At 36.7% G+C, this 144,179-nt stretch overlaps 5 protein-coding genes, 1 long non-coding RNA gene, 4 other non-coding genes and 1 pseudogene across 16 annotated transcripts; 4 read left to right on the top strand and 7 right to left on the bottom strand.

Moving 5' to 3' along the window:
- Positions 1-15,419: 15,419 nt before the first annotated feature.
- On the top strand, positions 15,420-18,766 carry LOC104612714 (GRAS family transcription factor). The gene has a single exon (XM_010280256.2). The coding sequence runs from the start codon at positions 16,326-16,328 to the stop codon at positions 18,354-18,356; it is 2,031 nt and encodes a 676-aa protein (XP_010278558.1). The 5' UTR covers positions 15,420-16,325; the 3' UTR covers positions 18,357-18,766.
- A 2,681-nt stretch (positions 18,767-21,447) lies between these two features.
- LOC104612713 (uncharacterized) lies at positions 21,448-29,266 on the top strand. 4 transcript variants are annotated; one of them, XM_010280254.3, is made up of 8 exons: positions 21,448-21,695; positions 22,183-22,380; positions 22,505-22,733; positions 26,119-26,159; positions 26,265-26,309; positions 26,900-27,024; positions 27,462-27,570; positions 28,923-29,266. In XM_010280254.3, the coding sequence occupies exons 2-8, from the start codon at positions 22,255-22,257 to the stop codon at positions 28,956-28,958; spliced, it is 711 nt and encodes a 236-aa protein (XP_010278556.1). In that variant the 5' UTR covers positions 21,448-21,695; positions 22,183-22,254; the 3' UTR covers positions 28,959-29,266. The 4 variants fall into 4 exon arrangements, with proteins under 4 accessions (XP_010278556.1, XP_010278557.1, XP_088746652.1 ...); XM_010280255.3 differs by having other exon boundaries at positions 21,471-21,695; positions 22,178-22,380; XM_088890526.1 differs by lacking the exon at positions 21,448-21,695 and adding an exon at positions 21,712-21,933.
- Positions 29,267-57,510: 28,244 nt separating this feature from the next.
- Positions 57,511-60,934, top strand: LOC104612712 (F-box protein PP2-A13-like). Its single transcript, XM_010280253.3, has 3 exons — positions 57,511-58,081; positions 58,181-58,299; positions 60,126-60,934. The coding sequence occupies exons 1-3, from the start codon at positions 57,761-57,763 to the stop codon at positions 60,544-60,546; spliced, it is 861 nt and encodes a 286-aa protein (XP_010278555.1). The 5' UTR covers positions 57,511-57,760; the 3' UTR covers positions 60,547-60,934.
- A 12,162-nt stretch (positions 60,935-73,096) lies between these two features.
- On the bottom strand, positions 73,097-74,860 carry LOC148790670 (uncharacterized). The gene is made up of 2 exons (XR_016077262.1): positions 74,666-74,860; positions 73,097-73,126 (listed from the first exon to the last, which is right to left on the bottom strand). It is a non-coding gene; the product is annotated as an uncharacterized LOC148790670 (long non-coding RNA).
- On the bottom strand, positions 73,573-73,704 carry LOC148790673 (small nucleolar RNA snoR74). Its single transcript, XR_016078204.1, has one exon. It is a non-coding gene; the product is annotated as a small nucleolar RNA snoR74 (small nucleolar RNA).
- Positions 73,823-73,953, bottom strand: LOC148790672 (small nucleolar RNA snoR74). Its single transcript, XR_016078215.1, has one exon. It is a non-coding gene; the product is annotated as a small nucleolar RNA snoR74 (small nucleolar RNA).
- Positions 74,106-74,235, bottom strand: LOC148790671 (small nucleolar RNA snoR74). The gene has a single exon (XR_016078165.1). It is a non-coding gene; the product is annotated as a small nucleolar RNA snoR74 (small nucleolar RNA).
- A 2,094-nt stretch (positions 74,861-76,954) lies between the features above and the next one.
- LOC104612711 (uncharacterized) lies at positions 76,955-87,793 on the bottom strand (annotated as a pseudogene). Its single transcript, XR_016077056.1, has 4 exons — positions 87,584-87,793; positions 82,691-83,403; positions 82,407-82,596; positions 76,955-78,918 (listed from the first exon to the last, which is right to left on the bottom strand). The product of XR_016077056.1 is annotated as an uncharacterized LOC104612711 (transcript).
- A 9,327-nt stretch (positions 87,794-97,120) lies between these two features.
- On the top strand, positions 97,121-104,262 carry LOC104612710 (F-box protein At4g00755). 2 transcript variants are annotated; one of them, XM_088890753.1, is made up of 6 exons: positions 97,121-97,484; positions 98,037-98,187; positions 101,857-102,192; positions 102,284-102,459; positions 102,954-103,072; positions 103,737-104,262. In XM_088890753.1, the coding sequence occupies exons 2-6, from the start codon at positions 98,061-98,063 to the stop codon at positions 104,023-104,025; spliced, it is 1,047 nt and encodes a 348-aa protein (XP_088746879.1). In that variant the 5' UTR covers positions 97,121-97,484; positions 98,037-98,060; the 3' UTR covers positions 104,026-104,262. The 2 variants fall into 2 exon arrangements, with proteins under 2 accessions (XP_088746879.1, XP_010278553.1); XM_010280251.3 differs by having other exon boundaries at positions 97,134-97,484; positions 101,779-102,192.
- A 2,490-nt stretch (positions 104,263-106,752) lies between these two features.
- On the bottom strand, positions 106,753-106,912 carry LOC148790669 (U1 spliceosomal RNA). The gene has a single exon (XR_016077999.1). It is a non-coding gene; the product is annotated as a U1 spliceosomal RNA (small nuclear RNA).
- A 13,133-nt stretch (positions 106,913-120,045) lies between these two features.
- On the bottom strand, positions 120,046-138,934 carry LOC104612709 (putative transcriptional regulator SLK2). 2 transcript variants are annotated; one of them, XM_088889402.1, is made up of 10 exons: positions 138,719-138,934; positions 136,746-137,719; positions 136,427-136,558; positions 135,761-135,809; positions 128,284-128,498; positions 128,100-128,168; positions 127,148-127,248; positions 123,246-123,339; positions 123,054-123,123; positions 120,046-121,326 (listed from the first exon to the last, which is right to left on the bottom strand). In XM_088889402.1, the coding sequence occupies exons 2-10, from the start codon at positions 137,484-137,486 to the stop codon at positions 120,347-120,349; spliced, it is 2,451 nt and encodes an 816-aa protein (XP_088745528.1). In that variant the 5' UTR covers positions 137,487-137,719; positions 138,719-138,934; the 3' UTR covers positions 120,046-120,346. The 2 variants fall into 2 exon arrangements, with proteins under 2 accessions (XP_088745528.1, XP_010278552.3); XM_010280250.3 differs by lacking the exon at positions 138,719-138,934 and adding an exon at positions 137,799-137,954.
- Between the last annotated feature and the right edge of the window lie 5,245 nt (positions 138,935-144,179).

Below are 144,179 nucleotides of genomic sequence, written 5' to 3'. Positions count from 1 at the left end.
GGAGATTTTCTCGATGCAAGGCTATTCGAACACTACGAGCCTTGCACTGACAGTCTGAAGCCGATCTCGACGAAACATGGTAGAGCCATCTTTTCACTTTGACAGGTGTGGGATTTGGCAGACGAATCATCTTCGAATTTTTATCAATCTTTCATTTCTGTAGGCCATAGCTCACTGTTAATGGGCCCTACGCCCTATTAAGGAAACCTCTGTACCTGGATCCTGAAATAGTGTCGTGGTTGACGATATTTGAATTTGAGTCATCGTCAGTGTTCACAGCTGGGCTATTGGGACTGTGGGTTGGGATAAGATCTGATAAAATAGAAACCGGATTCAGTCAGAACAAATTCCGTTCCAACAGCCATTATAACGTTCCAATGGGAATATCTCTCCATCAACAGAAATACGGAGATGTTCTCCATGCAAGGCTATTCGAACACCACGGGCCTTGCACTGACAGTCTGAAGCCGATCTCGACGAAACATGGTAGAGCCATCTTTTCACTTTGACAGGTGTAGGATTTGGCAGACGAATCATCTTCGAATTCTTATCAATCTTTCATTTCTGTGGGCCATAGCTCTGTTAATGGGCCCTACGCCCTATTAAGGAAACCTCTGTACCTGGATCCTGAAATAGTGTCGTGGTCGACGATATTTGAATTTGAGTCATCGTTCGTGTTCACTGGAAACAAATAAATAAGGCATCGTTTGATTCACGGCAACAGAGGTCTGGAATCGGAATTGAAACGGGCTACTCTGATTTCAATTATTTGCTTGAGTAGAATTGGAATCCCATTTGAGGAAATGGTCCTTTCATTGGGATGAAATCTCATTTCTATTGATTTCAATTCTCATCCTCATTCATAATTAAATCAAACAGACTATGAGATTAGACCATTCTGATTTCAACTACAAACCAAATGAATCCTAAATATTTTATAAAAATACAAAGAAAAGAAATTTACATAAACAATTTAGCATTTGGCTGGATCAACTTTATTGCATGTGAAATAATTAAATTATAATTGAATATATATGGGTTTAAATACAAATAAAATAAATGTGATAAATAAAAATTAATTTTATTAATGATGAAATATTTAAAAATAAGCGATGAAATAAAGTAATTTTGACCTGATCATGAATCGATTGGTTTCTAAATTAATGTTATGCCAAATCAGATTACCTCTCTGTGCTCCATTACTCAAAAAAGTAATTCTAGAGGGGGTGCAAGATTCTCACTAAAAGCCTATTTGTAATCTTCTCTTTTTTGCCAGAAAATTGGGAAGATCACGATTCACGATCGTGATATGATAGGAAACAAAGCCAATTTCTTTCTTCTGTCATCTCTCTATTCCCTTCCATTGCTTCACTCTATTCTCTTTGTGTGGAGAAGAGGCACATGAAACACTCAGTGAGTTGCAGTAGATTGTGGAGATTCAGAGACTCGTAGAAGTTTGGTTCAGTAGATTGTGGAGATTCATCGTGAAAGGGTTCCTCTTGCATCACATCCCAGGTATGTTAATTGTGCTTTCCTACTTGAATAACGCAGGCCTCAAAAAACCGAAACAGGGGCGTTTTCCGATGTGAATAATGTCTGCTAACGTTATTCTGGTGTGAATACAACGTTCATGGATGAAAAAGAGAAAGGAGAAAGACGGTTCAGCACAGGGTCAGAATTTGTAAGTTTAAAGTACATTTGGGGTAGATATCAGCTCAGAATTATTGTCAATTCATGGGCGGATATAAACACATAAAGTATAAATTTTTGACATTTTGAATGTTTATAACTCTGCAGTGAAAATTAATCCGTACTTCTCAGAAAAGGAAAACCACGAAACTGTAAGTTACAATACAGGTGAAGAAGATAAATGTTTTGGGTCAGGTTTTTCAAATACAACATATCTCTGAATCCGACCCGACCCATTCATATCCTTGATTGCATGTTTTGATGCTAAATATAACAAAAATATTATATAAAAATCTGGGTAACGTTGACACTTGATAGGATTGATACGGCCAGTATCCACCATGTCTTTTACTGATCTTACAATGGGCTGGGCCCACCAAATCTAGGCTATGGAACAAAAATCTAGGCTTAGGCCTCACAAAACATGGACCAGACGTACTGATTTAGGTCGCCCGCTTCTATAATGATCCTTATTTTTAGAACATTAATTTACTTTCATAAATTAGATTTCAATTTTATGAAATAAATTTAATTTTAATTTTTTGGAATATATTGTTCAATTAGAATACATTAATCTTCAAAAAAAAAATAATTTTTAGCAAATTCAATTATAAAACTTCAATTTCTTCGAATAAATCATAAACTACTATTTTATCAATTATTTGGTTTCAAATAACTTTAATTATTTGGATTTAATAATTTAAGTTATTTTATAATTTTTGGAAAAACTATAAACATTTTTTATTAATTATTTCATTACATAAAATATTATTTTATCAACTATTTTCTCTCAAATAATTTCCATTATTTAAAAATACACACAGTCTACATTTTTTTTAATATTTTCAGATAAATTTAATAAGTTTCCAAACATATTTTAAAATATTGAAATTATAATTGTGATTAATAATTATTTATATTATTAAAATTGATATTTTTATTTATTTAAATTGGAATAATTGTGTGATAATTACTGTTATCTTTCTGAATTTTAATCATTAATCATTGAAAAATATCAGAAGTTAGTGTAATTTATTTTTATTTAATATTTAATTTTTATTGTAATTTATGGCACATTTTCTGATTTTTAATCATTAATTATTGGAAATTGTCAAAAAATAGTGTAATTTATTTTTATTGTAATTTACTGCATATTTTCTGATTTTTAATCATTAATTATTAGAAATTGTCAAAATTAGTGTAATTTAGTTTTACTTAATAATTAAGTTTTATTGTAATTTATTGTTACTTTCCGATTTTTAAGCATTAATTGTTGAGAATTATAAAAAATAGTATAATTTATTGTTGTTTTTTCATTTTTAATCAATAATTTTTCAAAATTATCAGAAATTAGTGTAAAATTATAAACAATTAGTTTAATTTATTGTTATTTAATATTTCATTTGTTATTATAATTTATTGTTGTTTTCTAATTTCTAATAATTAATTATTGAACATTATTAGAAGTTAGTGTAAAATTATCAAAATTAGTGTAATGTATTATAATTTTGGAAATTGAAATCGAAATGTAGTAACTCATTAAGATAAATTAGTATAGTTACAGAAAATGAAATTATTAACTAACATATATTGGAAAATAAACTATTTAATAAGAAAATGAACTACTTAACAGGACCCTAAGAATTAATTTCAATAATTTTCAAACACCCCATTGGTATGAACTGGCTTATAATAGGAACCCTCTTGATAACATCGCAACCAACACCATTGGTATGAAGTAGCTTATAATAGGAGATGTTAATGCAATTTTAAGTTCTGAAGACAAATCTGGAGGAGTTGCTAAAAGAATAAATATTGACAGATATCTTAATTGATTTATTTCTAGGAGTGACTTAATTCAGCTCCCTTCCAAGTTCCAAGGGTGGCCACTTCACTTGGCATAACAAGCAAGAAGGAAGGAGATTGGTTCATGAGAGACTAGACCGTGCTCTCGTGAATAGTGATTGGAGAAGGGAATTCCCCGATGTGGAACTAAAAACCCTTCCCTTCATTGAACCTGATCGCACCCCCACCGTTTTGAATACTCATCCCAAGATCTTGAGAGGCTTAAGGCCTTTTTGCTTTGAAGTTATGTGGCTTACCGATCCAAATCTGGAAAATGTGGTGAGAAAGGCTTGGAAGAACATCGAATACTCATTTCCCCTTTTCAGAGTGCATTTGTCCCTAAAAGACAAATAATGAATAATATTTTAATAGCGCATGAAATTTTCAATTCTATGAAAAGGAAAGAAGGAGCAAAAGCTTGGATGAGTTACAAATTAGATATGGAAAAAGCATATGACCGATTGGAGTGGAAATTTAGAGAATGCCTCAAGAAGTTGGGATTTAGTCACACATGGATTAACTGGTTTATGCAATGCATCACTACCCCATCTCAAAGCAAGGTATAAGGCAAAGTGACCCCCTCTCAAATTTGTAGTGACTGCATGATCTTTTGGTAGGGCGTCTATTAATGGATGCATTGAGATCAAATCAATCATTGATCAATATGAGATGGCAATAGGCCAGAAGTTTAAGTTTAATAAATCAAAATTTTTTTTTTCTTAAAAAATTTGCTCAATAGGCTCCAAAATATTGTTGCCCGAAATCTTGGAATCCCTAAGGCTACGAAATCTGAAAAATATTTAAGGGCCCCTGTTATTAGTACTCAGAGCGAAAAGAGTAGTCTTGGTTTAGTTATTCAAAAGCTTAAAGACAAATTAAGTGGTTGGAAGGCCAATACTCTCTCTAGAGTGGGAAAAACAATTCTAATTAAGTCTATGACTAGTGCCATCCCTTTCTTTCAGATGGCTTGTTTTCCCCTTCCGGCTCAAGCACTTAAGGAAATTGATAAAACCCAAAGAGATTTTTTTTTGGAGTGAAAGTTTGAATAGGATAAAACTTTCTTGGACAAAGTGGAAGAACTTATGCAAGCCAACTAGTCTTGGAGGGCTTGACTTTCAAGAGGCTAAAAGCATCAATATGGCTTGCATGGCTAAGTTAGGATGGAGGGTGCTGAGTGATCATGATAGTTCATGGGTAAAAGTAGTTCGACATAAATATCTTAAAAATCAAAGTTTATGGGAAGCTACCCCAAAAGCTAACATGTCCCTTAACCTCAAGGGTATGAGATGGACTATGGGAAATGGAGAAAATATTCTATTTTGGATGAACAATTGGACTATGAAGGTGTTTTATTTAAATTGTTGAACCTGGATGAGCTTAGCATTATCAATACAATGAATTCTTAACCCAAATACGCTGAGTTGGGAGTATTCTAGAATCCCAACAAATATCCTTCCCAAAATAAAAAAAAAAAAAAAAAAATGTCCTTGAAGGATCTTTTATTCCAAAGACCAATATGAATGATGAATTGAAATGGGGAATTTACTATTAATTCGATGACCTGGCTTCAAGCTGATATTGATAGCAATAATGAACAAGTTTTGACTGTGAAGTCTCGTTAGAAAATTGAAAATTCAGCCAAGAGTGAAGTTATTCTTGTGATTCTTAAGTATGGGAAAAATACATACAAGGTCAAGACTCGTGAGTTGGAATCGATTGACCATTTATTTGTGAATTGCACCTTCTCAAATCAAATTTGGACCCTTCTAAATCCCCCCCAAATGGGCCTAAATCCAATGAAAGGTTTATAGATTGGTGGGTGAGAATATCCAAAGACCGGAGGAGGGGAATAGAAACAGGAGAAAACTGACATATATTATTTGGAACATTTGAAAGTAAAGAAATAATGTGGTCTTTAATTCTCAAATCCCCTATGTATCAGAAAAACGCTACTTGTGACCTTAGAGACTACAAGGATGCATCTCTACCACTCCATCTCAAGAGAGAATAGGAGAGATGTTATTTATGTAAGATGGAAATCTCTCGAGATGAATCATGTTAAGATCAATTTTGATGCTTATGTTAGAAGAACCGGTTTGGTTAGTATAGCTTGGGTGGCCAGAGACTGTTTTGGAGCTATTCTTCCATTCAACTTCCACTCTATAGGCTTTAACAACATTGTAGTGGCGGAGGCTTGGGTGGCGTTGGAGAGGCTCTTCAAGGCATGTTGGAGTTACTGTTTGAAGATTTCACTGTCAAAGGAGACTCTGCCTTCACCATCGCATGCATCAATTCAAAGTGCAAGCATCCACAGTCCTTGTCTAGCATCATTAAAGACATTCAAGCGTTATGTAGAAGCAGTTGGAAGAGGTTCAGGTTCAGGTTCAGGTTCACTCATGTCCATAGAGAGGCAAACTTTATGGCGGATTTTTTTGGAAAACTTAGGTCACAGTTGCTCTCCGGATTCCACTTCTACTCAAGACGAGAGAAATCGAGAAAATTAGATGGGAAGATTGTAGATAATTTAGTGCCACTCTTTTCCGTACCAAAAAAAGTGATAATTTTCAAAATTACACAAATGTAATAATTTGTTCATAATTTTCATAAAATTACATTTTGGAAAATTATAGATAATTTAGTGTACTTTTGGAAAATTTCTTCAAAAGATAAATTAAGGATAAATTAGGATTGGAAAAAGGGAATTATTGATTAACTTATATTGGAAAAGGATTGCATTTCCTCAATATATAAATTAATAATAAATTTGTATAGTTTTGGAAAATTTTGGAAAAAGAATTAGTGATCAACTTGTATTGGAAAAAAGATAAATTAGTGTACTTTTGTAAATAAACTATTTAAAAGGAAATAAATTATTTAATAATAATTTAAAAATAAGTTTTAGTAATTTTTCAAAACTACATAAATGTAATAATTTTCCAAAATTTTCATAAAAATAAAGTTAATACATGTTTATTAATAAAACAACAAAAAGTAAGAAAATTTTAGTTACAAAGTTAAATCTTATAATTGATATCCACTTAAATTTAATTTAAAAAACTAAAAGAACGCTACAAATTTTTTGATTATTAGTTTTAAATATTAGGAAAGTCACAACACTCTTTCTTGGGGTGCAACTTGGGTGGGTTGGGTCAGGTTGAGGGTCAACCCAAGCCCAACCCTAAGTCTCAAACCTCAATCTCAAGCTTGGCCCAACTTAAGGTTAAGCCTGAGCTTAAACCCAGGCTTAGATTAGGTTAGGTTGAGCTTGGATTACTTGAGGCCTCAACCAATGCCTAACTTAGGTTTAGGCTAGGCCTGAGTTTGTTTGGCCCAAGCCTAGCTTGAAAATAAAAAAAAAATCAAGTCCAACTTTTGCAAAATCTATGTTGAGTCAAATTGGGCTCAATAAAGTTGCACCCCTAACTCCTTTTTGCCTCAAATGTTTTTAACGATGCCTGTGCATCACACAAGTCCCCACTAGTATAAGAGTAAGAGTTTGTTAAGGTTATAGATGATTTGAATGGATGAGTAAGAATAATTTTGCCAAAACTCAAAAGGAGGAGGAGTCGATCAGATTTTCAAAACCATGGTTTGATCACAAATAATGCATGTAACTGTTGATCACAACACATTGGCTAGTCCTGTGTATAGGACATTAGAACCGTACATCAAGAACATCTTCACATGAATGACAATATAAAGTACAATAAATATTCCCAATTGTATGGTTGTGGGGTCTTGTGATCAACGGGTCCAGATTCGCTTAAATCTCAACCAAGCATGGTTGTCTTAGTCGAAACATTTGGTGACGTAGATCAATGAATTAATGGGTCTTATGTATGAATAATGTATAACTTAGGGGGTGTTTTGTAGTGTGGTTGAAAGATTGGGTGGTGCGTTCTCAATGACACCACAGGTGAGACCACATCATGCCATAGCAGAATAGGTGTTCTATATTGTGGTAAAAAATTGGTAGCTTAAACCACACCACACCTACGTAGGCATTCTGCAAGGTGTGGTGTGGTTCAAGCCACCCTGTATATTGATTCCATGTATCTCATATACACAACGTGAGGTGATCTACGTTATCGATCAAGAGTAATATGTTTTGACATTTTAAGCAAAATGCAAATTAATAATATGAATTAATTTAACATGTGATAAAAATTAATAGTCATATAATTTAAAAATTAATATTGATAAAAAATTTAAAAAACATTAATAATAACAATTTTAATAAAATAATAATTAAAATTTTAAAAATACTAATAATAAATTAAAAAAAAACTAATATTGATAAAAAATAAAAGTAATATAAAAATATAAAACACATACATAAAAGAACTAATAAAATAATAACCAATGAAAATAAAATTGATTAACTATGATTTAAAATATTAAAAATAATTACATTCAACCATTGCTCAACTATTAATTAACATGTTGCTAGAAATCCATATAATAGGATACATGTAAGCTCACAAGTCAGATACAAATAGTTTCTCCCAAGTTTAAAATCCTAAATTTTGTTTCACATATTAGGATAGTGATGCAGAGTATGTTGATGGTCCACATGTTGACAACAAAGTGTATAATTTACACATGGCATCCGATTGGCACCATTCTTGTTAAATTCATCTACCCAAAAGAAGGAATTGACATGGCTATCCCATTATAGGCAGCGAAAAAACCATCATCTGTGATTAACTTTATGGATATTAGCTAGTTTTCGCCTCAAATTAAGTTTTCCTCTCTATTCTATTCTATCTTCCAAATTGAACTTGATATTTTCTAGTTTTGTAAAGGTGAGGTTGTTCATGTTAAATAAAGATTCAATTTAACAAACTTTACTTGAGACACATGAATATCTACATATTAAAATTGTCTAGAAAAAAACATAATATCTACTATAAAAAAGCATAGTCCCAGTTAATTATAATAATCTCTATTAACTAATCCTTTTTCCAGCATAGCTATTATAATAATCTATATTATTCAACCAAGAAAACCCATTGGACTTCATATCAACTAACAAATAACTAGGGTTGGCTTTAGGGAAATCTCCAAACTCAAATTCCAATAACAGTCTGACCCAAGATATATAAGAATAGAGGAAGGATAAAACACAATCAATCAAAACACAATCCAACATATAAGAACAAAGATTAGCTAACCAGTCCAACAAACATATACGAACCTAGATTATTTCGAGCTACAACAGAATGGGCCATCTGTTTGAATCTAATGGTCAGACCATCGACCCGAAAACCGATGGAAGCAAAAAAGTGTTGGTCTACACCACGCCTACATAACACTATTGTGGGACAATTTGTCCATAGTTCATAACAGATGTGGACTGTGGTGTAGTGTGGATTGGTCCTTGCCACAGGGTGTGGTCTGGACCAGTCCACACCCACCAATTTCTCATCCACACTACAGAACACCCCCGTAACCGGTGGACAGACTATGTGGACTGGACCAGTCCACACCCACAGTGTCGTTCTTTAGGTGTGGTATGGGTATTTCATATATATTTTTATGAATGATCTACACAATCAATCATAAATGTCTAATTTTTGCATGTTATATGATAAATATATTGAAAAAGACATCGATAAATTAATATTAACCAATAAAAAAATAAAAAATTATTTTATTGATAAAAACATTAAAATTTAAATAAATAAAAAAGAGTGTAGAAGGAGTACCACTGGGCTTGTGATAGAATTAAAATTAAAAAATATTATTTTATTGATAAAATATTAAAAAATTATTATTTTAAAATATAAAAATTAAAAGAAAGAAAAATATGTAGAAGAGATGTATTGTATCAAAATAGAGTGTGAAAATGCTATGGACTGTCCACATCCACGAAATATATGTGTATCCGAGATTTTGGGCTGTGGGCGGGGATGGTCCACGATATAGTGTGGACTGGTCCCGTTCACGACCAATTGAATAGGAAGTTCATCCTGTGGCGTAAACCAAAATGGTCCATCCACAAGATGAATATGTTATCGAATGCCACCTAAGTCTTATACTTAAATTATTAACTCCCATTTTCTCTTATTAAATTAGATATACGTTAATAATTTTAACAATATAAACCCATATATTTCAAAACTGCCTCAAAAAACAAAACCATTTTTAATCCAAATGGTGGCTAAACATTTCAACCCTCCAAATCAAATTGATCAACCTATGAAGTCATAGTTAGGTAATAAAAGTTTTAAAATAAAAATAAATATAGAAACTTTCAAAAAATATAGAAAATAATTAGACACGTTTATAATATTTTTATTAATCAAATTAAAAAAAATAAGTGTAATAAACAAGAATTATTTTTTTTTGGAAATGAAAATGAAATACATAATTTAGAATATACCAAAATGAAATTATTTTACTATTTGGCACAGATCAATAGTTCAAATTTTGGGTCAAACATATTAACTTTTAATGTCATAAATAATTAATAAAATTAAAAAAAGTGTGGATGTAATGTGGTAAAAGCGTAATTAGTGGCAGAGGATTACACGGTTCCATTGCACAATGTGGTAGAAGTGGCAATTGACAAATCAGAGTGAAAAGAGATAGCTGACCTAATTGGACACTGATACAAAGGATTTAATAGACACACAAATCTATACTATATATAAAAGTGTGGATGGAATGTGAAACTTTTTTTGGACTAAAATTACCCTCTACTTCTTTGTATGAGAAAGGGTATAAAAGTCATTTTATGTCACCTTTAATGGTTACTAAAATGGCTATATTTGTGTATTTAATCCATCTCTAATTGTAAGGGATGAAAATGTAACTTCAATTATTATTTTCCACCTCATTTAATCCCCTCTCATTAATTCTTATATTTAAAGTATTAAATCCCATTTTCTTTTATTAAATCCTATAGTTTTAATTTTTTACTAATAAATGCTACTAATTAGATCTATGTTAATATTTTTAACAATATAATACCATATATTTTAAAACTAACTAAAAACAAAACCATTTTTTTATCAAAGTGATGGCTAAGCAATTCAACTATCCCAATCAAATTGATCAACCTATGAAGTCATAGTTAGGTAATAAAATTTTTAAAATAGAAGTAAATATATAAAATTACAACAAATATAGAAAAATTAGAGACATTTATGATATTTTATAATAATAAATAGTTCAGCTTTTGGGTTAAATGTATTAAGCTTTAATGCCATAAACAAATAATAAAAGTTAATAAAATACAAATATACAAAAATAAAAAAATACATAAATTTTGCAAAAAAAAAAAAGCATTCATGCACATGTATATTATCGTATATTTATCATATTAAACAAAAAGTAGGTGTGATATATTAGAATTATTTTTACACACAAAAATACAAAAAAAAAATTGGGCACATCTATAATTCTATATTTATACTACTATTAAAAATGTGAATAAAATTGTGGAACTTTCTTTCAACTAAAATACTCATTTTGAATTTAGTCCCCATTTAATTGTAAATTGAACTACTATTTTTCACTTCATTCAATTCCCTCTATTTATATCTTACAATTTTTTGATAAATGAACAAAAAAAAAAGATATACCAAAAAGAGAAAACACTATAAAAATAAGAGTCTATCCAAAGTAGGTAGGTTTGTAAATGATACTTGAAACTTTACAACTCGATCCGATTATCACATATTTGGGTGAGGTATTTATGTAATCAGATTTGGATTTTACAATTTGCATTTGACTAATAATAAAAACAAAAATTAAAAAAATATATAAATTTTATAGAAAAAAATGGATATATTATTACTATCATTATCATCATCTAGAATTGACACATGCAAAGCACGTGTATGCTTACTAATCAATTAAATGTCTCATTTCTATCATCTTGTGTCTAAACATATTACACATCACACAACATGACCATTGACAAGATTGAATAAGAAAGAAGAAAAAATGCAGAAAAAGATTTTAATCTACTTATATATATATATATATATATATATATATATATGCCACGTCATTACGATTCGAGTTCCGGTTCGACCTCTACCCCATGTCATTACCTTTCCCTTCCTTTTCCTACGTGTTTTCCTTCAACCCAAACACAGCCTAAAAGACTAAAAGCTTCCCTTCTCTTATTCTCCATCTTACTATCTTATTGGAATTTTTTTTTCCATAAGAAATAATAACTAAGTGGCCAGGATTCTCTCTTTGAAAAATAAAAATGGAGGCTCACCTACAAGTGAGGGTACAAGTCTGCACTATCAAACCAACTTCGGTTTCAAGGCAAGATTCTCTTTGAAATCTCGCTAGAATATTAATAAAACTGATTCTGACTACAAAACTCAAGCCTCAAATTTTCTTTTAGCTTCTTAAGCTCCAATCTTCAAGTTCAAGGATCAAGGTTTAAAGCTTCCCTTCTGCTTCGATTTCGACTTGAAGTTCCAGAGTTCAGAATAGAAATTAGAAAGCTTCAAGGTCCCCCTTCTTTCTCCTTCAACTCCATGATTCGCTCAGCCTCTCGAAATTCAGAAAGTTAATCTATTCTCTTAAATCTCCGATACTGAGGTTCGCTCAGTCTCAGAGTTCTGGTCTCCCCATTCTCCAACGACGACGGACTGTTAGGCTTTTTTTCCCCTTTCTGCTCAGAAGCTCAGATTGCAAATTTGCAATGGTGGCTGGTGACTGGTGATTGGTGATTGGTGAGTGAGACTGAGTTATGGGCCCAACATGAACCCCCATTTACCTTGGCCTTTGCTGGGTTTAAGTCAATCTGATAGATGCTAGCATAAATCATCAATAACAATGTAGTCCAAATGTTAAGCCCAACTCATCGGTACTCCATCTCGGGCCTAGGATCCGACACCAACAAGAATTTGAATAATCTCCAATCTCCAGCCCAACTGGAGATACATCGTGTGATATGACTGTCTACATTTTCTACTCCAATGGATCAACATCAGGGTGGGACTAAAAGAAAATGAACCTCAACATACCAAGTGAAGGTGCTCATGGGCTTGAGTCGATTGACTAACCTGCACCACATACATGGACCGTACAGAGGTTCCGAATTATATAAGCCCATTTAGCTTCGTGAGAAGGCAGGGATCCAACTTGCAGCTTTCGATTGATGTACTGTTGTATTCCTACCTTGAACAAACGGCATTTAAAATGATATTAACAGATCCGTTAGACCACATTATGTGGCATTGCTAAAGTACGAAAAAAAAAGGCTATTTTCAACCCTTTGAAAATGGGCTACTTTAATAAAGTTAATTAAGTATATTATTTAGGGGTCTAATTAAATGATCCTAAGGTATAATTAAGTTTTAATTTACTTACTTAATTAATAAAATTAATTAATTAAATGATCATAAAGTATATAGTTTATTTAATTGAGTTAATTAAATAATTAAATAAATTGCATTAATTAAGATAATTAAGTAAATTAAGCAATTTAATCAGTAAAAATTAATTAAGGAAACAAGTGAATTAATTAAATTAAATAAGCAAAGCTAACCAAACTAAATAAGTAAATTAAGCCAAATAAGCAAGGTAATTTAAAAGTTGCCCCAAAATGGAACCACTTTTACCACTAGTTTCTAAGTCAACAATTCAATTGTCTACTCTAGTCTGAATGGATAAATCCATAACATTTAAAAAATATAATTAAAATAAAAATGACTTAAAAACCATTTATTGGATCAAACAATTTAACAGGTCAACCGTTTAGGATAATGGTCTGTCAATGTTTTTTTGAAAAATTTACCAGTTCTTGAGTTGAATGGTTGGATACAATTGACCAATTCCTGGGTCGAATAGTTTGACCATTCGAAATTTTTAACTTGATCAACAAGCTGTTGACCCAAATAGTTGAACCACTAAACTGTTCGATCTGGTAAATGGTTTTTGGGTCACTTTTATTTTAATTATATTTTATTTTTTATTTTTCAAAATGTCATGGATTGATCCATTTGGACCAAACAAATCGATTTGTTGACCTAAAACCGGTGATCAAATTGGATTGGTTTTTAAAACCTTACTTAATTGGCTTAATTTACTATTTAAGCTTAGTTTGGAAGGAGTGCAAATACAAATATATAGAGTACAAATACATTCAAAATATAAGGTTTTGCACTTTACATATATGTATTTGAATACCATACACATTTTGCACCTGATTCAGTTTCGCATCCTTTTATAATTATGATTTGTACTTTTATTTGATAGAGAATTTGTACTTTTTGTCTCACTTGTATTTATCTACACTGAATGTTTTACACCTGAAAAACTGGTGCAAAATTTACCTCAATTCTCTCTTGTATAAAATGAGGACCACATCATCTAAGCTTCTTACTTTTTTTGGTAAAACCTAAGCTTCTTACTTCACTTCCAAACAAATAACCCTCGTCTGTTTATATATATATATATATATATATATAAAAACTCCTCCCACCTCCGTTTTATTGGATATCATTTTATTTCCAATTTTATTCTCACAAAGTAAGGCAAAACCAAAAATGAAGCAAAAACCTTGCACTCCAAAGCATTTATGCTAATGCAAATGAATTTTGCACTGCAACCAAATTGAGCCTCTATTTTTTGTATCGAAGGCAGTCAATGGACTCTCTGAATATCCCATCCGAATCCGGAATCCGATTTGAATTATCCATCTACATAATCGGATCAGAAGCGAATCTGTTCCATTTGATCCAATTATGTTTCAAGCCTGATTAAGTTTATAATTAACAAGTTTGTTGTTTATATCAGTGTTTCATACTTAAAATTTATTACTCCAGCGATTATACAACACTGGCAAGGTTGAACCATAATAAAAAGATTATTCAGCCTGATATTTTTTATTTATGGTATATATATATATATACATTTGTTTTATATTTAATTTTATAAATTTATATTAATTTTATATAGATTCGCTGATATTTTATTTGAATTGGGTCCCAATCAAAATATCTAGATACTTAAATGAATCGATCCGTTTACAGCCCTAAAAGTAAAAGGTGATTTTTGCTTATGGAATATTGCAAATTTGTAATCAGTCCTAAACCAGTAAACCATCATGGACGCACCGCCCGTTCTTGACCCGACTTGGACTGAGAAATGGATGAGCTTATGCTAGGCCTTTTGTTCGGGGAACAATGTTTTAAGACTTGGCCTGGACCGGATGGTTGGACCATGAAAATTGGGAACTGGTATTTTTTTAGGTCCCGGTTAAATGACAGTTCTGGCGGGTCGGACGAGCAAATGACCTGATTAACTAGTAAAACCAAGACCCGGAGAGCATTCCGGTTTTTACTCCGGTCCGATTCTTCAAACACTGGTTCGGAATAAACTTAGATCAGTTTTTCGTTGGAGGTCCTAATGGGTTGGGCTTGCCCTGGGCCCCTGACCCATTTACAGAACTTGAACGCTGAAAACGGAAAACCAACATCATCCTTTTCAGCGTTGACCCATATTACAATCAAGTCAACAGATACCAGATCTTCTCTTCTATTGACGAATGATTATCCACGTAATTTGTACGAATCGAACGGTGGAGATCACTCGATGTAGTTAATCCTTTAATTATCATTTTGCATGTGCGCCACGTGTCATCATCATGAATAGAGAAAAAGGAAAAATGATGGTGCGACTGTCGTGGGAACCCAACGGTCACATAAACGGGTAGCAGAGGAGACAAGCACGTGCTGCCTACGTGCGTTCATGCAACCGCAACTGACTTCCCACGATCACGATGAAATCCAAGCACCCGTCCGTACACAGCCCCAACGGTCATGTTGACCGGACATTCTCCAACGGTCATATTTACGGCTATTCTCGCCCGTGTGATCTCCATCGAACGACGGAAGTACAAAATTTCGGAGATCTTCTGGAAAAAGCTTTCCTGGTTCGCCATTTCTTTTCTTTTTCTCTCAGGCTGAGACTGAGAGGGAGGGAATCAATCTCAAAAACAGAAAAACATGACTGACCTCTATGGAAGTGGATGAGAGAAGGAAGAACATGAGCCTATCATAAAAAGGTCGTTCAGCTACGGTTCATGTTCTTTCGGGTGGTTTTCTCAGTTGGGTGATGATCAGTTTCTCTGCATGTTTGAAGGGCTTTTAAATCTGAGTCTTCTGGGCTTGAATTAAGATACAGGATCAGCAGGAATGGAGCCATTACTGTTTCCAGTTGCTGATCTGGGTCTTAAAGTTATGGGAGATCTCAGCTGCAAATTTATGCATGTAACTCTTAGCATTTTCTTGCATGGTGTTAGTGCCATTGGGCAGAAGGATCACGGGTTTTTGCAATGAGATTTCCGGCAAAATTTGGAATCCGATGACGGTTTTCCGGTAGGTATAATAGATTTTGTCTTATATCATATATTCTTTAATTCTTTTGGGGTGTTACAGCTTCCCTTGAATCGTATTCTTTGTTTTCTGAAAACAGACATTCATTCAAATTTGTGAAATATTAGAAGATTCTTATTCTGATTTCTTGCAACAAAAATTTCCATCGGATTCCTCTTTTGCATTTCTTTTCGTTTCTCTTTCTTGAAAAAATTCACATCCACACACACATTCTCTCTCTCTCTCTCTCTAGTTCCCTGAAAACTGCTTTCCAGTTTTTAATCGGAGTTCATGATTTTATAAAACAAAAAAGGCATAATTTGCGCATGGTCTGGAAAAATAGAATCAGGGAAGGAGAAGAGAAAACAGGGAAAAAAGGGGTGATTGAATTGAATTTTAACATAAAACTCAGAAAAATAGAAAATTGGAAGGATATAGAGAATGTTGGCTGGGTGTTCTACATTGCTGTCGCCAAGGCATAGATTGAGGAGTGAAGCATCTGCGCAGTTTCAAGCTTGCCATTTCCCGTTGCCTTCCATGAGTACACAGAGATTGGAGTTGCCGTGTAGTTTCTCACGGAAGGATGCACAGCGGTCGCAGCCCATAAGACCCGTCAGCCTTTCGGTGGAAAAACAGGTCGAAGCAAAGGGTAGTTGTTCTCTTAAACAGAAACTTCGTCTCCCTCCTTCCATTACCACTGCTCAAACGTCATACTGGGAAGGAAGGAGAGAGGTTGAAGATCGATTTTGGGAGAAGGGGAAGAGCTTGAAGCGGTTTGCCGAGCAGAGTTCATCAGATGAAGTGTGCGTAAGCAGAGCCAAGAGAAAGAAGAGTAGCAGTAGTACCACCTCGCCAGATGATTCTTCAGAAGGCGAGAGGTTGAGCGTAAGTCAGTTGGGCAGAGACCATTTTTGGTTTCAGCAGACTGTTGGGGTCCCCCAGTCAATCCTGGGAATTACAGGCCTCGACCCTCCTTCGATTCCTTTCCCTGTTTCTTCTTCTGAAGAGGAAGAAAAAGTCTGCTTTGTGCCTAGTGAAGTGATAGTTTGTCCAACTCTTCCCTTGTCCAACAACAATCCTTGGGTCGAGCCCGTTGTGACTGAGATTACAGATAAAGGTGACAGGGATGTGGAGGCTAGCCAAGAGCCTAAAGAGGCAAGCTCAGGATCAAGTTCATCAGAAAGTGATAGTTTGTCTCTAAGGCTAAACGAGAACTTTGGAAGGGAATCTGGCAATGGATCTCAACTCCCTTACCCGTCTGAGAGAGCCGGAATGTCAGCCGGCGGCGAGGATGTCCAAGCGGAGCATCAAGGATTCGAGCTTGTGAGCTCACTGGTGGCCTGTGTGGAATCAATCGGCTCAAAGAGCATTGCTGCCATCAACCATTTTCTGGCAAGACTCGGAGAGCTCGCTTCACCAGAGGGCACGTCCATTCACCGTGTCGCTGCCTACTTCACAGAAGCTTTAGCTCTGCGCGTAGGAAGGCTCTGGCCCCATATTTTCCACATCGCCGTCCCTCGGGAGCTTGGTCGGTCCGAAGACGACATGGGTACTGCACTGAGACTTCTAAACCATGTCAGCCCAATTCCGAAGTTCCTCCATTTTACATCAAATGAGATGCTGTTGAGGGCATTTGAAGGAAAAGACAGGGTCCATATCATAGATTTCGACATAAAGCAAGGTCTACAATGGCCTAGTCTGTTTCAGAGTCTAGCATCTAGGCCTAATCCTCCGAGCCATGTGAGAATCACAGGCATAGGTGAGTCGAAGCAAGAGCTGCTGGAAACAGGCGATAGACTGGCGGGATTCGCCGATGCCTTGAGCCTTCCTTTTGAGTTCCATGCAGTTGTCGACAGGTTGGAGGACGTGAGACTGTGGATGCTTCATGTGAAGGAGAAGGAAAGTGTAGCCGTGAATTGCATTCTCCAACTACACAAGATGCTTTACGACGAGAACGGTGGGGCCTTGAGGGATCTACTGGGTCTGATACGGAGTACTAACCCCACAGTCGTTGTGATGGGAGAGCAGGAAGCCATGCACAATGAAGCCAGTCTGGAAGCGAGGGTCTGTAATTCTCTGCGCTACTACTCCGCCATCTTTGATTCGATTGATTCTTCTCTGCCATTAGATAGCCTGGTTAGGATCAAAGTAGAGGAGATGTATGCCAGGGAGATCAGAAACATAGTTGCTTGTGAAGGAAATGACAGGTTGGAGAGGCACGAGAGCTTCGCGAGGTGGAGGGGATTCATGGAACATGGGGGGTTTCGATATGTGGGGATTGGAGAAAGAGAGCTGCTTCAGAGCCGAATGCTGTTGAAGATGTACGCCGGTGAGAAGTACAGCGTTGAGAAGCAAGGGGAAGAAGGAGCTGGGCTTACTCTCAGGTGGTTAGAGCAGCCTCTGTACACTGTTTCTGCGTGGGCACCTGTTGATGTTGCAGGAAGCTCCTCTTTACCTCAGGTGCCAAGTTGATTATGGGGAGTCATCTTCATCTTCTTCCATGGATGCCATGCAGAAGGGTAGCATTCCAATTCTTTCTATTTCTAGATAGAGAAAGCTAAATTTTAACTCATTCTTTCATTCTTTCATGCAGTTAGAGTTAGCTCAAACAGCAAACATAGCTTGATACAGAGTTCTTTTGTTCTAAGTTCAAATTCATTACAGTTCCATTTGTTATTTGGAGTCTAGATTGATTTTATTCTTTCATTCTTTTTAGGAGGGAAGGGTTCAGATATTCTTTTATGTATGTTGAAATTCTTTAATAGCAGTGTCAGTTTTTTTCTGCTTTGTTTGGGTGGGGATTATTACTTTTTCCATACCATGTAACTGGGAATTTGATTTTATTATGTATGAAATGATTTCATTGAGTTGTGGTCCTACCATGTATTTGCTTTCTATTGTACATGATTTGGTATTTGTCCTTTTTCAAGCAATCTATTAGTATTTTAATCAATCTCAAGTCCAATATGATGAATAAATAATTATTGTCTATCAAACCAAACACAACCCAAATAAGGAATTGAAGCAGCTATGTCTATTTTGATAGAAAATAAGAAGGAAATAGAATCTCTCTTGTTTTCTATCAAACCAAACACAGCCTTCTTTCTGAAGTTAGGGATGGATCAACGATTCAACTCAAATCTCAACAATCAAGAGCACGTTCTGTGCCCCTTCTGATGATGGGTTTATTGGTTTAGGTTGGAACCTGCCTACCAAAGTTTTTTTCTTACAAACATGTAAACAGATTGGCCACTGCAAACTAGCCTTGAGAAAATATTTTGTAGTTACATCTATTGAACCCAACCCTCTCTCATACTTTTAAAATGACCTCTTCTGCAACAAGTATTCATTGATGACCATTTGAATTTGAACACATCTTTGATCTATCTCCAATGATCCAGTGGTCCACAGGTCCGGGATCTGCTACCAACTCTGTCCCAACAGGCTGAGTCCGGATTTCCTACCCACGAGGACTTTACTCACACTTACACACATGAGATTGCAGCCACACATGGGGAACATCTCATTCTTACATGTTATCATGGGTGGGGAGATGTTCCCAATGCACGGAGGTAGTGTTTTATGCTTAGATTTGTTGTGAGTAGGAGATCTGGAGTCCAACAGGCCACTCCAGTTTCACATTGAGAATACCTCCCTTGTCATTCAGACGGGGTGGGTTGACTTCTCAGGCCATCAATCCCATTCCCATCTAGGGTGTTTGCTCGACCAGGAGTCGGATCAAGTCTCACTGGGTGGATTTCGCCTAAGGAGGAGGAGTCACGTAGTACGAAAAGACGAAGACAGGACTTGGTCCATTAGTCAGACTACAACCCTCCCCAACACTTCTCCTGTTTGGCTGATCCGAACTCGCTGCCATGTGCCCTAACCCCTAATACAGAAAGATTTCTCTATGACAGGTATACACTGGTCACTGGACAAATCAAGTGATAAAGATGAACTTATCCTAACCAATCTGATATCTGAGACAAACCAATCTGATAGATAGTGTTGGGCGTTGGGCTGCACTGATGTATTGTCTCTCTTATACCTCATTATGATAACCCTTGAGTCCTTACAAATGGGGACCTATGATCTTCATGGGTTTGACAATGTGAACACCTTTCAAGCCCACTTTTGATGATGGCATGTCCCCCCTCATCCACAATTGAAGACGAAGACCAAACAAAGATGAATTTACTAATTGCGCTACTAAGAGCACACATCTCATTGGTATTGGCTTGCTATTTTTAACAGATAGTGGGCCACCATGGGCCAATGATAAAGGACTTCATAGGGCCTCTTTGTATGGGCCGTATTAGCCTCACTCAATGGGCTTGAAAAAGGATAGGATAACAGTGAAAATGTAGAAGCAGAGTTTCAGTTCTTTTCACGTGAAAGAGGTTGCTGACACTTGACAATGACAAGCAGCTGCATGGGATTCCATGGAAGAAAGAGAGTAGCAACCCAGTAAGCAACATAGCCAAATTAAGCAACCTCTTGGTGGGTTACTAAAAGAAATCTCAGTCTCTCCTCTCTGGAGTTTGGAGCCGCTAACGAGTAATGGCACCACGAATGCTAGTGGATTCTCTTGTCAGCAGCCAAGAGAAACAGAGAATTCAAAAACCCATCAACGATCCCAGGGTAACAGAAAGCTTGCAATTTCGAACTAGAATTACGGTGACCTGATCATTAATTTCTTGGGTAGCCGGCCCAAAGGCTCAACTCGTCGATTTCCTTCTTCTTTGTTGTAGTTTTTTGTCTGCAGTCCTCTCATGAAGTAGTGAGTGAGTTGTTCTGATTGGTACATTTTATAAAAGAAAAGAGAGAAAAATGAGCGAATAGTGGGCCAAGAGAAATGAATCTGGATGGCAAATGTGACCCCAGCACGGTACCACCTACCACCATTCATGGCCTCATGTGCTTGTTTCAATGGGGATCCATGCCCATATGACAGCTGTTCTACTTCTAGAGAGAGAGAGAGAGAGAGATTAATAAAAAAAGGAATGCAGAGCAAAAGCTGAGGGACACATTGAGGAGAGACAAGGAGCCGCATTGGATGGATCCCACAATGAAGGATACACCCTCCTGGTGACTGATAAGGCGCTCACCAGTTGATTGCTTCAGTTTCCAATTGATGTCCAGCTGAGTAGCGCCTGAAATTAACAACGCCCATGGCTCATGGTTGTACCAGTACACATCAGTGACCAGTGAGTGATTCAGTGTCAGCAATTGCATGTGGCTCTAAAATTAATTAAAGGGAAAAAAAAAAGATAGAGAATTGAGTGTTTGATGCAGTCTACAGTGCCAATGTCTTTCTACGTTCTAACTACAAGCTAACTTTCAACTACGTGATCTGTACGGACTATTGCCTGTTTTACTCTTCAGTAGCTGTTTCAGGGATTTTTGAGCTTTGATCTTGCTGTGACATTTGCTAATACGACGTTTCTTGTTTCTTACCTCCATAAAGTATTCTCTCTCCTATCTCTGCATGTGATTGCGTGGCTGACGGGTTGGCATTTTTGTAAAGAAAAACACTTCTTTCACTTTACCCAGATTAAAAAGGATGGTTAAAAAGAAGATTAAATTTGAGTGGGTGGTTGTCGTCAATTTCTCTCTGAGTCATTCCATTCGACAATCGACACATTTCCAAAAGCCCAGTTGGCCCCAACGTTTGCTTCTCGTCGTCAGCACCGCCATCTAACATCATTTTATCAATCATTCAATAGTTTCCTTTGAAATTTGATGGCTCAGAATTGACAGGCGAAGGAGTGAAGTTGGTAAGGATGTCATGCCATCATCTTCACCCTAGAGGTACTCCCTGCTTGCTTTCATCATCTCTGGATTTATTTATTAGTCGGGAATGCCTAAAATGAAGAACCCACTTGAATCTTCTTTTAAAATTCGATTTCTTTTGGTATTTTCATTCTTGTAATCTTTGTCTTTGACATGAATTAGCGTTCTTATTATTCTGTTCCGTGTAATCCGTGTAATCCGTGGCATCTCCATGTGGGTGTGGTGGTTAATTTTAGTCCCAGATTAAGTGTTTGAGGTAAGGATGGTGACAAAGCCATCTCCACCAGTCTGTGGACTTGGTCAGTCTATATGTCTAAGAAGGCAAGGAAACGCGTAGAAACTAATAACCAGTTCAGGAGAAGAAAAATAAAAAAGATTGGGTGCTGATTTGCTATATGGGTTACTTTCCTATGATAATCTTGAATTTTTTTTTTTTTAATTTTGAATCTTTTTTTGCTTATACTTTGAGCTATGGTTGACTGATATTTGACGCTTCTAAGGGAAGACATTAGAAGGTTCTCTCAATCCGGAAATGGAAAAGGTCTCTGACCCTCTGTAATTCTTTTCGGAAGATACAATGGGGAGTCGGCAGGTGGATGTTCATTATGTAAATGCGGCCATCTCTGGCATAATTGAAGAGAATTTCGAAGGATATTATTACCTTGAAAACAGCGGTCTCTCTCTAGAAGAGGTTTTAGATCAGGTGGGCTAGAATTTTGGCAAGCATCATTTATCCATTCGTAGTAGGGCGGGATACATGGTAGTATTATTGATCTTTCTCCAAGTGAAAAGGGTTAATGAAAAATGGATGACTGATTATGGTGCAGGAGACTGTCTACCAGTCACTCCTAACAAATACTAGGAACGACAACGCAAATGCTTCTGCAAGTACTGATTCTGAGCTGAGTCATGATCAAAGGGTTGGGGAAACCTCTCATGCTGACAATGTCGAGTCACAATTACAGATGGATGAAGCTTTAGCTAGAAACTTGCAAGCGTTGGAGGAGCAACGGGTTCCTGGTGCTTTTGTTGCTGAAACTACTGCAACTGAAACCGGTATACAGGAAGAATTCTAAACGGCTGTTTTATGTATTTTGTTGTTCTAGTTTGTGAAACTCAAGAAAACTGTTTTTTTAATTTAACATATTTGTTTTATTTGGTTTCCAAAAGTGTGCTTCTTTTGCTGATGTTTAGACCTGGATTTTGCACTTCCTATTGTTACTGGTTCTAGAGTTTAATGATTAGACTAGATTATAATTGCAACAAATGATACCTTTTTTGTTTGTTGTTTAGGTAGGTAATAAAGAGTATAAATGTATTAATCGCACAAGCATGGTAGGAGAGGAGAATCCCCCATGTAAAAGGGCTTATTGGTTGGTTATCCATACGAATTAATGTACACACCATCTGTGGTAACAAAAATAATGCCATTCGAGTCACTACTTTGCTTCACTCAAAACAGCTGACTCCTAACATCTTGGCTTGAGTTCATAAACTAATGACTTATATTTGAGCCTTCAGTTTGGTTAACAACCTTCTGGTTTTGCTCATGACTGAGGTATGGTCCAATCAATTTTTACCATTACTGAAATTATAGTTTTAGAATTTCTTCTTGTCTTAAGTAAACTAAAGCAGGTGGTTGAGTTGAAACTTGAAACTGTTCAAATTCTACAAACTGCCTGAAAATTTCATATGTTCAGCAATTAGGGAGATAATAATTTTGTTCCTTTTGGACATAAGTCATTAGAAGATGAAATCCCCAAAGTCATCTACTCAGATTGTATAATTTCTTTTATGGAGTTTTATTTCTTAAGATCATATATTAAACTTGAACATTTTTCTTTCTTGCAATAAATTCTCTTTGTTATTGATGAAAACTACTTTTCCTTTTTTTTTGAGAAAAATAACTAAATAAGGTAATAAAAACCAAATAGAGCTACACGAGTTAATATCTCACTCAGTACCTTCCTGTTCTCCAGACAAATAGATGGTAACATTTAGACTACATAATTCCTGTTCTCCATTACTTTTGGGGTAATGGGGTTTGATCCAATAAGGGGATTTTGCAATACTTTGATGAGTAGCTAGTGCTGTTTCTAGGGCATACTTTTGGCGTCTGGCACAACAACATGTGCATATCATTCTTATAAAAAAATTAACAAAAGTACAATTATTCATGAAAAAAAGGGCAAAACCATACTTCTGTCTAGGTCTGTATAGGCTTCGAAGTGGCTTTCATTTTGGGCCATCAACCAGGTTTCCATGGATCCATGGATCCCCATGTGAACCTGGACATTGCCATGGTTCTATAAGTGCATGGCCACAGGCCCAAGCTCAAGATCTCTGAATTGAGCCTGGCACCTAGAGATGGACTCAGCACCTTCACACACTGTTAAAAAGTACAATTATTCATGAAAAAAAGGGCAAAACCATACTTCTGTCTAGGTCTGTATAGGCTTCGAAGTGGCTTTCATTTTGGGCCATCAACCAGGTTTCCATGGATCCATGGATCCCCATGTGAACCTGGACATTGCCATGGTTCTATAATAAGTGCATGGCCACAGGCCCAAGCTCAAGATCTCTGAATTGAGCCTGGCACCTAGAGATGGACTCAGCACCTTCACACACTGTTAAAAAACAGAAATTCTTTGTTGACTCAGTTATTTTTTTTGATCAATATATACAAAGGATGCAAAAAATCTCTTTGATTTCTCAAATACTGAAATTAAACAAGGAAATACTTGCTATTGGAGAATTCTCTCAGGGGTCTATCTAAATATTGAGCATCATCCCAATATTAACCAATCTTAAGAATCCAATCAGAAAAAGATTTGTTTAGTAAAAATCTTTTGCATATAATGTGGGTCCCCTTGCGTTGGGCAGATAAGTGATTGGGCTAGCTGGAACATGCCCAATTTTATGCACTTGAGGCTCAACTCAAAGGCCTCTTCGGCTTGGGTTCACATGGATTTGTGTAAACCTGGTTTCTGGTCCATAATGGAAGCTACTTGAATGTCTTTATAGACTTAGGGAAAAGTATGGTTGTGCTTGATCTTTTCTTAGCTTTCTACCTTGCATCAAAATCTTGCTGTGGTAATGCCATCACAAGAAATATGTCCCCAAATAGATGAAATAAAACAGTTAGGAAATATGTCCTCATAACAGTCATTTGAACACAGTCCTCATCTCAGTTTTCTGCAAACTTCAAACTTTTCCTTTGTCTTCAGGTTCTGTTATGCCTGTAACTATATTTATTTTTATAAACAAACCTATAAATTATAATACAGTTTTAGCTGTGTCCTGTGAAATGTTGTTGAATGACATTTTTAGGTGTCACAATTCCTTCACTTGGCTTGTTCTTCTTGCCATTTACCTTGGTCTTTTGTATTTTTCCCTAAATGAGGTTAAACTCTACTTTGACGATTGCTCATAGGGAATATGAGCCATCAGGCTTTAGGGGTTTTTGCACCCTGTTCATGATAATTGCATATTTATTGGGCTGCCATTTTTCTTAAATACTGTAGCCATTCTCTTCCAGCATCTTCGAAATGTTAAGGAGCAGAGTTTGTAATAGGTTGATTCTCAAGGGCTTGTGGAGGTTTCTTTTGTACTTGACTCAACTATGCCTTAACAGAACTCTTGCCATTAGCTCAACCTATCCTATTCTTTCTGCTTTATAAGATTATAAGTTGTCAAGTCTTCCTCACTACCTCAATACATGATATAGTTGCCAAAGTATTCAAATGGCAAAAGAGGAATATTACATTGCATAAATAATTTAAAATATATTAAGACAAGAAAGTTAAACCCAAGAGCTGGAAGTCATAGTGTTGACTCTGTAGTGGTTACATCCTTTTTCATAATATCATGTTCATCAGTGGTGCTAAGTGACGGAATTTTTTTCTAACTTTATCTGTAGCATCACCATGACTACAAGAAGTGCTGTGCCAAGTACCAAGTCTATACACAACTAAACATGTTAGTTTTTAGCTGTTTTGGTAACACTGCATTTAGGCATCCCCTTGCCCTCTTAGAAACTTCAAACTTCAAGCTTCCCCATGTTAGTGTTTACCTACTTTGGTCTTTTTCTCCCCCTCTTTTGTGCTCTTGAGTTCCAACTGATCCTTTTGGTCAATCACCTTTTTGTTCTTCTTGTCAACATTATTTGTTGATTGTCAAAAAAAAAAAAAAATTGATGCTGAAATATACACCTCAACAATTCAAACACTCATGAGATTGGTTGTTACTTAGCTTTAAATACTTATGAGGTACTTTCTCTGCAAGAATTTTCTTATCTATACCAGAAACATGGATGCATCAACTATAAAAGATGTCATATTTATTTTAGCTATTGAGAAGATGTGTTTGGTATGTCTCTGCATGTGTGCGTGTGTGTGTGTGTATCTGACTATAAAAATAACAGCTACAATATCTTCTGCAGTCAATGGAGAAGGAACTCCTGAGGCAGCCTCTACTGCACTGGTAATCTATGACATAATTATTACTTCCTTTGCTGTTTGATTATGTTTTCCATGTTCAATATGGCTCACATATCTTAACCAAAAGTTTCCTTGTGCCGAATCACAGGTTGTGAGGCAACATGATATTGATCCAGATAATCTGACATTTGAGGTGAGTTTGTTGATGAATGAGGCATTCCACATAAAACTTGTAGGGTCATAGATAAATCATCAATACCTTATTCTTCCTCCTCACTGTTCTTTTCTATCTTTTATGTGATTGAAATATGCCAGATCTTTCCAAATTGCAGAATTTAGCATATTAAAAGATGAGGTGAAGGCAAGGCACCTTAAAGCTTTAATTGAGCAAGTTTATATCAGTTTTAACGAGGAAATACTGTTGGGCTTCTCCTTATCATGTAAACCAACTTGTATCCATTGCATATTAAAAGATGACGTGAAGGCAAGGCACCTTAAAGTCTTAAATGAGCAAATTTATGTCAGTTCTAATGAGGAAATGCAGTTGGCTTGTCCTTGGAAGGTTATAGTAGCATAAGTTTCAAATTCCAAGGGGTTTAAAATCTGTCATAATCCATTAAACCACCAAACCAGTTCAGTGAAGAATTTCTTGAACTGATCTTGTTATCCTTATTGCCTAAACAAAATTCTTTTAAATTTCTTCCTGTATGATAGAAGTTATCCTTTTGCTGTTTATTCCTGTTTGATATGTATCAATCTATTATTACATTTTTCATGTCTCAGGAATTGGAATTTCTAGAAGAAGCAATTGGCAATGAGAGTAAAGGATTATCAGAAGAGCTTATTAGCTACTTGCCATCATTCAAGTACAAAACAGGCTTTTTCTCAAGAAAAGACAAGCATGAAGAGTAAGGTTCTCCTATATCTTTTCCTTTTCAATGTTATGGAATGTTTATGCTCATTCTGAGGCACATGTAGGTTTGAGTAGATCAACTAGGATTTTCCTTTTCATCATCCAAATGGATCTTATTTATTTTGTAGAGCCTGAGTAAAAGATCAAGGAGCTCACTAGTATGTTAAATGTTACAGATACAAAACCACGAGTTTTCTTCCCAAGAATAAACTCAAATATTAGATTCTTTTCTTTTAATGCATATAACTCTAGTTGGACTGCAAATATATAGAAGATAACAATCATTTTCCATGATTTTTGAGGGTTGTGTATGTTTGTATTTGTCTGTTTTAGTTTCTAGAATTTGGAAACTTGCAGATTTTGACATTATGTTGTGTTTGTTGGTATTTTAAGACAGAAAAGGTCTTTTTCATGATTGTTTGCTTCTTGCAGGTGCGTGATCTGTTGTATGGAATACAAAAACCGAGATAAGTTGACCACTTTGCCATGCCAGCACAACTATCATTCAAAGTGCATCACACAGTGGTTGAAGATGAACAAAGTAATTCACGTTGCTAATGTGTGATAAAACTGTGCCTCTGCCCTCCCCTAATGGAGCAGATGCTGCAGATTTCTTCCAAGTTCCAAGAGGGCATTGGCGCAGAACCATTGTTGTATACTTGTGTTTGCCACTATTATGTTTTCTAATATTTTTTTTTTGTTCTTTGGATGTTCATTATTCATGAAAGGACGTTTTAAGTGAATTCCCTAAGAAACAAAATTTTTCTAAATAGTTTTTAGTAGGCATGCAGATGCATATAGATGTTGAAGTTGAATTGAAACAGAAAATAATTAGGTGTAATTGAACTTGAATTTTAAGACCGTAGAAACTCACAAATGTTTATTCATTAGAACTTAACAAAGGGAAGAAAAAAAAACAAAATATCCAGATATTTTGTATATGCTAAAAGACCTTTCTAGTCCACATAACAAATTAGTTTTGTCCATAAATCCCAAGTTATTAATACAATTGGGCATTACCCTACAAAATGTGCTTAGCATACCATTAATGTGTCCTAAGTTCAAACCATATTCAGGTTAAAAGTTCCTCCAGAAGTTTTATATGAACAAATAAAAAATTTAGACTTCCCTGTGATGGATTTTTGTTTGTAAATTGCTTTCAAAGATGACCTTGTTTGATTTGATTCTTCAGTTGCAATTAAGTTTAATCTTCTGCATCTGGAGTTTTAGGAAGAGGATATATTCCAAAACCCCGTCAAACCCTGTTTCTGTAGCAAAAATAAATGGGCCCCTTGAAAACACAACAGAAGAAACATTATTGTAAATCAAGTATAAATGATAAATTTGATAAAATGACTCCTAAATACAATATAAGCCAAGTGTTTCTATGCACAAGTGAAGTTTTATTTTTAGATTAGACTTTGCAATGCAAATGACTTAATGCAACTAAGGCTTAATCCAAATTGTGCTTTTCAATCTCTTCTGTCCCTTGGTATAAATACAAATATCTACAGTGTAAAACCTTGTTTATTGTATTATTTTGTGTTCCTAAACCTTGTATTTGCACTGTACATATTTGTATTTGTACTCTTTCTTACTCCTTCCAAACTGAGCCTTAGGAAAAGATGGAAATATAATGAGCCTAATATGGACATAGGCATTGGACATGTGACATATGCTGAGGCTTACATATTAAATACGAACTCTGGATTGGCCACCTCTGTGATAATGATATATAGTATTTTGCACTTTGCGTCATCCCAAATGTAATCTTGTTTTGCTTTAGTAAGTTGTATGATGAAATCTCTATTTTTAGAACTTCTATCCATCATGTGAAGGAGTATTCACTAAAAATGGGCCTTAAGTTGTGGATGGTTTTTGTTTTCCCTGCAGGCATGTCCAGTGTGCAAGGACGAAGTATTTGGGTGAAAGCTTACAAAGGGAATGAAGTAACTGTTTAGTTAGTGGTTCCTGGGGATTGAATTTTGTATGGAAAAGAGGTAGGTTATCCTTGTTGTCCAAATTATCTTCCAAGAGATGGACCAGATTATCCAATTGTAGTTCAACATAATGTAAATGGATACAGGTCTTACTTCTTGGGGTGAGTGGGACCTGCTCCAGGAATGATCTGTGCACAGCTCTTGGTTGAAGTGGATATTATCTATGTAGCTTATTGTCTGAAAACATGTTAATTGTGCATCTCTACCTGCTAATGAAGAATCAATATTTTCTTTTTAGTAGTAATTTTTCCCCAATTGTCCTATATAGAGAGAGACCTGTTAAAAGTACTCAGCCAAGCACTCATTAGGTAGTTCAAGAAGTAGGCCACATAATATGTCCACCAAGATTTGTATCTGAGAGATCCAATGTCTGACAACTTGTCTATTCTTAGCTGATCAAGTTTTAGGTAATATGTCAAGTGACGTGCTTGTTTGATCAATGCAAGCTTCAGGTTAGGGCTCATCTGATGATTGAAACCATCCTAACTACCTGTTGTTAGTTCAGATTCATGGCCGATGGATGTTTCCTGTGCCTATACAACATGAATGAAAATTTGGCCAGGTCTGTCCAAACTTCTGGAAGTGATCAATTTGGCAGTACATGCTTAAATGCAGGTAATTTAGGTGTTGTGTGAATCCATTTTGAGGGTTGATAAAGTGTTTTCTGACAAGTTGCAATAGTCTCAGCTTCTTTTTTTAGGCATCCCCTGAATTTCCTCGTGTTATTAATGGAGGGCAACTGTTGGGTGCTGGAAAGTTGGTAAGAAACTCTAAACTGATGAAATTCTCGTTTCCCTTGTGCCCACGGTTCACTTTTGTCCTACCAAAAAAAAAAAAAACAGAATACTGGTGGGTGCATAGACCTCTTTATGCAGTAAGATAAGAATGGAGGGGGAGCCCCGGGTCTGATGCTTGTCATGCTCAGCTCATGTGACACTGTAAGCGTGTGGTGAGAATCCCGTGTCATTCATGGGGAAATGAACTCAATACATTTTGTGTCTTGTGGGCAGGGATGTGGGTGGAGGAAAAAAAAAATTCTAAACTATGGAACTCTTTTAAGGGCTATTCACCAATGTGCATATCTCTGGTTAAATTTTGTCTTTGGAATTTAAGGGCTCCATTTATATGCCTCCCATGTATTTGCATAAATTCTCAAATTTAGGGTTTGCTACATGAATCTTGTTTTGTTCGATTCAAGTCTTAACCTCTTCTACTTTAAGTGACTGTCAGTGTCATGATACATGTTCTTTCTTTATTTTAAATAGAATGACAAAAGTATAAGCCGATAAAAAACTTTTTAATAATGATGATCTTGAGCAATGTTTTCAAACTGTCATTTACCAGGATAGTTTGAGCCGTTGATCCAAGTGGTCAACCCGGAAACCAATGGCCAGAATGGTTCTGGTTTCAGATAGTTTTTTAAAACATTGATCTTGAGGATGATGATAGTATATATATAACCCACCTACTCCAAGATTTTGTGCCAATGGCCAATATCAATGGATCCCATGTCTGGAGAAAACATTTCAAGGACATCAGAGCAAACCCAAACAAACGTGCCTAGCTGAGGAGAAAAACTCTCCAATCGATTAGATCATGCTTAAAATTATATATGGTTCAAGGTGTCAATACATATTGTGGCATATTGCACGATATGTATCAGTTTTAGGGTTACCAAAACGCTATATAATGAGAATTAGGATGGTGTTTCATATTAAAATAATAATACTAGGTGTGCATTAATGATGATAAGATGGGCATTGAGACTCAATTTGATTTGCTTATATTCTGGTTTGAATTGCAATCGGATATTAAATAGCATTAATAAAAATATTATATACTACTAATAAAATGAACTATAAAAAGGACTCTTATCTTATATATATCATGGACAAAATACATTCAAAATGAATTGTATCAAATTTGAACAAATGACTCTTAGTAAAAATATAACATTCAAACCAAATTTACTAATAAATACAATTTAATAATTTTAAGTATATACAAGCATGCATATTGGGGAGAATTCATATTAGATCCAATCATCAAGGGATCTAAATCGAATTCAGATAAGCAAATACCATTTGCAGCCCTAGTCATGGTTTTTGGCAAATGAACTACTAGGCCCTTGTAATTGAAATTCTCTTGGGCTATGTTTATAAAAGTTTTCCTACTTTTTCCTTCCTTTTCCTGTTTTTTCCTTCAAACCAAACACAGCCTTATGATTTTGGAACTGTTTTCGTGTGTTTATTAGGGAAAATTTTATGGATTCCACAACGTTTTCATAGTTATACTCAATCTGGAGAACTACACTAAGGCTGTATTTGGCTTGACAGAAAATAAGAGAGAAAAAGTAAGTTGATGGAAAGTTACTAAGGAATTTCACAAAATGTGTTAAAGAACATACTTTCAACTTTCTATTTCTCTCTTATTTTTCTGTCAAACCAAACATAGCATATGGGTCTAACTTGTCATAACCATGGAGTTATTTTGATTGGTCAGAGAAAACTCTGGGTGTGCAAACTTCCATGGCTATAGCTGTATTAATCAGGAGCATAATATATTTCCTTATCTCTTGGCAGTAGGTGTTAGCGGTGATCATAGATCGGGCCAGACCATGTTTAGCACCTATGATAAGGGTTATAGTTTGGGCCTGGGTTGGACCCTGAGCCTGAATTATAAAATCTGTATAAGAAGCAAGGCTTTGGACCTATGTCATTAAATGCATTATAGATAATATTATATGTATATGTAATATATAAATATATTATGGGGCGGACCAGGCAAATTTTCAAGCCTGAAGTTTTGGGCCTGAGCCAGGATGGGCTAGAAATGATCACCTGTGATAGGCGTGCAAATGGATCAGATTGAATAGGATTTGATACGATCTGTTTATTAGTATTTGGGAAATAAGTCCAAAATAAGTGCTTATTTTAAAAATAGGGGTTTATTTTTTAATCCCAAATTTTCAGTTTTTTTTAAGTGCTTATACAATAAGTACTTATTCAATTTTTTCTTTCAAAATTATCCCTATTTGAATTTTTTAAAAGTACTTTTATGAAAGTACTTTTACAAAAGCACTTTTATAAAGGTACTTTCATAAAGTGCTTTCGTAAGGGTATTTTCTTAAAAGTGCTTTCGTAAAAGTACTTTCATAAAAAGTATGTTTATAAAAGTAATTTAATAAAAGTGTTTTCAAAGGATATATTTTAAAATTTTAAAAGAAAATGAAGAACAAAATAGTCACAAATGCTTATTAGAGAAAAAGATTACCAAACAACCAATAAAAAATAAAAAATAAAAAATAAACACTTGAAAAGGTTGGGTGCCAAATACAAACAAGTGCTTATTTAAATAAACAAGCGTGTTTAAGCACTTAATTTTAACTTAAGCACTCCCAAACATGGCCTGAATCTGACTATATATCATAGCATAGGAGGATGGGATGGTCAGGGCCCACTAGTCCCATGCCAACCATTTGCACTATTGCAAGACATGCAAAAAACACAGATATACAAGAATTTAATGAGAAATTATTGGCTCCGATCTGGTGGGAGGAATTGTGTCCGACCAAATGCATTTTTGTTAGGATTTACAAATTTTGAAACTGGGGTTTAGGGTTAGGGTTTATAAACTTAAGATTTAGTTTTTAGATTTAAAATTCAGGATCTTTATATAAAAATCAAAAGGTTGGTAGGAACATATATGTGGGGGGCAGAAAGGTCCTCTTCTCCTTTTCCTTAAGATTGGACTTTTGCTATTTTGTACGTATCTGTATTGACAAGGAATATTTGAGACATACAGACTAGAGAGCCATGGTCAATTGGCCTCTTCATGTTCTGTCAATAGGCCTCTTCAGTTGGGATATGCTGTGGGCGTTTGTAGGGTGCAGATGTGAATTCATTTCTAAGTTGGCAAGATTAAATCATTCCATTCCAGATTTTTCTCATTTTCATGCAAGTTGCATAGAGCCTCCATTACTGAGAAGCTTCCAAGAAATTTCATTTGGGGTAAGACTTGGACATGCAACCCCACTATTATCAAAGAAAAGAGCTGTTGATATTAGATGGTGATTAACACCAAAAAAAAACAAAAAAAACCAAAACAATGGGGGAGGACTATTTGTCATTAACTAACAGTGACTGTGCTCATGCATTTATTTATTTATTTATTTCAACTGAACAAACAAAACCACAAAACAGTGACTATTTCTTGGGGGACAGAGGAAGTATCTTAAAAATCCATTAGGCTGTGTTTGATTGCAGTGCAAATTTATTTGCACTAGTACAACTGTATGGGAGTGCAAATATAAAAAATGCAAATTCTTGTCTAATTTTGTTTTGGATTTTACTTTATTCTGCTTCATGTGTTAATTTACTTCATTTGTATTGTGGTCAAACAAAATAAGTTAAAATTTACACTCAAATCATTTGCAGTGCTATGATTTTGCATCAGTACAAATTTATTTGCATTGCAACCAAATACAGCCTTATTGAAAAAATTAAGATGTTTCTATGGCTCTTAATCTTAAATAAAATCCCAACAAAGAAAAAGCCAAAATGTAGTAGACAAAGGGGCTGAACTTGAAGGGGGGGACCATATCCTTCTCAAATGTCAAATAGCCTCTCAAGTTTGGAAATTAATGGAGCAGGACTTGTGCTGTGAAATGATGGATCCAAACTGGGGAATTTGGGTTAGTGGTCGAAAGCGCCCAATAAATAAGGACCATAAGGAATCCTATTGGTTTTTTTTGAAAGAATACAGTAGAAACAGAAATGAAAAAAATCTTCAGAAACTATGTAGCTGATCTTTAGGAAATAGCTTCAAAAGCTTGGAGATACATGATAGAATTCATTGGCAAACTTCTAAACCGAATTTAATGGACCCCACTAGAACCCAACAGTCCAACACCGTTAAAATAAATTTTAATGCGAAAGCTAAAATGAACGATCGATGTGCTTACTCGAGGGAATTGGTTAAAACAAAAATGGATAAACTAATATCTGATCTATTGATATCTATTGGTTAATGAACCGGGTCTGGATTGAAATCAATCTAAATCAAAACGAATTTGAACAGAACAGATTGGACAGTCCAAACATTGAATTGGACCGTCCCAAAATGGTCCAAAATATTTATTGAAAATTGGACCTGATCCATTTATAATGCATTCACATTGGACTGGATTGGATTGGATTGGACCAAACCAAACCGAATAAACTAGTTCAATTCGATTATTTGCTCCTTCACAACTCATAAATCATGTTTTGATTTTCTTATATGTCAATTTCTTAAATTTTAGCTAGTCTTTAGTCTCTTTTATTAGTGGGATTATTACATAATTAATAGCACAAAAGTTGTAGGACTGTTAAAACGCATCAAGCTAAGCTATTTAACTTTTATGACTGTGATACATATAGAGTTGGCAAATATGTCAGGTCTTAATCAAGATAGGGGCATCGGTCCTGTTCCGATTAGTAATTAGGACAACATCTTAAAGGATGAAACATTCTTTCATCTTTTAAATGGGACTTAGACCTCAGGTTTATAAATTATTATCTTTAATAGAAAAAGTAAAATGACTAATAAGCTTTAGTTTAATTTTGTGATTAAATTAATTTGTAATTAAGTTAGAGAAAAAATTCCTCAATGAAAACTTGACCACGGATGGAACTGCATCTATATCCACTAATCCTTCTATTTGTCTGCTTGTAAATTAATTAAAAGTTATTTGAAATTAGAAGCTATCTGATTTCGTAAGCATGTCATAAAAACTCCCTCATTAGGTGAACTGAATGTTTGAGGTTAAGGATATAAATTTCTGTTTTCATGGTTGTTCAATGTAAACAATTAGTATACACGCATAGATTTGTTTTTGGATTTTTTGGATCAATAGTAAGAACTTTAAATCGGTGAAAAGTTACACACTTGAATTTTAAATCTGCTTAATCATTCTATTTGCAAAAGCACTTTTTTATGTTATTGCCTTACCAAAAGAACAAAATCCAGATAAGCAGAGATAACTATAGTAATCACATTATTGCAAAAGCACTTTACAAAAACACTTTTTTGTATTCGGTGCCATGCACCATTAATAAGGTCCCCTTGACCCCTTCTTTCCCAAAGTGCTGGTTATGGGATTCAATTCCGCGTCAACACTGAAGCAAACCAGCTAACAACGAGGCTGGCCCTTTGATACCTTAAAGAAGGATAATACAAAAACCAAAGGGAAGCTTCTCTAATGTCACAAGTTTCTAATTTTTTTTTTTTTTTTTTTTTATTGTGAGAATTTAAACTTTGAAATTTCATTTAAGCCCACTAAAAATCTGCAATTAAAACCAAAACCAACCCTGTTCACAGTTTTCACAGACAATCCAAACAAGTAGCTCCATTTCCTCACATGAGTGGTGACATTTTTAGCAATGTTGAGACCTTCAATTTCTGATTGAGGCTTCATAGAAACCATTTTACAGACAACAGCTAAAGGAAAAAAAAAAAAACAGATTTAGTTTTTCCCTTTTGTTCAAGGTTGTCTTTGATCGATGAGGAGAGGTTTGTGTCCATGTAAAACACAATCAATAAAAGCAACGAGGTAATAAAGGGCATCATTGGAATTTTAAAAAAACTTAACCGCATGTGATATCATATGCAAATAAAGATGGAGAGAGATGGAGGTTTTTGTCCGTTAATGTCGTCTAAGAGGGAGGTCTAAGTCCAATTTGAAAAGTGAGTGGATATTTTAGTATTTAAGTGAAATTAGGAAAGGTTTAAGTCTTTTATCCTATCTTATACTTAAAACCAACAAATTATTAATTGGGATAATCGGCTCTGATCCGATTAGACCTGATTATATTTGGCATTTATGATTACTAAATATAATAATAATTTAGAACCTCATTGTTGATAATATAATCTTAATAAATTTGAAAGTAAAATGCTAAAGTGTTGATAAAATATGTTTTTTATCATAATTATTAAAATCGGTAATTGCATTACAATTAGCCCCAGTTGAGGAGGTCGACCTAAATTCTTTCCTCACCACATAGGTCTATTTGCAACGGTCTGTGTGTGTTTTCTTTTAATCTGCTATCTCAATCAAGGTTCAAAATATTGATACATATTCTAGTGTATTGTATGATATGTATTGGTTTAGATATATCCTTGTAGAGTGTCAATGATTCAGTTATTGAAATGATATTTTGGGCTGCATTTGATAACATGGTTTTGGCATGTTTCAGCCGAATTGAGATCTGTTACTCACAGAGTGTGTCACACCGATCCTACAACTACATCTCACTCTGTACTGGATTACTGGGAACATCTCCTGATGAAGGAAGATTTGGTCCGACCTCAAAATCACTCAACACGTGGCAAAGGCAAACAGCTCGGCACAACAGCGCACCCAGGGCGCAAGCACCAAAGGGAGGAAACCAACAGTCCAAACTCCCTACTAGGAGCCTGAACTCCCTACGAGGAGCCCGACCTCCCTACTAAGAGCCCGATCTCCCTACTAAGAGCCCGAACTCCCTACGATGAGCCCGAACTCCCTACTAGGAGCCCGACCTCCCTACTAAGAGCCCAATCTCCCTACTAAGAGTCCGAACTCCCTACGAAGAGCCCGACCTCCCTACTAGGAGCCCGAACTCACCCTTAGGCCCTGAGCCACACAAGGCAGTGACCCGAACTGGCCCGCCTCATGGCAATTCGGGACACTCCCCTATCCGAACTCAAGATTTCACCTCGCTCGCCACTCCAGCACTTCGCCTCCAGGACACCGAACTGAACAAACGTACCATACCTAACACCGAGGAGGTCCGTATCCAAGGGCGGCGCACCTGACTGACTCGGGATCTGACGCTTGACAGCCGCACTTCAACGGTCACCTACCACCGCCACCTGTCACCGTCATTGCCAGTCGCAGAGACGGCTCCGACAAAAGGGAGCAATGGCGGTTCTGTCCATCAGAGGGGATGACACCCGAACTGGCAGGAGCCCAGAGGTAATCATACCTGACCTGACATAAGCTTAGGAGTGAGTGCATGAGGTGGCCATAAAAGGCTCCCTACCTCCCAAGAACAAGGTATGTGAACTTTGCGCCATCTGGTATTATCTTGCCTAAGAATTCTAACTTGAGCTTCGGAGCATTCATACCGGGTTCCCCCCGGAGCTTCCCCATCTTCTCTGTTTCAGGCTCCCTGTAGCTCCGTTCAGAGGCAAGGTCGTTGACAGCTAGGACCAGCCGGATTGTGCACCATCAATTGGCGCCGTTTGTGGGAAACGCTTCTAAAAGCCTTCCTCTAAACTCTCATAACCTATTTTCTTCAGAAACCCCAACACTCATGGCTTCTTCTAGCAACGTCAGACGTGGCACGGAGACAAACACCACTGGGGGACAACTTCAAGTCCCCGTGGTGTGCGTCGGACAGTTCACCATTCCCCTTTCGGTGGATGGGATCCCCAGCTTGAATGCGCCACAAGCAGTGGCGCCCGTAAACCTTCCTGCCATGAGCATCCCCTTTCCTCTCCCTATCGAGACAACCTTTACTGAACCAACTGCCGTCCCCCTGGCAACCAGCCACAACCGGTTGGACGACCTGATGCAATGCATGCGGGCAATGCAAGCCCAAATGCAACAATTCCAGCAACACCAGCTCCAACAACACCAAGTACTGCACAACATCTCCCAGTATCACTATCAACAGCAGTTCCCCCAACTGCCGCTGAACCAACCACTACTTCCACCTCGGCACTCTGCTTCGAAGCCGGTTAAGGCCTCCCCACAGGATGGACGCCCCCACCAGGGAAAAGCCTCCCGGCCCCAGAACCCCCCTAACAGCCAGGCCTCGTCCCCAGGTCGAAGAGAGAGAAAAATCACCCCCGCCTCGCAGATCGCAAGCGGGTCAGGAACCTCGCCCGCAAGGTCAGCACCTCGGCGCTCTAGGCCCGAGTTCCCGCTCACGGAAAACCGATTCAGCTCCCTGCCAGCAGACTACCAGCATTCCGGGCCCATCGAGCTCAATAACACAGAGGCCAGCAGCGCCAGTACCAAGCCCACTCAACAACGAAGGCGCCGGCAAAGTCGCCGAACTGCCACCCGTGTCCTGCCCGAGCTCAGAGGTAAGGAAGAGACGAGCTTGGACGAGGTAAGAACTGTCCCGATTCTCTCATTTCCTTCCGCCCTCGCATCAGAACTCCTAGCGGTCCCCTTGCCTAGAGATTTCAAGCTCCCACCTTTGGACAAGTATGATGGGTCCTTCGACCCCAACGACAACGTTGATGCTTTTCAGTCCCAAATGCACCTCACCAGGGCCAGTGAATCGTGCATGTGTGTGGCCTTCACCACCACCTTCAGGGGGTAGCCCGCACTTGGTACAGGAACCTGGCCACCGGGTCGATAAGATGCTGGGCCCAGTTCGTGCAAGTCTTCACCGCACACTTCGTCACCAGCAAGCGGTGCCCCAGAACAGAGGAAAGCATCTTCGGAGTAGTCCAGAGAGAAGGAGAATCCATCCAGGGCTACATCAAGTGGTTCAATGAAGCGTGCTTATAGATACCGCGGTTAGACCCCGTGGTGCAGCTCGCGGCGGCCAAGAGAGGAGTAACGCACAAAGAGTTCAAATGGCACTTGGTAGCTAACCAGCCCGCAACCGTGGCCGGATTTCTCAAGCTCGCAGATAAGTTCATGAGAACAGAGGAAGAAATCAAGCAACGGACTGAAAGCAGGAACGAGAAAAGAAAGAGGGAAGGCGAGCCCTCCAACCTAGTCGACAGAAAAAACCCGACCCGGGAGCCGAAGTCGAACCAGTCGTTCCGAGCTCCCTTAGCAGTTCGGACGGATTACACGCCGTTAAACACGAGGCGAACGAGATCTTAATGACGATCAAGGACGCCCCATACGTAAAGTGGCCACCTCGCCTAAAGGGAAATCCGAACGAGAGAAATAAAAATTTGTACTGTAGTTTCCATAGAGACCATGGTCATAGTACCGAACAGTGTAATAATCTCCGGGACGAAATAGAGGGACTCATCTATCGTAGATACTTAAGGAATTTTGTACAGCATGATAATAATAATAACAATAAGGCAGGTCGGCAAGGGGAGCACAGAAAGGATGCCCCCGAATCTAGCAGCAGACCAGCCGAACCGTTGCAGCGACAGCCTCCGGAAGAGAGGCCAGTTCGGGGAACCATCCATGTAATTGTGGGAGGTTCGGTGGTAGCAGGGTGTACTTCGGCAGCGGCCCGGACGTTAGTTCGCGAAGTGGCCCAAGAGGAACAGAACCCCCCAAAGAGACCAAAGACTGAAGAGCCGATCTTCTTCACGGAAGACGATGCGCGAGGGGTCCACTACCCCCCCGATGACGCGCTTGTCATTAAACTAAGGATCAGCGACTTTGAGGTCAGGCGCGTACTCATGGATTCGGGCAGCTCGGCGGACATCCTCTTCAAGTCAGCATTTGACCAGCTACAGTTACAGAAGAGCGAGCTGAAGCCCGCGAACACTCCTTTGGTGGGTTTTAGCGGAGAGAAAGTCAGGCCCCTCAGAAAAATAACAGTACCTATGGAAGTCGGCACATGGCCTTGTGCGGTCAGACTCAACCATGATTTCCTGGTGGTCGCGACCCCCTCCCCATACAATGCCATAATAGGGCGACCAATTACGCACATCCTGTGGGCAGTGGTCTCCACATACTATTTGGCAATGAAGTTCCCTACAGACTTCGGTGTGAGGGTAGCACGGGGCGACCAGCTCGAGTCCCGCAACTGTTATGTTGCTGCCCTGAAGGGAAAAACCAAGGTGGCCGACGACCTTGAACTGGAGCGGCCTACGAAGCAAGGCGAGGAACGAGCTTTGCTCACAGAGGAAACGGTCGTAGTCCCGACTTTGGCTACAGACCCAGCTCGCACACTACAGATCGGTGCTTCCATCGAGGAACCACTACGAACAGAACTGGTGAGTTTTTTACTTCAAAATTTAGATATTTTTGCCTAGTCCCCGGCCGACATGCCCGATATTAACCCCAGCCTGATAACTCACAAACTTAATACTGACCCTGTAGTCAGACCCATTAGACAGAAGAAACACAACTTAGCCCCAGAGCGCTAGAGGGCGGTCGACGAGGAGGTAGAAAAGCTCCTCGCAACAGATTTCATAAGGGAAGTCAATTACCCGAGCTGGGTAGCCAACCTAGTGCTGGTGAAAAAGGCAAACGGCAAGTGGCGCATGTGCGTCGACTACACCGACCTTAACCGAGCTTGCCCGAAAGATTGCTTCCCCCTCCCCAGAATTGACCGCCTAGTGGACACGACCTCGGGACATGAGTTGCTAAGCTTCCTGGACGCCTACTCGGGCTACAACCAAATCAGGATGGACCAGTCCGAGTTTGGCCTGTACTGCTAAAAGGTCATGCCCTTCGGATTAAAAAATGTCGGGGCAACCTTCCAAAGACTTGTAAATAGGCTGTTTTGGCCCTTGATTGGCACGAAGATAGAATGTTATGTAGACGACATGGCCGTCAAGACGCAGTTTTCATAGGAATTAATACAAGACTTAGATTATGTCTTCCAAATCCTGCGTCAATTTAGCATGAAACTGAATCCTAACAAATGTGTCTTCGGTGTCACCTCGGGCAAGTTCCTAGGGTACATTATCAATCGGCGCGGTATTGAGGCCAACCCGGACAAGATAAAGGCCATCCTAGATATGAGACCACCCCGGAAAGTAAAAGAAGTTCAGAGGCTAAACGGTCGCATAGCCGCTCTAAGCCGCTTCATGTCCAAATCAGCAGACCGTTGCCTGCCCTTCTTCAAAGCAATCAAAGGCAAAGGGTTCGAGTGGACCCGAGACTGCCAGCTCGCGTTTGACGAGCTAAAAAGCTACATCGCTAGTGTGCCAAACTTAGCCCGGCCCGAGGAGGGCGAGGTCTTAGAACTATACCTCTCGGCAAGTGACGAGGTGGTCAGTTCGGTACTAATAAAAGAAGTAGACCGGGTCCAATGACCCATCTATTATGTTAGTAAAATTTTGCAGGGAGCAGAGACAAGGTACCCGCAGATAGAAAAGCTAGCATGCACACTGGTGATAGCAGCTCGGAAACTCCGCCCGTACTTCCAGGCTCACACCGTCATCGTCCTGACTAACAAACCATTGAGGCAAGTTTTACTCAACCCCGAGGTTTCTGGTCGACTGACAAAATGGGCCATCGAACTCAGCGAGTACGACCTCCAGTACAAGCCAAGAATTGCTATTAAGGCCCAAGCCTTGGCGGATTTTATCGCCGAGTGCACGTTTAGCCTTGAAGCCCCTGAGTCGGTCGAGCCCGAGATCCCTAGTTCGGGCGAGCCCGGAGCTCCCAAACCAATAGAGTCTGAACCCCGTGAAGTAGCAACCAGTGTAGCATCTCTCCTGGTTAGGCCAAATGCGAACTGGGATGAGGAGCCCTGGATCCTTCACGTAGATGGCTCCTCGAACCAGCAGGGCAGCGGGGCTGGAATAGTGTTACGCGGCTCGAGCGGAACGAAATTGGAATACGCACTACGCTTTGAGTTCGCGGCATCCAACAACGAGGCACTAATAGCTGGGCTGAACCTAGTGCGCAAGGTCGGAGCAAAGCACGTAGTTATCTGTAGTGATTCCCAGCTCGTGGTCAACTAGGTTACGGGCGAGTACGAAGCACGCGAGCTCACTATGATTGCATACTTGGCAAAAGTAAAGGAGGCTCTGCTCAACTTCTAGTCACACTTCATCAGGCAAATCTCGAGGTCAAAGAACACTGAGGTCGGCGCCCTATCCCGGTTAGCCAGCACGAGTCACAACGCCATGAGAACCGTGTACATAGAGGACTTACCTCGGCCTAGCATTCTCGATGGGGCAGAAGAGGTCGCTCCCGTCCTTGAAGCAGAGCCGAGCTGGATCGACCCACTCGTGAGCTTCCTGTTGGATGGAACCCTCCCTGCGGACCGCAATGCAGCCAAGAGGGTGCAGCACCAGATAGCTAAATACGTCATAATAGACGAACGGTTGTACCAACGATACTACACGCTCCCCTACCTGCGTTGCTTGCGAACTGTCGAAGCCGAGCTCGTACTCCGCGACACTCATGAAGGTCTGTGCGGCAGACACCTGGGGGGCAGAGCCCTCGCCCAAAAGGCACTTCGACAAGAATACTAATGGCCAACAATGAAGGCAAAAGCCATTGAGCTCGTCAGAAAATGCGACAAGTGTCAGAAGCATGCCAATATCCACCATCAGCCTGCTACCAACCTCAAGTACCTCACCAGTCCATGGCCCTTTGCACAATGGGGCATCGACCTTTTAGGTCCATTCCCGCCAGCAACAGGTGGGAGAAAGTTCCTAGTGGTGGCAGTAGATTACTTCACAAAGTGGATAAAAGTTGAACCTCTGGCAACAGTCACAGCCCGAAACATACAGAACTTCTTTTGGAAGAACATAGTATGTCGCTTCGAGCTACCTCGGGTACTGATCTCCGACAACGGCAAACAGTTCGAGGATATCAAGTTCCAAGAATGGTGCCAAAATATGGGAATTCGTCAGAACTTCACATCGGTCGCACATCCGCAGGCAAATGGTCAGACAGAAGTAATGAACAGAGCCATCCTCCGCGAACTGAAAGCATGACTAGACCGAGCTAAAGGGTTGTGGGCGGACGAGCTACCAAGTGTTCTGTGGGCTCACCGAACTACGGAAAAAACCGCCACGGGAGAGACCCCCTTTAACCTCACCTACGACACCGAAGCGGTAATCCCGGCGGAAATCGAAATACCTACACTGCGACTAGAAGCATATGACGATCAAACAAACGGAGACGAGTTACGCACCAACCTCGACCTATTGGATGAGGTAAGAGACCTCGCGCACATCCGAACAGCGGTCTACCAGCAAAAATTAGCTCGGTACTACAACGCCAAAGTAAAGAAGATGAGCTTCCGCGTCGGCAACCTGGTTCTCCGTAAGATCATGGTACCCGAACCCGGCGTGGGCATGAAGGGATGAGAGATCCATCCCATAGACGCCCAAAAATTGCGGAATAAGGGGCGAATTTCAAAATTTGTTTTTCTCCCTTCAATTGGGAATCGCATTCCCTGTTTAGAAAATCATATTTTCAATGATCATTCTTGAACCTTAAACTGAATCAGATCTGAACCAAAAGGAGTAGGAGAGAATTATACCTGATACGGAGAAGTATATCTCCCAATGGAGGTGTTCACGCCCAAGGAAGGATCCAAAAACTGCTCCCACTAAAGATTGCGCAGTGCAGGATGGAGCAGAATCAGTAGTGTTCTTCACTAAGAACTCTGTCTTTCGCAAGAATCAGCAGGATGGTACGTGAGCACAGCTTCCTTTCAATCCTTTCTCAAAGAACTGATGTCAAGATCCAATCTTGACTTCTCCCACCACTGGAGATCAAGCTGGCAAGTAGGGTGGCAAGAGCAGGGAGGCGGCAAGAAAGTATTCGCAGGGTGCAGAATTCTCTTTTCTTGATTTTAGCACTAAAGAAAAACTGATGATTTTGTGTGTCTCCTAAAGGCTGCCGCCCCCTCCTTCTTTTGTTAACCTAAAAGATCAGCTCCTAATCCAATTAAGAGCAGCTTATCCAAATATGATTTGGATAAGACTTCTCTTTAGGTGATAGGGATAAACCCTTATCTTATCTGCAGATTAGATTAGCTTTCTCCTAATCTCATTAGGAGGTTTCTAGATCTGAATCACATTCAGATCTGGACTCTCTGAGTGAATAGGGTCAAGACCCTATCCTATCTGCTAATCCATCTCAGAATTCTCCCCTTTAATGAATAGCCCAGTTCGAAATGGGCTTTAGGCCGATTAAGCTTATGTGCTCACTTAACCTTCCTAACTGCTGCCCAGTTGGGCTTCCTTGTATGGCGTGGGACCCAAGCATTGATCTACACATCAGCCACATGGGTTCGGCCCAGCCTTTGTTACAAGGCCTGGCCAAATACACTATTAAAGACAGTGCACCCCCTGAAACCCATCGAATGGGCTCTATGGGCCCAACACTTACCCTAAGTGGTCCCTGGGCCAAGCCACCTTGTAACACCCAATGACTATGAGCAGATGCAAGATTAGCCCATCAGGTATTATCCTCAATGGTCTTACACTTAACCTCTCAGCCCATAATGATCACACACTGCCCGACAAGAGAGGACCTCTCCCTCGGCTGCAAGGAACAGTGTTGCACTCTCCACTTATATGGATCCCGCGAATTAAAACCCTTTTGCAAACATTTGAGAAACCATAATATATATATATACTTTTATATCTCATATAAAATATATTTTGCAAAACAAATCTCAACGGTTGAAATCAGCTGCCGGCAGTCTTGGTTTCCATCAGTGAGAGTGCATCCCCGATCATTACGACAAAGGGGCTGATCCTGCCACTATGATCACCCACTCAGATGAATTCTTGGACTGTCCCAACATACCCAGGTTTTGACCCCCGCTAAGGATCTCACTAATTGGTACATCAAAGATAGCCCGATCCGACACCTAGTGCAGTATCATAATCGAGTTTAGGGGTCGGGTGTAACTTTCCAGTTTTGTCCATCAATCTCCAAGGTCCAGGGCAATACTAGAAATCTGGTCCAGTTCATAGATTCAATTAATCCTACACTGTATGTGCCTAGGGTCTCACCCTAACAGTTGAGACAGGCCACCCCAACCAACTTGGTGGCACCACAGTGTCAGCATTGTCAGGATAGGTCTCCCCAGACTGATCCACTGGCTGTGAACATTCTAAACTAACACGAGTCTCATTAATTGTTCAGTTTAAGGGTATTACACAGAAACATACCAAGGGAACATGAATCAAATATGCATTTTTATTCATTTACAATAAACTCATAAAGTACATCATTCTAATTGAAGCTAAGGGCATAAAAAACTGTCTAACAGGGCAAACTTGGACCAAATTGGGAAGGACCCTACAGAGTAAAGAAAGCACTCGGGGGGGCATACGAGCTCGAAACCTTAGAGGTAAGCAAGTACCCCGAGCATGGAACATCGTCAACTTAAGGCGATACTACCTATAGACCACCAAGCGAAGTGGATAAAATCGCCACCAAAGCCTAAGGGCTAGGGCCGAGCTAACGAAGGAACCTCGACACAGGCAAGCAAAGAAAGCCAAAGGCAAAACGGAGACAACGAACTAATAGAGACATCGGCATCTCAGAGACCACCAAAACAGGCCGCGCGAGTGCGGTAACCCGGGCCGGAAATAGATCGGACGTATGGTCAGTTCGGCAAATACGTTCAATTCGGGAGAAAGAACAACCAACACTTAACCAAAAGAAAAGTCATTCCATTTCAAAGTAAGGTAGTACATTTCAAAAATAAAATAAAATAAAATAAAAATTTTTACAGGCCCGGAGCTACTTCTTCATTATCAGAAGGCACTTCAACGATACCTGAAGGTCCTGCCTCACCCTCGGAATTTGGCTCACCATCAGCAGCATTGGCCATCTCCTAAGTTATGCGCGAAGTGGATATGGCACTAATATCGAGCTCGGGGTACGTATTCCGGATCATCCACCGGCTTAGCTTCAAACCCCTTCGTTATGAATCCACCATTAGGTCGTCAAAGCTCGGCGAGGCGATGTACTCATCGACAGCCTTTTTCTTGGCATCTTCAATACCTTGAGAAAAGATCTACGTCCTCTCCCTAATGTCCTCCTGAAGGTATTCGACCTGATGCTACAAATCCAGCCTCCGGTCCACCATGTGCTTCACTATGACTCCCATGGCCTCGGCATCTCTCTGAGACCTCGCCTGCCTGGCCTCTGCAACACGAGCAGCCGCCTCAGCAGCTCGGGAAGCCGCCTCAGCAGCTCGAGAAGTCGTCTCGGCAGCACGAAGAGCCTCTTCAGCAGCTCGCGCCTGCCTCGAGCTCCTTTCCACCTAGGCCGCCAAGGCGTGGAAAGAAGAGTTCACCTACCAAAAAGAACGAGTGATCAAAAGAATGACAGCAAGAAGGATAAAAGCAAAAGAGCTCGATAAAAAGTCTCGACTTACCACCATGGCATGAGTAACAGCACGGCAGGCCACCTGGTGCAGAGGGAGATCAATCCACGCCGCGACCTCCTCGGGGAAAATGGCCTCCTTACTCTTCTGAAGAGCGTAGGTCGGCAACAGCACACTCCTGAATTCCCCTGGGGCCCCCGAGCTTGAGGGCCCAGCTCGCGTATGAGCAGACCTAGAGTAAGCAGGAGCACCAGAGTAGGTGGGAGCCCCCGTGTAAGTAGTCTCAGCATACGGGCCCCCTGTCGCTTGTTGCATTGGAGGAGCCATCTCGGGCTCCCTGGGCGGATCCCCTGACGGGTAGTCCGGTACCTCGGGCTCCGCATCCCGGGGCAGCTCGGCGCGAGTTCGCTTGGCGACTCGCTTCCTCCTCTTCATGCCTTGAAACAAGCGCCCACCACGAGTCCCTCCTGAGTCCATCACACCTACAAAAAAGAGTTCGGCATCAGAAAAAAAGCCAGACAGAGCAAAATAGAACCTCCAAGTAAGGAACCTACCCGAACTCAGGCCGGCCGCAATGAGCTTGGCCTCCGTCAGATACTGTTGGCACTTTATCCCAAGCCGCGCCCATTGCCAGAGGCCCTTCACCGTCTCTTTGTCAAGCGAAACACCGGAGTCAAGGGCGGCCACCCCCCACCCGGTCTGAAACGGCCACCCCAGCACACTTCGCACCCCAAAGTAGTCCCGCTTCCACGCCGGGACCTTGTTAGGAAGATCATGTAAAAGCTTAAAACCCGGGTGAGGAGACAGGTAATACGCCCACCTACGCCCGGGGAGGAGACCCGCTTGCTTCTTAGGCATTAAGATGGAAGAGAAGATCTCCAAGTCTAAAGGAAAGCCTTGTTCGCTAAATAGGGAGATTGTCCCCACCAAATTACGAATGGAGTTCGGGTGAAGCTGGCCAACCGTAACGCCGAAGTGATTCAAAACCTCGACAAAGAGGGGATGGAAAGGCAATCGCAGCCCCGCAGCGAGCTGCTCACGGAATATCACGATCTCATCAGAACCGTGTTCCCAAGGAAAGCTACCCGAAGGTATGAAATAAGCATACTCCCCAGGCAAGTTGTAATATGTAATAAGGGATTGGAGCCCCTCAGGCGTCATGGTCGAGGGGCCAAACTTGTCTAACATCCGACCCCGACGAGAGGTGGACGCCAAACTACCCAAGGTGACTCGACCTACGGGTTCAAACTCTTCCTCGAGCTCTACCTCCGGCTCGCTAGGACAATCAGGGGAAGCGACTCGGTTCGTAGAACCTGCATCTGACCCACTTGAAGAACCGTCTGAGCATTCCGAGCTAGACATCGAGGAGAGAAGGTGAATTCCAAGAAGGTACTCACCTGAAAAAAAGCTTGAACAAGACTACGGAAACTTGAACGAGCGAAAACCTTGAAACGCGAACTGAAAGCCTGGGCACGAGCCGAAACTTGGACGCGATCTCAAGAGGCAGCACAGAAGTGACAAAGCGACTGGGGTCCCCCACTATTTATACCCACAGTGACCAAGAAACAACAGCACAGATCAAAGCCAATCCGACGGCCCGCAGTCGCGCTGACCGCACGTCCCCTGAGACCGAGACATGATTGGTGCACGTCTTTTTGAAACTGACAGCGCTGGCACACGTCTTTCTGAAACTGACAGAGCGTCGGCGCACGTCTTTCTGAAACTGACAGAACGACAGCGCATGTCTCCTCACATTAAAAGCGACAGCGGCACATTTTCAAAATTTGAAAGGACGCCTACTGTCACGTCTCCCAGCGGCGCGCTTTTTTGATTTTGAAATAAAGCGCGCGCTGTCACGTCCGGCAACATTTGTAGGCAGGTCGGCGCATTTTCCATCTTTTGGGCGCTCGAAGAAACTAACCCTGACAATGCACCTCGTGCTATCAATCAACCGAGATTCGAAGTACGGGACAAATCCACCAGCCACCTTGCGAACTCCCCGCGCCAAGGCAAGACCCTTGGCACAAGGAGTTGGGGGCAATTGATGAAGGAAGATTTGGCCCAACCTCGTAATCACTCAACACGTGGCAAAGGCAAACAGCTCGGCACAACAGCGCACCTAGGGCGCAAGCACCAAAGGGAGGAAACCAACAGTTCGCACTCCCTACTAGGAGCCCGAACTCCCTACGAGGAGCCCGAACTCCCTACTAGGAGTCCGACCTCCCTACTAAGAGCTCGATCTCCCTACTAAGAGCCCGAACTCCCTACTAAGAGCCCGAACTCCCTACTAGGAGCCCGACCTCCCTTCTAAGAGCCCGATCTCCCTACTAAGAGCCCGAACTCCCTACGAGGAGCCCGAACTCCCTACTAGGGGCCCGAACTCTCCCTTAGGCCCCGAGCCACACAAGGTAGTGACCCGAATTGGCCCGCCTCATGGCAGTTCGAAACACTCCCCTATCCGAACTCAAGACTTCACCTCGCTCGCCACTCCAGCACTTCGCCTCTAGGACGCCAACCTGAACAAACGTACCATACCCAACACCGAGGAGGTCCGTATCCAAGGGCAGCGCACCTGACTGACTTGGGATCTGACGCTTGACAGCCGCACTTCAACGGTCACCTACCACCGCCACCTGCCACCGTCATCGCCAGTCATAGAGACGGCTCCGACAAAAGGGAGCAATGGCGATTCTGTCCAGCGGATGGGATGACACCTGAACTGGTAGGAGCCCAGAGGTAATCATACTCGACCTGACAAAAGCTTAGGAGTGAGTGCATGAGGTGGCCATAAAAGGCTCCCTACCCCCCAAGAACAAGGTATGTGAACTTTGCGCCATCTGGTTTTATCTTGCCTAAGAATTCTAACTTGAGCTTCGGAGCATTCATACCGGGTTCCCCCTGGAGCTTCCCCATCTTTTCTGTTTCAGGCTCCCTGTAGCTCCGTTCAGAAGCAAGGTCGTTGACAGCTAGGACCAGCCGGATTACGCACCATCATCTCCTCATAAATAATAAATACAAGTACGAAAGATATTCCTGATATGCAGACAAGACATACTGTGAGGTAAGTATGAGATGCGTTCTGTGAGGAACAGTTCCGGACTCATTTCAGCCCATTCTGAAATGAGCCACGGCAAAATTCATTCTTTTAGGGGGGGCTGGCTTGTTAGAGAATGAGCTGTGGCTGGTTATGAAACACATAATCTTGTGCCAGTTCATCCATGCTAATTTCTCATGTTATCAAATGCCTCACCCACTCCTCTTCTTATTTTGGTTCTATCCCATAACACACCACACTACAGCCTATAGAATGCATGGTGTGTTCTTGAACCATGGAGTCACTCCAGAAAAAAGGACGTTTTGAGATAAGCCACACCTTTTTCAACCACATAACAGAACAATCTCTTCGAGTCACTCCAAGAAAAAGGAGGTGCGGAAAAAAAAAAAAAAAAACAAATTGCATGCTTTTGTTGAACCACATGCCAGCCAGAAATGCTAAGTGAGAGAATGAGTGATTGTGGGTCATATGTATTAATGAGTGGTGTGGGACGGTATTATTGGTTCCACAGCCTGTTGTACATCCATTGTTTTAGTCAATGTTTTAAAAAATGATTTGGAATTGGAATCATTCTGGTCACTGATTTTTGGGTTAATAATTTAATCGTTCGGTTTGAATGGGTGGCCTGTTCTGGCAAAGAAATTAAAAAAATAATAATTAAAATAAAAAACTATAAAAAACCGTTGAACGGGTTGATGGTTCGATTGCCCGAATCAATGGGTCATTGACCAATTCAATAGCTTTTTGCTAGAAACTGGGTTTAGGGTAAAACAGAACCGGTTGCTTGGATGGTTTCCAGGCCGAACGGTCCAACTGTTTGGGTCAACAACAATTCAAAAACATTGGCTTCAGATAATCCATTCTCTTCCATTGTATGGTTTGTGGGACTTAGATGCAACCCGTTTTGTCCCTAACCAAAAAATAGAAAATAAAAGACCCCATAGAGTTCATCAGTTCAAGTGGGGCATGTCAAGGTTTTTAAAATTGAATCAAACAATGAACCAGTTAGGGGTCCGATTCGACCCAACCGTTTGAACTGAATGGACAGCCCATTCTGACAAAAAAATAAAAAATAAAAACAGCCAAAACCGTTAGATGGTTCAAACGGTTTGACTGCCCAAATCAATTTTTACTGACCAAATCAATGTTTTTTGGCAAAAATAACGATTATAGGGTTAAACGGAACCGATCACTCGGTCCCATTTTAAAAACCATGGGAGCATGTTTCCTTATCAGGTTGGGACCAGGTGGTCTATCGGCAGCTTGTCATGCTTGGTCCTTTTTCTTCTTTTCTTGTGATTTGATATCTTAAGACTCTAACCATTAGCTCTACCATCTTAATAATAATAATAATAGAAAATTTACTTAAACTTTCCTTTCCAAATAAATATAGAAGATCACAATGAAATTATAACTATGCCATTTAGATTGCCTGAATATGGTCCAACTTGACCTTTGTTGTTCACTTGGCCAAGTGAACAATGAAATCCACTAAAAAAATAAAGTGAATATCATTTTTTGGTGTACCTCAGTAAACCTTCATTTCAATAACTTTACTTCATGGATAGAATAAAAAGATATTGAAACTTTAAATTATTAAAGTTAATATTAGATTTGCATATATATACTTGAAATGTAAAAGGAGATGAGTTTGGAAGTGAAAGTGGTAGGAACCAACTTAACTGGTAAAATCTCAAATTAATTGTAATAGAGACCTTAGATTGAGCCCGTTGGGTGGTTCAGGTGAGTTTGGATGTCCTGAAAGTAAAAAGACCATAAAAATACTTTGAGAGCACAATAATCATTTCGTCTTATATTAATTAGAAATATCTTGTATACATATCTGCCAAAATCACGGGAAAATTGTGTTCCTAAACTATATTGCTTGACTTTTGCTTTCGGGTGATCTCATGTAATGTAATTTCATTTGTCTATAAAGAAGAAGATGAGATGTTTTGATTTGAGAATCTCTATTCGATGGGTCTGTCCAAAGTATTTACCACATTAACACATGCATGGAATCCTTAATTTTGGTTGCAGACAAAACACAAAGGACCATCACCACCCATGAGTGGTTGTGCCGAACCAAGTAGCAAGAGCAATCTCATTAATGACCATTTGTCTTCCTCCATATACATACCGCTTGCAAGTTGCAGGGTCCACATTGTCAAGCACAGCAACCATCAACCATCAACCATCAGTACTGCAGGGGACGGAGAAAATCGGCCCAACTCATTACCTGGTTGATGGATTAATTGACATGTCCAAGCCCAAACACGTTTTCTATTTCTGTAATATATTTTTTTTTCAAAGCACAGCTTCTAATTAATTCTCTATTGGCCTGATTCACCTAAAACTAAAACCTGCTGATTGGTGACGGGTCACTTTAACAATGTTGACAGATTCGGATTGGTCGGAAAACCCGACTGATCATTTGGTCATGTTTCTGTATTTCTACCAATTAATCGCCCAATGAGCTTATTCTCTCACCAACTCACCAAAATTCAATAATCTGGATCGCTACCCGCACTTTGGTGGTTTTAGGGGTGCAGTCTGAGTAGGACTAATCTAAAGGGATCAGGTTAGGATCCAAAACTAAAATATGTTTTCATCATCTAAGCCTTGTGTACCAACCGTTTGTCTTTTCTCTTTTTCTTTTCTTCAAATGGGGATAGGTGGCTCAGCTGGTAAGTTTTTCTCGGGTTGTGGCTGAGGAATTGGCCCCAACATCTTTCATGAATAGTAACATACAAATATGGAAAATGTTTCCAATGTGTAGTTGGTAGATGCTGTGAGGTCGGTGCGAGGACTGCTCTGCGAAGAGCAGATCCGGATTCATGGCTGAGACTTGCAACCATATCCTATTGTCACCAGGATTGAGGGGTTATGAGTATGGCCGAATGGGGGATAGGTGACGGGTGATGCCCATATGAGTATGATAAAATCATGCTGTGACCAGAGTTTAGGGATTATTAGTATGGCCATATGGAGAGGACAAGTGATGAAACCGGATTTGGTTCTCATAAAACCATCCTCACAGCCCCTTACAGTATAAGTATACTGGGAATATCTCCCCATGAATTAAAAGAGAGTTCGGATATGCTCCTCACAAAGCATGCCACACACCAATTTCACAATATTTTCAGCCATGCATTGGGAACATCTTTCCATGAATAAATATTTTCAGGTACGGAGATGTTCCAAATGCATGACTAAACATTCTGTGAGGTTGGTGCGAGATATGCTTTGCGAGGAACAAATTCAAACTCATAAAAGATACAAATATGGAGATATTCCCAATGCACAACTGAAAAATGTTGTGAGCCTCCCCTTAAATTTTGTGAGGACTGAATCCACCCTCACAGGTAGGGGTGGCCACAAGCTATTCGAGCTCGAGCATAATAAAGCTTGACTCGTGAGGCGCACGAGCCGAGCTCAAATAGCTACATAATAATAATAATAATAATAATAATAATAATAATAAATTATAAAAAATAATATATAATATTTTTATTTATATATAATAATAACTAATTATTATAATTCTTAATTTTTAAATACCAAATAAAAATATTTTTATATATAATTTTTTTATTTTTATAAAATATTTTTCTCAAGTCAAGCTTGAGCCGAGCTTGAGCTTACAAGCTTTTGACTTGAGTCGAGCTCGAATTCAAGATTCTAGCTCGAACCGAACTCGAGCCTCATGCTGCCTTGGCAAGCCAAGCTCAAATAGTTTGGCTCGGCTCAAATCCACTCCTACTCACAAGTGACGCCCTATTGTATAGTCCCATAAAAAATAATATAAAACTTGGGGTAACCCTCTCCTTAACCTTCAATCCCTACGGAGCAGGATTCAATCTCAAATCTCCATTAAGACCAGTTGGACCTTACTAGTAAGCTAGCTGACACCTTCAACCATATGCAATCAGATACATGAATCCCGTCTCATGGTACTTTTTGGGCACCTAAATAGATTTATTTTTGGGATTTTCATTGGTTCTTCCGCCTATTCCTTATAAATTTTTATGTTAGAAATCTATCACAACCATTTTTTGCCCCAAAACCATTGATTTAATTAGCAGACCGCTGACCCAAACAATCAAACCATTGACCTAGACAACGGTTTTTGGCCGTTTTTTATTATTTATTATTTTAAAATTTTTTAAGTCATGACAGGCCATTCATTCAAATTGGATGGCCAGACATAGGGGTCATTATGGGCCAGGTCAGGCCGAGCTTTGCACTTATGATAAGGGTTATAGCTTAGGCCCAGGTCCGGCCCGACCCAGGGTTCTGGGCTTGAAACATAAGCCCTAGCCCAGGTCTACACGGTCCCGAGTCGGGCCAGGCCTGATTTTGGGCCAATATCTTTTATATATAAAAATATTATATATCTATAATATTTTATATTAAATGACATAACATGCATATAAACTTATTTTATACATTATATAATATAAATTATATATGTCATGTTATAATATTTATATATATATATATATAATATAATTTAATATAAAATAACATATATACATTATACACAAAATGTGTAAATTTAAATATATATGGGCCAAGCTGGGCTTAAAGTATTAAACCCAAGCCTGACCCTAAAATTTGCAGAACTAATGTGGGCCTGAACACAAAATCCAGACCCAAGCCCAGAATTTTCAGACCGGGCTGAAATGATCACCCCTAATCAGACCGCTTGAGTTAAAAAGCAGTACCAGAATGATTCTCTATCCGACCCTAATATTTAATCAACAATAGTTGTCTCTCTCTCTCTACTCATGAACTCATCTACCCATCTACATTTATCCATTATCTAAATAGGCGCTTTTGCTGACTGTATGGCAGGTGTTGTGGATGATCATGTATGGGAACATGTGGTGGTGGATAAAATGTTGCTGACTCGGATCCACGTTGAGAGGACTGTGCTTCTTTTTATCAATTATTGGTTATTCTTTTGTCTTCAACTCTTGATGGGTGGTGGATGCTTCAAATTGTAGTTTAGCTTGTATATTGGATTCCATGATCACAACAAAAATCAAACAATGAAGATCCATGTGAAATGACTTGTAATCCTTGTACTTTGTATATTCGAGATGATTAGAAAAACCGAAAGAAACTTCTCAACAATCTCTCTTTCTGTTTCCATGCTTTCGGTCTATTAGCAAGCACCAAACCTTTGTCCAACTGAAAGGAAAAAAAAAAAAAACAAATGAAAAGAGGAAAAGAAAAGGGTTTGTGAAAGGGTGGACCCGTTCTTTTCCTCTTCCTTTTTCAATTTAAATATAATTAAATATGTTCTCGTTAATAATTGATTCAGGGGTGTTCTTGTTTTCATTTGTTTTTGAAATTTACCACATCAGCAATAAAACAAAAAACGTGTTTTTGAACTCTGTTTTCTGTTTTGAAAGGTAAAAAAATAGGTTTTTTTTTTCAAAAAACAATGCATGTTTTTACATAGAACCATCAAAATAATGATTTTTAAAACAAAAACAAATTTTGTAGTTGTAGAAGTTATATAATTTATGGAATATGATATTAAATAACCAGAGAAAACATGCTTTTGAACCCAAAGATTCAATAACATGTTTTTGGTTTTAGTTTGTTTTCGGAACCAACAACAAGAAAAACAATTTGTGCTGTGAAACACCCCATTATATAATTTATGGAATATCGATGATTATGGCTACAACATAGTAATCATCACATCATCATCTAAAGCCTTCTACCAACTATATGGGGTTAGCTACATGAATCCTGTTTCGCCATTTACTTTCTATTAAGTGCAATGTCTAGGCCTTAAATCATTTTTTATTACTTCCACCTAAATCCTTTTTAATATATTCCTAGCTCTTCTAAAAATTTCAATAATAATAACTCAATTACTAGTTATCTTCTTTTTCGGTTTCCTAAACAATTTGTTATTCAGATTTACATATAAATAACTAAGATAAATCTGAACTATTAAATATTATTAAGAATGAAGAAAATTATTAGTAAGGTTGCAATTTGGGCCAGGTTTGATTAAAGGGTCTGTCCCAAATCTGAGTACAATTTGGGTCAAGTTTATTTGGTTGCAGAAGTTCTTTATGTTCTCCTTCATCCAGTTCTATATGTTGTTCTCTTGAGAAATTATTTCTAGGTTTTCTGATTGGCCTTTTTAGTATTTTTTGTATCAATTTCTTGATTAAATGAAATATAACACCTATGGGCGGTTCAAAAAAAATGAAGTTAAAGTTCTTTAAATTGGGCAACTGAATTTATATGTATCACCTACTTTAGCAATTATCATCATCATCATCATACAAATCTTGTCCAGGATCAGTTAGTTGAATCATGTTTTGTCATTTTATTCTGTCCTGTGCCATACCAATTGCTAAATCATTCAACTTCTTTGCCCTACCCCCAATTCCTCTGAAGAAAATTATAGTTATCAACAATGAAACATATAGAAAAAAGGTGTAGTTGAAAATTAAAGAGAGAAAGAGAGAGAGAAAATAGGAAAACTTTATAATCATATAAATAGTTATTCTGAAGACAAAATTATACTCTTAAATAAGGTGACATTTTATTCTAAAATCAAAATAATATTTAATGTACTGTTCCGAAAGGCAAAAAACTTTGGGGGTATCAATGATTGTGCTACCAAGTTGGATGATCACAAGACAATATTTATTGTCCACTTGACTTTTTTCACTTAGCTGCACTTGATGGCTGTGAAAAAATTTAGCTGCTGGGAACGTTTTTGGGCATCACATGTCCATCCATTCATGACATGTCTACCCATTCATTTTGAGCTGTCACCTATTCCAACTGTACTTTAGGCCTAAGAATTCTGAGGTTGGGTTGAACGGTCATTCTCCCGTTACTCTTTTATCCTATATCCATGATAACATGTCATGTCCAAGAACATTTGCTATTGAACCCTAACTGCCAAAGTTTTTTCGATGACTGTGTTAGGGGCCGTTTAATGTCCATTCCACATCAGTCATGCATTCGAATATGTGTGAGACTGGAGTGGTTGTGGGGCATATACACTTGATAGCTGATATGGAGCATTATTATTGGTTAAACAATCCCTAACACAGTCATCAAAGTGATGCTAATCCGGGTTGAAAATGGACATGGGTGAAAGTCGGATTACCCACTTTGAAGAATTTCAAGCAGCCACCTTATCTAAACCTCCCAATGGTATAGCCAGATGGACAACAGATAATTTGGTAAGAGAAAACGGGTTGGCCATAAAATGGGATTTTAAGTTGCTTTCTCATTTAATCTCTTAGAATGTGTTGTGATATGAAAGCCAGCTGACAATTGATTGTACATAAATGAATGTCTATCCTCTAAATTTGGCAGTTGTCATCACTGTTACCAATACACGTATGAACATTATTTATCCAGATAACAAATTGAATGGAGGACCCAACACCATTACCTTTTAGCAACCTACCCATTTTAATTATCCAAATTGGATAGACATCTTTGGATTCTTTTCCCTTTTTTTTCTTAAAAAAATGAAAAGAAAATAAGAAGGGAGATTTGTTGAGGATAAGGCCCAACTGGAACGTAATCCATTCTAACAATTAGTGAACTGGACTTCGTGGGCCCAACCCAACAAAACATGAACGTCTCAGCAAGTGAGTTTAATGTTTAAATAAAACAACATTAATTAATACATTTAAAATACACCCTAGTTCCCAGCCATTTGATCGGCGGGCCATGCCCAATCGCCAATCCAAATCGGGTCATGGACCCTCATTAGAATATAACTAATAAATTAATACTTGATAGTGTAACTTTGTGCAGTACCTGAAATTTTCTACACAAACAAAAGCAAAAGCAGCTCTTCACTATTGTTGACCCGACCAAGTCAGTGGTTTCGGGTAGTTAGTTGCCCGTTGGAACCGACTTTTCTTGACTCTTGATCCGATCCTCATTGTCATCCCAAGGACTGTTTCCTGCAGTGTAAACGTGTTGACGACCACCAAGTATGACCTTTCATCATCTGATCTTTAATTCACAGGTTTTGAATAGTTGTTGTCCTTTGAAAACGGGTCAGCTCTGACCCACCCCGGCCGTGGGGTTGGTCCGACCCAAGTTGCACTAGTCTCAGGCTCAGCTCAGGTGTAGCCAGTTATCTCACACGAGATTCCGTTCTGTTGGTTGTGGTGGGATCCGAGCCTGATCTCACACTGTTAATGGGTGGGTAAGATTTTTCTCTCTTTCTCTTTCCTTTTCTCTTTACTCTTTAAAAGATTTTTTTAAATTATTTTAGTTTTTACTAAAATAAATATATTTTGAGTCTGAGTTGAGCCCGTGTAGAGAACAAAAACAACTGCACGGCGCTGGTATAGGCGACACGTGGATCTGTAATGTAATCCAACGAGGCACTAGTAGTCAGTCGCTCTCTCTCTCTCATGGTTTTGAGAGGAAAAAACAAAGCAGAGGATGTGAGTGGGGGGGGGGTACGCGTTCGTGTTCAAGAAGGAAATGGAAGCACACCCAGTTCTCCTTTCTCCTTTCTCCTTCCTCTCCTCCTCTTTCTATTTCTGTTTCTCGAATCTTACTGGTTCCGTCTGGCCATCCCCCTCCTCTTTTTTCTCTGTGAAGTGGTCGTAATTGAGGGCTACGGGTTAGCAGACATTCATTTGCTTCGGCTCACCGCTCATGGGGGCCGGTATGTCTGGTTTCGTTATATCGGAGAGTGGTGAACGGGATTCTCCTGTCAAGGTTGGTCTCGGTGATATACCGGAAAGTTGTGCCGCTATGGTTCTTATGTATTTGGATCCGCCTGAGATTTGTAAATTGGCACGGCTCAATCGAGCTTTTCGTGATGCTTCCTCTGCTGATTTTGTATGGGACTCTAAGTTGCCTTCTAATTATCGTTACCTCATTGAGAAAGTGTTCGATCAAGTCCCTCACTATTTGAGTAAGAAGGAGATTTACGCCAGATTGTGTCACCCCAATCCCTTCGATGGAGGCACCAAAGTATTTGGCTTACTGGGATTTATTATTTTCCTTCCTTTTCTAGTTTTTCTGTTTTAAATTTTGCCAATAGTCTTTGTAAAATCTTTTATCTTTTCGCAGGAACTATGGCTGGATATGAGCACAGGTGGGACTTGCCTGTCTATCTCTTCTATGGCCTTGTCGATAACAGGGATAGATGATCGGAGGTATTGGAAGCGCATCCCAACTGAGGAGTCTAGGTATTTATAAGCAAAAAAAGTAGCTCTCTTCTTAAAAGTTCCAAGTATGCTTTTGCTATATGGCATGGACATAGAAAATATTCTCTCTTTGGGATTGTGTCTTCCTGGACTCTGCTAAATTTCTGTACAGTTAGGATATAAATGTCATACTCGAGTTTCTGCGAATTCAATGGGGAGGGGAGGGGGAGAATTGATGTTGGTTTCATTTAATAACTGGCCTCCTTTTCTTAATCTTTGTTTCTCGAAGAAAATCCAACGTGATCTAAAACCCATGTGATTCTTCCTTTTCTTTTTAAGAAAATTCTGAAACAAAAGTTTCTGATTTAGGAAAGGTGCATAAACAAAAGTTTCTGATGGATGAAACATCTATCAACAAGTTTTCTTTATATCTAAGTCCTAAATTTTAGATTTGTGTCATCCAAACATTGTTCACTGTCCATAAATTCACAGGGTGTCTTCTGAATAGGTTCATTTGACACAGACTTCTGTCAGCATGTTCATAGATCTTAATAACTGCCATTCCAGTTTTGAATAGGTTCATTTGTTTGCTTTATCCTAGATCTGAGTTCTCGATTGATGATTCTGGATTCAGTTTGGTTGTCCTGAATTGTTAATAGATCTTAATAACTGCCATTCCAGTTTTGAGTGTTTTAATAAATCACATTCTTCTACACAGAGTTATATCTAGAAGCTTAGCACCATAACTACTGCATGCAAATTCAGTCATCAAGGATGATTAATACTTCCATGTTGTCTTGATATACAATTAAGATAGAGGAATACTGACCTGATTAAAGGATTTTGCAGATGTAAAGGGGAATTCCTATCCTTTAGGTTTACCCACCAATTAGCAAAGCTTGCTGTTAGAAAATGTTAAAACTAACCTTAAGACTGCTGACCGTTGGGCATCTAAGGCAGCTTAGGGAAGGTCGATACTTACGAATATAATAGAACTTCCCTCCATTCGTTTATGTGATGCAAAAGCCTACCTCTACGAATTTGATATGTTTTGGCTATTATTTTTCCTAATCTATGGTCTAGTTTCCCCTGTTTCATGCAGTCCTGTTGACAGGACCCAAAATGAATAACATTCACTGACAAATCTTGCTGCTTTCATTTACAGTTTCTAGAAGATGAAATGCATGGTTTAACTAAAGCTATTTTTAAACTTGACTCCCCTTAACTCTGTAGTATGGAGTATAAACTCAATTTGATGGTTTATTTTCTTCTCCAATTCAGAGTGCCCGCTGTTGTCTTTGGTTGGTTAATGCTTAATGGGGAAAAGCAATTCATTTTGTGAGAGAGAGAGAGAGAGAGAGAGAGAGGAAGGGAGGGAAGGAGCAAAAAGAAATTGACCTGCTGAGCTTTGAAGTTATTGTGTACATTATCAAGGTGGAAATGGACTTGTTGATGGAGTCTATGAGGCTAGCCACAAGTTACATCTGAAATTCTTATATCAAACAGGTTTTAATGACTCACTATTAATTGAACCTTTGCCCTCAATTTTAGCACCTTGTTTGTCATTGATGACGCATCCCATATAATTTGGATTCCTCAGCGTAATATTGTTTTCCACTCTTGACGTAGAGTGGCAGGTTAGCGGCAGTTCACATGCTTTTTGAGTGACACTAAAGAAACTATGATCTATGTTGAATGTATTGTCAATCATTTTTCATTTTCTTTCTTTATCCTGCTACGTTAATTGATTTGTCATTCAAGATTAATGGGCATGGACATCTTTGTTTTTTCTTATCCATATGGACCATTTGTACATTGGAGTAAGATAAAAGCAGTCATTGATCTGCTGTTATTATGTTTCCTTGTAGATTCTGTTCAGTTGCATATCTTCAGCAAATCTGGTGGTTTGAGGTAGATGGACAGGTAGAATTCCAGTTTGCAGCAGGAACATATAGCCTGTTCTTCAGGCTTCATCTCGGAAGAGCCTCCAAGAGACTTGGTCGCCGTGTCTGTAACCCAGAGCATGTCCATGGTTGGGACATAAAGCCTGTTCGTTTCCAGCTATCAACTTCAGATGGTCAACACGCCCTGTCCCAGTGTTATTTGGAGGAACTGGGGAACTGGGGTCACTACTATGTAGGGGACTTTATCGTAGAGAATCCCAGCATACCCACAAAGATAAAGTTCTCAATGACCCAGATTGATTGCACACACACCAAGGGAGGTCTCTGTGTAGATTCTGTGTTAATATGCCCTAGTGAGTTTAGAGCCAGGTTAAAGCGTTTTTAAGTTGCTGTTAACCTTGTGTAGCTAGCAAGTTATCTTTTAGCATCTATATTCTATAGAGTTGGGAATTGAAATAGCTCAGAGAGAGAGAGAGAGAGAGAGAGTCAAGTAGAGTTTGGTTCCTTTGGGCAAGCCCACAAGCAGCAGTTTGTTGTAAATCATAGAAAATTAGCATTTAGCAATATGTATATTCTGTTGTTCTTTATTTGTGTAATTGTTTGTTGATTTATTTTTTCTTTGATTCTTTTCCCTCTGTAGAGAGGTGTATGTAGTTGCCATTTGTGAGTGATGTTTTGCATCATTGTCAAAGCTTTTGGTGGTGTAGGAACTTTGGGAAACAAATTTCTGGTTGATATTTCGCATGTGAGAGGTGGAATTTTGTTTTTGTTTATACTTGTTTCTTTCCTTCCTTCTGTTTGTTGTAAAATGGCATTAATGGATGGAAGTGCAAGGGTGAAAGGTTGGTGATGGGAGTTGTTAGAAGTCTTGGTCGGGAACTCGGGATATGATTGACACCAAGAGGTTAAATTAGGGGATGAATCCTTTAAATAGACAGACCAACCTTTTATTTTTTTTACTAGGATTAGAGAAGGGCTAACCTTGCCCAAGTGAGCACATCATGCGAATGTTCCTATCAAGTAGTGGGGATGTTTTATGCCAAACAAGAACAGTAACTAGATTGGTGGCTAGTAGACCTGTTCATAGGCCGGGTGGGCCGGCCCGGCCCCCGGATGGGTTTGAACATGTTTATAGGCCCGTGGGCTTAAACTCGGGCCAAAAAGCCCGGCCCGCAATAAATTCGAGCCGGGTTCGGGTTTTGTCAAAATAGTCCGGCCCGGCCCAACTTAAAATGGGTTATGTGATTATGTCCATTTGAATAAATTTTTTGATTTAAGAATGCAAAACTGTGTTTTAAAACATAAAAGAAAAGGAAAAAAAAACATTTTGTAGGTCCATTGTTCATTTAAATAGGAAAAAAAAACCATCTAAATTTTTAATTTTAATTTGAATAGGGAAAATTGTAATTTTTTTTATTAGGTCGGGCTCGGGCTTCAAACTTTTATCAGGGCCGGGCTTGGGCCCAAGTTATAGGCCCGTTGGTCGGCTCGGGCTCAAGTCTAATGTATTTTCATTAATGACGAGTAAAAGCCCGGCCCGGCCCATGAACAGGTATAGTGGGTAGTTGAATTATTCTTTGGCAAGAGATGACAGGTCCAAGTGCGACCCCACAAAGTTCAAACCTCCCTAATAAGGTGAGGATTGGAGCAGGTAGAGGATGGAAGTAAGAAAAATAATTCACATTGGACAACACCCTCCTTAATAATTCATATCCTCTGTTTGGTAAAATCTACCTTTCTCCTTTGAATTTCACAACGTAATAATCCACATCCTAACTTCTCATCTCCACCCCCCAAAAAAAAGAAAAATAAAATAAAATTGTCTTCTGTTGCCTACTTGCCTTCTTTCCGTCAATTCATTTCTACGGTTCATTCTACTAACCCAATTAAATTACACCACCTGGGATCTTTCTTTTAACATGTTTAGCAGTCTTATCTTATCCATGACTAATGGTGTTAAGCATATCTATCCTATTGAATTTCTTTTGTGCACGAAACCTTCTCTAATTCCTCTCTCTCTCTCTATATATATATATAATCTTTTTAGGCAAATCTTTCAAAAGTTTAAGACCAATTTTTTTTGGTTGTAATTTTTTTCAAAGGTTTTCTCAAAAGCTAGAAATATCGAAAAGGCTATTTGACAAGCATATTTGTGGGTCTTTCTTACATGCATGTGAAACATCATGTGTGAAATCTAGTAATACATTCAAACATGCAAATAGGACTCATGGGTTCTACTGTTCTGCTTACACATTTACCTATGCAAAATATTAAAGTGAGTCTCATTCATGCATTTCCTTGTAAAAGATATCAATGTAGTTCCCATCTACAGATTAATATATGTAGTTATCACCCATGGGCCTCACTCATGTATTCACCTATACAAAAATTCAATGTAAATATTTCCAACAAATAACAAAAAATTATTTCAATACATGTAATTAGTTTAACACATTTTTTCTAGCAAATAGTTCAACACAAACAATTGAATACATGCCATCAAATAAAAACACTATTTATATTGCCCACCTTCTCAAGTTGTAATGCTTTGCCATCTGAAATATGAATTCATCTCACACTAATTTCATTTGTTTATATGTTTGGGACCCAATATTAAGTGTTGTCTGAGGAATATTACACCTAGCACCAAAAAACCATTTAAATATTTATCTTACTTATATGAAAACTTAATGAAGTTGTACAACACACAATATGCCCAAAAAAATGCATTGAATATGGTGGCATCAACTTCAAAATTGGAATTCATATGTTTAAGACATCAAAGCAATGTTTTATAATATCTTTTAATGAAGAATGTACATCATTGAATAGTTCTTCAGCAATTTTAAAATAATTGCCTCTTTCCATGAAGCCTTTTAAGTAATACCTCTCAAAGCAATAAGGGGACAAGAACTCAAACATCTTTGTGTATCTTAAATCAATCACATAATATTTTCCTATGTTGAGCAAAAAGAAGTATTATTTCCACTAACACCTCAAATTATAATTATACCAATTAATAGTTACAACTTGTTGACTTGTATGGGTAAGGGAAACAAGTTTGTAAAGATCATGTCAAATGTCAAACGAACATTTGTCATTTTTTGCGTACATCACATTTTTTGTTGTTACTGAAATACATACATGGACATGTGTTCGTGTGACGTGTGCCGTCCATCGCACCAACACAATTTTACAAGAAACATATACAACAATTATTTAAAATGTAATTTACTAGAAAATAAAATTGTTAAATGAAAATGTATGGACTGTTACCTTAAACCATGGTTAATATTTAGAATTGTTTAGAACCTTAGGCAAAACAACATTAAGGTCTCTTGGTTGCACAGTCCCTTTTTCTATATTCGCGTAGAGCCTTCAGTATAGAATTAAAATGTAAAGATATTGTTTCCCTCAAATAATGAAAATGCTTGGTTGTATATCAAATTGATTTGTAATGGCCAATTATATTTAGTGGTATTTCTATTTGTTCATCCAACGGAGACATATCAACTATCTTTAACCAAACCCCTTCATCTTAAAGAATATACCAAATTGATGAACATATGTGGGGCATGTTTAAATACATTTTAGGATTGTTCAAAATAACATTACACAAATGGTTTAATCTAGTTAATATGTTGTCATGATAGAGTTTCTTGGAATAATATCATTCTTTTTCTAAACTAATATATAGTAATTTCATCTTAAGATGTTTTAACCCTTCATCTTCCTGTACAACTATTACAACTATATGCAACAATTGCTCCCAACTTATATCACTCATTCTAATTTGAACACATATCAATGTTTAACAATCAATAAAAAATAATATCATGCACAATACAACAAAAAAATTCATTCATCAAGTTATCTCTAAAGAAACAAAATCCATTCATCAAGCTATATCTGAAACAACAATTAATAAGAAATGAAGTCCAACATGTCCAAGTAAAGAAAATAAAAAGATTAAACTATATTTCTCTCATGCCTAAAGTTGCCTATCCACAATCTCCTAATATAATTCTTCATAAGTTCAAGTGGCAGCCTTGGATACTACTCTCTTGCAAATGGTTTTCCAAACACTTCATAGATTTTATAATAGTCTCAATACCCTAGTCCTTCTATTATGTTTACATTGGCTAACAGACTAGCCATGGAGTATTTTTTCACTGTTGCATTCAATACATACACCAATATGGTCATCCTAACTCTTGTTAGCAGCTTTAGTAGATTCTATCATAACCTCACTAAAATCAAATGCCTTCTTTCAACCTTCATTCCTAGTTTTTAAAGTAGACTTCAACGACATTAATGATAGCATCATCACTTTCATTTATTTAAAGATGTGGGACATTTTCTGTGGATTGCTCAATTTAGTGTCATTGGCCTGAGATCTAGAAGAGGCTATACCCCATGTGCCAACAAGATAGCAAACCGACTAATAAAGTTGTCTCCCCAAAAGACAGGCGTAAAAGTCACTTATTTTTGTGACCCAACTCATAACCAAACAAGTGGGCCTGGGCATCCAAGAGGTTACCGCCTTTGCTGTCCATGTGACGAACGACAACTAGATCTAGTGTGACAATGTGTGCAAACATTTCCCCTCAAGCTACGAGGACATGGCTTCACAGTTGATCTACATCAATTAGGCTTCAATGGAGCTAATGTGGTTCTAAGGGTCTAATGGGTGAAGCAATTAGGGCATGTGATTTGTGACTAGTTATAGTTGACCATGGACTTATATATAAGGGAGGTAGCATACCATTTGGCGGGATTATGAATAGGGACCCCACAATCACAAGGGTTGAAGATAAAGGTGTCAATGGACTGGTTTTGGATTGAACCCCATCCGGTCCAAAATCAATTTGGACGGATTGGATGGATCAACAAGACATATTGGATTGGATCAATCCGGTCCAAAATATTTATTAGATTGGATTGGACTTGGTCCGTCCGTAACAAATTTATATTGAATTGGGTTGGATTAAGCCAATATCTGGTCTACTGATATAAGATAAGAATATGTGTCAATGGACCAGGTTTGGATTGAAACCAATATAAACCAAAATGAATTTGAATAGATTGGATGATCCAAACATTGAATTGGACCGATCTAAATTGGTCCAAAATATTCATTGAATTGGATTGGACCTGACCCATTTATAATGGACTCACATTGGACTGGACCGGATTAGACCAAATTCAATCCAATTGAAACCCCTAGTTGAAGACATTACTCAAATCATTCTATGGAGGTAGCCAACCTATTTTCATGCACCAAGCCTTGGACCCAACCAGCCCAATTCTTACAACAAAACCTATTCAGTCAATTACTCCATAGGCCTAAAAAGCTCTACATGAGTTACTAGACAAGAAATTTATCCAACCCAGATCCAGTCCATATTCGGCACTAATACTCTTAGTTTAAAAAAATAAATAAATAAATAAAAAATGGATCATAGAGATATTGAGCTCTAAACCAAATTATGATTAAAGACCATTTCCCAATACCTCTCATTGACGAATTGTTGGATGACTTGCAAGGTGCCACAATTAGGGGTGCAATTGAATTTAGTCGAGACAAATTTTGGCATGTCTTGACTCACCTAAACTACAATACTACTAGGTTCAAGCTTGAATTCGAATTTGATATGAATATTTTTTGGTTCAAGCCCGATTCTATTAAAGATTCAATGTAACTTAAGTCTAGATTGAAAGCTTGAAAATGAATATACTTTTATATTTTATAAATTATATGATATAAAGTTAAACTTGCAAGCTTTCGAGCCAAACTTTTATTGGTTGAGCTTGAGTTCGAATAACTAATCAAGTTTACCCTAAGATTCGAAATCGAGTCTGAATTATTCGATTAGAGCTCGATTTGATTGCACCTCTAACCACAGTATTCTTTAAACTCTATTTGAGGTTGGATTATCATCAAATAAGAATGAATGTTATGTAACTAATGTGCCCAAAACAGCTTTCTAGACACATGATGAGCACTATGAATTCTTTGTCATGCCATTTGACTTAACAAATGCACCTCATTTTTTGTTGTACCAGCACCAATTATTTGCTAAAGCTGTGTTTGGTTGCAATGCAAATAAATTTGCACTGATGCAAAACCATGGCAGTGTAAATTCTGACATATTTTTATTTCAAATTTTAACTTAAGACATGAAGCAGAATAAAATAAAATCCAAAACAAAATTAAACAAGAATTTGCGTTTTTTTTACATTTGCACTCCCATGCATTTATGCTAGTGCAAATTTTTATTTGCACTACAACCAAACACAGTCTAAGGAATCAAAGTGTGTATTCGGGCAACCTCATGTCTAGACCTGTTTATGGGTCGGGCCTGGCCGGGCTCAGCCGGGCTTTTGCTCATCATTAATGGAAATATGCTAGGCCCGAGCCCGAGCCCGAGCCTGAAGCCCGACCTAATAAAAAAAATTACAATTTTCCCTATTCAAATTAGAATTAAAAATTCAGATAGTTTTTTTTCCTATTTAAATGAACAATGGGCCTACAATATGGTTTTGTTCCCTTTCTTTTATGTTTTAAAACACAGTTTTACATTCTTAAATCAAAAAATTTATTCAAATGGACATAATCACATAACCCATTTTAAGTCTAATTTTAGGTCGGGCTAGGCTATTTTGATAAAACCCAAGCCCGGCTCGAATTTATTGCGGGCCGGGTTTTTTGGCCCGAATTTAAAGTCGTGGGCCTATAAACATGTTCAAGCCCGTCCGGGGGCCGGGCTGGCCCGTCGGGCAACCAGGCCCATGAACAAGTCTACTCATGTCTATTATTTGGGTCAAGTCATGGCAGACCCTAACAAAATCAAGTGCATCATGCAATGGTCCACTCCTACATCTCTAAAGGCACTCAAGGGGTTTTTGGGCCTTGCAAGGTACAACAAGCAATTTACCCTTCAATATGGGTTTTTGGTAGCACCCTTTACAGTATACACAATTGTTGCGCAACGATAGTTTCCACTGGTTCCAGGCTTAACGGTCTGGAGCAATGTTTTTTTCTGAAAAAATGACATTAAATAAGAGGGTATTGTTTGAAGTACTGCTTTTTCTAATGTGATTCCTACGTGGTGCCATTTTCTCAAAAAATGACATCGATGCCAAACATTGCCTATATCTTCCTGAATCCCGATTCGCAGTTTGTCTTAGAATGTGGTGCATCAAGGGGCTATCTTGGGGCAGTGCTAATGCAAGATGGCAAACCCCCTAGCCTGTTTTAGTTAGTTCCTATGAGAAGGGACTCATGAATGTGGTTCTAGACTTCTAGTAGTGTAAAAGTGGCGAGTCCACCTTCTAGGCCGCCAATTCATTATATGTACAGATCACAAGAGTCTGAAACTTTTTGTTGGAACAGAAAATGAAAATCCATTCATCATAGCAACAATATTGGGCCCATAAACTGTTGGGCTATGCTTGCCGTGTCCAAACCAGGCTACCCATTGCTTGACAGCCTTAAAATTTATATGTTTATAAATATGAAGAAGTTACTCCTGACCCGTGTTATGTATGAGTTTTGTTAAGGTTGTGTGACCTGTGTCTATTTGCGGTATAAACGTGAATCGACGTAAAATTCTATCATCAGTTTGCATTTGTTTTTAGTGTAAATACGGACTGGTCACGACCTGTATTTTCACCCAGTTATTTTCAGTGTAAGGTTTATATTGAAAACCTTCCTATCAATTGAGTTTTACATTGATTATCACTTACTTTAAAAAAGTTCCAACGGTTCACTAGTTTTAAACCCATCCTGTTGAACTCCATCAATGAAGTTTACACCGAAAAGAAAAGCAGCCTAAACAAAAATGAAACGCTATAATATTTCCAATTACACCAAATCAATTCAAATCTAGTATTATTTTTAGGTTATTCTTACCCAGTCAGACCGCACTAAAATTTGATGCACACGAGTTGGGTTAGGGCTCAAGTTAAGTGAAGATAAGGCCAGACTCGGGTTGACTTCAAGCTACCTAAGGGATATAAAACCTGAACTTTTGAGCCCAGGCCCAACCTAAGGACTGAAAATCTAAGCCCGCCCATGTAATGTTGTGGGTTGGGTTACTCTGGGCTCAAGTTAGACCCACCCAGGTTGCACCCCTAAATCCATTCTATTTAATGTCATATCAATTGTTAAATTCCTGGTGCTTAAATCATTTATTACTACTCCTATCCATTGTATAAATGGATTTTAAAAATTAATTTTATCATTAATAAATTTTCATTAATTCTTATCATTTTTAGATAAATTTGTATTAATTTATGTTATTTTTAAATGAAATTAATAAGTCATTAATCATTTTTACTAATATCAAATGGAACTTAATTGATAAAAATTATTTTTCTAACTAATAATAAATTTTAAATTTCTTTTCAGACTCTAAGAATTAATTTTAAAACTAATCAGAACACATTATATTAATTAGCATACTCTATTAATAATACTTGATCTACCAAATAGATCACACATTAGTTGCATGTGTTGCAGAGGTGGACGTAATGGGTCACGCCCGTGGGCCTGCATCTACCTCTACAGAACCATGTGTCAGAATAGCGAGGGTCTGAGTAAAAGAGAAGTGGAGTATAAGAAGATTAACAGGTAGGGTTGGAAACAAATTGAGCTTTTCACGAGTTATTCGAGTTCAGTTCGTGGAAAACTCGATTCAGCTCCATTTAAGTTGAGAAAATATATAGGCTCATTTGTTAACCGAGCCAAAAGCTCGCAAGCCTAATCAAGCCTAATACATACATACATAATAATATTTTATACATAATAAATAATATGTATAATATAAATAATTTTTATTTTTTATATGTATTATAATAAATAATCTTTATCATTATCAATTGTATATAAAATAAAAAATAATTTATATATGTATAAATTTTATTTTTTATAGGGAGTTTGGCTCCCAATCGAACTGGAACCAAGTTCAAATGTACAAGCTTTTGAGCCAAGCCAAATTCAATTTCAAGTCTCTAGTTCGAAACTTCGAATCAAGCTCAAGTATAGTATTCTTTTTGTGAGCCAAGCTCAAATAACCAAATATCCAGCTCAGTTCGACTCGAATCCACCCCTACTAATAGATAGCAGTGGCAATTGAGCAAGTTGGGTTGGGTTTGGTTGGGGTTGAGCTTCAAACCAACCCATCTAACCCGTCAACCCATTAATGACCTAGTTATATAAAATTAAATGGGTTAGGTTCAACCCAAACCCGCTTTAACCCAATCCAACCCACCTAAACCCATTAATCTTAGATTTAATGACATAAAACAAAAAAACTAACTCCCTTTAAACAAATAAGTTGGTCATAGCTTGGTAGTAATAGTAGTTGTTATTTACATAAGTGGTGAAGCTTTAAATTGCATTACATGCATGTTATTTCACACAAGTGGTAAAGCCATTTGACTATGTTCGAGATTCGGGTTTGATTGAACCACTTATGTTCAAACTGGCCATACCAACTTGAACTATCTAATTGGATTATCTTCGAGCTAATCACATCAAAGGTTATTGAACTGTTTAGATCTAGATCAATCCAATTGAACCAGACTAGACCGATTCAGTCAATAGCGGATTGACATAGACTAGCCCATATCAGGTTTGTGCACAGGTTTGAAACCGAACCAACTAGCCCAAAGCGGGTCAAGAGAAGTAAATCAAGCTAGTCCAAATTCGGAGTTAGGTTGTTCAAATATGGGTCAAACAGGACAATCCAAACCGAGCAAAGAAAGCGGGGGCAGATCTCGGGTCAAGACAGACCGAGCCCGAGCCAAACCATCCCGCGCCAAACCCATTTCGACTATTCGGGTCGAACAGTTCAGACGGTTTGCATATTAGGGCAACTATTTTATATGAATTATGAAATTTGAGAAAGGAGAGATGTTGTCGATTGAGAAAGAAAAGAAAGAAAGAAAGGAGAAAGGAAAAAAGAAAAGAAGATAAAAGAAAGGAAGGAGGGAAGAAGAAGGAAGAGGAGGGTGGTTCGATGCTCACTAGCAACGATAATGGCGACGGCAACGGCAACGGCGAGGCGGCAGCAACATATACAGATCTGAGTTCTCAGATCTTCTTCTTCTTCCTCCTCAGATCTGAGACATGAACTCAGATCTGAGTTTGTATGTTTTCTGATCAAGAAGAGAGTTCTTGGATCAGAACCGCTATCCGAATCAAACGAATCAACGGTTCAACCGTCCAGATCAGCGGTTTTCTGACTAAGTCAACGATTTTTAACCCAAGAACGGATTAAGGGTGAAACAGAACCGATTGCTTGGACGGTTTCTAAGCCGAACAATCCGACCAACTGAGTCAACGACGATTCAAAAACATTAAACAGATATGTCAAATGGATCATAAGAACATGGTTCCATTGTCTTCTTTGCCCCGCATAATACAAGAGAGGTTTATAAAACCCGCATAATCTCTTGCCCGTTAATATTGTCCTTTTTCAATAATCTCCTGAAAATCAAAATTGATTTTTATAATCTGTTCAAAAAACCCCGTAGGATGTCTCTTCCATCCGCAACTCCCAAATTCCCCAATGCGAAATGGAATTTGGAATCCCTTCCGCCAATCCCACTTTCCCCAATACGAAATCGGATTTAATCCTCACAGAAATGCCCTCATGGCCTATACATGGGAAACATCTCCACCATTTTAAGTTTTTTTCAAAAAGAGATATTTTCAATGGGCGACTGAGAGGGACTGTGAGAGGACCAAATCCAATTTTGCGTTGGGAAGTTAGGAGTGGCGGAAGGGAGAGAGATAAATAGAGTTGAACAGATTATATAAATTAATTTTGACTTTCAGGAGATAATTAAAAATATATATATATCGTGAAAGCCCCCTCAACGAAACAGAAACCAAGTTCTAACAAACAGGCCAATACTGGACAACTTTTTGCCCTGAAAAGATAATATTTTTATAAAATAATAAAAATAAAGTAATTTTTTGAAAAATATCAAGAAGGACAATGAATTCATCCTGAACCCCACAACTGAAGAAGGTCTGGCAACTCCGTTTTCCCAAAAGGTTAAGAGAGAAGCGACTATGCCGATTTCAGCTCTCCGTCTCCCTTTCCCCCGCTTCCTCTTACTCGTATGCGTCGCCGCTACCATCACCACCCTCGTCAGCGGAACCGACCACATCGTCGGAGCCAACCACGACTGGAACCCTAGAATCAACCATACACTCTGGGCCAACAACCACACCTTACGTCAGCGACCTCATCTGTAAGTGCCCCCCCCCCCTCGCAATCCTGATAAAACCCCACCTTCAGATCTCACATTCTGGTTCTCTTCTTTTATATCACAACAGCTTTTAGGTACCAGAAGAATCAGCACAATGTGTTCGAAGTGAACAAGACGGATTACTACAACTGCACCACTTACGGAACTGTCGGGAACTAGAGCAGCGGCAAGGACTTCATCCCGCTTGACAAGGCAAAACGTGTTCGTGTTCGTGTTCGTGTTCGGTGAAGGAATACCATGGTCGAACACAGCAAATTACAATCAGAGGCAGACAGGTCTAGCAAGGTTTTGACTTCGCTTATCTGTTGTCTCCGCCTCTAACTTTCGGTTTTCGTGTTCGTGTTCGTGGCACAGTGGAGACAACTGTGTTCGTGTTTCGGTTTTCCTTCACCGGTACAGAAACCATGGCCGCCTGCCTCTGCAGGTCTAGTGAGCCCGATTCAAGATCGGAGACAAGCTGACGAATCTGATCATCGAAATTCTCAGAAGCGCAAACCACCAGGAGGCGACGGCTATGCGCGGAGGTGGTCGGGAATTCACCTAATCGATCGCTATTGCAGTCACTGAAAGCTGAAGATGAATCACCAGAGCTGCAGAGGGAATTCCGACCTCCATCACCAGAGGAAGGGCAAAAGAAGACGATGAACAGTGTCATCGCCCTTCGTTGATATTTTTCAAAAAAAAAAATTACCTTATTTTGATCATTTGATAAAAACATTATCTTTTATTGATATTCAAAGCAAAAAGCTGCCATATCTGGAAGAAACCCTTGATCTTACGCCTGAATACCGTCAGAGGGGTTGTAATTTTTATTCTTTTTTGCGCATAGCACACCACATCTACGCTAGGACAACCTACCTAACGTACAAACTAAGCCACCACTCAATTGGCAAAAAAATAAAAGAAAAAAAAAAGTATTTTAGTTTAAGAAAAATGTTCCACACCCTCTTACATAATTTTAATAGTAATATAAATATAAATATAGATTAATACAAACTATATTAAATTTCTAAAAATTAAGATACACTTATATGCATATTTTAATTCTTCCATCATTTAACACCTTTGTCCTAATGGTTCACATTTCACATAAACCATTAGTTTTTTTGTGAAGATTTCATATAAACCATTATGCGTATAAATTATTTGCAATCATCTATACCATTTAATATCAAAATAAACTTAAATTTATTTATTTTTATTCTTTTTTATTATTTTTAGAATTTATTTAACCTTTCCTTGCATATTCATGTGTATCTTAATTATTCCATGGCATTAAACAAACGATGGGATGGAATTCATATAGCCAACCTCATATGAGATAGATGATGATGATGGCCCATGTGTAGAATAGAAATCATGATATGTCTGTCTTGTTGTATTTCCATTACCCTTTATGTTTCCCATTCTTTGATCCTTGTTCAATGGAGGGAAGAATTACTTTGGCTAGTGGTTCAATTAGCATTACTCACTACATCCTTGAGCAAATATAGAATGAATTTAGCCAACTTAGTAAGTTTTAACATCCATTTCTCCCTATGCATTTGAATGGTTATTCTTACTTTTTTTCCAAGAACGTCAAAACAGAGAGCTCACTGGCTTGCTTGGGGAAACAAAACATCTTCAAAATACCTATAAACTTGGCCAAAGAAGATGGATTACTTGCGGTTTGTAGTGCTCTGAAAGAACAGAAACACCAAAAGAAAATAGACTATATGAGCATCTTAAAGCACTGGAATCAAAACAAGGAAATAATATATGAAGCAAACAAGGAAATAAAAGCATTGAATACCCTAGAACTCCATAGGCAACCATCAAGGCTCCAGTAGATATAGGTTGAGAAATGTGGAAATTTTTAGTTTGTTCCAGAAACGATTTGAGACAACAAAAACTAAAGTAGATAGATAGAGATTGGGAAAGAAAATAATGTAATAGTGATTGGATTATGTTTTATTAACCAAGTGATGTCATGAGCATCTGAATGCAGGTTTGAATATGAGAGTCACCACCTGATGCTGAAAAAGCATCAAGGTTATGTCTATATCAATTCCACCCATACAGCAAGAAGCATTGCAAAATGACATTTTTTTACAAAATGTTATCATAGATAACCAATAATTCTTTGAAATGTAACATCATTGATTGAACCAATTGTCCAAGGTCAAGCCTACAAAGGTTCACCCAATAATGATGTTATGATAATATCCCCAAGGCTTACGAGGGACTTGCTCATTAACAAACAAGTTCCGACCTTTGTGCCTCAGGGCTCAAATGCATAGAAAGGATGAAACAGAGCAGTAGCAACAATCCAAAAAGAAATACTCCCTCTACGACAGTATAATAGAGAAGGCAGAACCAAAGAAAGAATGCCTTCATGGTGTAATACCATTTACTGAACCTTCTGAAACCAACAATATCACAGACGTTCACCCCATAACAATGGAAATGATTTTCCTTAAGTCTATGAGGCACCAATTTGCATAGGCAACAGGGGACCTTCCCTTTTCATCAGATTCAGAGATAAAAACAAAATAAATCGTTCTTGTAGGATAAATAAGATACATAAGTAGCACATAACACCATTGCAGGCATCAAAGCATTAGTTCTGCACCTAACACCTAGAGAAGGAAAACCAACAAAGTAATCAAAATGCGCTTACAATGTAACATCATTTACTGAACCTTTTGTCACCAGAAGTATATACACAGGTTCACCCAATAACAATGTAAATGATTTCCCTGAAGTTTACGAGAGGCCTGTTCACATGGGCAACGGCCCCTGCTTTTTTCATCAGGATCATAACCAAATTTAACATTTATAAAACACAAAATAAATTTAATGGCAACTCCTACAGAGAGAATACTAACCAAATAAATTCAAAAAAAAAGGAGGCAAACACCAATAATATTGATAAAAATAGAGCTACCCTCCAACTCAGTTATCAGAGGAAGTCATCCATCTACCCCACCCAAGCATTCTGGTTGGGGCAAACAAGAAAAAGACCCAATCAGATCTTACAGCTTTCAAAGGGAGTCATTACTCCACAGTAACATTTGTTCACACATCAAAATGTTCGTTGTTGATCAAAAGGAAATAATCATATCAGTCTTACTTTTAAGCTCTACCAACAGAAAATTTAACTGGTTGAACATGAAAACTTTGTAAAACAAGAGGTCTGGTCAAGCTACACAAGAGACTGATCTTGAATCACACCCTACCAGAATGGGTTGTGTTGCCCGGCTCACTCAAATACGATGGAGAAGATGGTGAAGAAATTGAAAACTTGAATTAAAAGAGAACAAGAGACTAACAAGCAATGAAGCGTAAAGGAGAGGAGAACATTATCGATGCCATTCAAGAATTATAACCCAGGATAGCCACACATTTAAAGCTTGCAAAACCCTAATTTTAGGGTTTTTAACTATATATATTGGGCCGGCCTGGCCAGGTTTAGCCCAACTACACCAAGCTTGTAAAACCCTAAATTTATCTCGTAGTCCGTTTGGTTCCTTAGAATCGGAATCAGAAAGTCCCATTTCAATCATAGCCGTTTGTTTGGGCGGAAAGGAATTCAGATTCCGATTTAGGCAGAATGGGAGTCCTATTCCAGAGTTTCTTAAAAAGTAAAACACTCCTAATAAAAAACTTCAAACCCTAATATTAATAAAAGATTATTCAAATGTGAATTTTTGGCTTTGATAATGAGCATTGAAACGTGAATTTTTTACTGAAATGTGAATTCTGAGACAATCAAAGCATTCAACAAGCTTGCAATTGCTTCCGCTTAAACCTATTAACAGGGCATGGTGGGGCTTTCTTAGAAATTACAATGCATTCACCTACAGATAACATGGAAGATCTCAATCAGAAAATCTGAAAATTGCAGCACGGGTCATTTTACAAAGGCAGAGGATCTCATCTTTCCCCTTTAAGACGCTCCTTAATATCCATTACAATCCTAACCCATGAAAAAACAAAGAAAATAAAAATATTTTAACTACTTAATATTACACAAATTCCTACTAGGTAGTATGTATTAGCAATGTTTTGGATCGAAGCTTATACATTAAAAAAAGTGAATAGGTGTAAGCTTGCCTCTTGCATATACATGGTTGATCTCCACTTGAAATGGAAACATTTTACTTATCAACTAAATCGATCCTAAACCGGAACCGCCCTGGCCACTAGTTCCGGGTCATCAGTTCAACCGTCTAGCTCGAATATATGGTCCGTTCCAAATTAAAAATTAAAAAAAAAAAATGGTCAAAGACTCTTGTCCGGGTCAAATAAATCAATGGTTTAACCATTCGGGTCAGCAGGTCGCTGATCAAGTCGACAGTTTTTGGCAAAAAACAGGCCAACGACAGTTTCTGAACCAAAACAGTTCGATTGTTCAGGTTAACACAATTCGAAAACACTGCAACTAACAAGGATGAAAAGATATTCCTTGCGGTGATAGCATTTGTTCTCTGGTCATAGATGGAAAGCTAAACAATAAGGATGAGAATTTTGTTTTCACGAACTAATTATCAGACATGAAAAAGCGAGATAAACAGAATTGATACATACAAGTCAAAATCATATACATGAAGAGGAAAAAGACTAATGAAGAAATTAAGCACAGAGCGAATATCTATATCGAGCATGCACGCGAATCCATGAGAGCTATTACATTTCTTGCCTACAGGGGCTGTCTGACCAATAGTCACTAAGGCTGTGTTTGGTTGCAGTGCAATTTTTTTGCACTAGTACAAATGTTTGGGAGTGCAAATGAAAGGTTCGACTATGATATAGAAAAATATATGATATGAGAAAACAACTGACCAATAAATTGGAATCATAAATGTGGTAGCGAACAAAGTGTTATTTATCAAAATTCACGGGTGTGTTTTGATTGGTTAAAACTTTTTCCATATCATATATTTTTCGCATCATAGATTTTCTCAATGCAACAATTCAATACCCAAATTTTTAAAACGTGCCAGTCCAATACCTATTGCTAACCAGTAGCTATTAAGTGGCATTTAAAAAGATACAAATGCCCTTCGAGTGTCATCTAATTCTCTATCAACCATCCAAACGTTGATAAAAATGAACAATCTCAAATCTTTGCCTCTTTGATTCAATAAAGTTTGGAGTCACAAAAATGACCGTTGAGACGTAACCCCAACTTTCTCAAATAGAAGAGGCAAGGATTTGAGACTGTTCATTTTTTTTTTGTCAATGATTGGATGGTTGCTAAAGAGAATTAGATGACACTCGAAAGGCATTTGTGTCTTTTAAAATGCCACTTAACTGTTGGTTAACATACTGTTTAGCAACAGGTACTAGATTGGCTCATTTTGAAAGTTTAAGTACTGAATTGTCGCATTTTAAAGTTTAGGGACCAAATTGGCATTAGGCCCAGAATACAGGATACTAATTGGGAATTTTCCCAAAAAAATGTAAATTCTCATTTAATTTTAATTTACTTCATTTATACTAAAGTCAAACAAGATAAGCTAAAATTTGAAACAAAAATAGGTCAGAATTTACACTCAAATCATTTGCATTGCCATAGTTTTACATCAGTGCAAATTTATTTGCATTATTTGCATTGCAACAAAACACAACCTAAGGTACATGTATATTAATGCCCTGGCACAATTGGAGCAAAAAGGTGCCCAGGGGAAGATCGACTCATTTCTACGAGTTGTATTATCAGATCACTTCCCTGTATTGCTGCAGCATTTCCAGCAAAGCTTAGAGTGCAAATTTATTTGCATTATTTGCATTGCAACAAAACACAACCTAAGGTGCATGTATATTAATGCCCTGGCACAATTGGAGCAAAAAGGTGCCCAGGGGAAGATCGACTCATTTCTACGAGTTGTATTATCAGATCACTTCCCTGTATTGCTGCAGCATTTCCAGCAAAGCTTAGCTCCTGAGCTGATGTTAGTGCTGTCAAGTGCCCATTATAGTCCTTACATTGGGATTCTGACTCATCCGAAGAAAGGGAGCTTGCTATTAGTTGAAAACACTTCCTTTACTGGGGCTGATTGCCCAGCCATCATGACAAAGTGCTGTTAACAAAAAAAACCAATTAAGAAAAGAGAAACCCAAAATTCTACAAAACATTAGGAAAAATTAGAATTTCCATAATCAAGAACCAGACAAATAAAATGCATTACTATGTCAAAAATCTTATAAGCAACTCCTAAAATTTATCAAATTAACAAGAACATTGAACTGCTTCAAGAATCCACTCTGTTGCATATAAAACAGACTTATGGTAGGTTTTGTCAACCACCATGTGATTGGTATCAGTAAACAAAAACTTCCCCACCAAGGCATACTGTACATTTAATAATTGGGCTTACTTCAATATTTTACTTCAAATTCAATGGAAAGTTGTAGCGAACATTTATTCGTTCATGCTTCGCTCATTATTCCTACTTTCCTTGCGGAGCCTAAAAGATCTTTAACCAAACTTCTCAAAGTTCTTCCAATACAGCTATTGACCATAGATAAATAAGAACAAAAAAAGTAATGTAAAAAGAAAGGTTAAAACTAAGTATGGGTCGCCCACTGCCGGTTGGGGGACTATACAAAAATAGGAAAAAAACAAAAAGGAAATCTATTAAAATGTAATGAAAGAAGAAGAAGAAGAAGAAGTTCACTGGCCGGTCGCCAGTGGTCTAGTCACTGGCCGGTTGAGGGGTCAAGGTTTGGTTGAGAGAGACAGAGGAGAAGAAGTTCAAACGAGAGAGGAGACAGGAGAATGGTTTTTGTGTTTTAGTGCCGGTCCAACTAAATGAACCTCTGTTAGAGGCAAGTTCCTGTTAGTTTCAGATTCAAACTTAATTGAAGACTGGTTGCTATTGATTGGAGGATACACACATATCATGGACCGAGAGGTCCACAGGATGCGAGTTCATCCCAACAGGCTCTCCATGGCAAGGTCAGTGAAACTCATGTGCTGCACCCTCTGTCCCCAATAACGTGTATTATACTACTATGTAATACAAAAAAAAAAAAAGCCATTCCATCATTTATTCCTATACTGATTAATGAGCTACATCCGCATTTAATATAAGCCCTAATTGCCAATTACTTACAAACTTACGATTAAGTCTTACCCCTCCAGCATTCCAACCACCATTTTTGCTAGCGATTACCACAGCAAGTGGAGACACCAGTTCAACCAGATGGCCTTTAGAAAATCATGTCTATTAAAATAAAATTCTTCAAGAGTACAAACAGCTCTGCATCTCATATTTTTATCATAATAGGGGCCTGCAAACCATGATAAGCAGACTAAACAAATCCATCTAAAATATCCACGAAGATGAAAATGAAATGATGGGGAATTACCAATATATTAGGACCAACCTCAGCACCTAAATATGAAGAACCCAAGAACCATGCACAGCATTCAAAAGCCCTTCTCATTGATGATCTGTCATGTTGCTTTCTGCTTTTCTGCAGCCTGTTAATCAACAAGATTTCAAGCCATCAGAAAAATTAGAAAGAAATTGCAGAGATTCCAATAACGGATTCACATGAACATTCTTTGAAAATACAACATTGAAAATCAACGCTTAAATATAGTGGAATAAATTGTGCAGGTAATAAAGGTTTCAAACTTTCATATCTTGTTGAAAGCAAACTGCATTGGATTCCCATTTGTACAAAGCGCTTATTTGAAAAAGAGCTGTCTACTGTGTCAATGCATTGTTGTTGTGCTCAATTAAGGATTTGCCTACAAACCAAATGTTGAGATTGACTTGGTAGCTATAAGACTTCTCACAAGGAAGAATATGGTGGATTACTCCCACTCCCAGTTAGCCGATGACCCAGTAGCTGAGATGGTCACTCGCATCCCTTAGCTCTTTTAGATCCTTCAACTTGCAAATTGCAATAGGTAATTATTTTTTCTTACAGGGGTCAGAGATGATCTTCAATTCACAGGATCTTACCATGTTACTCTACTTTCCTTCATTTTATCATATCAGGGCTACTCGTGGATGCCAATGAACATTTATTTTAGAATATAACTGATAAACAAATTTATTAGAAATGTCAAGAAAGGGTAAAGATACAGAAATATGTCTGAGAGTATATCAAAACCTTCTCATATGGTGAGCAAGGCTCTCATGCCATTCTCCCCCAACTTACATGCAACCCTTCCAAAGGTTTCAACCCACTAACTGGTATGCTTAAATCACTGACATTAATCCTGTCTATTGACTCCCCCCCCCACCCCGCCTATCATCATTGTCATCTAAACCTTGTCCCTACTATATGGGGCAGGCTACATTAATCCTGTTTTGCCATTTATTCTGTTCAGTGTCATAACCAATGTTAAATCACTATTTCAAACCATGCTCTTTTTGTCTGCCCCTAGCTCTGGTAGTCCCTTCAACATGTAACAAATCACTTCTTCTCACTGGTTCTGTAGATGGTATTTGAATTCACTGACCTTTGGACTTCAATGAAGTTTCCAAGCTATTTGCTAAAGATGTTTTGTTGAATTGATAACTATCATGGTGCCCACTAGGCAACTATAGCAGACATCTTTTCTGACACTTTCAACAGACTTCTATTGTAAGCAAATACTACAATAACTCAAAATGTAGCCCATGAAACAATTCATATTGGAAAGTAATACTCATCAATGTCCCGGTAAGATCAAAACTCGTAATGTGCTCATTATACAGAGGACAAAGATGGAGACAACAGAGACCAAGCCCGGACCAGTAGGAAGATGGAGGGAGGAGGTGTCAAAGCAAAAAACTTCAAACTCATGGAGATGACAAGGAATACAGTAAATCTAAAGATCAGAGAAGAGAGAGAAGGAAAGAGAGCTACTATATAAACTTCAAAAAGGGTCGGTAGCATGGCTAAAAGGGTTCTTTGATGTAGCATTGGTATCGAGGAAAGAGCAAAACTGGAAGAATACTTTTAAGAAGGATGGGAAGTTGTGCATTGCTGAGTTGAGATACTACAAAGGGCTGGTTCATCACAGTAATGGAGTGGTTTGGGGAGGGAAGAAAATGGATGATTTGTGTCTCCTGTGGAAAAAAAAGGAAAGAATGGATCAGGCTAGTGGAAGTGTTGCAGGAGTTCATCTGTGGAGGTGAGGGCCCTTCCAAGGAAAACCAAAATCCACAGACAAACAGCATCCAAATGAGCAGGGAAACACATTAGGAACTTGATTGTAACCTTAAATAGAGTTTTATGGAGTGGCAAAAGAAGCTGATTGTCTATGTTAATAGGAAGGTGAACAGCTGGAGCCCTATAGCTGAGGAAATCAAAGCAAGATTGAATCCTGAATGAAATTTCAGCTTACACCCTTTTCAGGAAGGTAAAGCCCTGTTAGAAGTTGGAAATATCAAAGAAGAGATACATGCTCTGCCAATCCAAATGTCTGAAGGCATAGTGACAGTCAGTGAGTGGAATCCAAGTGCAAACAGCATGGAACTAACCAAAATCCCCCGGGTGAAAGTGCTAGGAATCCCCTTTCATGTGTAGTCTCAGAAGACATTCATGGAAGTGGCAAAGCTCTGCAGTGGAACAATGGAGGATTTAGACCTCTCTAATCTCAATGCAGCCCCGTTCAAGTTATTTAAGTTCCTTTCTTTCTCCTTCCTGAGAAAGTTTGATATTTCTGAGAATATATTATGTCCTATGCCATCCAAGAATTGTCCTTAACTGGATCCATCTGTTAATATTCAAATGCTAATTTCCTATTTAGACTGTTCATACCATTTAAAATAGATTGTTCATTCAATTTGTTTGAATTGCTATTATTGAAGTTGCATTTAGCTCTAGGATTAGGTCCTATGTAGATAACCTTAGGTTTTATCATATTTTTCCTTATTCATCAAGGAACCACAAGAAACTAGGAGCCTCCGGTTTTCCCTTAGAAAGAAAAGGTAAGGAGGGTGAAGCAAGATATCTCTCTGAGGGTGGATGTATTAACTGACATGAGGTTGAAACTATTTCATTTCATAATGTAATGTGCAACATAAACTACAACAAAATTATCAAGAAGGATAAAAAAGAAAAAGGAGATATATGCAACTATAAAAACCAAAAAAAATAAAAAATAAAAAAACAATGAAGTTCATGCACAAGATTCATCTTGAACTAGATTCAAAGCAGGATAACTTAGCAGATCCAATTCTCCTTTGGTTTGCTTTTGGAGGAGAATGTATAAACTTGTGTGTTCAGCATGCACAATTGATATGAAGAATTTTCTTTTTTTTTTCTTTTTAAATTGTCATTTACACAACTTCCCAACAACAGCTCTTATTTAGTGGAATAGGGCCTGACCAAGTCGCTATGGCATGTAAACTGAGGAACCAAGAGTTTCTAAAACAAATAAACAAGAAAGAAAAAGGTATCTCCAGCCCATACCCTAGAGTAAAGCATCTTTGAAAAAAGTCAATAGAAAAGTAGCAATCACAATATCATAATGTCTAAGACCCCTCAGAAATCCAAATTTCCAAAACTAATGGACGTGCATTTCCCAAAAAAAAAAAAAAAGGAATGAAAGGTAACATCCCCCTACCTGTGTATTTGCCAACAAAAAGATTCATTTTAAGTCTTATCCCTCTACAATTTAAGGGCTTCATGGACAAGGCCCAGCATGCTAGCATTGCTCAAAAATTATACTAATTGTTAACTTGTCAAGCCACTAAGATGGTACTACAATAGTACAGTGATGCTTCCAACTTGAGACCAGCAATTTGTACTTATAATAATAAAATAAAATGAAGCCATTAACAAAAAAAAATGACAACCACAAAGAAGTGTAATATTAAGAACCATTTAGCATTTACTTCAATAAACAAGTAAATAACTTTCAATGGTAACAAAAACCCACACACTAGATGTGCTTTCTTGAACTGAAGACATCATAAAGAAACTAAAGAACCAGAAATAGTTTAGACTTGGTCCCAAAATCCAAACCTTTCGGAGCTTCACTAGTATGGAATCTTCAAATGCCTGATGCCCAACACCAACAGTGTTATTTAACTTGTCATCATCAGGTTCTTCATACATTTTCGCAGAAGAAGCACTGAAAGTAGCTGAAGCTTTATGAAGAGGAAGAACAAGTAATGGATTGGAAAGGTCTACACAAAGTTCTTGTGGCAGCATCCTAATAAATAGAAAACTAAAATTAGCACCAAAATCAAACTACAAGTACCATAATTCAACACTGAATACATTGGAGACTACCAATGGAAACTTACCACAGCATCTTTAGATCCCATGACAACAAGTGCAGACGTTTTCTTCTTTGATCCCTTTGATCCCTTTGATCGAATTACAACATCCTCGACATTCCCAAATTTCCCAAATATCTCTCTCAACCTTTCAGCACTATAATCCTCACCATAGCTCTCCCAGGAAACCTTCAGAACCCTCTCTTTATCTAAACCTTCAACATTAGCCATGCTCCCTGATCCCATCCGCACTGTCCCAGAATCCAGGTCCTCCATTCCCCCTTTTTCCTTTTTAGAGTGCATAGCACGAATTCTGGCAATCTCTTCTTTAAGTTGCTTAGCAATTCTCTCTTCTTCTTCTCGGGCTTTTGCACCAGGATCTGGAGCAAAGGCAGCACGCTCTCTTTCTTCAAGATCGGCCATCATCTTGCGGCGTTTGGCACTTAATTGTGATTGACGCAGGTTTTGGTCACGCTTAACACGGAGAAGATCATCAAATAGCTTGCAAGCCTTTTCATCTTTGAGAATTTCATAGGAGGATTTGAGTTTTTGGAAGTTGACATGAGCACTAGGGTCATTCCTATGTTTGTCTGGATGCAGTTCAAGGGCTTTTATCTTATAAGCCTTTGATATTTCTTTTTCTGTAAGCTTTGCACCCTCCTCACCTGATGGTAACCCTAGAACTTCATAATGGTCAATTTCCATTTCCATTATTTGTTATAACACTGTGGAGGAGATATCTGTAAGGAGGAAACAGAAATATCAGTGTGCTCAAACAGTAAAGAAATACTTTGTCTTCCAGGGTTACAAAATCAAACATGCTGTGCTACTAGTATTACACAGAATTTCAATACTACATAATCCATTCAAATAGTCCTTCCATATGCTTTTCAGGGTATTCAGATATCAAGGTGAAAAAAAAAAAACTAAGTTAATAAGCTAAAAGAACATCTTCTTTGTTTCAAATTCTCCAGTCTCACATGAAATGTTACAGAATAAGCAAACATTTGCTCCATTAGTGGATCTCTTCTTTTCGTATTTCTCCTTAGCCTAAAAAAAATCTTGTTTATTTACTACCAAAAAAAAAAATCGCATTAGCCTAACTTAAAGGACCTTCAAATCTTCACCACACACACACACACAGATTCTAAAGTCGTTATAAAATTTATCTCAAACTTTATGAAAGATGAATTATACAGAAACTTTCTGCTTTAATTTTATTTATGGGTTTTTTTAATACCACAAAATTGATGCATTATATCAAGTCCATGAGGAAGAAACCTAAACAAGTTGGGTTTTAAACAACGATGCTACCTAACAATTGTCCATAAAAGTTAGCAGAAAGACTAACACAGGCATAACAAACTGGCCATCTTCCAAATTTTTCGTGACTCACTTTTTGGAGCTAAATGGCAAAAAATGGAATGTATACTTGTATAGCCTATTTGAGAAGCCTACCTATCACCCCTCCTACCCGAATCCAGACACAGCTTAAAAAGTTAAGCTGACTTAGAAGGAGAATAGACAATTGCATTTTCTCAACTTTTTTTGTAGACAACTGTAGATGCCTAACTAATTATAGTTCATTAACCATAATGTGGCAAGAACTTGAAGGACTTGTAGATATGTCCTCTGTTCAGTGCATTAATCACAATGTGGAGACTGTTATGGACATCTCTGGTATGGCTTCTTCATCATTTAAAACTCATTTGGCCCACCTCTAAAAACTAATGGAAAAGAATCTGGTCTAGGATAGAAAGTCACCAAAATCTGCATTAGTAATTCTATTAAGTTTACATCATGTAAGTGCAACTTTGTCACTATCAATTGGCATTTGGCAACTTCCCATAATGTTTCAAAAATGAATGATCAATAGAGCAAATAGAAAGTCACCAAAATCTGATAGGAGTTAAATAAACAAGTAGTTTAGTGGAAAAATACAAAGGAAAGTTTTCTGCCTAACAACCTACATGAGGAACACAGCATCCTATTAAGTTGATATGAACGGTTAGTGTAATACAAACTTGGAAACCCCTAAGATCTTGTAACCAATCAGTGCACATCCATTTTCTGCATATCATTAAACCCTTTCACCATTTAGTACTCTTGGTTCATATTTGCTGTTCACAGGATGATTAATGCAGCCAATTGGTATGATCTTATGCCTATGTCTCATTTTGTTTCTCCTTAAGACTAGAACTGCTGCAAAGTTCTAGCTCCAATCTATCTGTATGAGAAATCCTATTTGCAATCCTATCTAGAAAATATAAGCAAGTGTCTTTTTGTTGGAACTTCTATTTCCCTGTCACTGGAGTGATGACTGCAAAACAAAACTGCGGACCCAGAATAGTTTACACTTCACCAACCAGCTGATCCCCAACCCAAACGTCCTCCCAAAAAAGGGCCTTATTACCCGAACAAGCATCATACCTAATGAAAGGAGAAAAGGCAGGCAAGGTACCAACAATGTCTTTCCACGGAGAGGAACGAGAAGCCCATAGGTTGAGACCAGCATTCCATCCATTTGCTGCCAATCCATGTATGCTTTCTATCACTCTATGCCACAAACTTTCTTGCTCCTTGGGAAACCTCCACAACCACTTACCTAAGAGTGTCGTGTTTCTTAAACAGATATTTCTAGTCCCTAAACCCCCTTTTTCTTTTGTCCTAGAAACCACTTCCTACTTCACTAGGTGATCCTTTTTTGACTCCCCAGGTTCCCAAAGGAAATCTCTCATTACTTTTTCCAACTGATTTGCAACTTTGGCAGGCACTTTGACGGTAGACAAGAAGTACACTAGCAAATTTGCTAGTGTTGACTTAATTAAAGTGATTCTACCTCCTAAAGAGATGTAATTCCTCTTCCACCTTGCTAGTCTCTTTGTGAATCTTTCCAAGATTGGGTATCAAAAACTTTCTGACTTTGGGTTTCCTCCTAGAGGTAAACCCAAGTACTTTACAGGCCAATCAATCCACTCACAACCTAACAACCTAACCAAGGAAGACACCTCCTCATCTGATCTATTAATCCCAGCCACACAACTTTTATTCCAATTCACTCTCAAATTAGACCTTTTCAAAACCTTCTACCAACAATTTCAGATTGACCATCTCCTCAAGCTCTCCCTTACAAAAGAGAATTATATAATCTGAAAATTGTAAATGAGTAACCACTACTTCTTACTTCCCTACTCTCCACCCATTAAAAAGATTTCTAGAATCAGCTCTGGAGATCATAATACTCAAAACATCCACAATTAAAGTAAAAAGGAAGGGAGAGAGAGAGAGAGAGGGCCCCCTTGTCTTAGACCTCTCTTTGCAGGAAAAAAAAAAATCCCTAGCTACCCCATTCACCAAAATAGAGTAGTGGCACGAAGCCACACAACCTTTTACCCATCTACACCACATTTCTCCAAAACCTTTGTTTCTTAAAACTTCCAATAAAAAATCCCAATCTACCAAGTCATAAGCCTTTTCTAAATCAAGTTTGCAAATCAGCCCCTTCTCTCTTTTTCTCTTTCCATAGTCAACACACTCATTGGCAATAAGGATTCGGTCCGTGATTTGTCTCCCAGACACAAAGGCTCCCTAGTTTGGAGAGATCATATAAGGAAGTATCTTTTTAATTCTTGAGGCTAACACCTTAGAGATGATCTTATGCATGTTGCCAATCAAACTAATGGGTCTAAAATCCTTTGGGTGTCTTGCATCCATCTTTTTGGGAACCAAAGCTATAAAAGTAGCATTGGCACCCGAGTTAATCCTACCTCTCTCAAAGAATTCTAGAAACACCTCCATTAAATCCCCACCTGTGATTTCCCAGCAATCTTGGTAAAAGGCCATCGTGAAACCATCTAGACCTGAGGCTTTAGATCTTTCCACTGAGAAAACATCTTTAACTTCTTGGGTCTCAAAATTTCTTTCCAATTCCTCCATTAGTTATCTACTCCCTGTTTGCCACTAAAAATCAGAAATGTCCTCTCTCATTCTGCTAGGACTGTCATAAATGGTTTTAAAGTGGTCCACAAACGCTCTTGCTATCTCTTCCTCCCTTGTAAGCACTTCTCCATTCCATTCTAACCTCTCCACAGTGTTCTTCCTCCTCCTACCATTTGCCAAGGAATGAAAAAACCTAGTATTTCCATCTCCCTCCTTGAGCCATTTGCATCTAGACTTTTGCCTCCAACTTATCTCCTCTTTTCTAATGATTTCCTCTAATTCTTGTTCCATGTTCACATTTTCTACTCTCAATCTTCTCTCTGCTTCGTCTATATCAATTTCTTGAATCCTTTTAGCAATCCATTCTTTCACATTCCTTTAGAGAAAGAAAGTCGGATTGGAAGGCCTATAACTAAACTTGTAATTTTGGTAACAGAGATATGGATGGACATTGACCTTAATTAAAAGAAAATAAAATCTAACACTGTAATCAATGTTGTCATACTTCTCCATTAAGGAGCCATGTATAGAGACAACTAGGGAGCCTAGTATCAATACTTCTAAGCTAGGCGTCAGTGCTTTGACATAAAGCCGTGCCAACCTTCTTCAGGAGTCAGTACAAATGAATACATTCAACACCCATTGGGCCATATACTCTACTCACAGGCTAGCATAGTTTCATCTGAGTTTCTTACATAGTATGGTCCCAGGAATGTATTAGCCAAATTTTATAACCATAACTGGCTTTCTGCAAAGAAAATTGTTTATGTATGAAGAATGAGAAACAGCTGTTACGCATGAAGAATGAGAGAAAGCTGCTATTTATGAAGAATGAGTGCAGTGAAGAGAACTGCTATTTATGGTTTACTTTGCAGGAATCAAACAAACAAACAAACCAATCACGGAACAAGCATAAATCTAACAAACAAATAGCGTCAAGGTTAAGAAATACAGGGTTTAAAAAAAAGGAAAGAAATGGACCTGAAATATACATTTAAACCCTAATCGTAAGGAATTTGGGCGTCGAGAAGTAGAGATTTAAAACCCTAGATCAATAGGATCTGCAAAATGCATGAGCAATGGCAGCTGATTGTGCGCGGAACGATGAAATTAAGGGAAGATTGAATAGAGAAAAAGAGAACGTACTTCTTTACTTCTCCTTTCATCACTTAACAAATCCCGTGCATCGCATGGTTCCCACTAGTTATATTATATAATTGGACTCAAATTTTAATTAAATCGATGAGATAAAGTTTGTATTTGAATTCCCCCCAATTTAGGGGTGCAACTTGGGCAGCTCAATCCAAGCCCATTCATCTCAGGCTACAGTTTTGGACAGACTGGGCTCAAAAATTTGGTCCTTGGGCTAGGCCTAGGCCCAAGACTTCAGACTTTTTTTTTTTCCACTTGGGCTTAGTCCTAGCCTTTAGGTAGTCTAAACCCAAACCAAGCCTGATCCAACCTAATCCCAACTTGAGCCTAGCCTAATTGTACACATTCATAAATGCATAATTGCATATGTAACTATATATTTACATATATATATACATATTTGCATAAACACATGCATACAAGCATATGTGTATATCAAATTTTAGAGTGGTCTCATTGACCGGCCCAAGCCTAACTGAATGGATGGTATTTCAATGTGAACTAACCCAGATTAGAAAAATCAGGCTTGACCTCGTGCTCAGTCTGAGGTCAGGCATTAAACCCAAATATTAGGACCGAGCATGAACATAAACCAACCCAACCCGCTCGACTTGCACTCGTTGCTCCAATTGACAACCCTCCTATGACACCCACTCCTCCCCACTCTTAAAGTTTTTATAGCAATAAAAGAGTTTGGCGTTTGCTATCATACCAAATTTCAACCTCAAGTCCAAGTAGAGTCGTTAATTCAATAGCGAAGTGCACATGGAGTCATATTACTATTTTGGTATAGAAATGATGCATGTGATAACAACTTAAAAGGGATTCTATCAATCATATTGCACCAAAAAGACCATTACTCAGGTGAAGTTTGATGGCACTTTTCAGACCCCTAAAGTTTGAAAATGGTGCTTTTCAGATGCCACTTACGTTTGGGTTGGGTCTGATTTTCAAATCTGAAACCCAATTTCAGATCTAAATAGAAAAGAGCATCCCTAGGCGTTAAGAGGCATTTCAGCCGTGGGCAAAAGACAAAAGAGCCCCCGTATAAATTTGAAATGACTCGTAATGCCCTCATATAAGCCAAAAATTTAGGTCATTCGACTCCTCCCCTGGTTTGAGAAAGGAGATTTGTCGCTGGGAAGTTCTACTCTATTCTTCTTCTTCTTCTCTCTCTCTTTTGTCTTCTCGCCACCGCCGCTATAACTCTCAACTGTGACGATTCTTTGATCTCTCTCTCCATTGTCTTCCCGCCACCACTGTTGAAACTCTCAGTAGTAGCGGTTCTTTGATGTCACTCTCTCTCCCCTGTCTTCCATCCATTGCCGCTACAACTCTCAATAGCGGCAACAATTCTTTCCAATTTTATTCTTATTTTAATAAATTATTTTTATTTTTTATAAATTACATTTGTATTAATTATTAAATATTTTAATAAGTTTTAAGATATTAATTTGACAATTATTAAATGTTTATTGCTTCATGGTCTTCATTACTATTTTCATTAATATTTTAACTATTAATAATTTATTTTTAATTTATAGATTGATATGCATTTTTCAAATTTATTATTATTTTAATAAATTATTTTTACTTTTATAATTTACTCATATTTTTCAATATTATTTTAAATTTAAGAAATTATTTTTTATGAAATAATGCAAATTGAACTCAAAATTACCAAATAGCCTATTTTAGGGGTAAAATAATAAAATCAATGAATTTCAGATGCTAAAGGTTTGATCCAACACAAACAACCTTCTTTATTCAGAGCCTTAAAAAGTCGAAAAGCAACTATGTCTCTTTTCAAATTTCAAACACTTATTATCTTTTTAATTTTTCAGATTTAAGATGTCACTAGTGGGGACCTGTGCGATGCACGGGATTTATTAAGAGAAAGCTAAATAATAAAAAAGGTCATACACTAAAATACCCCTTATAGTTTCACGGATTTACTAAAATCTACCTTATAGTTAGCATTTTACTAAAACACCACTTATAATTTGCAATGGATTTAATCAATCTTCCATTAGATGACAATGGAAAATGATAGTGTTGACCCTAATGTTCATTTAAATAAATTTAATAAAAAATAAAAATACGATTTTTGCCCTTAATAAGACATGGGCAACCACTCTATTGGCTACATTTGTTCAATTTTGTTTTTTATACAAAAAATGTGTTAGGGGTATTTATGGAATAAAATATCATGGGCCTAAGGGCAAAGCAAACAATCCTTAATGAAATCGTGGACCTAAGGCCCCGACCTTGATTCTGAAATTAACCCCCATCCACAATCCTTGACGGGGATGGGTTCCTTGTGGGGACCCGAATCCCCAAAATGTTTTTAGATAATAATATTTTTTAAAATAAATAAAAATTTTAGATTATAAATAATGTTTTAAATAGGTTTATATATATATAATATAAAAATATAATAGTATATTTAATATAAATAACATTTAACACACACACACACACACACACACATATATATAAATATATATATCGGGGTGGGGTGGGGACCTCAATCCCCATCCCCGACCCCGACCTCGGTTAGGGATTCCTATTAATCCTCGTCCCCGCCCCTTCCCCGCCAAAACAATCCCCATCCCTAGCCCCATTGGGTCGGGGAAGTCAGGTCCTCGTCGGGGATGGGGAAAATTGTCATCCCTAAAAGTGTGTTCTAATAAACGACCCTAATAGAAAGGCATAAGAGTATAAAATTGTTTTATATTTTTAACTTTGTAAATAATTAGTAATTATTCATATTTTATATACTACTTTTAATAAAATTTCTATAATACAAAAATAACAATAATTAATTTCAGTTAGGTTTATTTATCAAACTGATGAAACCAACCAACTCAATTAACTTGACCCAAGTTTGTCAGTTTTATAGTATTTTAGGTTAGCTTTGGTTAAAAAATTTCCCAATTCAACCAAGTTGGATCAATTCCACTTTGGCCATTTGTAAATCGACCAAAATCAAATGACCTAACCATGGATATATATTAATATTTTATATTTTAAATATAATTTTTAATATGAAAAAATGGAAAATTTCCCATATTTCATAGTCTAAAATGTTTTATATCATAAATCTATTTTTTAAATTTATTATTTAATATTTGCACTATAATTTTTAAAATTAAATTAAATTTTTAAGTTTAAATCTTTTGAACAGATTGACCAAACCAAAAAATTGACCCAAACCAATACAACTTGAGTGGGTCGGTTTTCACAAAAGGTTAGTCAGTTTCAGCTAACCAACTCCCTAACCTAGGTCAATTTAGTTGGCCAAATAACCTATAACTGCATCGAACCAACTCATGAACACTCATAATTTTAGCTAAATTAATAGTCTTATCTCTAATAAATAACAACAGTTTAATCTCCCATAATTATTGAAAATTTATAGCAAAAATACACAAATTTTGAAAATATATTGATAATGAAAACAACAATAATTACAAAAATACAATAAGTACTAAAAATATATTAACTTAGTTAATAAATAGTATAATCTCAAATAATAGTTTAATATCTACTAAATATTAATCAATAACTTATAACAAAAACACAATAAATACAATAGTACAATAAATTAAATTTAAAATTTTCAATAATAGTAATTTAATCTCCAATAATTATTGAAAGTTTTCTATTAAATAAATTAACAAAATAAATTTATACATACTTATTTAAAATACATTTATCACAAAAGACAATAAATATTAATTTTAGTATATATAATTATATAACAAATATAGATTAAGATTTTAAATTATTATTAATAAATATTAAATTTTTAAAGTTATTTTCTCGAATTACTACTTGATATAAGTGAAATTAGTTATTTACAATATTATGTAAAAATATTAAATTATTATTGATTTCAATATTATGTTATAATTATTTTTCTACTTTATATATATATTTTTAAATTTATTATATTTTTTTAACTATTTAAAATCTAGTTATGTTAAATATTTTGTTATTTAAAATATTTAGCTATTTAAATACTTAAATAATATGTAAAATGTTTAAATTTTAAAGTATTAATTATTTATTGAATTTAATTTTCCATAAAATCATAATTTATACTATGATTACATAATTTCATTATTAAATTTGTAATATATTAAATTATTATTAATTTAAGTATTATGTTATAATTATTTTTCCTTTGAAGATTTTTTTTTTAATTTATTACATAATTTTGTTATTTTAACTATTTAAAATCTAGTTATGATAAATATTTAGTTATTTAAATATTTAAATAATCTATAAATTATTTAAAATTTTGTTATTTGAATTTTATTTATTTAAAGATATTACATATTATTAAATATTTAAAAAAATTAAATTGATAATCCAGAAAAACATAATTTAAATTGTTAGTACATAATTTTGTGATATATTTTGTAAAAATATAAAATTATTTTTTGTGTTTTTAATAAATATTTTAAAGTTATTTTATAATTTTGTTAGAATATTTAAATAATTCTTAATTTTTTTTATCCAAACTTTCTTTTGATAGATATAGATAAAAAGTATGGGAGGGGATAAATAGGAATTAGAGATAATTTAGGAGAGAAACTCTCTACTAATTTAGAGATAATTTTGTAGATAAATAGGAATTAGAGATAATTTAGAAGATAAATAGGAATTGGAGATAATTTTAGAAAAAGTGGAAGAGGTAGTTTAGGAGTAATTTTAGGAGAATAGATTATTTAGGTTATTGGTAAAGTGCATAAAAATGATATGAAAAAAATAAAAAATTCAAAAAAAAAGAGAAAATAGATAAATATCTTCTCTTAAAGGAGAAATATGCTGACATGGCAGGACTAGTTTTAATATATATATATATATATATATATATATCAAAGGCCACCTCAATATTGGTCTCGGCTATATAAGAACAATGGAACCCTAAATATATAGTGCCATGGGACGGGTGGATTCGATATAGACCTACCATTGGCTTTTTTTTTTTAATTTATTTGGCACACAGTGGTCACTTTGAGATTCGAACCAGCTTCTCACACTTGTAAATCTAAAATTTTATCATCATACAAAAAAATGGCCCCTGTTTTAAATCAGGATACATAATAAGAGGAGATTAGGCAATTAAATTTATGGGTAGCTTAATTCCAAAATTATTATTATTATTATTCAACACCACACTCAGCTCCCCTCCCCACATTTGGTGGTAGCGAGATTCAAAATCCTATCTATACTGAAATGAACCGGCTAATGTACCAACTGACACACAACGCAATTGTAAAATTATTGGAAACCATGAAATAATAAATCTTAATTTCTTTGAGATACTGAAAATCCAAATAATCATTCTACAACAGAACAAATCAGACCAAATCTCAATTAAGGCAATGCCGATTGGGGGATTGGGGCCGGGGGCGGGGGGGCACTTCTACAATGCAACCAGATAAGAAACATGGCATCAATCCGCATCATAAAGTAAGGGATGAATACCATTTGGATTATTTGGACTTACATTTTGGATTATTTCGGTAAATTATTTATCTGAGTAAATGCATTTACCAAGGTAATTGTTTTATAAAAAAGATTTAACTAGGTAATTGCATTTATCCATGTTATTTTATTTCTCATGTAAATAAGGCAATAAACATTTTATCCATAAAAATCCATTATTGCAAATGGCATTTTTGCCCCTTTCAAGTGTTGGCAACTTTTCCCCAAGGTGAGAAAGTTATTTACCCACCTAGGAGATGGGTATCACTTTTCACTTACTCAAATGAGTGATACCTAAGAAAATAAATTTTTCCTGATCCCCACATAAATTTAAAAAAATAAAATATAATTTTTAATCAATAAAAATCAAAATCTCATTGACTAACTTTCTCCTCTCTCAAAATCCCCTTAAAAAATTTATTAGAGAGCATTTTTTAAGTAATCATATTGAAGGGCAATGAAAGACGAAAGGAATTAGGTTGGTGTTATACCAACTTGCAAACATATATCATGCATGAATGCATATATAGATACAAAATGATTCGATAAAATTTAAAAGTTTAGAAATGTGGGCCCAATACTTCTCATGTTTATAAAATTAAAAAAAAGTCAAAAATAAAATAAAAACAAGAGGTGTAGCGGTGATAGTGACATGTACCTTGCCACGGAAACTCATTTTTATATTATAAAAATAGATAATTGCTTTGATATCTATGCAAATGATTAGTCTTGTAAACATGCATAGCATCTTCTCTTATTTTAGTGATATATAATATATATTATATTCTTACATTATAGTATTTAAATATAATATAAAATAGTATTTCTTCATATGTATCATTAAGAAATGCGTTTCATATATATTTATATTTTATTTGTGATTAACTCAACCTTAAATTTTGTATTAATAATACATTTGTGAGATTTATAACAATTTTCTGTAATATATTCAAGCATATATTGTATTCACATGTTTCCAAAATTTATCCATACTCGTATCAGTATCCAAACTTACCAATACCATATCTAATGCCATTACTTGGGACCTTGGTTAACACTTTCTTAGGAATTCATTACAACACGCTAGTGATGGAAATTGTAAAGCAATTCATGTGATGTTTTGAATTCCTTTCCATCATGAAGGAATCATTGTCATCATGGTTGAAGGCTCACAGCAAATGCGAGAGCAAATTTTTTATCAAAAGTAGGGGTGTTAATTGATCGATTTTGGATTGGATCTCGTCTAAACCAAAATCAATTTAGACAGATTAGACAGACCAACAAGCCATATTGAATTGGACCATTCCAGATTTAATGGTCCAAAGTATTTATTGGATCTCGTCCATCCACAATAAATTTATATTGGATTGGATTGAATTGAGCCAATATCTTGTCTATTATAGAAGATAAGAATGTAGGTATCATTGTATCAATGGACCTTGATTTGGATTAGAATTAATCTATATTAAAACAAATTTAAACAGATTAAATGATTGGATCGGATTGAATCAAATGCAATCCAATTGACATGCACCCTAATCACTATTATTTCACTGTTGATGAAACTCGAGAGAGAGAGAGACTTTTTTAAGTACTTTTATGTTAGAATAAATTTCACTTATTCTAAACCCAATTTTTTGGTAAATTTTCGTATATCTCCATTTTAACTTTAATAAGTAATTTTATGTTAGTGCTCACTTTTGTTTTGTCACTTCTGCCAATAGAGAGAGAGAGACCTGTCCGTAAGTCGGTTTTGGTTATGTAGATTGTGTCCCGATTAATGTTTGAGTTGAACTTTAATAAGTACTTTTATGTTAGTGCTCACTTTTGATTTGTTACTTCTGCCGAGAGAGAGAGCGCAGTCGATTTTGGTTACGTCCCAATTAATATTTGAGTTGTTTGTGACCAAAAGTACAACTATGATATAAAAAATATATAATATCTGAAAAACTTTTGATCAGTCAATTAGAATTATAAACTGGTAGACAATCAAGTGTTATTTATCAAAATTCATGAGTAGGTTTTGATCAATCAAAACTCTTCTTATACCATATCATTTCTACATCATAGATTTTTCCCATTCCAAATCAATTAAGACCTAAAATTGATTATTTTTTATTTTTTTTATAATTTTTGTTATATTTTATGTTTAAAAGGGTAAATTTTGAAGACGGTGTATAAAATAATTTTAATTAAAAGCACTTGTTTTAAAAACATATAGCAGACAAATTGGGTTAAAAAAATAACGTATAAATACTTTACTATTTACTGACATTTTTTATTAAAATTACTTTTTCAAAAATAAAATTCCAAAATTGTTATTATCATAGGTTATTATAAATGTGAAGTGTACCTGGATCTAATCGGGGTGACCAAATAATCCTGATTAATAAATGATCGATTGATTCTAGATATATTTAATAAGTCCAATTAATTATCGGTTCGGGACTGATCCACCCTCTCCCCGACCAGACTCGACCAACCGACAACTCTATCTTTTAATTTTAATTTTAAGGGTTTTGTGTACTCATATAGATACAATCTATCAGCTTGCCTTGATACATAGGACCTACATGATTCACCAAATCCACCCTATTTTAGAAGGGTTTGACTCTTAAACAACATGTATGAATAATATTTGCAAAATTTTCATGGATGGATAATTTTTCTCACGTGCACTAAACCATTTATTAATAAATTTAAAAGAAGATCAGGACCAATCATTCAACAGGTCCCACTCCGAAGATCTAAGGAGAAAACTTGATCAGATCGGGTAAATTTATTAGGTTTAATTACATAGACTCCCCCTTTGATATGATATGGGTAGGTGACAATTATTCCTATATTTCTATTTGGGGGTAATAATTACCCCTTAAACTTTTATGTGCCCCTTGAATTTTTTACTTTGTGACAAATACCCCTGTGTTAGGGCTTCGTCAATTAATTTTGAAAAAGATATTTATTTAGCTATTTAAATTTTTAAAATCCTCAAATTGTCCTTTTCCTTATTTATGTGATAGTATGATTTGATTAGTTTTCTAAATAAAAATATTGAAATCCTCAAATGAAATTGTAGAGGTTTATAATTAAATTTAAGGTTTTGTTTGTTTTTTCTAAATCTATTAAAGAAAGAAAGGAGTGGGAAGTTTTATTTATATTTTAAGATGAAGAGAGACATTTATGTAAGTGAAATGAAAACAATAATTTAATTAAACTTGTATATGAAATGATTATTGTTATTTTAGCTAATTTTATTTAGAAAAATATGAAGTACTTTTGGGTCAATTAGGGTTTAAGATAAAGAGCGATGAAAATAAAACAAGGAAAGTTCATGTGGATATTTTGGTAATTTAATGTATCCCATTATTTGACTTACAACTAACGAGTATTTTGAAAATCAAGTGGCAAGCCAAGGTGGTTCATAAAACACAAGTATTTATCAAAAAAAAGTGCTTAAAAAGTTAAAAATATGTCCAAACTTTTAACTTCTTCAAAACGAGCCCACATTTTCTGCTTACTTTTCCTACTCACTCTCTGAATTGCAGTCACACATCTCTCAATCTAGAATAGAAATGTGTGACTCCAATTTAGAGCGAATAGAAAGTGGGTAGGAAATGGCAAGTGCTTTAAAATGGACTAATTTTCTGGAAAAAGCACTTATTCAATCTTTTTCCCAAAAAAGTACTTAAAAATAAAGAATTCCAAGCGGGGTTAAAAAAGACAGTATAGGAACTGAACCATTCATTTCTCATCAATGAGTTGGAGTGCGGAAGGCCCAGCCCACACAGCTTATGATCAACGGCCCAAATTGGCTCAAGAAGAACCCACACCAAATTGTTAGATGGGGCCCAGCAACGAAGATCCCGAGTTTCCGAATTCCGACTCCCTGCCCAGCTGAGTGCTTATTGTAATTATCATTGTGACACTGCAGAATGCTGAATAATAATAAAATAACAAAAATTCGTTTTCTTCGGTTTTTCTCGTCGTTTTCAAGTTTCAGTTTCAACTTTCATCACGTCACGTCCTCTCTCCCCCGTCAGGCGTAAACTGTGTCGGTACTCGCTAGCGGGAGAAACGCTGCTACAACGATTCTCGATAATCCACATCGTCTTCTCTTTCTTGTATCCCCTCCCTGGGTATTTATTTCTGTCTCTCTCTCTCTCTTAGGGCTTTTCATTCGACGGTTGCTTCATTTCAGTGCTTCAGATCTACTCATGATTCTCGGACGAGGGTATGTTCGTTTCTTCGCCGTTAAATAATGCTTTTCTTGTTATGTCATTTATCTGTCACATACATTTTCTTCTTTTTTTATATGTAGTTTAATGGTTTTTTTCCCTTTTTCTATCTAGTTCAATCCAATTGCTACATCAACACAATTCTTTAATTGACCGAATGAATCTAATTAAGAAAAATTGATCCTTTTAAAAACAATTAAATTTGGATTCTTATCTCCTTATCCGTTTTCCAATGACATGTTGTTATAAATATCTGAAAGTGAAGTCAAATTATGGAATCTGATTATAAGAAAGCGGACTTATTGTTCCAGAATTTTGGGGTTTTCAAATTGGGGTTTCTATGTGTTTGTATATCTGTTTGAAATGAATTGTTGATCATGTTGGTTTTTGACGCAATATACAAAAATATATGAGTTTTACCAGGTTAACAAGACGTTCTTCTCTTTACGTGGGTTCATCCTCTAATATTGTTGGATTTTTGTTTGTTAGTTCTATTTTCTTTGGTTTCTGACCTGCTCCTGCTCACCAATGCCACTTTTTTTTTTCAGTTAATTTTCATTAGCTTCCTTCGAATGGAGAATTGTTACGATTTCATTTCGTGGCTTGGACGGGATGTCTCAAGTACGATTCTCAAGTTTTTGGAAGATCCAGCTGATCTTGTCCGTGTTAGCGCTGTTTCACGGTCCTGGCGTCAATTTGGTAAGCTGAAATGCTTTAAACTTGCCCCCTTTCTTAGCCACTCTCATTGGGTAAATGTAAGAAGATGCCTCGTTTCAGCTAATTGATGATTAATGTACACGTCTAAAGTACAATTTTCATTATACTGCTAATCCTTGTAAATGATCATTGAATATCTCATTAGAGTTATCTGTGTGTGTTTTTCAAATCGACCATGATTTTGGAACTTATCAAGACCATGATTTTGGAACTTATCAAAAATTTTCTGTTGAGTCTGTCTTTAAAGCACTCCCTTCACTCCCTCTCCCTCTGAGAAAACATCAATGTAAATCTGTCGGGTCCCCATGCATAAGCTTGATATCATTCTTCACCTTCTCAAAATCACAATCTTTCCAAGCCCATAGCTTTAGTAAACCACGTTTTACTCATAGCACCCCTAACTATCTCTTCTAAAAGGAGGTACAGTCCTAATTCAATCATATTATTTCCAACTCTATGGCTTTAGCAGACCACGTTTTCCTCATAGCGCCCATACCTGTCTCTTCTAACAGGAGTTATAGTCCTAATTGAATCCCATTTTTTTAAGCGACTCAGGTATAGACTTGCATCTAGATTACATTTCACTAGTAAAATTAAACACAGAGTTGTATAATATATTGCACTTCTTTGAAAAGTTGGATCATTGGCCCATCATCTAGAGAAGAAAATAGCTTTGCTTTTGGATTAGTTTTAAATTAGGGAAAATTATAGTCAGAGTCAGCTGTACATTTAAAATTAGGCTACAGGTTGGTCTAGAAACCAAAAAAACTCCAACAACCGGCTTTACATTTTCAAATTATAAAAACCCCCACCATGTCATTAGAGGCTTATGTGGCTATTGCCAACATGGGACTCTTAATTCAAGTTGGACATAACAAAAAGGTTATACCGAAATTGCCCTTTAATGTTGGGTAATTGGAAAATAAGAAAAAGTTTTTACTCTCTCTCTCTCTCTCTCAATGTCGTCTCTCTCTGCTCAATGACTATGTGATTTGAAAATAAATAAAAATGGTTTTTGGGTTTCTCTTATTCTCTCTTTCTCTTTCTACCTATCGTTCTCCCTCAATCTCTCTCATTCTCTTTCTCGGTCGATCTCTCCTCCCTTAATTTCTCTCTCGTTCCCTTTCTCATTCTTCTTTTTTTTTTTTTAATTTTCTTACACACTTATATGGTATTAATCAGACCGTATAAAAGAACATGAGACCAACTTGATATGGTTCAAAAATCATTACACCAATTTGATAAAAATTCACAAGAAACTCTTGGTTGTGAAATTTACACCAACTTGATTATACAAGTGGTTGGTCCCTTCAGTTCTTTTATACGGTCTAATTAATATTATATAAGTTTGTAAGAAAAATAAAATAAAAGAACGAGAGAGGGAGCGGGAGAAAGATTGAAGGAGGACGATAGAGATTGAGAAAGAAGAAGAAGGAGAGAGAGAGGTTTTGATTTGGCTACAAACCAAAGCTGAGAGAGTGGGAGAGACAGAGGGAACGACAGATCGAGACATGACTGTGAGAGCGAGAGAGAAGGGAGGGAGATCTAGAGACAGAGGGGGTTTTAATAAGCTTTTTGTTATGTCCAACATGGATTAAGAGTCCCATGTTGGCAATAGAAACATAAGCCTCCGATGACATAGCAGGGGTTTTTATAATTTGAAACGTGTAGAGCTGGTTGTCAGAATTTTGTTGGTTTCTGGGCCATCCTACAACCTAATTTTAAATGTACAACCGGCTTTGACTATAATTTTCCCTTTAAACTATATATTTCATTTACATTATATAAATAATTTTTACTTATTACACTTGATTTTTGTTTGCCTATGATATCATTTGATCCAAGCCATTATATAAATGATGTCATTTGTCTATGACATCATTTATTTCTAGGTAGATTTTAAATTTGGCATTCCATTTTCACCATTAATAAAAATATTTCTCACATTTCATACTTATTTATTTTAATTTTTTATGATTTAATTATGACATTATTTATTAATTCATTTGACCCCAAATGGTCGAATTGCTTGCCCACCACCGGAAGGAAAGAAAATGTTTTTGTTTTCAAATTATTTTTCAAAATATTTATTTTTATACTATTAAAGTTAATATTGTGGATTTAATTACAAGAATTTAATGATGAGAATAATATATCTTAAATATAGGATTTAATGAGAGAGAATAGGAAAAATGTTTTTATTTCTAATTGGTTTTAAATTTTGCATTCCATTTCCATCATTAATAAAAACATTTCTTATTTATCATACTTATTATTGTTTAATATGTATGTTAAAAATGTTCCCAATTTTTTTATTTTCTATTTTTTTTATTTTTCTATTTTTGAATTTTATTATTTAATCGTGACAACATGGATTAACTCATTTGACCCAAAATGTTTAATTTCTTACCACTACCTAGATGAAAACACTATTTTTTCTAGGTAGATTTTAAAAGTATAAGCTTTTATGTTATTGGAATTAATAGTTTATTAAGTTTCGATTTAATTAATTGAACTTAATGATGAGAAGAAACAAAAATGACTTAAATATATGATTCAGTGAACATGAATGCAAGTTAATAACTTAAATGTTGGATTTAATGAGAGGGAATTGAATGTTTGAATATCTTAAAATTACCTCTTTTCAACTCATTTAATACCAATAATCGATTTCCCTATTTGCCCTCATTTTTATCAATAAATTTAAATATAGAGGGGTAAATTTTGTCCACAAAAATTCCAGAAATATTCTTGAGGCTATTCGTGCTTTTTAAAGTAGTATAGATTAATTAAAAAAAAAGTAGTATAGATTAAAATGTTGAAACTATGTGTGGTTCTTTTAACTTGGGGGAAGGCTTCAATAGAAGGTGGGGTATTGGGCCAATATGGGTTGAGGGACTGAATCTATGCGCTCTCATCCCTTATTCAATGGATAATTCTGACTGACCATAGGTTCGTCCATGTGGCATAAGCAGGTGGGTATACTCAGCTAGATAGACACATATAAATGTACATTCATACATTGGATTGTGAACTTTGTGTAATTTATTTTACTCATCCCAATACCCTGGAGCTAGGATCAACATTTTGTGGAGGCCTTATATATGCATAGGCTTCCTAATCAGATCAAATAGGAAGTTTCCCTACATGACTTAGCCTATTTCTGGCAAGTGGATGGATATTCTGTCCTATGCAAAGTTCCAAACTGTCCACCCAATGGGGGATCCTCTTGATCACATCTATGTGACTAAGCCCATTGTCTACATCATCCTTATACTCCATAATTGGTGTGCTTCCAAGCAATGCTGTCAATTCAAGGTTGCAATTTTTTTTTAATTTAAAAATTTCCACATGACAGGGCTTAATGACTAGGAGTTCTGGGCTGAAATTTCTTATATAAATGAAGGGTGAAGAGACAAACTTGTGGGGTTCTTTTGAGCTCCAAATTGTATTGGCATATCTAATATTCCTGGGTAATTTAGAGTTATTTTCTGAACAATCCAAGTAGCAAACCCATGAATTTAAGTCTAACAGACTAAATGATTTTGATATTATCTCTGAAATTTGTTCCAGTGATTGAATATGGTTTCTGTAAGAAGCTGTGTGCAAGACTATTTCCAGCAGTATCACGAATTATACGTGTTGTTGAAGGAAATGGCATCATGGATCATATAGAAATTGGATCTAACAATTCTAAGGAGTGGGAAAATCTGGAGAGAGACCATAGAGTTTATGGCCTTCTAGCTCGAGGTCTCATGTCTTTCATTAGAAGGGATTGCATTTCAGAAGCTATTAGTGCATCCAGTACTGATAATTATCCAGAAGAAAGCATTCAGAACACTTTGGAACCAAATGACAGGGTGGACCAGAGGGCATCATATTGGTCAAGTAAAGGAGAAAGTAATCCAGCGGTGTCTGAGACGTTAACTTATAAATTGATTTCCAAGCTATGTGTTATTACGGAAGTCAGTGTACAGCCATTCCAAGGTTTTTTTAATATCCTTTGTACATTTGTCATCTTGTTCTAGCTTCTATTTAAGTTACTGGTGGTAAAACTGAATTGTTTTTCTTTGTTCAGCGTTTTTTCAGTTTGGCTTTCCTATATATTCAGCTACAGCTGTGCGATTTCGAATGGGTCATCTCAACCCACCAGAAGCAGAGAATGTTCACATGGATAGACTTCGGGAAGATCAGAAACCTTCTGGTGACCAATTTGTATGGACATATGTTTCACCAGAATTTCCAATGGCTCAGGTAAAGTTGTAACTTAATTTCTTAGTCAGCAATCTTGAATTGAAAGCAAAAGAACTACTAAGGTTTCCTTTAAAGAAGGGGAAAAGGTTTCTGCATGTGAAAGTAGGGGTGCAACTGGGTGTGGTCTGGTTGAGCATTTCTTAAATTTTGAAGTGGCCCAGACCAGTGGAAATTCTTCAAATCAGGTATCCTATTTGCACCCTTTTATGTGGAAGTATTGCCAAAGAGACCTGAATTAATACACTTCATTTTCCTTCTTTTTTGTACTTCTTTCTTTGAGGTTTGTTGAAGCTGAATTGGATGGTCCAATAAATCCAAGTAATTTGCACCCACTACATGGCAATAATTGGTGCTTCATTTGGTTTTATATTTTAGAATATTGTTCCAATGAGGACATTCTTATTGAACAAATCGTGAGATTCAACTTCTTAGTCTAGGTTCATCACTTCATCTATATCAAGTTTAATTGCATAGGGAACTTGTCCGTTAAACAGGAAAACCGCTTGCAAAAGTTCAAGCTACCAGAGCCTGTCCTCTGTATTGGAGGAATTCTGCAGATTGAGCTAATGGGCAGGGTTCAAAGACAAGAAATGGATGGATTATTCTACATATGGTAAGCCCTTGGACTCTATCCTTGTCTTTCATTTGTTATCGATAATGACCTATGCCATATTAAGAGAGGTTATGGTTGGATTTAAATTACTTTTGGGGGGGGGGGGGTCAAAATACACATAATCATTTCATGCTAGCAAAGGCTATGTTTCAAAATTCTAATGCTAGGTTAGATTAGTATTCTTTTAATGTCATGCAAAAAAAGGACTATCAGTTTTCTTGCAGTAACTTAGATTTTTCCACTTTGAATGGAAAGCTTAGATTCCTAATTAGAAATACAAGGCTCTAGATCCTTTTTGTTGTTAGAAAGGGCATGATATTTCATCAAACTTAATTGTTACCTTAAAATTTGATGTATATCTTACTTTCATAGTGGAAGTATGTGGTTTGGTTGGAATATATGATCAATTGGAAGATCAGGGTTTTGGGCATGTCAAATGACAGTTTTAACTTCAATACCAAAACAAAAAAAAATAGTGACATTTTTATTGCGGTCAAATTGTACATGGCATGACTGTTTATATATCAAATGACCATATGAATATGTCAAGGACAGTTAAGAGGTTCGGACCCCAATTTTCTGAATTGATTAAAGTACTTGGCTATGGGAAGATAATGGGCCATTCTTGTTAACCTTTTTTGTTTGGACTGTTGATGGACTACAGTGTCGCCCATGTTCAAGTTGTTGGCCGCCCACTGTCTCCTGCATTTGATGTTGATATCCTTGACCTCTCTGGAAAATGCATCTTGAAGTATTACCCTGAGGCAAAATATTGCATGTCTCCAGCAAGATCCTCTGAATGTGAACCCAGTACTCCTGCTCACCTGAGAACAGTCAGAGCAAGATTGATGCAGAGAGGTATGAGGGGTTGGGAGCAAATGATTTTGAACACGTTGCTTGGGAATGTAGCAGTCTTTGCTGATGATGATTCAGATGAAGAAGTGATTGATTAATCCAGATATCTATAAATGTCTTGTTACTATGGTTGATTAATGCAGATAAATATATAAAATGTCATGTTATTTTGCTGTTGCCTTGGAGGAACTTGAGCCACGGAAATTTATTATTCAGCTTCTGTTTAGTGGAGAGAGAGAGAGAGAGAGAGAGAGAGTAGTTAGATGTAGTGTTATACAATCTTTTTTTCAAGAATTCAAGTTGTGGTTATGCAGCATTAGTTGCTGAGGCTCTCATTTTTTTGCTTCCCTCTTATATCGAACGTATGCCGGTTTTTACCAAGAATATCTGGTGGCAAGTCGAGAGTTTCAAACAATGTTGTTTTAAAAACTGGACCAGTTGTCGTACCCAAAAAACTGTGCAGATCCGTTTGAACCTGCTTTGCATCCCAATCCAAGTCCAACCGGGTCCTTCATTTTGGTACTCACTTCTATGTAATGGAAACTGATGAGCTGATGTTTATACTTTCTATGGTTTCTTCTGTACAAAATATGAAAGGGAAATTGTCTAAATTCTAAAACTCACCATGACTTTTCAGCATTTCTCTTAAATTCATCATAATTTTTCAAAATGTCTAAAACTCATCATATCACTAACTTGACGTTAAACAGACTAACGGTTGTTAATATATTACCATTTTACCCTTTATAAAAAATAAAAAATATACATATATATTTTAATATTTTAACTAAAAAGACATGAAAATAGAGGAAAAAATATATTTTTAAATTATAGAAATTGAAAAACAAAATCAGAAAATAAAAATTGTAGAACAAACACCAAAAATTATGGAAAAACATAGAAACTGCAAATAAATAACAAAAAATACAAGAAAATTTATAGATTGTAGAAAATAGAAAAATAAAAAAATAGAAATTATAAAAAACATTGTAAATTATAACAAAACACTAAATATGCAAAAAAAAAGAAAATTGAAAATTGAAAGACATAAAAACTCAAAAAATATAAAGATCAGATAAAAACAGAAATTGCAAATATACATAAAATGATAAAAACTATATAAAAAAGTAATAAATTGTAGAAAACAAGAAAGTGATTTTTTTAAAAAAAATACATAAAGTGATAAAATTTAATATATATATCAACTAAAAAGCAGAAATTTCAAAAAAAGAAAAGAAATGCTCGTTTTTTTCAATATATATATAAATTTTAGAAAAAAAATTGCAGACAAACTAATAAAATGATAAAAAATTTCGGCAGAATCAAACAAAATTAACATGGCACCCAAGGAATATTGTAATAAATTTTCAAAAAATATTTAAGACAAACAGATAAAAATTTATGAAAATATTTTTGTACACATTTATGAAGCCCTTGATGGAGATTTAAATTCTAGATTCAAGTTGCAAAAAATTACAATACATTACAAATATTTCAAAACACTAGAAATCTCTGAAATTTCTTTATCATTGTATTCGTTCCTCTACATCTTCAAAACCAAAAATATGAGTGGTGGTGCGGAGGTGGCATTCAAATAGTAGATTTGAGAGACGGTGGTGGTGGTGTGGTGCCCACGTAGTGGTGCCCACCTACTATAGATTTGAATGAAGAGAGGGCAGTGCAACGCCCACCTACTGTAGATCTAAGTGAAGAGAGGGCGGTGCGACGCTCACCTACTATAGATCTGAGCAAGGGAGGGTGGTGTGGCATCTCGGAGACCTGAGCAAAAAGAGGGCGGTGCGACGCCCATCTATTATAGATCTGAGCGAGAGATGGTGATGCGACGTCTACCTTGTAGATTTGGAGAGAGAGAGAGAGTGTGCCTAAATGAACCTTTTTTTTCTATAGTTTGCCAATCAAGGGCAATTTAGTCATGTGAGTTGTATTTATGCTGACATGGACAAGTTCTGTTAATGAATATTAACGGTGCTTTAATGGAAGGTGAATTTTGGAAAATAAAAACTTACTAACATGGTGAATTTTAGACATTTGAAAAAGTTATGATAAATTTAAGAGAAATGATGAAAAGTCACGGTAAATTTTTAGACAATTTCCCAATATAAAAAAAAATAACATTAAAATTTAGGGATCTTTCGAGGAGAATATTTAGGAGATCTCTCTTTTTTACCCTCTTGTAATCAACCGTGAGCTAAATTACATTAGCAATATAGAGTCACGATGGTGAAAACGACCACCGGAGCCTCGAAATCAAAGTTGATCGTTCGAAGTCAACAAACACACTCAAGCGCATCGGCATAGCTTGCACATTCCCCAAAATGCTCCAAACAAGATTCAGAAGCTCTAAACCTTCAAACAAGATCTCTCCCGGATTTCAGACCATAGTTTTTAAAAACGAACTGGTGATCAAGCCGGTCAAGGGTCTGGTTATCGCTTCGAACGGTCTGACCGTTCAATTCGAACAGCCGGTCCATTCTGACAAAATTAAAAAATTGGAAAATGTTTAAAATCGTTCTAATGATTTAAACGGTTAATTGGCCAGTTCAGTGGTTTGCTGACCAAAATCAACGGTTTTTAAAAAATGGCGAATTTACCATCCGGTCCGGTCCGGTCTTGAAATCTCGTTGGACATGACGAATTTGAACAACGAATATGCAAGAACTTCTCTCATCCATGGCTTCTGGGTACTTCTTATCGTGCAGACCATACCATTCACATCTGTAAATAGAAAAATTAGATAAAATTCAAAGATGAAAAGAACGTCGCACTCTAATTGTTCAGTAAAATTTGAAGATAAAGATTTTGGGCAGGGGCCGCGCGAACGCGTACCCCCTCTACCACAAATTATGACGTACACTCTCCCACTTGGGGAGATGTTAGGCGGGCACCCCTCCCTTGTGCAATGGAGGTCGCCAACCTAGGCCATGAGCCTTGTTGATCGCCCATTGACCCCGTCCAGGTAAGTATGTTTTTGCTCTCTTCTTTATCCCTATTTACATGCCTTTGTCTTCCTTGCTTTTTTCTCACTTGGCCGATGTGGGACAAAAACCAACAAGTCAATACTCACGTATCTGCTAACTTGTGGTCTAAAGTCTTCTAACTTGCCAATTGTCATATAGTCTAATGGTTATAGGACCACGAGAGAGAACCCAGATAAAATGTAGATAAATTTCCAACTTCAAAATGTTTTTTGACAACTAACTTTTGGACATGATATGTAATTGCTATATAACTATTTTTCAGACTTATGTATAGATCGAACCTTACTCCAGATTTCAGGCTTGTGCTATACAATTTATATTTGGAGTACACATCTCCGCCCCACCATGTTCCACTGAACATCTCCAGATCATGAAATCATCAGTTCTGATATTATCATCGGGAGATATTTTCAATACATGGCGGAAATGTGCTGTGGGACGTTGTGGGGCAGCCCTTTGTGGGGTGGAGATGTGAACTTGTAGATTTGAGACTGGGTCTGATCTTCTGAATATGGAATAAGTGGCAAGTTAATGGCAAGCCTTCAAATACAAAGATGGGATGTTTTTCTGCTAGGAGTTACCAAACTAACCCAACCAACATATTCAAGCTTGGGCCTAAGTTTTGGGTCTACGGCCAGCCCAAATGCATATGTTTCAAGCCCAGGGTGAAGGCTGAAACGTGCCTAAGCCTAGGTTTAAGACTCCGGCTTTGTTTGGAACTGTTTTTCCAAAAAAACGATGTCACATCAGCGTTATGTCTGAAATTTGTTTTTTGAAGAAACATTCACTATTTAGTTGGGAATTTTCTCAAAAAACAAAAAAAACACATTTCTCAGAACATGTCTTGAAAATCGAGAAAGGTGTGATGGTCTGAGACAACGTCCTTTTAGATGTTTTCCCGTTTTATATTGTTGCTAACAACAGCATGCTCATGTGGCATTGAAAAATGCCTATGTGGCAGCAATGGTAAAAAAAAAAAACGTTTTTGGAGAAAACGACATACCAATGTAATGCACCGGAGAAACGACATCGGTTCCAAACATCACCTTAAACATGGTCCTAAGTCCAGCTGCCCAACCTAGTGATCACTCTCTTTTCGACAAGGTTTTAAAAACCGACTCGGAAACGGAACCATTCTAGGTACCGGTTTCCGGGTCAGCGATTCGACCGTCTAGGTTGAATGGTTCGGATGGTTTGTATATTAGGGTTAGGGCAAATATTTTATATGAGATTTGAGAAAGGACTAAGGAGAACTGGAGTGGAGAAGAGATGTCAGTTGAGAAAGAAAAAAAAGAAGAAGAAAAGAAAGAAAGAAGAGGGGGAAAAAGGAAAAAAAAAGAAAAGAAAAGAAAGGAAAGGAAGGAGGGAAGAAGAATGAAGAGGGGGAGGATGGTTCGACGTCACCGGTGATAATAATGGCGATGGCGACGGTGAAGCGGTAGCAACAGACACAGATCTGAGTTCTCAGATCTCGAATCCAAGATTCTCTTCTTCTTCTTCTTCTTCTTCCATAGATCTCAGACACGAACTCAGATCTGAGCTGAATTCGTGTGTTTCTCTCTTGCATCTTTATACTATGAACTTGTCTGTGTCACACGAATCGACGGTTCGATCGCCCGGGTCAACGGTTTTCTGACAAAGTCAATGATTTTTAACCCAAAAATGAGTTAGGGGTGAAACGGAATCGGTTGCTTGAACAGTTTCCAGGCCGAATTGTCCGACCATCTAGGTCAATGATAGTTTAAAAAATTGCTTTCCGATATGCATATTTAAGGTAACTTGGAAGCACCCGAAATTTAAAACCTCTCTCTGAGAATGCCTTCACCTCCAAACTACTCTATATCTTAATAACAAAAAATTCACAATGCCAATTCAAGATTAAAAAAAAATGTTTGAAACCACATACAAATTATCTTTTAAAAAATAACATGAAATGAACATATTAAAAATGAGGAAAGTAATTAAAAAGGCTAATAGAAACAAAGGTACCATGTTTTTTTTGCTTTCTTCATCTAATTTTGAGGGGTTAGAAATGAGGAGTAATTTCTCTCAAAATGGTATTGGCTTTCTCTACCCTTCCAATACGAATCTTCTCCTACTTTCAGCTAATTGGATGAATACATGGCTCAAATAGTGCACTAGAGTTTTTCTCCGTGGTACTGATGCTGATATTATTCTTTACAATTTTTTTCTTTGATCTTTCCTTGAGTTTCTCTTTTTGATGCAATTTATGGATCTCTTAAGTTTTAATAATACTACCCAAAGTCAAAAGTTTTTAAGTGGAAAACAGAGCTTATGAATAGGTTTCTATAGGAATAGTCAGGCTTTGGGTAAGTCTTTGTTGTTTGGTGGATTTCTACTAATATTTTTCAGGGACAACTATGCCAGATCCAAAGCATAACATAAAATGGAAAAGCTCACTGAATCGTTTTTTTTTTTTTTCTTTTTTAAGTGCTACGCAAGGCAGTGAGTAATATGTTCCCAAGAATTAAAGAAGCAAATTATATTTAGGTCATATTTGGGAGTGTTTAAGTTAAAAATAAGTGCTTAAAAACAAGTGCTTATTTGAATAAATACTTATTTGCATTTGGCACCCAATTTTTTCAATGAATTGGGTGTTTGGTAGTCTTTTTATCGAATAAGCACTTAAATAAGCATTTGCGACTATTTTGTTCTTCATTCTCTTTCAAATTTTCAAAATATATCCTTTGCACTTTTATTGAATTACTTTTATAACACTTTTATAAAAGTATTTTTATGGAAGCACTTTTATAAAAGTACTTTTATGGAAGCACTTTTGTGAAAGCACTTTTATAAAAGTACTTTCATAAAAGTGTTTTTGTAAGGGTACTTTCGTAAAAGTGCTTTTGTAAGGATACTTTTATAAAAGTGCTTTCGTAAAAGTACTTTTTATAAAAGTACTTTCATAAAAATACTTTTATAAAGTACTTTCATAATAGTACTTCCATATAAATGCTTTTGTAAAAATACTTTTATAAAATTCAACTAGGGATCATTTTAGACGAAAAAATTGAATAAGTGCTTATTATATGAACACTTATAAAAAAAAACTAAAAATTTGGGCTTAAAAAATAAGCCCTTATTTTTAAAATAAGCACTTATTTCAAGCTTATTTCTCAAATACCAATAAGTGCTTAATTGCCCGAATAAGCATTCCCAAATATGACCTTAGATCTCTAAGGCAACTCCCATGTAAAAGGCCCAGACCTAGAAATGGCGCTATGCATTAATCAATCAACAGCTTGATTAACCTCCTGAAGTACATGCAGATAGCAGGTACCACGACCCAAGAGCTCATCAATGCATAAAACATTCATCAATCACAGTCTTTAATCTCCACGGCAACAACACTTGCTTCCTTAGACAATCGATGACCAGCTTTTAATCTCCCTTCATGATGATGGTTGATTCCTAAAATTGAGAGCAACCTCAAGCGGTCCAAGCTTCTACAAGGTTAAAAAGCTCACCCAATCACCAGTTTACCGATACCAAGACTCATTCTGTTGCCAGACTACATGTCGCTTTGTTAACTCCGTCGGTCAAAGCCAAGACGGGAATCAAAACACTTAAATGATTATGGACTTGATAAGTTTGCGAGAGGACCAACTAGAGACCCGAGCCCACATCCAATTTGATTATAATCAGATTGGATTCGGATGTTATGATCTATATCCAATTAATAGTTGAATCTGATTCAATTATAATATAACATTTATTAATTTTAATATATACAAGTTTTATATAATTATAAAAATATGTTTTGTATATCATATTATATGTGAATTCATGTATATAATAAATTTAGTGTATTATTTTTATATTAATTTATTATATATAAAAATTAAAAAATAAATTAATTTTCAAAATTTTAAAAAATTTGCAGCGGAATCTAATCCGAGTCCTTCAGTAATAGGATCAGGCTGCATCCGATCCGAAAACTCTAGACTCAAGTAGCAAGGTAGGCTTATTGAACATCTCTGAAACCTGAGGTTTTCAACATTTGGAGATAACAAAGAACCAGAGAATATCAAAGGAATAAATGCTTTGTCAGTCTGATTATCGGGGCCTTCTCAAAAAATGAGAAAAGCCTCAAAAAATATGCCTTTGCCGCTTTGAACGACGAGCACACGGTATTGGTATACTCCTCTCCTAACCGATATGGGATGGCACTCTGATGACCATCTACAAAGTGGGTGTCTGTTCTGTGTTCTCGACTTGTGATTTCTGAACTACTCTAGCCACTTGGACAAAAGAGGTTTGGTCCTACATATTCCTCCTTTATTCATGTGGCCCAATGTTTAATCTTTTATTGATTTTATTTTTAAAAAATTAAGCTATCTTTAAAATTATTACTTTTAAGCTCTTTTATAGTTCAGCTCTGGTTATCGCCTTTCTCCTCCTATCCGATGTGGGACAAAAAAAAAAACCTCTCTCTCTCTCTTCTCTCAATTTTGTACCTTCCACGCAAGGTGAAAAAAAATCAGTTTTGTCTTATACTCAGTTTCGAAGGAGTAGAAATACAAACTAGTGAGGGGTGCCATTGCTGACCACTCACATGTACACAAAAAGGTTATATAAAAATTAAAAAAAAAAAAATCCATAGAATGTTATTAAAGTAAATAAATAATGTGATTGTCGGAAAATAGAAGTAATAGATTGACACTAATAAACCCAATTTAACTATAACATCTCACAAAGTCACAATATATAAAAATATGACAGAAGTACATATTGCCTAATTGTTTACCCCTAAGACCAAGTTTGGCTTATCAAAATCAACAAACGTTAACAATCAAAAACTTTAATCCGCCCATACCAATTGTCTGCACTACCCGTATATGAGAACATATGAAAACAAAATACTAAATACTGGACTCGACTAAATCCACCCTCTAGATTAGGGGTGAGCATTTGATTTATTCAGATAAAAACCGATTCGAAAATACTAAAATTTTAAATATAAATCATATTGGAATTGAAAATTTAGATTCAGTTTTTTATTATTTCAGTTGAAATTTCATTATAATGTATTATGTATTTTAAAAATCAATATTTAAAATGTTTTATTCGTTTTAGCCTGATAATGCTCACCCCTACTCTAGATGAAGCCTAGCCACCATAAACTAACCAAACGAAATTATACACAACTCCATCCCCTGAACAACCCATTTCTTGGATAATCTATATGTATAATTGGTTCGTCTATGTTAACATATCTCTCCTTTGAGAGAAACTATTTATCTATTTTCTCTATTTTTGTATTTTTTCTTATTTTTCTTTTGTTTTAAAAATATAAAACAGTAATCATTGCTTATCTTGATTAGATTAAACAACCAATGAGATGCACTTTTCCAGAACCTAAATAATCTCTTCTCCTAAACAACCTCCCTCACTTTTTCCAAAATTATCTCTAATTCCTATTTATCTCTAAAATTATCTCTATTTCCTATTTATCTCCAAAATTATCTCTAATTCCTATTTATCCTCTCCCCTACTTTTTATCTATATCTATCTAAATAAAGTTTGGATTTAAAAATTTAATAATTATTTAAATATTCTAGCAAAATTATATAATAACTTTAAAATATTTATTAAAACACAAAAAGTAATTTTATATTTTTAAAAAAATATATCACGAAATTATGTACTAACAATTTAAATTATGTTTTACCAAATTATCAATTTAAATGTTTTTCAAATATTTAATAATATGTAATAGCTTTAATTAAATAAAAATCAAATAACAAAAAATAAATATTTTACAGATTATTTAAATATTTATCATAACTAGATTTTAAATGGTTAAAATAACAGAATTACGTAATAAATTAAAAAAAAGTTTTCAAAGTAGAAAAATAATTATAACATAATATTGAAATTAATAATAATTTAATATGTTACAAAATTAATATGAATTTATGTCATAATAGTATAAATTATGATTTTATGGATAAATAAATTCAATAAATAATTATTATTTAAAAATTTTACATATTATTTAAGTATTTAAATAACAAAATATTTTAAATAAAAAAGTATTTAACATAACTAGATTTTAAATAGTTAAATAAAGAAATTATGTAATAAATTTAAAAAAAAATCTGAAAAGTAGAAAAGTAATTAGAACATAATATTGAAATTAATAATTATTTAATATTTTTACATAATACTGTAAATAACTAATTTCAATTATATCAAGTAATAATTTGTGAAAATAACTTGCAAAAACATTAATATTTATTAATAACAATTTTAAACTCTTAATCTCTATTTATTATATAATTATATATACTAAAATTAATATTTATTGTATTTTAGTAGTTATTTATTGTTTTTTGTGATAAATGTATTTTTAATGATTATGTATAAATTTATTTTGTTTTATTATTCAATAGAAAACTTTCAATAATTATTGGAGATTAAACTACTATTATTGAATTTTTTAAATTTAATTTGTTGTAGTTATTGTATTTTTGTTATAACTTATTGATTAATTGATAATTATTAGAGATTAAACTATTATTTGAGATTATACTATTTATTGACTAAGTTAATATATTTTTAGTACTTTATTTTTGTAATTATTATAAATTTTCATTATTAATATATTTTCACTAATTGTATGTTTTCGCTATAAATTTTAAATAATTATTGGAGATTAAACTATTGTTATTATCAGAGATAATACTATTAATTAGGGGTGTCCACGGGTCGGGTTGGGTCGGTTTATTGGGGTTTTCCCAACCGACCCGACCTGGTCGGGTTACCTGAGGTGGAAACCGAAACCGACCCACTGATAGGCCAAACCGACCCACTCGGTTTGAGTCGGGTTGGGTCGGTTTGGGTCGGTTTCGGTTTTGCTCCTGTACAAAAGGACACCTAATTGAATTCTAATTGTAATTGCCTAATGGGTTGCCTATTTGGTGTAAAAGATTATAGAAAGTTAGAAACTATGATAGATTGCCTATTCTAATTGTAATTGCCTAATGGGCCTTCTAGTTATAGTAGAAGACTAGTTATAATTAAGTAGGAAACTACTCAAACTAGGAACTACCAAACTAGTAGAAGACTAGTTCGGTTCGGGTTGGGTTGGTTTCAGTTTTCACACAAGAAAACTGAAACCGACCCGATATATCGGTTTATATATTTTCCCAACCCGAAACCGACCGGTACTGATGAAAACCCGGCTGACTCGGGTTGGGTCAGTCCGGGTTGGTCGGTTTGGTCGGGTTGGGCATTCTTATGAACAACCCTACTATTAATTTAGCTAAAATTATGAGTGCTCATGAGTTGGTTCGGACTGGTCATAGGCTATTTGGCCAACCAAATTGACCTGGTCAGGTTGGGAGTTGGTCAGCTGAAGCCGATTGACCTTTTGTGGAAACCAACCCACTCAAGTTGTATTGGTTTGGGTCAGTTTTCACAAAAGGTCAGTCGGTTCAAAAGATTTAAACTTAAAAATTTAATTTAATTTTAAAAATTACAGTGCAATTGTAGGTACATGGTGGTCATTTAGACCATCATTACAAAGGAGGTGTCAAACTAATATTATGTGAATGCCTGTAATGAGTCCATAACTCATTACAGATTGCGATGAGTTCATAACTCATCACACATCTATGATGAATTCATAGTCGAAACAGGTTGCGATGAACTTTGGACCCGCACGGACTTGCGATGAGTTTAAAGCCATCACAGAATTGCGATGAGTGTAGATTCACAACAAATCAAAAACACGTGCATCGTTAAATAACGCGTGTGACGGGACACCCCGTGAGCCTAATGAGGATGCACAAGCTAAATAGTGACATCACCCATGCCACATCTTTTTAAAATGGTCACGAAAGGAAGTGGTACACGTGCATTATGAGAATCCTTAGACGAAAGGAAAATTCGTCCTTAAAATATCTCATAAGACACGTAGTGAAACCCTAGCAGTGTTCCCCAACAACTAACACCAAATCCAAGATTCCCTTTCCTAATGGGAACCAAACACTTTTGTTTCCTTCCTTTCAGGACCTTAGGATCCCTCCCTATAAATAGGGGTTCAATTCATAACAAGATAATCATTCGATCACCTCATTTGCCCTATCTTTTAGCCTACCTCCTACACTCGGCTTTTCTTTGTCCTTCAAGGAGACTCCCGTATATAGCTTAACCACCTTACTCACAACAATTATTAAAAAATAAATTTTAAAATTAGATTTATGAAATGAAATATTTTAGACTAAGAAAAATGGGAAACTTGTCACTTTTTTATATTAAAAATCATATTTAAAATATAAAAATATTAATATATATCCAAGGTTAGGTCGTTCAATTTTGGTCAGTTTACAAATAGCCAAAGTGAAACTGATCCAACTTGGTCGAATAGTTTTAACCAAAGCTAACATAAAATACTAGAAAACCAACCAACTCGAGTTGAGTTGATTGGGTTGATCAGTTTTGTAAGTCTGATGAATAAACCTAATTGAAATTAATTATTGTTATTTTTGTATTATACAAAAATTATTAAAAGTAGTATATAAAACATGAATAATTATTAAATTATTTAAAAAGTTGAGAATATAAAACAATTGTATACTCTTATATGTTTCTATTAGGGTCATTTACTAGAACACATCTTATAGTTTTATATGTTTACTTAAACCTACCTTATAGTTTTCATTTTACTAAAATATCTCACATATTTTACAATTTATTTACTTAATCAACCTTTTATTAAGGAGTGTTTGGTTTGCCATTAGGCCTATGATTTTTTATTCTAAAACATACCCTTAACACTTTTTTATACAAAAAACAAAATTGGCCAAATATAACCAATAGAGTGGTTGCTCGTGTCTTATCAAGGGCAAAATGGTATTTTTATTTCTATTTTTTATTAAATTTATTTAAATGGACATTAGGGTCAACGTTGTCATTTTCCACTATCATCTAATGGAATATTGATTAAATCCATTGCAAATTATAAGTGGTGTTTTAGTAAAATACTAACTATAGGGTAGATTTTTAGTAAATCCATAAAACTATAAGGGTATTTTAATAAATAACCCTTTCTATTATTTATCTTTTGCTTAATAAATCCCGTGCATCGCACAGGTCCCCATTAGTATAAACATAAAATGAGATTAATTATATGCAACTTGCCTATCTAGAATCTAGACCAAGCCTAACCCATCATAACCAACAAACACTACCATACACATACTATTATTAAACCAACTTGAGTCCTACCCCTCAAACCCAAATCCAAACCCCCTACATCTCCACAATCTGGCCCAAGCCCATGACCAAGACGAAATCTAAGTCCACACCCCTAGCTCAACCCACTAATTCCCATTTCTTTTTTTTTTTATAATTTATTTTAATAAATCAAGTTACATAACAAATGCATATTGCTGAACAGTTGTTACTTTTATGTTGATAAAAAGTAGCTATTAATATAAAATCAATTATATTTTAAATTACATATAGAATATAGATTGCTTAACATGGGCTTGTGGGGCCAGTTATTACTTTTATGCTAATATAGAAGTAAATTCAATATCTCCAATCATATTTTGAAATCTTAGTAACTATTACATGAACATGATCAACCTTTAATGCTTGCCTAATTTATTTATTCAGTCATATATGCACCTTTTGGTTATCATCATGTTTCCCTTTATCCATTAAGAGAGAGATGCCACACAAGAAATCATTCTACAGGAAATGAGGAAAATTGTATTTGGAATTAAGGTTTTAAATGGCTATAAGCATAGTTGAGGCTTAATGGCCCATAAAGGTGAGGCCAAAGCCTCAAGATGTTGCAAGGCATAAGCCTCAAAGCTTAAGAATAGAATCAATTAATGTTTATAGATAGATAAAAATAACATACAATGTACTAGGTTAAAATAGTATAATGTATAAATATCCAAAAGATAAAGTTTATAAGCAATAAGTTTTACAGTTTAAACATTAAATAAAATAATAACTACTGACTAACAATTATAAATATTTTACATTTCGTGTTTCAAAATATAAAGTTCTAAAATAATTCAAATAACCAATTTAGAAGAAAGGAAACATATGAAGAATTATCCATATAATTGGGTATTGGATTTATGATCATTCAATTAACAAAAGAAATGAGAAAAATAACAAACTTTGGATGTTAAAATTTAGAATAATAATAAAAAAAATCTCACTTGATATATCAAAGAGAAACTAAGAACTTGATTGTTTGTTTTTAACTCTCCTAAAACACTAAGAATAACTAATAAAACTTGATTTCCCCTACTGATTTTTCGTTCTTACTCTTTTTATTTATTTGCCCCATAATGACTAAAGTGTTTCTTCAATATATTTTTGAACTATAAAAATGCATAAAATATATATATTTTTTGCATTAAATGTTAAATAATCATTGATTCTTGAGGTTTATGTTTTAAGTTAAGCCTCACAGCTTGAGGCAAAATTTATACGTGGAAGACTCGTGCCTAAAGGCTTTAAGCCTTTTATAACAATGATTAGAATCAATACAATTTTTGAGCATCTAGGGTTGCCCACATTTTGCCTCCTACCATTATAATCAGAATGTGCATTTCCATCATTCTTGATCAATAGATAGGGAACAACCCACAAAAATTAAAAAATAAATAAAAGCATGTAGTCCCGTACTGGTATAGCCAAAGTCGGAAAGCAATAAAGGATATATTAAAATTGCTAGTTTGAGAAAGCCAGATTTATTGGTTATCCACCACCACCTCTCTAACGTAAGGGTGGATTTGAGCCGAGCCGAGCCGAATAGTACAAGACTTGAACTCGGCTCGCCAAGGTAGTACAAGGCTCGAGCTTGGTTCAAGCTAGAACCTTGAGCTCAACCTCGGTTCGAGTCAAAAACTTGTAAGTTCAAGATCGATTTGAAAAAAAAGTTTTATAAAATTAAAAAATTATATATGAAGATATTTTTTATTTGATATTTAAAAAAATTAAGAATTTCAATATTTTTATTATACATAATATTTTCTATAATTTTATTATATATATATATATTTAAGTTCGGCTCATTTATTAATCGAGCTTGTAAATTGGGCTCAAGCTCAGTAAAAACCGAACCGAGTTGAACTTTTTACGAACCAAGCTTGAATAGCTCGTGGCCACCCCTACTCTAACGGATATCTTTTTTTTTTCTATTGAACTCCTCAACACAGACTTTCAAATCACCTATACGAATGAAAACAATGAGTACATCACAAGTGGTTAGAGTCCCTAATCATGTCTCCCTTGGGGGGGGGATATAAGATATCATCTAGAAATCTTCCATTATAATTGTATATTAAATAGTATAAAAAAATTAGACTAAAAATTACCAAAATATTATATATTATTAATAAAATGAGTTAAAATGATATCTGTTAGGGATCTAGGGGTGTAAGTCGAGCGGGTTGGGGCTGTTGGGTCGTGTTTAGGGTCAGCCCAATCTTCCCAACTTGAGCACAACCTGAACTGTAGTTTGATGTACTCAGGTTGGGCTCAGGCCCGGGCCGGACTCGTGTTGATTAATAAATCTGTTCTAAAATTATATATGTATGTATATATGTATATATGTATGTATGCATTTGTGGATTTATGCAAATATGTATGTATATATGTAAATATGTATGCATATATGTTTTTATATAGGTAAATATGTATACAAATGAATATACATACAAATATGTATGTATATATATGTAAATGTGTATGCAAAAATCTACATATATACATATAATGTATATACTATGTAGTTGAAACAGGCTTAGACCAGGTAAAGGCTTAGGAATGCAAACGGATCGAATTCAAATCAGGGTTATTCAAATCCAATCCAATATTGTTCATGCTAGATCTAATCAGATCTAATAGGACTCTATTTGCACTCGAATCCTATCGATAAGTCGGATCTTCAGATATGATCCAACCCAACTTGTTTTCTTTAAAAATTAATGAATTATTAAAAGAGAAAAAATAAAATATACTAATTTAAATTAAGTAAAAACAAAAAATACAAATATTTTTTAATTATTTTCATCATATATATATATATACGTGTTTTTTATAAAAAAACAAATAGTATTAACAAATTTATAAAAATATAATATAAAAAATATATTGATAAATAAATAAATAAATAACATATATATATTATATTTATAATATAAATATATAATATGTATCAAATCGAATCTTCTCAAATCTGATGGGGGCAATCTGAATCCGATCTAAAGATTCGGACAGGGGTGATCCAATTTTGACCAAATAGGATTGAATCTCGGATCATGTTCCAATCCATTTGCACCCCTATTTGGGCTACCTAAGGGATAAGCCCAAACCCAACCCAAAAATTAAAAAAAAAAACTTTAATCCAAGGACTGAAAATCCAAGCCCAATCCGTATAAAATTTCAGACAGATTCAATTCAGGCTCAGGCTGGGCTGGATCCATATTTGATCCATAAAAAAAATAGTAAAAAAATTGAGAATGACTGAATAACCATATTTGAATTTTGAACCAACTAGTAAACCAATAAACGTGTACATGTATTTGCACGTGGCAGTATCTCTAAGAGAACTATTTATAATTCATAAGTAATTTCTCGTTATAAGTGTGTAGTTTCTGAACTATTATTATAAGTGAACAGTTTCTGGTCCATTAAAAGTGGTCAGTTTCTAAAATGAGAGTAAAAGACATTTATGCTCATTATATACTTAGACAAAAAGGGTAGAAAACATCCAATAAAAATTATAAAAAAAGAAAGAGCATTCGCTCTTTTATAGATAATATAGATTATAGGGGTTCTTAAACTACACTCCCTTCAGAAATATTTTTTTTGCAGCTCCCTCATAGTCAACTAATACCCCCCCCCCCCCTATAAACCACATCCTGCCTGTGAATTTGGCATCAATCCGCGGACAGGATTTCAGTCCACCCCTAGGTGGAGCTAGGATTTCCCAAGGGTGGACTGAATCATAAAAACACCGACAGCACTCGAGAATTTATTCTCGGGTGGGTAGCCTCCACTTTAGAGGACATTACATGATTTTTCGTTGCCTTCAAAATCCATGCCATGTGAATGAAGTGCTGATGCAACGAGGAATAATATAGCATAGCATAAATATAACTGTAAGTGTCAAGAATCAAGATGGTGAGATGATTAGATTACACTTGGTGAAATTAGAAATGGCAAACCTCAAAACTGCCAAACTCGTAAAAGCTTAAAGACAGAAAGCCAGGGTACCAGAACATGTTAATACAAGGACAAACGCCAAGACTCTTGTCATTAAAAAACTCCCGAGTCCTGTACAAAAAAAGAAAGTACATGCTGGGTCACTTCCCCGACGTTGGTCATAGTAACAGTCAAATAAATAGCACATACTCAGTTGTCATGCCTTCCAGCCATAACCCAGGTCCCCAGGGTCACTGTTAAACATCCCGTTATCTGTGAAATCATGAGATATATCCTGGACCATTTCAGGCAAATGAAGATTCTGTGGCATATCCGCCATTCTTTCACTGAAGCTGTTATTGCCACCAACCCCTGACGAGATGCTGTTAGAAGCAGCTTTGAAACTGTTGCTCCTGTTTGGTGTCATTCCCACAAAGCTACCGGCAACACAGGTTGCAGAAGCAGCAGCGATGTTCCCAAACCTTAGCCCATTTCCAAACATACCTGCCGTCCCAGCCTTCCCTGGCAAAGCAGCACCCTTGGTGCCACTTATCCCATTTAAAACATTCTCTCCCATACTTCTACTTGCATTTTGCCCACCATGGCACTGCTGCTGTGGTTGCTGTTGCTGCTGATGCTGCATTCCTCCCCCACCGTTACTTACCATGTCCTGTAGCAACTGCTGGATCATGTGTGGCTGCAGGTTCTGGTTACCATGAGAGGATTGTCGGAGGTTCTGTTGGATTTGGTTATTAACATTCAGTGAGTGTGGTGGTTGTTGAGGCTGCTGCTGGTGGGAACTTGATAAGCCATTTACTGGTCCATTTGGCATAGATCCTGGAACCAAAGACCTCTGACCTTGAAATTGAGAAGAGAGTGCTTGGTTAGAATTGTTGAAGGAACATGAAGCCTCCTGATGGAGCACATTAGGGTTTGAGTTCATAGAATTCTGCCTCAGCATATTTTGATAATTGCTCAGTGCAACTGCAGCCTGTGCAGTGCCACTCAAAACTCCATCTCCTACCATGTGGTTACCATTCATGTGGTTGCTTAATCCAGAATGCATTGCCATAAGTTTATTAAGGGTGTTATGATCAGTTGGCAGACCCTGAGCACTTGCTAACTGCTCCATTTCCTGCATTTTCTGCATTTGGAGCTTGGCTGTAGAAGCCTGTCGAGGATAATTCTTCAAGCCTTCTGCAAATGAGGGAACTTCTCATGTTAAGATGGGAAATAAAATTTCTATATCCTCGACAGAATTATAAAAGCATTTTGAAACAATGGATGATTCCCCACCCCCTCACTACCCAGAATTACATATCATTGCAGGCTACCCAATTGATAGAGAGGTTGGCCGAAATAGAGTTCTAGTGGTTTCTATTTGCAAGGTCAAGGATGTCCACAATAGCCACTCTTTCCCTCCCTCCCTACCCCTCCCCCCAAAGGTTCTAAATTACGTAACTATAATCCCCACAGGTCACCCTCATGACCATATTCAACCCAACCTACCTTTTAAACCCTGTAAACAAAGTTTTCAAGGTGCAAGCGAGGCAAGGCAATGGATTTTTTATGTTAAAAACATAGACCCTAGGGTAGTTCCCTAGGTACCATAACCATATTTCTTTAATGATTATTCATGATTTTCATAAGAAAAGTATAAATTTCATATTAAAGTATAGAAAATCAACATATTCATGAGAATAAAAGGAAGAAGGAAAATAAAATTCAAAAAATATAGAGGCAGAACCCTTATTTTTGTTATAGGAAAAGAAGAAAATAAAAAGTATTGGTAGTAGAAGAATATATGGAAGAGGAAAATGTGCTGATTAGATAAAATTTTAAGTTCTTCCTTACTTATTGGTTCAGGTTTTTAAGTCTTTGAGGGTTCAATACAGCATTTAAGTTCTATTTTATAATTATAATCTCAAAAAAGAATGAATAAAATAGTATTTTATGGTAGGAAGTAGAAAACTGCTAGGCGAGCCTCAAAGGGCACCTTGTCGCCTAGGCATCGCCTCGACAACTATGCCTGTAAAGAGCCCCATCACTTGCAGACCATATTTAAGTATTATCTAAAGGGTTTTTCAAAAGAATTTATATTAGTACATGTTTAACAAACACATCTGCATGCACACACGTAGCAAGAGACTGAGATGGTACAGAGGAAAAGATAAATAATGTATCGAAGGAAATGGCAAAATATCTAAAATATTGGAAGTTTTCTTTGCATTGGAAGTCCAAAAGAAATGCCAAGTTTTCATTAATTAAAAATGCCAAGGGGATAAAATCATATATGAAGGATCGCTATCCTATATATTTTAATCAAATTACCACATCCAAGGTTAAAATGAGAACATCATGGAAAAGTCACATTAATATGACTGTAATGTTGAAAATATTATTTTAGTCATGCTAGCCACATTTCAAACCAAAAATCAAAGAAATCATGTCAAGAGTACTGAAAAAAAACCAGCATCAGCTTAACTGAACTGCTCATTCAGGTGGGCACCTCAATAAACCAACATTATTGCTGATAAATATGCAAGAACAGGAGTCATAAGGGAATACCTGTCATAGGGGACACATCCAAAGAAATCATGTATAAAAAGTTTTTGAACAAAAAAAGGATTGCCCTCTAAACTGAACAGCTCATTCAGGTGGACGCCTAGATCAATCCAACATTATTGCTGATAAATTAGCAAGAGCAGGGACACAAGGAAATGTGTGTGATGGGGGAGGGGAGGTTCCTGGGAAGGGGTTTATAACAAGGTGATAGCATGTAGCAGATTCCAGATACCTTGGCTATTGTACTTGGGCCCTTGCTTCATTTTTCTTAAGTTGGAGGTTCCAATGATAAACTAATGAAATGATACTTACTGCTGATGATTAAAAGATGTGTCATAAAAGAGTAATAAATGATTTACCAATAGGTCCAATATTGTGCTCCCGACTGAAATCTATTAAGTCTTTCATACTACTTACAACTTCAGCTATCTGTTAACAGATACAGCACATAAATGTGAGAGCCAAGCAGAAAGGTAGAACAAACACTGCAGTGAAATTCAGAACAAATATAAATCAATTAATCAAATAACATCAGATACATGAAGATGTACCTGCAGCGATCGAACATATCTTTTTGAAAATCCCAGGTCATTAAGTGATTGTAACTCCAAATGTCTTGCCAACTGACGCCCAGCTGTCAGGAACCTTTTAAAAGTATAAAATATATATATCAACAACTTGGTCCACATGCATAGACACAAATTAACTTGTTGGCCGATATGTATCGTATCGGGGGGTTACCGATATGCCAAATATATAAGATCTGGTGTTCTGACCTGTTTCAAGGGGTAGAGAAGCCTTAGGCCAACCCCTCTAAACAGGTTTTTGAAAGGGCAGGGGGGATCAAAACACCCAATACACTCCATCTGGCATGTCAGTGTGTATTGATATTTGGAACCTTGGTTGGCATGTGACGCAAAGCCTCTCTTTGTTCAGGAGAACCAATGTTAGACAATGATGACCTGACAAAAGGGGCTAGATGTGGCAAAAATCCCTATGATGAGGAAAAAAGGAGGCCAAATTATGCTGATATGGTGTGCTTTAAAGAGGCAACGAAAAGAGGGTTCTCAACATACCGAACCTCGAAACAAAACCTGGTCATTGCCCTCTTATCCAAAGGACAAATTTGAAATCAGCAGAAGGGGTAGATAAAAAGCTGATGGTGTCAGATAGGTGGCAAATCAGTAATATACACCATCCAATTGGAATCTCAATAGACAGGACAATAAGAGAACCTAAACAAGTAGCTGAAGCAACTCAACCTAGACCAGATTGACACTGGAGCAGAACCAAACCAGGCTGATGGTGAAATCCCAGGTGGGCCAGGTGCATGTTACAACTTAATAGGTCATGTCATTTAGATAATCCCAAAAGAATTTGATCAGATGGCTTGGGTGACAGACAATGGTTTCCACCTATCATAGTTCCCACAAGAGACCTTTGTTTGGAAAAACAATCTAAGATGTACACAAGCAGGGAAAAAAAAGAAAAGAAAAAGTCTCTAATGGCGGCACCTCTAGACCATGTCATTAGAGATAAGAATGATGGGGACTTAATGATGACCGGGTTAACTATGAGGAGGAACAGGATATGCATGACATGTCAAGAATGGGCAGCTTAGACTCACAAAAAGCATAGAAGGTAGACAAGGACCAACACTAGGGCAAACATTCCATTTGCAGAAGACAGGTTGGAGAATGAAGACACACAATAGTGATGGCACTGAAAGAGGTCGCAAGACTAGTAACAATCCATGGAATCCAGCAAGGTACTATCTCAAGACTGAAACCTATCAAGGGAACAACAACCTACCAGATACTGAATTAATACACACGCACACACTGCACATTTTAATGTATGGAAAATGGATGGATGATTGAAACCACAATGAGGCCTTCTATGTTTGAAGACCTCCAAATTGATTCTTAAATGCTACCTCCCCTGATAAAAATCAAGAGGGTGACACATCCCAGAACCTTGTGGTCAAACTAAACAACCTCTAAATGCACAGTTTATTTCTTCCCCTAGCTCTCCTGCAACTTGTTATCTTGAAGGTACTCCAACTGTAGTTCATATTATTTCAGCTTCCTCACGATGTTTGAATTTTGCAGATTCAAATGCATCTAATCACACTTAACTTAATGATTCTATATCTGAGGGAAATACAAGGGGGTTGGGGTAAGGAAGACTAGATGAAGGGGAAGGGAAGATCCAGAACCTAATCCAGATAATCTTTGGTGAGCTAGTTGAGTTTTAATTAGATATTGAGGCAAACTCTTTTTGAGGGAAGGTGACACTCCCCCTTTTTTGGCCGCTTCTGTACAGGTAGCTCCATAACCAAACCACACCCAAATCCTTGACCCCCAATCAATTACATGTCAAGAGAAAGAAACAACTAAAGTTAACATAAGAAGAAAGAAGAAAGAAGAAAGAAGAAAGAAATTGATGAAGTTAAATAGGACATCAATTATGAAAATTAGAGGGGGATAAAGAACAATGGAAGAAGGGAGATAAATAGAAGATCTCAAAGGGATTAAGGAAAACAAAGCAATATAGAATACTTCTTTTGAGGGCTGAAAGCATCCAAAAAGTGAATCAATTGTTTGGCATATCACATAATGTTACTTTTCACTCCCTGGAAGAATATTGCATTTCTCCAATGTAGAATATTGCATTTCCACTTTATCAATTTCCAATAAAAAGTATAACCAGCTCAACTAGCTAGAACCATGAATAGGTTGTTGGTCACCTGATGCAACATAAATATAGAATTTTGTTGATGATTAATACAAGTAAATTGTGCATTGACTATCATGACCATGACCATCTTCTTTCCACTAAGATTGAAGGTTAAAACCATGGTTAGACCTAAAAAGGGTGTAAGGATAAAACCACTAAAAGAGTTTATTTGACAACCACAGAAAAAAAGATAAAGAAAAAGAAGTTTCATGATATTGCACCTTTCTTATTTGTGACCCCTAGAGCAAGACTGACTGCTAGTGTATTGGCTGAACTTGCTGTCAACTAATTGAATTATGAAGAGTGAAAGTTAATGATTTTTTACCTAGAGCAACCATATGCTAAGGAGATCGGCCAATTAAGCTATCCCTCAATTGAAGTTATTAATTAAAATGTCTCAATATCATTGAGTGAATCATAGTTATGGGAGGAAAGAAATGCAAGAATCTTTAACGAGCAAGAAAGGAAAAAGGGGGGCGATAATTGAGTGTATCATGGTTAGAGTGGTGCATAGAATCAAGGTTGTGGTTCAAAAAAGCTGGACACCACCTGAGAGAGGCTTTATAAAGTTTAATTTGATGGCAGCAGCATTGGAAATCCAAGGGCTTTTAGAGTGGGAGGAATCTTTAGAGATGAAGATGGTCATGTAATGACAATGCTTTCAGGCCCAATTGGAATTGATAGTCCCTGGAGAAATAATATAATAGGTCCCATAAAAGGAGTGTCAAACAGGCATATGGACCTAATTAAGTACATTAATGATGGTCAATGACTGATGTAAGAACACCTGGGGGAGATACAGGAGTTTGTAATAAAAGCAGGACTTCATCAAGGGTCAGCATTTAATCCTTATTTATTCACACTAGTCATGAATGAATTAAGAAGCATGTTAGGAAAGAGGTTTCATGCAAATGTTGAATGGCATAGTATTAATTTGATGAAACTAGAGTGGAAAATGTAAAAGTGGATCCATGGAGACTGCATTACAATCAATAGGTACTAACTACTAAGATAAATAGGATTAAAATAGAATTTATGAAACATAAATTTAATAGTTAAGATTGGAGATCAAAAGATGCCTCAATCTGACATCTTTCATCATACTGGTTTGATAATTCAAAACATTGGAGAGGTCAGGACTCGGGAGGATGTCATTCATGGAATTAGAAAGGAATAGATGAATTGGATGGGCGCATCTAGAGTTTTGTGATCAAAGAGTACCACCTAGGCCTAGGCTAGATGGTAAATTTTTATATAACAGTTAAAGCCAAAATGTTGTATGCAGTAGAGTGTTGGGCAGTCAAAAAACATGTCCAAAAAATGAGTATGGTAAGATATGAACGTTTAGAGGGACAAATATAAAACTAGAAAATATAGGATTCAAAAATGAGCATATTCATGGGAATCCACAAGTAGCCCTGAAGGTTGAGAAAATGAGCAAAATAGACTAAGGCGGTCTGGTCATATGCATAGAAGACCATCTACAGCATTAGTAAGAATAACTGATCTATTGCAAATTTAAGGGTCTAAAAGAGCCAGGATTGCAGCAAAAAGGATATTCATTGAAGTAGTGTGGTTGGCACAAAAATCTAATTAATATAGCATAAAAAGGACTAGCTGTGGAATAATATAGAGCAATTCTAACAATCATAACATCACTAAGCCTTTGGGAATAGGAAATATTGTCTGGCTAGACAAATGTTTGTGGACTCACATATTGCAGTTTGCCTGTAAATCCTGTGCTGAAAGCCCAGCAGCTCCACTCTCAGAAACAGCAGATTGGTATTTTTGTGCAACCTGCACCAACTGATTCACCTGCAAAGTGCAAAAACATGTTTCAAACTGCAACATATTTGAAGGCATTGGTAAAAAAAGAACCAACATATATAAACAACACCTGAACCAATTATTTCCATTTGAAAAGATAGGAAATAACTCTTTCATCATTAACCATAAATTTTGTTAAGAAATGAGGTTGAAAAGACCAACTCCCAAAAAGATAGGATAAAGAAGAAAAAGAAACAAGAACCTCAAACAAATAAAACAGCAAAGGAGAATACAGAACAAAACAACCATTATTCCATTAAGAGTTTGCAATTTCAGCCAACCATAGCCACAAAAAAAAACCTTCCGCCATGTTGAATGATCTTAGAACCAATCTGAATGAAACCCTGATGTGATGCAGAATAACCCAAGGACAGTAGAACCATCCCGTATTCCTAATAAGTTACTTTGATCTCATTATTGCAGTTAAGGAGTAAAAAAAAACATATCCTTTTAACTTCTAAGGTTTCAGTTGATTACCAAGATATCTTTGTTTTTCTGGATGCTTTACCATACCTAATGTGGTTATGAAGAATCAAAGATGAACTCAAAAAGTACATCAAATGATATTACTTCAAAAAGCTTCCAAAAGTCAAAAGGCCAAATTGAGGAGACAGAGGAGGCAGAAACAGAGACACAAAGTAGGAGATCACTTCAACCATAAACAACTTCTTATTCAGATCCAAATGTTTATAAGACCACTAAAAAACATCAAAATAATATTTGAACATGATTTAGACTCAGCTTACCAAGCCCCATTATGTTTAGTCCATAAACCAAATTGACCCAGAAACATTGCACCAAGTAAAAAGAAAGAAAAAGTAAAAGCACAAAAAAGAAACCTGTGGTGCCACCAGCCTACGGAGGAAAAGTTCCTCATGACGTCGTGCACAGAATTCCCAAGACAGAATCTGGAACAAGAAAAAGAAGGAATGATTTAAAAAAAAATGAATAATCACCAACAAAAACAAAATCAAGGATAAAATAACAGATTGATAATCCTAAAGTACATGGTTGATTGCTTACCTTCAAATCATGAGTGAATACAATACGAAGTTGACCCTCACGAACAACACGGAGATGTTCATAAACACTTTCTTGAACTGCTTTTCCATACTCCAGAATCATTATTCCTGAAGGATACTTACATTCACGTGGCATATCCACAAACAAAAGCTCATCAATAACACCACTGTCGAACTTTATGTTATTAAGCCTTGGGAGTACTTCATAAGTTGCCTCTGTCACAAAAATAATGAAAAAGAATCAAATAACTAAATAAAGAAAAATAAATAAAAATTCCTATTAAAGCCTCAAAGGAAATGGTTTAGTTGGGAACATTGTTGATTTTTTTTATAGTTGTTAGGAACATAGTTGATGCATCAAATTGAAGACAGCCTAGCCAAGCATCATGCAGCTAAATAAGGTTCAGTGAGCAAGTAATAATGCAGTAACTAGGGCAGTAAAAGGACTGGATATATTATATACCTAGATACAAATCTAATTGTATTATTCAGACAATTGAATCTTCATCCATGGATTCCTATTGGACTTGGATCAGATTTGAATATTATATACCATTAATAAATTAAACTGAAAAGCGACCAGAAAATACGTTGTTAATAAGATGGACTAGAAATAACTAATATTATATGTCACTGATAAAATGAGTTAAAAACAACTTCCATAACTTGAAATTAAGACCCTTACAATACTTCAACAATTTCCTAATATATATATATATATATATATATATATATATATTAGATCAAGTTTTAAATTTAGATGTTTTTTATCAATAACTGAGATTTTATTAAGAAACCAAATTATAGGTACAGATGCGCATCATCCAAAGAGAAGTACAATTACCTCCCTATTACATACATCTTACAAACTAACTCATCCCTTTACATTCCGCTTCACAATTGTACCCAAAACATTTGCTCTTGTCCCACTCCTTGTTTAGCCAAATTGTCAGCTATACCATTTATATCCCTATAACTGGTTTTGAATTCGGACTTGAACAAGCAGATACTATTTACACCCCTAGTACTGAGCATGCAAATGTATTAGAAAAGAAAATGAAGATACAAACAGAACCCTGGCAGTTCATTTATCAAAAAAAAAAAAAAAACAGAACCCTGGTAGTTAAACCCCAAGCCAAAAGATGGCGTATAACCAATCTAGCTACAATAAACTAATGCAACGGCAGCAGAAACCAACAGTAATCATGGTAATTTCTTAAAGCAAACACCCTTGACTGACCTAAGCATTCCAGCTAGATTCATATTACTAGCAACCAAAAAAAATCAACCTAAACGCACTTGAAGTAGACCTAAAAGCTCCAGTTATATTTACTAGCAAAAAATATCCATCAACTAAAGCTAATATAAGCTCCCAACATGCTCATCAGATAATACTTCTGCAAAAGATAACTTAGTTTGGCAAGGGCCCAAAGCAGTCATATTACCTATCACAACATGACCAATATGGTAAGTCATGTCTCTTTTTTTATAAATGAATAAGATTTTATTAAAGAGAGATCAAAATGACAAGTCAATACAGGCTGCCCATGGAGAGGCACGAGCTGATACCTCTCCTAAACAACAAAACATTATTACATCAGACTAAAAAGCAACAAGTTACAGAGCTGCCCAAAATAATTGTTCCCTTGAGGCCCCTTGCTTAGCTAACCCATCTGCAATGGTATTAGCTGTTCTGCCCGCCCACTGTGAGGTAACAGTCATGTTCCTTGAAAACCAATTAACATTCCACAGAAGGACCCTGTAGCACCAAATAACTGAACCTGGATTTGTCAGCCATCCCACAACTTTGGAATCTCCTTCAATAAGGAAATTCTGAACTCCTAACTGTTCTGCAATCTGAATACCATGTACAGCCGCTAGAAGCTCAGCTCTATTAGAATCTCCTATACCCACAGGGCCTGAGAACAAGGCTAAAATGTTGCTGTCTTTATCTCTCAGCACCCCTCCTATCCCTGAAGGACCTGGGTTGCCTTGGCCGCTACAATCAAAATTCAACTTTAACCAACCTTCCAAAGAAGGCACCCACACAGCTGGTATCCTGTTCTTCCTGATATGGTTATTAGCCACAACTATCCAATTCCTCCAAATATCATCAAAAGAGAATGTGTGAAAAGAGTTCTTCCTGGTATCTTGTTCTTCCTGATATGCCGGTAGGGGTGTATCGGACTGTGTCGGGGCTCACTCCCCCTTTTTTTTAGTTTTTTTTTTTTTAAACTTGGTTCAAAGGGGTCAAGTTAAGGCATGTCTACCCCCTGAACCAGGTTAAATCCCGAAACACCCCCTGTAGAGGCATATTGGGAAGCCCCTGATACAATATGTATCGGCCGAAACAGCCTGATACGTATCGAAATTTTGAACCTGGGTCAAAATACAATCCTTTACAGTCTGAATATTTCTCTACTTCTCTTGGAATAGCCTCGCATTTCTTTCTTCCCAAATTGTCCACAAAGCAGCAGCTCTAATGCATTTCCACATTGTTCTACCATTTTTTATGGGCCACACAAAGGAGGAAGGGTCAAAGAGCTATCCTACGGCTGTAGTCAGATTACACTTGCACCCAAACAAGGCAAAGATCCAACCCCAAATAGCAGCAGAAAAGGAACAGGTTAAAAGCAATGTTTTAAAACGTGGAGGTGTGACGTGAGGCGTTCCACTACCTAGGGGCGTGAGGCGTAGTTCAGAATGCAAGAGGCGTAAGCCTCCCAAACACAAGGAGGCATAAGCCTCCTTACGAGGAGGGGGGTTAGGAGGAGGATGAAGATGAATGAGGGATTTCATTTTTTCTTTATTTTTAATAAAAATCTTTTATATTAAGAAGAATAAAGATGCATAACATTAGTTGAAAGGGGGGGGGGCTCTTGTCGAGTGGAGGCAAGCTCGCTTCGCTTGCTCGCCAGAGAAGGGGGCAGGGGGCAAACCACTTTCTTTCCCCTTATCCTTTCTTCCCTTTTCTTTCCTTTTCTTTTTTTTCTTCTCTTTCTTTTTCTTTCCCTTCCCTTTATTTTCCTTTCATTTTTTTTCTTTTTTCTTGTTTTTTTCTTGTCTTTTTATATCAGATGTGCATGAGGCGTATGCCTCTAGCATGCTCAGAAGTGTTAGCGCCTCTAGTATACGCCTCAGGACGTTTTGGGAGCACCTCACCTAGAGGCTTCCTTTTCTTTTTTTTCTTTTTCTTTCCCTTCCCTTTATTTTCCTTTCATTTTTTTTCTTTTTTCTTGTTTTTTTCTTGTCTTTTTATATCAGATGTGCATGAGGCGTATGCCTCTAGCATGCTCAGAGGTGTTAGCGCCTCTAGTATACGCCTCAGGATGTTTTGGGAGCACCTCGCCTAGAGGCGCCCCTCCATGCGTACACCTCCCACGCCTTTTAAAACATTGGTTAAAAGTAAGTGGGAGCAATCCTCACCATTAGCCCTGCAAAGTACACACCAGTTAGGAGAAAATGCATGGAAGGCCTTTTCTTCTACAAGCAGTGCAAGGTATTGATCTTTCTATAGAACACCTCTCAGCAAAAAATAATGATTTTAGGAGGAACAGGTCTAGACCAGATCTCCTTAGCTACAAAACCCAACTGTCCAGGGGAGGAGCAAAGGGACTTAAAAACGGAGGCACGCATGAAGAAACCTTTTGGAAAGTCATGTTGTGATATGGACTTCAATCTAAAACTGGGTAAATAGCATACACTAAAAGTCTTTCACTAGTCTTGGCACTTCATCTCTAAAACGCATTGAATAAACCCATGTGTATCTAAAGTGGTCATCAACAAGTGTAATAAAATACTTGTAACCATTCTTTGAAGGTCAAGTAACAGGGCCCTCCACATCAAAGCGAACAATATGGAAAGGAAAATCAAGTCATTTAGTTCTTGAAGGATAAGAAGTTCTACAACATTTTCTTAATAACACTATAACTCTGATACTGACATAGACTTGAATAACTCTAGAAACAAAACCTTTAAAAGAAATATGACAAAGGCGGTTATACCATAAGTTAACTTGAGTCTTATAGGATGGACATGTAGACTCTGTAGTTGCAAGGCCAACTTTATTAGCCAACACATAGAAGCCATCGACCATGCTTCCTCTACCAATTGTCTTCCCAGAGGTCAAATCATGGAACACACAAAAAGGAAAAAGTCACTAAACAATTCAAAGAGCTAGTAACACTACTAATGGGCAACAAGTCAATAGGCAATTTTTGAAAGAAAAAGGTCATATGGAAGAGATATAGATCCCTAACCTCCTATGGAGGAGAAAGAGCCACCAACAAGTCCCACTTTATTTCTTCCGAGGAGAACCGGAGAAGGGTATAGGATTGAAACAAAGTTACTTACCAGTCATGTGATTTAAGGCTCTAAAATGAATAATCTAGGAAGGTTCCGTAGAATGAAAAGACACATGGAAGGCAAAGGTGGTGTTAGCTGATGTAGATGCAAAGGAAGTGGAGGGGGCAAGGCTATAATCCATCTAACAAAGTGCCCTACCATACAACTCTAAGTGAATGCCAAAGGTGTTGATGATGTCCTCACCGAGATTAGCACTAGAGAAATGTTCTCGATTGCTCATAGTAGAACAATTAGATTGAGTTTCCTGACATGCCATGTTCGCTGAAGTATACTTCCTTTGACCTGATTTCTTGTTTTGGTCTTGTGCTAGTTTTTTATTTAAACTTTGAGTCCATTTTTGCTTTCCAATTAGATTCCAACAAGTCTCCCTAGTATGTTTGGACCATTAACAATGAGTACACCATAGCTTGTCTTTGTCATCCCCTTTCTTTTGGAATTTTCCCTTCCTTGCATGACTCATACCACTCATGCGTCCCCTAGTAGCAAGGCTATCTGCTACCCCTCAGGAGCATTCATTGTGTTACCCCTACTTTCCTCAAACTAGACTAGAGTATACACTTCCAAGAAAAGGAAGATCTCTTTTGCTCAAATGTTGAACTCTAATAGGCTCATATATAGGATTCGGCCCAAGTAAAAAGGCAAAAACACATTGTTAGGACACCAACTTCTTATAGAGGCCTTGGCATCCTCATAATTCTTCCACTTAATACTCTGATAATAATCTATCTCCTTCTAGACTAAAGTAAGGGTTGAGTAATAAGCAAATAAGCTTTGTTCCCCTTGCTTACATGTAGAGGACTCTGCTTGTAATTGATAAATCCAAATGTATTGTCTCTGTTCTGAGTAAGGAGACTTTACCTGCTCCCAAATTTCCTAGGATGTATCAACTCACACACATAAAGTTCTTTTTAACTGAAAGGAAACATGGATGGAAGCAGCTAGGACATAATTAAATAATTCCCCTGATTCCAATTATCATGCTTTGCAGTTTCAAATGTTGGCTCCTTCACAGTTCCAATTAGGTGGCAAATCTTACCTCCAGTTGTGATATGCGGTTTAATCTCCTAGGACCATGCTAGGTAGTTCATACCATCAAGTGTGGTAATTGTCATGGGAAAACTCATATGGTCCACTCCATTGTCCGGTCCTCCATGACTACTAATAGAGGTAACATTAGAGGTAGCAATATCATCAAATGCCATGAGAGCACACCTTAAGTAAGTAAGACTATTCACTGCTGTCTACACAGAGTAACAAGGAAAACACCATTCTTTGGAGCAAACCAGCATCTTCCTAACAAGCCGAGACCAAAAACAAGCCTCTACCAACAGAAAATGATGATAACACTACTGAATTCCCCTTTAGGAACACCACTAGACTCTTCTAGGACCAAGACTAGGTCACTTGCACATCAAACAACAGCACTCTGCAACTATTACTAAGATAATAAGTCATACCAGACCTAGCACAGGTCACAAACCTCAACATAAGGGGATCATACAATCCACAAAGGGTCACGAGGGGCTTCTAGATTGCTCTATAGCATTGGGCCACCACAACCACAGAACTGTCTTTGGTACTACGACCAAGATAGAAGAGGGAAAACAGCACATGAACCTGTCTCGGATCAAACCAATGTGGTTCTCCTGTCTCAATCTAGGGAAGATGAAGAATAAACAAAAAAGTTGTCACGATCTGCTCTCAGGTCTCAGATCTTAGCGCTGATACCACACTATTCATGAAATGTGGAAGTCTCAATCTAAGATCTCAGATCTTAGCTCTGATAGCACTCCTTTTTATTATTTATAGGCAGCAAAAGAAAAAATGTAAAATGTCAAAGGTGCCCTTGCAGCACAAACAATAAATACAACAAGACGGAAGTTTTTCAGAACAAGAGATGTATAGCTGAAGATATTATAAAGAAAGCAGCATACACCTTTTACTCTTGGCTGTCAGTTCACCTGGCTAAGGAGATACCACATGATCATTCTTTTTTATTTGCACTAGGGGTGTTCACAAGAAGAACCAAACCGATCAGATCCAACCCGATCTGGTCGGTTTTTTGAAACTTTTGGTCGGTCTCGGTTTATAAAATATAAACAACCCAGCAGGTCGGGTTGGTTTCGGTTTTTCAATCTGAAAACTGAACCAACTATGGCTAATAAAAGTCTAATACTTCTGGTTTTGGAATAGAAACAATGGGACTCCCTCCACTTTTAAGACTTTACACAATACTTTTTACAAATATAGACAGTTGGACTCCACTTTAGTTATTACTTTTTTTATATTAGTCTTGAAGTTGGAGATAATTAGGCTCCCCTTCATTCATAACTTTTTTGTAATAGTCTTGAAGTTGAAGAGGCTTACACAAAAATGGCAACCAGCTTTGGGTTTGGGGTTACTTACTCCGCAGCCTATATGACTTAGAAAAAGATGGTGTTTGACTCAAACACGCAATGAGCCAATTCAGCCAATAAGAGCCATATACAAAAAAGGTAAAGGAGATTGAAAATCAATAAATCACCCTTGATGACCAATTGGCCATCCCTAAACTGGACCAACCAAACTGAAAAACCAACCCAAACTGACCCTTCATGTTTGGGTTGGTTTTCCCTTATAACCAGTCGGTTTCAGGTTTTTTTTTTATCAAACTGACCAGGTCGGTTCGGTTGAGCAAAAAACCTACAACCAACCCGTAAACACCCCTAATTTGCAGTCTTTTTATCTTGGTGTACATGGGTGCTGACTTGTATAATCTTTTCTGATACTTCAATCAATGAAATACAGTACCTTATCTGATTGACAAAAGGGGCAAAACTATCATCTATAGTTTTCTATGGGAACCAAGAAGAGAATGTCCAATTTGGACATCAACACATGTGGTCTCAAACATATGATCAAGGCTGCCAATTATAGCCATTCATTGTCCAATCCTATCATGTGTTTAATCATGCTATTTGTTTGGAGACAATAAATCAAAAAAATAAGAAAAGGCACAAGAAAAAGGGATTCCAATAGAAAGAAAACATGACAATCAAAACGAGAAGACTATGCAAAAAAGAAAGCATAGGAGATATGTTCTAAAAGGTTAATTAAACTCCTAATCTACTTACCAAATCCCCTTCCTGTTTTAGAATTACAAATGCCACAATGCCATGCATCCTGAAACAAACAAGAAAGGAAGATTTTAACTTTTGTCATAACAATAATATTGACCAAAAATAAAAAAGAATGGAAGAAGCACAATTAGTGTTGCATGGGCTCACATGGGAGTCGGAATCTGACACATGTCCAGGAATCCAACTCAGTGAACCCCAAAAGGTAGGATTGGTGGACATGTCTCGCATAAATAATATTTTATATTATTTTTAAAACAGTTAAATTACGCATACCATTGACAAGTTAAACTCACAGCCTTTGCCTATTTTCCACATAGCTATATGAATTGTTTATCATTGTTTTCCTAATTTCATGTTAATTGAAAAAGGTACAATAAATAATGGATCATAAATCATGTGTAAACTGGAAAAAACATAAATATACAGTGTCCTGTTGGACAGCTTAAATGGTTGACAAGGCATTTAAAATGAGGTTTCGTAATTTTGGAGAGTTCATGTGGTGGGGATTTTGATAAATCCGCCTCATTCACACTGAGGCATCTATAGAAGTGATAGGTTACAACAGAATGAAGACACACACGTCTGTACAAAGCCATACATTACCATTACAAAGGATATATATTGATAATAAGAGAATACATTGTTAGTAAAATAACTGACCATAGCTGCCTGAGGGAAAACACCAAGGGCATGATGTCCAACATTATCATATAAAGATAGACACCACCTTTTCTTAGCACGAGGAGCAAAATATTCTGCCACAAACTTCCTCCAATAGGCTATACTATTGTCCTATTAAAAGAGCAAGAAAGACAGCAGAGTTACAAACCCCTCAATTGAGCCAATAAATGATTTGGCATCACCAAAAAATGAAAATAATATAAGAAAGCAACCCAATGAGAATATTTAATTAGTAAAAGGAAAAAAGAAAGCAATGGGTGCAAATAAACAAGTTTACTCAATGAAAGCACCAACTCACAGGTGGGTGATGACGATGATGATAAATGTACTGCATTAGCCGGTGAGCACATACACCATTCTCATGTGGGCGCTTTGTGGTAGAGAGTGGTTGTATTACTTGCTGTTGCAGGTGGTGTCTAAGCTGTTGGTGCTGCTGCTGCTGCAAGTGGGCCCGCTGCATCTGTGGCATAGACTGCAAAATCTGTTGTTGCTGCTGGCGTAGTCTCTGCTGCTGAATCAAGGCTTGTAACTGTGGATTGTGACCTTGAAACTGCATGGAGTCATGTCTCTGCAGTAGCTGTTGGATAACCTGCTGCTGCAGGATGTCTTCCTGCCTGGTGTCTAGCCGGGGTTTCTTTTGCATCTGGGTTAGATTATTTGGTTCCTGAGATGAGGAACTTGGGATATGGGTGCCAGTAGGAACTGAAACTTGGCCTGTTTGTGGTGTTGGATGTGATGAAGCAGTGGAGGCCCCTTGCTGTTGCTGCCTCTGTTGCATTTGCTGAGAGCTCTGATCTTGATGAGGGCTCTGCTGCACTATGGAGGATCCATCTATCACAGAAGAGCCCGAAATGCTTACATTATTGGACGAGAATGACATGGGTGATGCAGGTAAGCGCACATAAGATTCTGTGTTGATGCTAGTGCTTCTCTGCAGATGAGGTCCTCCAGAGAGTGCTGAATTGGCGTCTGTGACTAATGAACTTGCTCCAACACTTGGTCCTGAGTTTGTTGTGCTGTTCAAGACCGCCCTATTCATGTCTCCAGAAACCAGGCCCAAATTTGAATGCCCTGCACCTGGAATAGAATTCGACGAGTTCCCAAAAGAAGAATTCAAGTGGGAGTGCACTGGGACCTGCAACTGCCCATCTCCTTGGAAAAAGATACCAGAGCTTGAGGATGACTGCACTGATCCTCCAGCCACCCGAGACAGAGCCACAGAGGGCACCGCCGACTGGTGGCTGGAATCCAAGTAGCTGTCCAGAGCCAGCCCTACAAACCGTATAGAAGGGGGAAATGGTCAACCGTATTCACAGAAAAACCCCCATACAGGAAACCCTAATAAATTTACCCGAACCCAAAGCCACCATAAAGGATTTCCTTCGAGGCTTCAATCAGATGAAATGAAAGAAACAACTTATCCCTTTGTTTGTGTAATGCATTAGCAGAAGGAAAGCTTGAATATTTGAGCAGAAAGGTTACAGACGGTCTAAAGAATCTCTTCCAAAAAAGGAGCCGTGTTAAGGGTCTGCGTTACTGTTGAGGAGAAGACAAAGCAAAAATAACAACAAAAGCGATAACCCAAAATTAATTAACAGAAGAAGAAAATGAAGAACGATAGAAGAGGCGAAGAAGGGAAGAACCAACTCGAAACCACCTCTACAGTAAAACGGATTCAGAAGAAACAGAAAAAAGGTGGGGGGGAACTTCCTGCGCTAACCCTCTAATGCAAACGAAAATCCGAACCATTCCAACGAAAACCCTAATTTTCTACCAGAACAAGTTCCAGCGTAAAACCCGAAATTCCTGCACAACAATAGTATGAAAGAATCGAAACCGAAACATACAGTTGCAGAAGAAACTCAATCAATTTCATCATCTTAAACTTTAAGGCTTACCTACGTGAAATACATTCAAAAATCCAAAAGAAATTAAAAGTTCTGAACTTTTAAATCACGACCTAAGGGAACAAAATAATTAGAGAAAACTGCACAAATCGGACACTAGAACCATCAAATTGTCTTCACTGTCAAGTCTCAACACAAGGAACAAAAAAAAAAAAAAAACTAAAATACCAAAGTGACAAACAAGCAGGAAGAACAAAACGGAAATATAGAACTATACGTGAGTTTGCACTGTTAAATAGTGAACAGATATTCTCAGAGACATTTCAGAGAGAAAAAAATATACACAAAATTCAAAAAAAAAATAGAGAGAGAGAGAGAGAGAAATAACTAAAAATTAATTAATCGATTAAGGTATAATGCGGACCTGAATATCGAGCTGGACAAGCCAACCAACAGCTAGCCACCTAGCAAATCATCTTCTTCAAACAAAACCGCCATCGCCTTCGTCGACGATTATATAAGTTCGCGGCCTCGCGGGAATTGCAGAGAGTGACTGGCTGCACCGGTTGAAAACCCTACGACAACCGGCTATCTCCGGTGTACAGTATGAGCAGAGAAGCGACACGGGCTCGTCTTCTCTGACACTCAAACGTGGCAACGTTTTTATGTTTGACGTTCCAACGAAACAGAGAGGACAATGACAGCGACAGTGACAATTCTGACCGTTGGATCTGCCAGGAGGGACAGGAAAGATATGTATACGATGGAAACGGAACAGAGATAATAAGCCCTCTTACCGAAAAAAATAAGAAGAAAGATGCGAGTGGAATCGGAATAGAGATAAGCCCCTCGTGTGACTCTGCCTGTCAGATGCGAGTGGAGATCGGCTTCCTATGTTTATTTTTGGGTTCTATTTATAATTTTATGTGTTTTTTATTATTATTTATTATTTACTATTATTTGAGCATAGTCTGTTACCTCGTACTAATTATGAGGATAGTATTTTTGATATTTTTTATTCATAATAAATTTTTGACACATATATAAATATATAAATTTTATTTGATATTTTTATATATAATTAATATTTAATTAAAGAGATTAAACTAATTTTTAATTTTAAATAATAATCCACTTTTATGAATAAATAAGGTTTTATAATTTTTTTTCTTTTCAGTGGAGTTAACCATCACTACCTTTTTGAGTGTGAATGTAACTATAGATTGAAGTTCATTTTTTTTATAAAGAATGATGTTTTTGTTTGAAATTATGAATAACCACTTTTGAAAAGCTCTTTTTGAGAAAATAATATGCCATTTGTATGAAAGAAAGGTCATGCTTAAGTGGAGGTGTGTGTGTGTGAGAGAGAGAGAGAGAGGCTGGGATGGAGAGGGAGATTGATATAAGGCTAATCTAGTGTTACACAATCTTTGCCATGTTGTTTTAGGGAAAAATCCAATGTATGGAATTGAGGAGATTGTGACTTAGAATTATATAAATACCTCTTCTATATTTATAATCTTTAGGATGATTTACTAATACTTCTATAATTTTACATAATTACTAAGTGAGTTTTTAGGGATGGCAATTTTTATCCTACTCGGTGGGTACTTGCCCCAATATGTGAGTTTTTCTTTTTTTTTCTTTTTTGTTTGAAGGATAGACTTTGGGGTGAAACACAACCCTCCCTATCACGCATATTGTTGGAAAGCATATAAACTTTATGTTTTAGGTGTTGAATTTAACAATAATTTAAATTGTGTGAAGGATAATTGATATTTTATATATTTTTACATGTCTTGGTCAAATAATTTTAAATCTTGTTGTTTGTTGATACTATTGTACTTGTTTATTGCCTGTATAACAATGAATAATAAGAAATTATATACAAGCTCTAAATCCAATCCACCCTACCTTTCAATGCAGGGAGGGTAGGGTCGGATAGGGTTTTGCAATTCCATGTGCGGGAAGGATTTGAATTCTCAAAATCCAACCAGATATGGGTTTTGGGGCAGGTATGGTTTAAGAAGTTTAGGCCCTTTAGGGAGGTATGTAGGGTCTATAGTTTACAAAACCCTCCTTGAACCCACCTCATTGTTGTCCCTAACTAATACCTGCCCAACAGTTTGGTTATTATTGACACCCCTCTATTTTACAAATTATGATCACTACTTGGCAATAACTTTGCCAAAATGTTTCCCTTATTACTGGTTTTCTTAAATGGAAGTGTAAAATGATATTTTTGACCCTACAATAATTTCAATCAAAATAACGAAAAGAGAATAAATATTCTAAATGTTGATTTCAAATAATAGAAAAATAAAAAGTAAGAATAAACAATAATAAAATGCATGATATAAAAATAATAAATTAAAATATAAAATATATGAATATAATAGAAAATTACAAACTAAAAAATAAACAAACAATAAAAACTACATTTTGTATTACTGTCCATTTTACTTTGCCTTTTTTCTTTGTATTATATTCCATTGTTTTTTACTTTTTTTTTGTCTAATTACTTCTTGTATTATTTTCAAAACAAAACAATGTTGGAGAGGGACAGAGGGTGATATGAGACTGTTTAAAATGATTTTAAGGGAAAAAAAAAAGTTCCCAAGCAAATATACAAAAAATTCCTAATGGAAGGTGTATTAACTAGAGTGGTTGCAAAGTATAGGGGTGTAATGGCAATGTGCAAAGTCACAAACCATAGATGGATCTTAGTACTTGCATGAAACTATGGGAGGTTTCTTAGTAACCAACCCTAATTTGGGTTTTTATTGTTGAGTCCCCCTCATAAATCATTATGAGTTTGTACAGTTGAGAACAGTGTAAATGGGGGAATCCATCACAATTCAAGGGGCGCAGTGTAACATAGGTAGGATCTTGGGAAAATATATTTAGAAAACCAATAAAATTTTTTGATCGGGAGTAGGTTATAAATTTCCCCTTATAATTTATAATACATCTAAGATATCAAAGTCAAAGCATTTCGGTCCAAATGAAAATAAAATTATACTAATCCATTATTTTTTTTCATGATGGAGGTCTAAATATGACCTAGGTCACCCCAATCTTATTCATTATACTACCTTTTGGGGGGATATTGGTAATGTGGCTCCCTCAGGGGCCAAGTGCTACACACAAGCCAGTCTAGCTTACAAGTGAGTTGCTAGATTAATTATAAGCTGCACAAAATGTGGAGAGACAGCCTTTCTGTGGTTTGAATTCATACCTCTACAATAGTATTATTTTATTCATTATGCTGTCTCTGGTTGCAATGTAAATAAATTTATACCGATGTAAAACTATTCAATGCAAATTATTTGAGTGTAAATTCTGACTTGTTGCTGATTCAAAATTTAATTTATTGTGTTTGATTTCATACAAATAAAATAAATTAGGCATGAAGCAAAATAAAGTAAAACCCAACACAAAATTAAATAAGATTGTACATTTTTTTTCATTTGCACTCCCATGTATTTGTATTGATGCAAATAAAATTGCACTACAACCAAGCATAGCCTTAGAGTCACAAAAAACGAGAGGCAAAAAACATGTAATTCAATAGTCCGGGGTCAGCATCGCAAACCCTAACTGTTTTGATCCCCTGCATTTGTACTTTGAGTCCAAAATTCCAAAATTATAATAATATTTATATTGATTTTACCTCTTCAGACTCGATTAATACATAACTAGCAGAGGGGCCCTGCTTCGCAGGGGCTGGAATAGAACTGTCGATTCGTTGACCCGTTGATCCGGTCTTTGGCCAAAAACCGTTGAATTGGTCAACGACCCATTGACCCGAGTGGTCGAACCATTGACCCGTTCAATGGTTTATGGCCGTTTTTTATTTTTTTAATTGGGAACCATCCAGGAAAACGGTTCTATTTTATCCTAATCTCGGTCCCTAGCCAAAAATCGATGAATCGATCCATGACCCATTAACCCGGGCGGTCTAACCATTGACCCGTTCAATGGTTTTTTGTTGTTTTTTATTTTTTTATTTTTGTTGTCAGGACGGGCCATCCATTCGAACTGAATAGTTGAACTATAAACACGAAAACTGGTGGTTAGAATGGTTCCGTTTTCAGGTTGTATGAGTCACACGCTCGAATGACATAACACGTATGGTATTGCTTAATGGACCTCACACACTCAATTTTTTGCCTGTAATTTTTGTTGTCAGAACGGGTTATCCATTTTTTTTATTGGGAACCATCCAAGCAACCAGTTTTGTTCTACCCCAATCACGGTCCCTAGCAAAAAACCCATTGACCCGTTCAATGGTTTTTGTCTTTTTTTTTTTTGTCATAATGGATCGTCCGTTTGAACCAGACGGTCAAACTGCCAATCCGAAAACCCATGACTAGAATGGTTCCATTTTTGGGTCGTATGAGTCGCATGCTCAAATAACATAACATAATGGTTTTTAAAACCAACCCGAAGACCAAACTGGTCAAGAGTCCGTTTACCAGATCAAACGGTTTGATCATTCCCATTCTAACAAAATAAAAAACAGTCAAAACCGTTCAAATGATTCGATATTTAGTTATTAATAATATTTATAATAACTATTTTATATTTATATAATTAGATATAATAGGTAATTAGATAATTATATATTATAGGAAATGGGTTGCTCTCACGTGGAAGTCTACTCGCACGAATAGATTCCATTTTCTGCACGGAGAGAGCACTCCTATCCTATATATAAGATTAGTTACAATTGTTGCGTTTATACTTATTATAACAAGATAAAGATATATCACATGTTTTGCATAGTTTATTTGTAATAACTTCACATAAGATGTCTAAAATCACGGTTAAGGATGTTTAAAGCTACATTTGGCATTCCATATTTTAAGGATTTATCTCCTTTTTACTATTAAAGTACCCCTATTAACACAAAATTTTTAAAAGGGAGATAAGTCCTTAACTAGAGAGATAGAACCGACAATACTATTGTCAAATTACCAAGTTAAAAGTATGCGAGTTGTAAAGTGTAAATGGGTCTTACAATGCCACCCTTGATAATCCTGATGACAAAAAGAGTGGGTTCTTGGTCATTTGCTTACAAACCCTATGAGGTTTGGGTTGGGGCCGTGTTTGTTTTAAGGTGTATATTTAGGGTTCAACTATCAAGCTAGAAAGACATTATATCAGAAAAATTTATAACCGATCAACCGGCATCATAAAAGTAATAACTAATCAAGCTAGAAAGACATTATATCATAAAATTTTATAACCAATCAACCGACATCATAAAAGTAATAACCAATCAGGTGGGTTTTCATCAAAATTCATGAAGGGTTTGAATGATCAAAGGATCATGTCTTTCAAGCATGGTTTTTAAAACCAATCCGGAGACTTAACCGGTCAGGGGTTCGGTTACTGGGTCGAATGGTTCGACTGATCAGCCTGTTCTAGCAAAAAAATAAAAAAATGATCAAAACCGTTCAAACGATTAACTGTCCGGTTCAGCGATTTGCTAACCAAAATCAACGTTTTTTTGAGAAAATCCAGTTTTGGGGAGAAACGGAACCGATCACCTAACTGATTCCCAATTTTTCCGGTCCGACCATCCAGTCTAATCCGGTTTTGAAAACAATGCTTTCAAGCATCATAGTTGAATTATTACTTAAAAATGAGAAAATGAGGATTGATTTTTGCACTTCTCTTATATATGCAAATGGGGATTGAATGGATATGTTTAGATACAAATTTAATTTGTTGATATTTGAACCCTAGTTAAACCCTATCTATCGGATTCAGGTTAGACTCAAATCTAACTCCGGATATTGAATACTACAGATAAATTAGACTAAAAAAATCAGAATATTGTATATCATTAATAAATTAAACTAAAACTTATTTAATGA

The sequence above is a fragment of the Nelumbo nucifera genome, chromosome 6 (assembly GCF_055504915.1).
Source record: "Nelumbo nucifera cultivar China Antique chromosome 6, China Antique-T2T, whole genome shotgun sequence".
In the NCBI taxonomy this organism is placed as follows: domain Eukaryota; kingdom Viridiplantae; phylum Streptophyta; class Magnoliopsida; order Proteales; family Nelumbonaceae; genus Nelumbo; species Nelumbo nucifera.
This window is presented reverse-complemented; position numbering and strand designations above follow the sequence as displayed.

Bases quoted from the DNA above. Each gene is read 5' to 3' on its own strand.
- LOC104612714 (XM_010280256.2), top strand. From the start codon at position 16,326: ATGTTGGCTGGGTGTTCTACATTGCTGTCGCCAAGGCATAGATTGAGG.
- LOC104612709 (XM_010280250.3), bottom strand. The intron at 128,169-128,283 runs GTAAGCAATCAA...TTCTTGTTCCAG, and splicing joins TATTCACTCATGATTTGAAG to ATTCTGTCTTGGGAATTCTG. The intron at 123,124-123,245 runs GTACATCTTCAT...ATCTGTTAACAG, and splicing joins GATATGTTCGATCGCTGCAG to ATAGCTGAAGTTGTAAGTAG.
- LOC104612712 (XM_010280253.3), top strand. From the start codon at position 57,761: ATGGGGGCCGGTATGTCTGGTTTCGTTATATCGGAGAGTGGTGAACGG. The intron at 58,082-58,180 runs GTATTTGGCTTA...ATCTTTTCGCAG, and splicing joins CCTTCGATGGAGGCACCAAA to GAACTATGGCTGGATATGAG. The intron at 58,300-60,125 runs GTATTTATAAGC...GTTTCCTTGTAG, and splicing joins ATCCCAACTGAGGAGTCTAG to ATTCTGTTCAGTTGCATATC.
- LOC104612710 (XM_010280251.3), top strand. From the start codon at position 98,061: ATGGAGAATTGTTACGATTTCATTTCGTGGCTTGGACGGGATGTCTCA. The intron at 98,188-101,778 runs GTAAGCTGAAAT...AATTTGTTCCAG, and splicing joins ACGGTCCTGGCGTCAATTTG to TGATTGAATATGGTTTCTGT. The intron at 102,193-102,283 runs GTTTTTTTAATA...TTCTTTGTTCAG, and splicing joins CAGTGTACAGCCATTCCAAG to CGTTTTTTCAGTTTGGCTTT.
- LOC104612713 (XM_010280254.3), top strand. From the start codon at position 22,255: ATGGGGAGTCGGCAGGTGGATGTTCATTATGTAAATGCGGCCATCTCT. The intron at 22,381-22,504 runs GTGGGCTAGAAT...ATTATGGTGCAG, and splicing joins TAGAAGAGGTTTTAGATCAG to GAGACTGTCTACCAGTCACT. The intron at 26,310-26,899 runs GTGAGTTTGTTG...TTCATGTCTCAG, and splicing joins CAGATAATCTGACATTTGAG to GAATTGGAATTTCTAGAAGA.